This window comes from Cricetulus griseus, chromosome 4 (genome assembly GCF_003668045.3).
Source record: "Cricetulus griseus strain 17A/GY chromosome 4, alternate assembly CriGri-PICRH-1.0, whole genome shotgun sequence".
Lineage (NCBI taxonomy): Eukaryota > Metazoa > Chordata > Mammalia > Rodentia > Cricetidae > Cricetulus > Cricetulus griseus.
In genome coordinates, this window is record NC_048597.1 from 61,778,174 (window position 1) to 61,906,694 (window position 128,521).

General features: G+C 38.4%; 1 protein-coding gene and 1 non-coding gene across 3 annotated transcripts; both read right to left on the reverse strand.

Moving 5' to 3' along the window:
- Nucleotides 1–25,346: 25,346 nt before the first annotated feature.
- LOC113835451 lies at nt 25,347–25,479 on the reverse strand. Its single transcript, XR_003484995.1, has one exon. It is a non-coding gene; the product is annotated as a small nucleolar RNA SNORA13 (small nucleolar RNA).
- A 5,484-nt stretch (nt 25,480–30,963) lies between these two features.
- Ccdc50 (coiled-coil domain containing 50) lies at nt 30,964–93,619 on the reverse strand. 2 transcript variants are annotated; one of them, XM_027412934.2, is made up of 12 exons: nt 93,136–93,619; nt 67,125–67,187; nt 66,035–66,161; nt 63,510–63,600; nt 57,139–57,256; nt 51,768–52,295; nt 45,945–46,060; nt 45,210–45,254; nt 45,023–45,127; nt 43,205–43,281; nt 38,402–38,508; nt 30,964–36,838 (listed from the first exon to the last, which is right to left on the reverse strand). In XM_027412934.2, the coding sequence occupies exons 1-12, from the start codon at nt 93,182–93,184 to the stop codon at nt 36,819–36,821; spliced, it is 1,446 nt and encodes a 481-aa protein (XP_027268735.1). In that variant the 5' UTR covers nt 93,185–93,619; the 3' UTR covers nt 30,964–36,818. The 2 variants fall into 2 exon arrangements, with proteins under 2 accessions (XP_027268735.1, XP_027268736.1); XM_027412935.2 differs by lacking the exon at nt 51,768–52,295 and having other exon boundaries at nt 93,136–93,334.
- Nucleotides 93,620–128,521: the final 34,902 nt, after the last annotated feature.

Sequence of the window (128,521 nt, forward strand, 5' to 3'; positions counted from 1 at the left end):
GCAGCCTAAGCTTTATCAGACTGAGATGCACCCGAAAACACTGACATTCTAGCCTTCCTGAAATGAATGCTCTGACTGTCTGAGAACTTGTGCCCTTTTAAACATCTTCACCTCAGCACAGCCTCCTCACTTGATGCAGCTGAAGCATCATCACAGAGCAAAGACAGAGCACATTCTCCCAGTGTTCACCCTCAAAACTCATTGAGCCACTCTTAGCTACTGGATCTCGTTAATTATTGCAATGGTTACTTTGTTTACCTTTGTGTTCTCTAGGCAGATAAATTCAGTGTTCCCTAAGGTCATGGACAATGTCTTTCTCACTTCCTTGTTGCACTATGAGATGGTTGGCACACACCACATACTTCATTTGTGATGAACAGAATAATTCAATTACTATTTATTAACATAATTTTATGCTAATCATGTTATGAAAAGATAGTATGTTCTTACTTAAATTTATGTGTTTAATTTTATGTAAGTGTACTAATGAATTTTCCCATTACTATGACAAAAATACCAGATAAAAGCAGTAAAGGGACTGAAAAGATGGCTTAGTGGACATAAGACTTGTTGTGCAAGCATGAGGACCTGAATTTAAATGTAGGGTGTGGAGGCAAGCACTGTGGTGAGTGGAGACGGCTGTTGCTTGCTGCTGCTGGCCTAGTTCCAGGTTCAGTGAGATATCCTGTCTCAAGAGAATAAGATAGAAAGTGAGAGAGCAAGACAGGAGATGCTCTCTTCTGAACTTCATGTTTAGGAACAGATACATGTGCTCACACAACAATTAGCATGCACACAACCACACACACACACACACACACACACACACACACACACACACACACACACACACAGCAACTTACTTAAGAAAGTGAAAGTTTAGTTAGGCTTACAGTTTGAGGAGATACAGTCCATCACAATGAGGAAGGCATGGTAGCAGGAGGCAGGTAGCCACATTTCATTTGAAACTACTAAGTGCAGATCAATGATGGTATTCAGTTTGCTTTCTCCTTTACCTTCATCCCTGGGCTCCAACACATAGAATGGTCTTCCAACCCCAAAAAACTCGATCTAGAAACTAACCCACAGATGTACCCAGAAGTCCCTTAGGTGATTGTATATTCTATCAAGTTGACGGTCAATGTTAACCATCTCAGTAAGAGTATAAACCAAAATAAAATCAGGATTTTCCCTTCTTATGAACATTAACATTGTTACGATAAATCTTTCCGCCAAAAGCCGCCTGAGCCCTACTGCCACATGGGCAGTCTCCGACAACCGCCTGAGTTCTGCCTGCCAGGTGGATGGACAAAATAATACAGAGACTTCTATTGTGTACAAATGCTGCTTGGCCAATGATTAGGATTTCTCGTCTGCTAGCTCAGTCTTAATTATCATAAATCTATATATTTTATAAGACTTATCTTATTGGACACATTCCATTGGTGTCCTCCCTTGCCAGTGGATCACACTGCACCTCTGGAGGAAGAGAGGAGGGGGAAAAAAGAGCCACTTCCTGTTTGTCCTTGCTTAAATATGAGTCTCCTTGCTATGTCACTTCCTTCCTGAATCACCACTTTTCTACTACATTTCCCAGAATCCTCTTTGACTCCTAGTCCTGTCCAACTTGCTGCCTCACTAGCCAAACAGTACTTTATTCAACAATCAATAAGATGAACATACACAGTACATTCACCATCATAACATTTGTCTTCATAATATTGCATACCCAACTTCATATGAACAAAAGTTTCTTGTTACATAAAATATACAATATGCTGTTTTAGCTAACATAAATTTTCAAATTATTAAAAATGCTTTTGTGAGTATGAAAAACTGCTAAAACTAGGGCATTGTATATGTGAAGGTATTCCATTTGCATTTGAGGGATTACCGCTCTCTGGTAAATACTTTTCTTTAGAAAACAGGGCTATGCATTACAAGTAGAGCACATGCTTAGTGTGTACAGGGTACTTAGTTCAGTCTTCAGTACCAAAAGGATAAAGAGACAGAGAGATAATTACATAGATTCATACATAGATGGAAAAATGAAATTATTTTAAACAAAAACATCACACATGATTATCATTAAAACATTATTTTTGATAATCAAATGCCTCTTAGAAGTTAAAGGATATTTTAAAATGTACAGCTCAATCTTTTCATATTAAAAGAAGAAATTGAGTCTTAGAAAAATGATATGAGTAAAATTATATATCTTGCAACTGGAAACATCAAAAGATTTGGAAGCTTAAAAATTAAGTTTGTTCCACTCCTTGATAGTAAATGATGGTTTTAATTTTCAATTTTGTGGCTTCTGGGGACTTTTATGGGATTTTAAAATGCCATTTAGATTTTTTAAGACAAACATCAAGGGTAGTGATTCTCTGTGGTACTGCTCACTCGGGATTAGGCTCTCACAGGAATGTGCCATGAGTACCACAAGGGAAATTCTCTTTTCAAAATTAAGCTCCTGACAGGCGAGACACCTGAAGTGTAACCTAGGTGGTACAACCTGGAATGAGTTAGTGCCAGCTTCATCTTAAGTATCCTTAAGGAAACCTGAAGCAGTGGTTCACAGGAAAAGTTACATAGAGGAGCAGAGTTCCCAGACTTCCCCTTAGTGTGTTCTTCATCCCCAGGATCATACTAACAACATTTAAGGTATAGCATCTATGCCAAAAGATGCTGAAAAGCTAACCAAGTTGTGTCTGCCATTGAGTATTTACACTTTCACTGCACTGCTGTTCTGTGGACTGTACTAATTCAGCACATGAGGCAGATTAACTTTGTATTTTGCCTTTATTTTAACATGATAATACACAAAAAGCAACAAATAAAGACATTTTGTATAAATTCCCCTGACCCAGATCTTCACAAATTTCTTCTCTTTTCTTCTCTGAAGTGTTAGATATTTGAGGACATTTTTAGGTTAATTTTTAAGTATGATCTTGTTATATGAATTCGTATTCAATATGAAAATATTAATAACTTCTACAACTTAATCTGAAGTTCAAAAATGGGTTCACATAAACATGTCATGGTCTCTACAATCATATGAACACATTTATTTTGCGGTGGTAGGTTGAAGCATATTCAACTGATTAGCATATCCACATACAGATCGTTGGCAAACTGTTAAAATAAACTGCTGTCTTTGAGCACCAAGTTGTTTGCACTATTGTATCCTACAGCAATGCTAAACACATGAGAAGATGCAGAGAACTACGTTAGTCAGAGTGAGTAATATCAATTGTTATCAATTTATGTTTTCAAATGTCTTCCTTTATCAAGACATGCATTCATCTCAAGAAAAGAATATCCTTATTTAGGCTTTTAAATGAAAGAAACCACTTGAATAGAGGAAAGATAAGCTTAAAGCTACAAATGAAAAAGGGAAGGAAGGAAGGAAAGATGAAGGGAAAGGATGGAGGGCAAACAGGAAAAAGTGATGCACTAAACATCTCGAAAATCAGACTTCTAAAAATTCCAGCTCACTATCTCTAATGTAAAATTCTCTTATGCACAGTTTTCTATGATGCATGTAAGGCTGTCACCCAAGGTACCATACAGCAGTATCTTCAAAGGAGCTTACCCCCGAAGTAAAGGTTATAGATGTAGAAAACACAGACAATGAAAAAGGAAAATTTTCAAGGAGTAAGAGAATCTGGGAAGAGGTTGTGAACCTTCAGAAATTTGAACTGAGTCTTGAAAGAAAGGTTGGATTTCATCAGGAAGTGAAAAAGCAGCAAAGGAATTTCATGCTGAGAGAAAATGGGGGGCACAGACCTAGCAGAAGGAGAAAGAGCAGGCCTTTCACTACCTCCTAAGGACAGTGTGAGTAGGAATGAGAATGAAGGCCACTGAGCTGAGCAGACTCCGAGTCATGGGCAGTAAAGCCAAACCTCTGAAATACAGAGGGCTGTCTGGGATCTCTATTCTTGCACAGGAGAAATGAGCTCTACTCCTAGTTTCAACACTAACGTGTCAAGGACAGACTGCAGTCATACTCTCATATGTAAGGTCCCACTAAATAAATATCTGTGTGCTTCTGGTCTCACCACCATAAACTATTTGATAATTCCACTGTTGAAAAATGAAAACATTTCCCTCTGTGTACACACATGATAATTGTACAGACATGAATGATACTTGTATTTTATCTAGTATCTTTTAAATATTTTGAGATTTTATTTATTTTTCTTTTATGTGTATGGTATTTTATAAGGATGTCTGTGTGCCACATGCATGCAGTTCCCAGAGGCTAGAAGATGGCATTGGATCCCCTGGAACTGGAGTTGCAGACAGTGACCAACTAGGTAGATGATGGGACTCAAACCTGGGTCTTCTGGAAGAGAAGCAAGTACTCTTAATTGCTGAGCTATCTCTCCCTCCAGTCTCCAGTTATCACTCTGGTGGGTGTCTCACTCCAGTCCACTTTTTTCCTTGTTGGGTACTTTTCATTCATTCTTATACTTCAACCATTCCACAATGACACAAGTCAGGAAAACTGGGCTTGAAACCAATTTTGTAAAAAGGAAATCACTTTCCATCATTTCCAATACTGTCTCAGTATAGTACTAAATTATTTTAAGAGAGAATTCAGAAAATGACTAGAATCATAAGCTCCATCCACTAGACAAGCTGTAAGAACTTCTACGAATCCTACTAGTGTACATCTCCAGAGTCTCTTAACTTGATCTGCCTGCCTCTGTCTCCCAAGTGCTGGGATTAAAGGTGTGCGCCAACACCACTAGGCTATTTTTACTATTTTTAAATTGATTATGCTTATTTTTCTGTATTATTAGACCAAGTGCTATTATACCTTATATAGAAAGTCAGTTATAAACAAACATAAGAAATAAAAATTCTATACTTTAAATTATGAATATTAACTTAAAATATTCTCTATAGAGGTAGAAAATAATGAATTCGAGAATAAACACATAGTGTCTTCATTAAAAAGAATAATATAAAAATAGGAATAACAAAATTTTGACAAGTTTCACAGTATAATTATTTACATAGGTAACTCAGCAGTGATGACTCTATATAAATACAAAATATAGAGAGAATTACTCTCCTTGTATTTGAACTCTTATGACTGTGGATTATTATTTTCTCTTTCCTCTACATTTCTTTCACTCTAAGATGAGGGGACTCAAAGAAAATTTCCAAAATCTTTTGTCAGGTGACTAAGTGATTTTTTTTAAATAGGCAGAATTACAGGGAACTATAGGAATGAAAGAGAGAACTGTGGGAAAGTTACAGGGAACTATGGGAAAGAAGGAGGAGAAAAAATGATATCTGTCTGTTGGCTCTCTTCTCTCTAACTACTTTGTCAGTGGTGCTTCCTTCTGTGGCCCTGAAGCCATCCACAGAAGGTCCCATGTTGTCCCCCTTTCCTTCTCCCCCTCTTCTTCTCTGGAACTATTATCCTAGATCTCTGGTGATCCACATCTCCTCTTTCATCTCACCAGTCTCTATGCACTGTGTTTTAAATAAGCATGTTTTCCACTTTCCCACAAGGGCTTTGACTGATACTGCATGACTTTGAAATGAATGGTACTCTGCCAGTCTTTACCACCTCCTCTGATGACTATAAATTGTGCTTGATGGGAAGACTCAGAAAAAGCTAATGACAGTGCCTGCACTCTGGAGCCAGAAAAAAAAATGGTACAGACACAAACATGTGCTAAAGATGTATTCCCTGAAGCCACCCAAGGAAAAGCTGACCTCTCTAAACATCAGCCATTCAGATGAGGAGACAGGATACCAATATGATAAAATAGCTTTCAACTCAAAACTAGGACAAAAGCAAGGAGGGGGGGGGTGTTGAAGAGGTAAGGAATGATTTTATTTTCTTCTCTTTGAAAGTCTCTACATTATTTTATGCTTTTCATCTTTGAAAACTGCCTTGTTCATAAAAGTTTTATGGGTATTTAGGGTATTTTCTAAAAAAAGAAAAAAGAAAGAGAGAAAGAGAGCAAAAGAGAAGGAAAGAAAGAAAGAAAGAAAGAAGAGAGAGAGAGAGAGAGAGAGAGAGAGAGAGAGAGAGAGAGAGAGAGACATAGAATACACCACGAGTTTCTGGGTTCAGAGCTTTTATACATCAACAACCAATTTCTGATAACTTTAAAAGTCACTTCAGAAATCTTGACCCTATTAGCTATTCATATTATTTTCAGTGAGGAAGCAAAGGAAAACAGTAACATCATAGTGATATATCTTTGGGAATAGAGACAGTGTTCTTTTAAATGTTCAATAATTTAGTTTCTGAAAACAGACTGACACATTAAATGTATTTTAGGCTAAAAAAAATAAATAGAAGTAAAAGGTCACCCATTAAAGTCCATTTGAGACATGGTTTTATAGGTTCACACACCTTGAACAATAGTTTGAGGATTCCAAGTACTGCTCTCTGGAAACCCCACCACCAACCCAAGAACATATATAACCTGTCAGGAAACTAAAACACACTAACAGCTTGAAAACAGATACTCATAAAGTCCACAGATGCCAGGGATATCTGGAACTTTCCTACTTATCTTCAAGTATTTAGACATATAAATAGTTAATTATATAAATATATCTAGAGACAGATTAACCATGTACAATCATTTTGCCCCTACTAATACTGTTTAACCTTTTTTTCAAATACAGTAGTCTTCATGTTTTTGGAAAAATGTTCATGTAATTTTCCCATCTCATCTGGCACGATCAACACTTACCCATTGAAAAATATCAACAACCAGGGGAAGTGGAGTCTTAGTCCATGACCACACATCACACAGGTATTTTACAGGTGGTGGGTCAGGATAAAATCAGCAGGAAGCTTTGAAAGTTGGTCCCCCATGTTCCCAAGCAGAAAGGGGGTAGTGGTGTACTTTAAAATGACTTCTAAAGGAAAGGGAAAGTTTTACTAAGAATTTATTCCCGAGATGTCAGAGGCAAACTTATTTCAGTTAGATTCCAGCAAAGCTTTGCCCTATATTCACAGGGAAATAAAATCAAATTATTGAGTTACATACCTCCCTAAGGAGCTAAAGTTTTTCTTTCAAAGAAGAAAGTACAGGAATAAAACCTCTAACATAACCTAGAACTACCCTTGGGCTATTCAAACATCCTATTGTGTATAACAATATGCAAGGTGTTGAAGATATTCTGCAAATTAAAATGCAATATAAACTCTTCAGTCATAACTACAAAACTATACCATTTTCAAGACCCCAGGATAGTCTGGAAAGGAGAGTTCAGAACATGTCTCTACATCAATATCACCAGTGTCTCAGTCCATCAGGGCATGCTATATGCTCATAAGTGTCAGAGATTTGTTCCTGCTACTCTAGAGACTGAGAGTCAAGGTTGGATGCTGGCACTCTGAATGCCCAGTGAGTACTTACTGTCTTTTTCTTGGCAACTGGCCCTAGGTGCAAAAATGAAAGGGGTCCTCTGGTGTTCCTTAGATGAACACTAAATCCCCTTGATGAGGGCAATGCCTTAGAGACCTTCTAAATAGCATCACAGGCTTTAGAATTCAGCATATGGATCAGGGGTGGAGGAACTCGGGAGTGTGTTGGAAAGTGAGTCACAAACTCTGGGAATGGCATCCATATATCTACATTTTAAAAATTCCTTCAGGTAATTCTGGTGGGTAACAATGTTTCAGAACCTCTGGCTAATGAATGACAGAATTCAACATAAGGTCTAAATGTGAATGTTGTGAATAAACTCATTCACTTACTATGTAATCTTGAGTAGGTTACTTATTATCAGAGTCAACTTCCTCAGCAAAATGAATACAATAATGCTTCCTCTGTGTTATTTTCCAATGTTAAATAGACAAGAGCCATGGCTTTGATGCAGAAAACACAGTTCAGATCTACCCCAATGAAAGAAGAACATCAAACACCATTTCACAAGGAAGTTACAACAGAAATAAACTCCCACACATATTCAATTCACCTTGGGAGATGCCTGGGTCATAAAGGTTTAAAAAGCACAGAGCTGTCCAAACGACTCACATGGGGAAGACCTTTCTGTAAGGATACGAAACATGGTTAATATACTGAAAGCAGAATTTGGGCTTCATCCATATTGCATCACTCCCTTAGAGACAGAATGTACAAAATTTCAGGCCATAAATAATTTACATAAACACCCACGGATCCTCTAAGTGTCGGGGTTGTCCTCTTAAATAAGCCAAGACCTGGGAAATTTTTCCAAAGATAGCTAGCCATGCCCGCAAGCAAAAACTGTGCTTTAGTGAATCCCACAGCAAGCAATGGTGTTGCAGTGGATTCTAGTATCACTGTCATCTTAGAAACAAGGTATTTTCTCTGGCTCTTCCCAAGGAGTCTGAAGTGCCCACATTCCTTATGTCTTCCTCATTGCTTGTACAACAGATGACTTACAGTCAGTAGAGATCCAGTGCCCAAAAACTTCATATGCAGGTTTACAACTAGCTGCCTTGACTCCATATGTTGGGCTTAGTGTTTCCTCTCAGCAGAGTGGAAAGGATTGACAATCTTTTCTTGGAGGAGGGAGCTCCAATACTTTGGTCTCTCATAAGATAGTTCTGTTTCCAAACTGTTAACAACCCCCTCATTTGAAATGTCTAACCCTAAGATGATTCCCGGCACAAAGAGAACTTGGATCAGGCAGACGGCATTTGCTGGTATCCTTTTCTAAGTTTACCAATAACTATGAAGATATTGAAGTTGGCACAAGAATCCACAATTTGATCCTAGTGAGGTTGACACTGTTAGAAACTGAGTAACCATAGACTATGTTCTGTTCATATCCAGAAGGGATCAATATTGAGATCTCTGCAAAGTTACCTTCAGGCAAACTTACTATAGGAGAGAGGGAAAAAAAGGTCCCTTTGTGTATGTAGTGTTTGTGTGTGTGAGTGTGTGTGTGTGTGTGTGTGTGTGTGTGTGTGTGTGTGTATGTGTGTGTGTTCATGTATGTGTGTGTATGGTGTATGTGTAGCTGCTATTCAGTTTAAAATAAATATACTTTCCTAGGTGAACTTGCAGGAGTGAACTTGCAGGAGATTTGGGGAAATATTGGCCCTATGTAAAGAGGCATATGACTGGATGTCTTTCAATCTCAAGATCTTGATGTTAGTGATACATATTATAAAAACACAAACAATTGAAAATAAGTGTTCAGAAGCTAGTATGCATGGGGAAGTTAACTCTTGGAAATCTCCATTTTCCCTACATGGGGAATCCCGAGAAATTTCTCCACCAAGGACATGTAATAGATTATTTATATACCCTACCATTCATATGATGAGATCCTCACTCCAATGTATTGGTTCACTATTGGAGTAATTGGGCCATGAGGGTAACATAAATGGATATATAAATGAAATTAATGCACTTGCCATATGGAACTCAGGGAGCTCTGTTCTGATCTCCTTCTACCATGTGAGGTTAGTTAGCAATGTGCAACCCAGAGAGCTCTTACTGGGTCTGGACCATGCCAGAACTTTTATCCTGTAATTTCAGTCTCCAACATCAAAACAAAAATACATCCCTATTAGTTATAAGCCACACACTTTGCCATATTTTTGATGGTGTCTCAAACTGACCAAGAAATTCAGAAACTCTCTCAACATACAAAGGATCATCCTTTAGTAAGGCTAAAATATCTTCTAGGGACCCAAGAATCTCCTGAGCTGCACCCTCCTGTAGGGTATTGCCTTTAGGTGAAGTTTGCATGACCTGACAGTTACCTCAATAAATGCCTTTGAGATCAACTATTTCTATATGTTTCTATAAAACTGAAAAAAATGTGTTTACTATAGCAATTCAAAACTTAAACTGTTTATTTGTTCCTCATTTTGCTGGCACTCACGTTATACATATATATGTAAGTGAATGTTTAGATGTATGCATGTAAACATATTTATACACATGAACACATCACTCATACTTTAGGATTTATTTATGTAAATGATGTTATATCACAGAAACACACATACAAATTTTCATTTTATGTGTTCTTTTAAAATCAACGTTTCATAATCATTTTTGATAACAATTCCTATTTTTCTTTCTCCGCTTGCACTTTGGGTTAATTGCTTTATTTCCGTTTCATTACAAAGTCAAATAATAATCATAAGAACTTTCCACAGCAAGCCTCCTGCTAGCACTCTTGTGGTCATTCTTTCCTGCTGCTGAGACACTGTAGAGGACAGTACCTGTAAGGGATTCCTTCCTTTAGAACAGGTCACTTAGTCTCAAGAATATTTCCTCCTCATACCCTCGACTTCCCAATGTGGGAGATTTAGGGATTGGACCCTAATCCTCATCTTTCTTTAGGGTTGCCATCTAGTGCTCATGCCACCAAGGAACTGTCCTCACACCGATTCTTCCCCACAAGCATCATAGGTCTCTCAGACTCACCATGTCTGATGTCCAGCTATCTTCTCCCCTTATAGTAAGGTTTAGAATCCAGAATTTAGGTATTCCTGCATTGTTAGTGGATAAAACTTTCCCTGAGTTCTATTAAAGCTGGGCAGTGGTGGCACATGCCTTAAATCCCAGCACTTGGGAGGCAGAGGCGGGCGGATCTCTGTGAGTTCAAGGCTAGCCTGGTTTACAAAGCTACACAGAGAAACCCTGTTTGAAAAATCAAAAAAAAAAAAAAGAGAGAGAGAGAGAGAGAGAGAGAAAGAAAGAAAAAGGAGATAAAAAGAAAAGAAAGCTTTTCCCCTTAGTTTCTCCTAACTCTTCCTTGTGCTACACTCTAAGCCAAGCAAGCCTGGATGCAAGCCAGTTCTATTAAATAACTGGACATTGGGTTTACAGAATACAATTCTCACCTTTCAGAATGCACTTAGAGAATGAGATCAGTTGTTCTCTGTGTCTTCCAGGGTAGCTTATGAACTTACACTCTACTTTTTGGTTTCCTCTTTGGTACACCTGCAGACTTTCCATAATTGAATCCAAGCTCAGATGTGCTTTCATTAAGATGTGATCACATTTCTTCCAGCTCATCTCTGCTGTATGTATTCAGGAGGTGGAGATGGTGGAGGCAGATTTCTGGTCTGTAGACTGGCATACACATAGATATGTAAGTCCTTACATCTGAGTTCAGAGAGAATCATCTATAAAATGAGGGTAATGAAGTAGGTATTTTCCTTTACCATGTCCCAGAAGACAGTGACACAGGCTTCCCTTGGGAAGCAATTAGAAATATGGAAGGTAGAGCTTTGCCCCAGACTTAACATTTTAGCCAGACCTCCAGTGTTTCGTAAGACTCGTCAGATGAGACACTTCTTCAGTTGGCAGTGCTAGTTCACAGCCCTGGACCTCCTGCATGATAGGAATCCCCATTGTGATCCCATTCCTCTTACCTTTCCTTAGCCTTTCTTTTGAGTTATTTCTGGAAACATATTCAAGGTTTGCAATTCCCTTGTGGAGTTAGCCACCTGCAGAGGAAGATGGTGTGCACCTGGTTTCTTCCCATGTTCTGATCTCTGCCTTTGCCCGTGTGTCTGCCCATGTTAAATATTCTCTCCTCCATCCAAGTCTAAGATAGACTCAAGACCCATTGAGGGTTTTTTTATCTGAATCCTGTATTCATCTCCTAATTGTCTTAGTTTAGAAAAATAATCATATAATACCAGCACAGAAATCTCTATAAATATGTGATCCAATCCTTACAGAAAAGAAAAAAAAAAAACAAAATGCTTAATTAAATTGTCAGTCTTGTAAGATATCTCTCACCCTAACGTGCCTTCATCCTATCAAATCAACTTAGTTTACCAAAATCCTCCATATCCTAGTTGTTCTCCCCATGCCTTGGTTATCAGCTTCCAGTTGTGCTAGATCCATGTTGAACCCAGTTCTCTTCCTGGCTTCAAGCTCTGCTTTTAGCACTTGTGCTCTGTGTCACCAGCCTTCCTTGATGGTCTCCACATGCTCTTTTAGCCCTCATTCTTTTTTATTTCCTATCTTATTACACAAATTTCTCCTCAAAACAACCTTATTCCTTTTTCCCCCTGTTCCCAAGGATCTGTGCTCAACCTTTGCAGGTATGCTTCATTTTAGAGGGTTCCTTCTATGATGCTGCTGAAGCAGAGCTCTCTAGTCTAAAGACCTATATGGACAGAGGAAGGAACCCATTCATGTCAGCTCTTCACATAACTTAGCACTTCATCATTAGTTAGAAAATGGAAGACCAGCTATGTAAGAAGCATGTATAGCCAGTAAGTGTCATAAAAATTGCTTTTTCTAGTAGCCAGTAATAGGTATCTTACAGCAAGATAGTAATTTTCAAGCTCTCAAGTTGACAAAGACTAAAAGTAATAATATCCAAGGTTATGCAGAACAAATGTGTCTTTCAATGTATATAGTACTTACTCTATCCTATTTATCTCACTTAATTTAGTTATTTGTATGTGTGTATCTAAAACAAAACCAAAAAAGGTCTATGCCAGTTTCCCTTGAAACTGGATTTACATAAACTGCATAGTTGTTAGTAGTCATCTTTCCAGATTTTTCCCTAAGAAAAATATCTAATAATGTACGTAGGTAGTTAAGTTTAGGGAGAGTCATCTGGGTATTTCTATTAGCATAGACAAATGGCAGTAATCTGGAAAAGAGAGAGCTAAGAAAAATGAATTAGTTTCAGTTGCTGATAAAAAAAAAATCTTTCCTTTGCTGAAGTTTCTGGGAGTCCACAAGGATGACCCCAACTAAGATCCTAAGCATTAGTGGAGAGGGTGCCTGAACTGACTATTTGAATTATCATCATAGAACGTTCCTCCTGCAACTGATGGAGGCAGATGTGGAGATCCACAGCTAAGCACCAGGCCAAACTCTCAGAGTCCAGTCAAAGAGAGGGAGGAGTGATAATATGAGCAAAGGGATCAAGAGCATTTGGGGGATACCCACAGAGACCACTGACCTGAGCTAGTGGGAGTTCACTGACTCTGGACTGACAGCTGTGGAACCTGCATGGGACCAAACTGGGCCCTCTGAATGTAGGTGATAGTTCCATGGCTTGGTCAGTCTGTGGGGCCACAGGCAGGGTACCAGGATTTATCCCTAGAGCTTGAACTGGCTATTTGGAGCCCATTCTCTTGGGAGGGACATCTTAATCAGCCTAGATATAGAGGGGGAGCATTGTTCATGCCTCAAAGAGATGTGCCAGGCTTCCTTGACTCCCCATGGGAAGCCTTACCCTCTCTGAGGAGGGTGGGGTGGGGTGGGGGGGAGGTGGGAAGAGCAGAGCAGGAGGAGGGGAGAGAGTAGAAAAGATTGTTTTAAAATAAAAAAAATGTCTAAAAGGAACTTTCCTTTGCTAAAGTGTTCAAAGAAAATGGGTAGATAGCTATTCAAACCATTTAGTTTGTCTACTTTTAGCAGATAAAAAGAAAATTCAAATGTCAAAGTAGGTGGAAACTATCACTTGAAGTTTGGAAAAGAATCAAAGGACTTTTTTCTTCTTCTCTCATTCAATGTCAACCAAAAACTAAGCAAAAGCAAACATAATAGAAACAATTGAATAACTGAAATCAGCAAGGTTAAAATAGGTACTGATTTGTAAACTGAAATGCAAAGTAAATCCATTGCCTGTAATCTTAATTTCCAAGCAATGTGGAACAAAGGAAGAATTTGCAAGTATAATACATTTATTCTTTCCATATAACAAATAATGCAGTCATTTGAATACATTAAAAGCAGATGAGCAAAAAAAATGTTAAAATTACACATAAAAGTCACTGACAAGGAATGACCATACTTCCCATTCTTAAATGGTTCTCTATCCCCCAATTAGATATGTGCATAAAGTTGATATCACTTGAATCACAGTATGCCTGTTATTTCAGAAGTTTTATTTTATTAAAATATAAGTCATGAATACCACATAATTTCTATTACATGTGAAATTAAAATATATATATATATATATATATATATATATATATATATATATATGCCTGAAAGTAAAGACTGGGACGTATGGGAGATGAAGGCTAGAGTTGAAGAAAGCAGATTTTTATCAGTGCACACTGCACATGAGGGAAAACATCACTAGATGTGCAAGCAATGTGTATTAATGAAAGTCATGCTGGACATGGTGGCACATGTCTGTAGTCCCAGCACTAAGGAGGCTGAGGAAGGAGGATTGCAATTAGCGGTCAGCATAGGCCAGATAGGGAGAACCTGTTGCAAAGACAAAACAAACACAGCCATAAATACCTCCCATGGAGATTACTATATTATAATGAAAATGGAATGCCTTAAGAATGGTCAATGTGACAATCTGACAAAAATTTTAAATTACTTTGCATTTTCATTTTTGAAAATTAGGCTCAGAGAACAGCTGTATGTAACACAAAGAAATCCTAAAATTATTTTCCTCAAGCTCCTCGACTGCCCACATTCTGTAGCATAAGCCGTCATTCCCACTCATGCTTTCTGGATTGTTGCTTTTGTGATGTTAACCACAGCATGCCTGAAACAATACCTGGGCAATTTCATCAAATTGGTCAGCCCAGAAAACATACATACAAGTAAGATGCAGGCTGAGCAGGTTCTATTTAGGAATATGTATTGTGTATACATATAAGCATGAAGTAATAAAAAATGACGCCAAAAATTTGAAGAATGGGGAGGGTTTACAGGGAAGAAAGGAAAGGGAGAAATGTAATTATATTGCAATCTCAAAGAACTGTAATAAAATCTCTCTGTTTTTTCTAATTCTGGAGGCTGTTTAGAAAACCCAAGATGAAGGTGTTGGCATCGGGCAGTGAGCCTCTTGACTTGTCATGACACATAAGAAAGTGGAATGAACACGGACAAAGGGAGTGACTTGCCTTTTTAGCATTCAATTGTGTACTGTATTTAGGTCATTTCCACCTCTTCCTTTCTCCCTCTTATTTCTCCTGGGTGTCCAGAAATACTAGCTCACAAATTTATGACCTCTTCTTTAACTACACACACAAAATCTACTATGTCCTTTTAGCGTTGCTCGTATGTACCTACATTTAGGGTTGACCACTTGGGCTTGGATAACATCTCAGGAGGGTCCTTCCAGGAGAAGACTGATTCTCTCTCCTCCGGCAGCCACTGATTGCCTGTAGCTCTTCATTTGGGAATGGGACCTTGTGAAACTTTCCCTATCCACACTGGCATGTCAACTAGTATTGTCATTATGTGGGCCTTGATGACAACTGTATTGTTGAGACTTCGTGGTTATAGATTCCCTGTCATACCTAGAAGACAGTCTCACCACAGGCGCCTATGACTTGCCTTTTAAAATTGCACTCATTCTATGCATATTCATCTGAATAGAGAAGGCTGGGTAAGTTACAGCAGGAAGGAGTCTATTTGGTTCCTAATTCTGGAGACTGGTATGTCTATGATAGTGTAGCTAAACCTGGTACATCATATCATGTGAGTGGGCTTCCATCATAGAGTATTGGGAAAAAAACAGAACACGGAGTATGCAAGACATAACTGCTTGGTTGATTTGTTACAAGTTTTTCACAAGAACAAACCCACCCCATCAAGAAAGACATGAAACCAGCTTAATTTCCTAATTGCCATTTAATGGCGCCACTTCTCAGTACCATCTCTGTAGCAATCAAATTTAAAGTGATCAGAAGGGATAAACCATATTCTAACTATAGCATCGCTCAGGAAGGCACAACCTAATTGCCCAATCACCTCTCAACATTCCACCTGGCATATGGCAATCAAATTTCAATAAATATGGTAGAAAACACAAACATTCAAAATACAGAATACCTTTTTATGTCCTTCTCAGATATGCAAAACCTTCATTCAGTCCCAGTAGCCTCAGACATCTTAACTCTTTTCAGCATCGATTTAACCCTTGACACCGAATAAATCAGGGACTTCCAAAGTACATTGGGTGAGGACTGGCATAGGCTAGGGGTTCTCATTGCAAAGGGATCACTAGAAAGGGAGAAGTAACAGATCCCAAATATGTCTAAGTCAACAATAATACCAAAGTATTTTAGATTGTCAGCCTTGAGAATCATCTCAGACTACAGGTCCTCCAGTCCAGACACATGAGGAAGAGGACTGGTTCATCCCCAAGGCTTTGTTGGTCAGTTTGCACCGTTCTCTTCAGCTGACAATATGCCATTGTGTCTCTTCAGTGCTGGATTCCTGAGAGTCGCGCTGCCTCTAGGGCTTCACTAGCAGACATTGGCTCTAGCAACTGCACATGTGCAGTACTTGTCTGCTTGACCCTAAGGATGGATGCAGCATTCTTGAAATCTGGTCAGACAAAACCATGGGTCTGCAGTAGAGCCCTCTGAACTAGGAGCATGCTGTTCAGAGCCTCCAAAGGGTTCCTATCCCTATATCCTACAGTAGGAACAAATAGTTCTAAAGTTTGCATCATCAGACCTGTCTTTACTGCTGGGAAAAGTCACTTCTAAGAGAGGCATATGATTTTTCCTAGCCATCAACCTGTTTGCAAAGTACATTTAAGTAATAATAAATTGCTTATTCTCCAGAGGGAGATACTATTTCAATTTCCTATCTTTTCATTTGATATCTAAATTTTTTTGTAAATCTTTTACAATCCCTTATTAGTGTACATCAAATTAAAACAGACCTTGATTTGTAGCCACAGAAGGCTACTTTATCCAAGGTCAGTATGGTGTACCAACCATTTTGAGATGTGTGTGCTAGATGTCATTGTCTACTTGAAATGAATTTGTACCCCAAACTTCTGTTCTGAGAAACTTAAGTTGGTGAAATGGAAACATATTTGATGTATTACTTTACAATTTCATAATCCCTGAAGAACACACCCTAATGAAATGCCAATCAATTAAATGTAAAAGCCTTGCTCAACCACTTTGTGTATCAATTACTTCAGTTTGCCCCATGTAATTAGAGGGAGCTGATTAAAATTCAAACTCTGCACCCATGGCTTAGAGACAGGCACTAAGATTCTGCATCTTAACCTGCTGCCTGGGGCATCTGTATACCTGCTCTCAGAACCTATCTTGAATAACAAGGACATGGAAGCCTGCTATTGGCTATTACTGGACAATAGATTTTTTTGAAAATGGAGCCATGACAGCACTTTGAAAAGAGGACAGTGTGAGTAAAGGGGAAAGAATTCAAGACCTGTCTCAGCTCTTAATGAGGTGGGTGATACGGGCAGAGCCTGTAACATTGGGGGCCAAACTGTCCTCAATGTGTCCTTCTCAATCGAATTATGAGTTGGTTTTCTGGGATATAAAGTACTCTTTTAGTAAATACTGTTTTAATTTTTCCATTAACGAATAAACATTCTACAGTCAGTTTAATAACAGTAAATGTATTTATTTTAAAAGGTTAACTGTCCTGCTGAGAACACATCCAAGTAACTATTTAATTATAAAGAAAATGAAAAATTAAATTATCTTCCTGAGAAAGTGACCTCTTCTCTTTACATAGTCACATACTGAAGGAAACAACCAATGAAGAGTGTGACCAAAGAACCACGAAGCAGGAGGTTACAGTTGCCTTCTCCTACAAATGGCTTTTCATTTCATCTCAACATCTGGCTTTTAATTAACTGATGGGAAGCAAGGAAGACTCATATGTATTCTCCGGTATGTTCAACAAAGTTATAGATTTCTCCAAGAAATAAATGGAACACAACTGGAATAGATAAGACCCACAAGTAAATACTATACCTTGATAGCTTGTGAGTAGTATATTATGAAAGATAAATTTTAAAGAGGAGAAAGGCAGAGGGAGGGAGGGAGGGAGGGAGGGAGAGAGGGAGGGAGGGAGGGAGGAGGGAGGGAGGGAGGGAGGGAGGGAGAGGGAGGGAGGGAGGGAGGAGAGAGGGAGGGAGGGAGAGAGGGAGGGAGGGAGGGAGGGAGAGAGGGAGGGAGGGAAGTAGGCTATAGATGGCATTTATCTTCATGGAGCCTGCTGTGAATGATATCACTCATTTTCTAGGTCTTCAGTATCATCTCTGTTTGGAAGCATCCGGGCTTCTAAGGGTCATCCTTCCCCAGATGTCTGAGCCCTGTTGTTTTTGATAACTTTCTCTGGCTGATGTGATATGATTCTTTTCTTTTTCTTTTCTTTTGTCATTCTCCTATTCCCAGCAAACTGCCTGGTGCACAGACTCTTACTTCAGAAATATTGCTGCCTCTAGGTAACAGCACTTACTTCTGGCACAGTAGGGAAGAATCCTGTCATATCCTTACAGCCCAGACTCCCAGGACATAGTCAGCGCCTCCTCTGTCCCTTCTGCCCTGGTGTCACATTAAGAAGCCTGACCAGCCAACATCTGCAGCTCTCTCTCTCTTGATTGTGACAGGTCATAACTGCCGGGCACACCAATTAAAATACCGCAAAAGAGTACAGAGAATGAGTGGAAGATCTGCCATTTACCAAGAGGCCTGTTTCCTCATGAGTTGGTGGTTTTGGTGGTCATTGTGGCACTATCTGATTGATGGATTGGTTTTCTCCCCCCCCACACACACACCATGAGCATAGAGTCCATTTTCAGTCGACCTTATTTACCTTGACTATCACTGGCTTTTTCTCTTATCCATAATTATTCCTCTTTTTAGCAAAAATAAAAATGGATTTGTCTACTTCAGATTTTCTGTAAATATCTCCTATTACCACTAGCAGAACCTTTCAACTCCCACATATAGATCAGAGCACACATACTCATTTCTTTTCCTTGGCTAAGCCCTCTGTTTTTTTCCATTGCATTTCACTTACTTAATGACTTGATTCTGTAAAGCTAGAATAGGGCTTCATGCAGCAAAGCCAGAGATGCATAAACTGAGCTGGAAGAGTGAAGCTGAATTACCCACGGCTACCCAGTAGCACGATGGTCCTGCTTCCTATTTGTTGTACAATTCCATGTGTACATCATATGCTACATATACATGTTGGCCGTGTTTTTAAATTCCTGCTTAACACCCAGACGTCATAAAATAAACTTGTTAAAAACTGCATCCATCCTGCCACATTGCCCTTGCCACTCAACAGCTTCCTCCTTCAGCATAGCAACCTTCTGGAGTAATCGTGAGTTCGGGTGATCAGGGCTTGCTACACTTTCAGGTCCTAACATACAGTGTTAGGTCTAGTTTATTGATTGTTTTGTGTGCGCAAATTAGGATCCATTAACAAAGAAACATTAATAGTTCCCTCAACAGATTGACAGATTTTGGTTTTCCAAGTGAGAAAATAACAGTATGTCCCATTCATTAACATACATGCCTTATAAACTAAAGAGGTTAGCTTCAAAATACCAGAGGAGAACAATTTGGTCAGAAAGTAATCCTTCCCATTAAAAGCAACCCATTGCTTCTGATGAGAAGCATGTAATATAGAGCAGGCTCAGCACACACACTGATGATTGCAAGCCATTAGCTCTACTTCGTCCCTTGCAATAAAGAAGCCAGACACTACAAAACCTCCTTTCTCCCAGCTTCCAGCATGTGCAGAAAGACTCCAGTCTCTGGTGCTTTAAAGGAACAGGCACAGTCTAGAATACTGAATGAAGCAGCTTCCGGACACTGGAGCTTAAGCCAGTGTTCATCAAAGCCACACATAAATGCAAGTTTTCAGAAATAAGAAGCACATCAAAAAAAATACATAGCAATTTCACCAAATTGTAACTGTAAACAAATCTAACAAAATTAACCCCGGGAAAAGGGCAAGACATGCCCCACAATGGGCCAAACCCCTGGGATGTCAGTGGTGTGTGAGCAAGGAGAGTGAAAGTTTAGCGCAGATCTAGATTGTCAATCTTATGTTGTCAATGCATGGGCTGTGTCCATGTCTGAAAAAGTGTGTGTGACCTAGTGAATTTCCTGTAACTCACATCCTGCCTGCAGATGAGGTGCCAACAGGCACTACTTAAAGAAGTAAATCAGAAATGCAGAGGTCCTGGGATGTATTTAAGAAAAGTCTGTCACAAAGGACAGTGGGAAGACCACAAAGCCTCTACACATAGAATTATAAGCAACTAAGGAATACCAAGAAACAGTCTTCCCCAGGGGAGAACACATAGATTGGTTATCAATACCAAATGGTCAGCCTTGAAAGCACACATACAAGTGGCATTATACAGACTGAATGGCTTACATTTAAGAATAAATATGATATACTTATATGCATGTAACAACAATCAATGAAAAAAGAGGCCATGAATTTGAAAAAGAACAAGGAAGATTATACAGGAGAGATTAGAGGGAGGGAAGGAAAGGGAACAATGATGTAATTGTATTATAATCTCCAACATAAAATAAAAATACTTATAAAAATCAGTAAAATAAAAAAAGGAAAAAGGAAACTGATGACCTCGGGATTTCTGTTTAGAGATCTGAAAATATACAAAAGATACTTATTATCTTCAATATGCTAAGAGAGCTGTTACAGGGAAGATAAAACTAACAATTGAAGATGTGGAAAATAAATCTGCTGCATTAAAAAAGAGAGACTCATGTCTTGTAGGCATGCCTACCCGTCTTAGGATTTTTATTGCTGTGAAAAGACACCGTGGCCACCATGACATGGCAACTCTTATAAGGAAGGTGGTTTACAGTCTCAGAGGTTCAGTCCATTATCATCATGGTGGAGAGCACAGTGGCGCACAGGCAAAAATGGTGATGGAGCTGAGAGTCCTATGACTTACAGGCAAAAGAAGGTTGCCTGAATGTCACATTGAGAGAAGCTTGAGCAAAGGAGACCTCAAAGCCCATCCCCACAATGGCACACTTTCTCCAACAACGCCACAAGTCCTCATAACTCAACTCTCTTTGTGGACCATCTCCTTTCAAATCACCACTCTACCCCAACTTCTACCCCCTACCCCCTACCCCTACACACACACACACACACACACACACACACACACACACACACACACACACACACACACAAAGAAAGAAACAGTCAGGCAAAAAGCAGAGCAGAGTGGTTTTCTTGAACAGTGGTGAGCTCTCCACCTTGGGATATGCACAGAGGGGGATGAGATAAAGCTTCATTCATAGACGGCAGCCATGCTTAAGGTGTTGGCAGGCTATGGAGTCTAACAAGGATATAGAAGAAGGTGTTCTAGGTTCTGGCTAGATCCTGTCATATGACTTTGGACTGTGCATGGGTGGTTTTCTTTGCCCTTGGTTATGGTAACTATTGTTTATTAAATAATTTCCTTGAAAATGCCACTGTAGGTTTCTATAATAGTTAGATTTTTAATGCCAATTTTATACATAAGGAAATGGTGTGATAGTTAATTGTCATTATCAACCTGACTAAATTCACAATCACCATAGAATCACAACTTTATCTATGAGGGTGTTTCCAAAAAAGTTTAGCTAGCAGGGAAGAATCACCCTGAATGTGGGCTGAGCCATCCTATGGGCTGTGGTCCTAGCATGAGTAAGAAAGGAAAAGGAAGATGAGTGGGAGGTAGGCAAGGCATGACCAGCTGCCCTGGGCTGGAGAGATGGCTCAGCTGTTACAGGCTAGGCTCACAACCAAAAATACAATCAGCTGCCCTACACACACACTGCCATCATTTACTTCTGTGCTGTTCATACTAACCCTTCAAACTGTGAGCCAAATAAACCCCTCTCCTAAGGTTTTTGTCACAGCAGTAAGAAAGGTAACTAAGACACTACATTTCAGAGTGTACACGTAATTTCACAAACTCAGTTCTAACTTAAAGCTATCTGGTGTTCCTATATCACACAGCACATGGCTTCATAGCAGTTAAAGGTCATTAAACTCAAAGTATTCTCAAGTTTCTTTAGTGGTCCCTTTGCACTGCTAAGTAGTATGCCTAGAAATGTACACAAATTGCCTCAGGTTTTACCTGAAAGATCATCACCAAGAAGTCATTGCTTCCCCTACATCAATTCTCCTATGTTAATACAAACTTTCATGATGGTGCCTCTTTCCATGTTCCAGAGATCAGTGCTTACGGAAAGGGCCCTTTAGGCCCTTGGGCTATCTGTCTTTGTACCCTCGTCTTGATTATCTTTGTCTTCCGCAGTTACTACTCTTTACCTGCACGCCTATTCCATATGTAAAGTGTCTTTTTTGTGACCATAATAACTCATTCTGGAGATTAAGTTCTTTACTTCCTGGTACATGGACTCATATATGACTGTACTTTCCTGTCCCCTGATAATGCTACTTCCTTTCCCTAGCTCCAGTCACTTCCAAGGTGCTTCTCCTTAATTTCTTTCCTTACATCTGGCCCTGCACTCCCTGTCGCTCAATCTCACCTCAACCTCAGCGTGGGTCACTTCCATCCATTTATTTTGGCCTCTGCATATGGGTTGCTGACGCAGCTGCTAAATCCAAGCAGCCATGAAGATTGATGCCACCATAAATGCATGGAGCCTGATCACAGCTGCTCTCTAGATCCACCATACTCAGCAACCCTAGTCCAGGTCCTCCATCATTCCCCTCAGCCATTTTTTTTTCTAAACTGTCACCATTTCACACAAGCGTTCAAGTGCCACCAGTTTAGTTTAAACTATGCAGTACCCTCTCCTGTTACATTCCTCAATCTTCCAAAAGGTCCCTTTCATTCTCAGTAGGGGAAATGCACTCTGTTTGAAGAAGCTTACTTTCTTCCACCCCTACGTTGCCTATGACTTATGCCATGGTTCACATGCAGTTGAGTCTTTCTATCTCATATATGCATATATGTCATGGCATGATACATGTCTCCACTTCTTTTTACCAGGACTTTGCTCTGTTGTTAACACACTTTGATGTTCTTCAGCCTTTTCCCTTTCTTGTTGCTCATTCTGAACACTGGTTAAATAAGTTTAAGTTCCATACACGCCAAATTCCCTCTTAGTGTAACTATAACTATAAGTAATTGCAGAACAGAGCTTGGGACAAAACACAGTGAGTCGTTTAAGTGTGTTTCAGTGGATCAGTGAGTGCTTTAATTAGTTTATGTTATACTTATTAATATTCTCAAGCTATTTTTAATCATACCAGTTTGGTGCATTTGCAAATAAACTAGCTCTTTGTAAACATATGAATTTTCTTTCCTATAAATTGTTCAGCAAAATCAGTTCATCAGCTAAGAATGGGTAGGATAAGGTTGTCTTGCCATCTTTGAGCACCCTCTGCTGGCAATATTGAAGAATAACACAGAAACTTACCTTAAAGTCCAAAACATTGTCCACAGAGGTAGGCCTGGTGGTACAAACCTGTAATCTCAGCACTTAGCAGATACAAAAAGGAGGATCAGGAATATAAGGCAAACCTCATCTACCTAATGAGTTTGAAGCCAGCCTGAGATAAGAGAATGAACATATAAGAATATATATATATATATATATATATATATATATATATATATATATGTCGCCATTGAGGATATGTTGGTGAGCTGGTCATTAAAGTTTATAGATTTACAGCTGGCTACAATTCTTGACTGTGGAAGATTGCATAACACCTTTGTATACTGGGAGAGCTAATCCTCAAGGGGGAATGTTCCAGTTAGAACCTACGTCAAATCCTTCATGCCCTGTGTTTAAAGTGCATGACACTTTGAGCAATAGGACTCTACTTTGAAGTTCCTGGAGGAAGGCAAGGGCAATGGCAATAGCCTATATTGTTTTGGGAGTCTCTTGGACTTCAATGACCAACAGCTTGAAGAGAGGGTTCCCATGCCTAGTGCTGGAGCTTTTGTTCAATGGTCAGTTGTTCTCATTATTCTTACAGTGGAGTCCTGGGTTTGACTATGGGTTCAGAATGACTGAGGCAGAGAGTGGGTAACTGTCTGCTTAGTGTGCAGCCTGTCCAAATAGCTTTGACTGGAAGGGAAGTGTTTTGCCCATCCTGTCAAAAAGTTCCTGGTGAGATTAAGATTTTACCATCACAGTTTCTCTGCTTCTCTACACACACACACAGACACAGACACAGACACAGACACAGACACACACACACACACAGAGACAGACAGACACACACACACACACACACACACACACACACACACACACACATCATTTTGGTTAGTTCATATGAACTTTTAGAAAGTTTGATTTTCATCATTTCTGTAGTATATGTTTCAAGTGGTTCTTATAAAGAATCATCCAGGTGGACTTTAGCATCCAGATAGTCTTTTCTCTTTCAATAGGAACACTGAGCCCCAAAACATTTTGAATAGTTCCTCAAAGTGAGTTTGGATCCATTGTTTAAACCCTGGCTCTCCCTTTGACACCCTTTTCTGTGTTCCTTCCAGAATGATGCTGCCTTACTCTCATGTTTCCCCCAGTACTTGTTTGCTGGGCAAGAGAAATCTCTGGATAGCCATTGATGACCCAACCCCTCACCCATCTCTTGTGTACTTTCCACAAAAGACTGAAAACAGTTCCAACAGCCAGAGATAGGAAGTGGAGTGATGGGAAATCCTGGGCTCTGTTATTGTCTTCTGCAAACAAGCCACTGTCAACACATTGGTTGGCTCAAGGGTCCCATCCTCCTAGAGTGTACCACTCTGGGTAGGCTGACTCAGCAACCCTAACTGCAGTGCTCCAGGCATTCGAAGAGGAAGTGTTCTCTAGCCTGCAGCTTTCCTGAGCTAGGAGATTGACTTGCTAGAAATCTTTGGCTTTTGTTGTCTCTTTATGCCTGGCTGAAAGCTGTAAATCTGCTTCATATATTTTGTGCCTGAGAGTATACTGTCTCACTAGAAGTTGGGAAACAGATTCTTTGGTTATTTTCTATTCTCTTGTTCTCTCTGTTGTTATAAGTAACTATAATTACGAAAAACTACATATCAGAGCACACTAGTACTTTTGATTCTTCCAAGATACTGAAGAAACCTCTTCCGACTGAGAATGTGTTCTTAGTTAAGCAACATAAAAATATCCACAGAAGCTTGTTAGTCGTAAAAAATCCAGAGCCCAACATCGGGTCTTCTGACACTGATCTCTGATTTCAAAAACTCCTTAGATACTTAGGGAGAAGGGTTTCAGAAATATTATTACCTTGAAATAATTTAACATCATTCTTCACCATTTATGGACATCTTCATATATTGAATTTTAAATCGAAAGAGTGACATTGTTTAAAAAGTCAGAACTCACCTGTCATTACCAACAAATACAGACTTTCAGATTATACTTACAATTTAACATTTCTGTCCTTTCATTCAAGAATATCTGTTGTCTGAAACACACATATGCCTATTTATGTCAGTATGGATTTTGCACTGATATTTTAACTGAAAACTTTATTTCTCTTTCACTGAAAAAAATCAGGATTGTTTTATTTCTTGTTATATCTATCTATCTATCTATCTATCTATCTATCTATCTATCTATCTATCTATCTATTTTCTGTTACTTACACAGCTCCTACACCCAAGACACCAAACGCTAGGGTAACCAAAGGTTGTAAAACATCAGTTTATGCCTTTTTTGACACCACATGCTCTGGTGACCAAAGGTGAGCCAGCAACACAAAGGCTGCATGCCTCAAGCTGCCTCCACCCCTACTCAAAGCTTGGAAAGGGGTAATCAATCCCTTTTGACCCCTGTTTTCCACTCCATTCTTGCCCAGTTGTGCACCTGGGCGTACAGTGAAGATCCACATCACAAACAGCGCTTGGCTTTCGCTCGATCCACGTCACCTGGGATCCGGCAGACCGTGCTTCTCACCTTCTCCCCATTTTTCAGAAAGGGATCCTATCCAAGTCACCGCGGTCATTTCAGATTCCCACGCCATAACCACTCACCAATCCCCAAGCACCAGCTCTGCCATGCTGTGCGCCACTTGAGAGCATAGTAAAACCAGGCTCGTTTTCAATTAAACTACAAGAGAAAATCTGAAGAATAACATGTACGGATTCTCGGTGGTTGAAATGTGATCGCTCCCTCCAATTCTTCATTCTCTTCATATCAATTACTATCTGTACTCATCTGTAAATATTTTGTTACTTTTGAAATACAACTTTGAACTTTTTCAGATGTATTTATTTTTATGCATCATGTGCAGTGCCCCGAGCGACCAGAAGAGGGCACAAGATCCCCAGGAACTGAGTCACACACGGTTATGAGCCACCAGTGGGTGTTCACAGGGGTCCTCTGGAAGAGCAGCTGAACTGCTGAGTCCTATTTCCATGCCATGAAATGCACCTATTGTCCTTAGGTAGTGGTCTAATCTTGAAATCATGAATGAACCTAAAATATCGGCACTCACCTCTTAATATCATCAACTATCAAAAGTGTTCATGTTTCTCTAATTATCACTGATTCTTCTTTTCAGTTCGCTTGCAACCAAAAGAGCACTAACATCGCTGTCCTTTCTCCATTTTCTTTTAAGTATATTCAGTTTTGAGGTATGTTTGTTATTCGTTTTTTTAAAAGTTTTCTGGATTCTCGAGAATGCAAATTTATCTAGATATTTAAACGTTTTTTCAGGAACTGGAAAGAGATGTCTCGATGGTTAATGTACATGCAGAACAAGTATGAGTCCCTAAGTTCAGGTCCCAGCATCCGGGTGGAAATCTAGGTGGTAGTACACCTGTAATACCAGTGCTGGGGGTGGAGAGGCAGGAGGATGGCTGAGACTTGCCAGTCCAGCCTAAGTGATGAGCTCTACTTTCACTGAAAGACTGCTTCAAAGCATAAGATGAGGAAATACGGAAGACAACCTCCACAATATATATACACAACCCCTACAAACACACAAATGCTCTTCAGAACCTTTACTGCCTAGACATTAGGGTACAAATCTCAACACTTATGGATTGTTTCTAATAGTGTTGCGTCCATGTGCAGAAAAAGAATGCCTAATTCACCTTCATTTTATACGAATGTATTTCCCGAAAATTACCATAGTCTCCTATCATCTTCATTTAGGAGTTAATTAAATTACTTCCATCAAGGGCACTTAACCCTTGGTACCCATTCATTTTCCTGAGCTACAATCTTATTTTTCTTAAATCAGGATAATTATTTGATTATCTACATTATTTATGTCTTCAAAACAATAAATTGGTCTCCAGGCCATGCTGTAGTAGATTAGTAAATATTACTGACATTTCATGTGGAGGAGGCAGTGAAGTGTGGGTGTGCACATGCCATGGTAAGCATGTTGATCAAAGAGACGAGCTCAGATGTTGGTCTATTCTTCCACGTTGTCTAGACAGACACTTTATTCTCTTTTCTTTATTATTGAAAAACCTTGTCATACAATGTATTTTGATCATCTTTCCATTCTCCCAATTCCTCCAATATCCTCTCTACCTCTCTAACCCACCCAAATTTATTTCTCTCTCTCTTTAAAATACAAAAAAAGAAACAGAAACAGACCCACCCCACACACTAGTGCACAAAATGTCTCTACAAAAACACAAACCAAAATGTAGAACTAAAAGACAAATAAGATGAAAACAGTAACTCCCAAACTAAGCCAAATGAGACAAGAAATCTCAAAAATACCATGGAATTAGTTTTGTCTTGGCCACCTTCTCCTGGGCACAGAGCCTGACGTGGGGTGTGTCAATACACCTATCGAGATTCCAGTAGAGAAAACTATCTTTTGCCCTGTCAGTGGGTATCAACTGGGCATAGCTTCTTGGTGAGGTGTGGGAGCCATGCCCACTTTCCACTCTCAGTGCTGGGACCCCATCTGTGCAGGCCTAATACGCATTGCCACGGTATCTGTGAGTTCATCTATGCATCAGGTCTGTTGTGTATGAAGACACTGTCTCCTTGTCGTCATCTATCACGTCTGGCTCTAACCATCTTCCCACCTCCTCTTCCACATATACCCTGAGCCTTGGAGGGGTTTGATAAAGACATCCCATTTGAGGATAAGTGCTCTAAAGTGTCCCACTCTTTGCACATTGTCCAGTTGTGGGTCTGTTTAGTTCCTATCTACTGCAAGAAGCAACTTCTCTGGTGATGGCTGAGTGGCACTGATCTATGAGTATAGTAGAATGTTGGTAAGTGTCATTGTATTGCTATATTCCTTTGCCAGAATAACAGTATTTAGTTTTCCCCTCAGCCCATGGCCTATCTAGTCTCAGGTTCTTGACTAACAGAGTCAGGCATGGGTTCATATTGACTCATGGAGTGAAACTTAAAACTCAATCATAAAGTGATTGGTTACTACCATATTTGTGCCACCATTGCTCCAGTGTATTTTACACGGAGGTCAATGTTGTAGGTTGTAAGATTAGTAACTGGATTGAGTACCTTTCTTCTCAGATTCATGCAAGGTACTTTCCAGTACCATGAATGCTAGTCAGTAGGGATAACACTTCCAGTTAGGCACCATCTTTACTTCTCCAGTTTGATGAAACAGAAATTTTAAATGTGAGACAGGAATTTTCCACTATTGCCTACACCAAGCTGGTTTATCTGAAGGCTTCTAGCTATTCTCCTGTCTTCACCTCCTATTTTCAGGTAGAGGATATTGGGACCACAAACACTTGAACTACTGCTTTCTACTTCCACAGTGGTTCTTGGCATTTATACTGAAGTTCTCAGGTTTGCAAGTCAAGTGTGATAACTACTGAGCTATCTTTCCAGACATGCTCCCTGCTTGTTTTTGAGAAGTGTAATATTTTTTTTTACTTTCATCTTGTAATTTTAAAACCCAAAAGTGACCAGCCATTCATGTCTGTGTGTGAAGGCTTGTTAACTTTTTGTAGGGAGTATTATACAAAATCGCAATATGACCATAAATGGTAGTTATTTCTACGGAGTCATTCATTGTTTCTTGATATTATTAGTGTAGTGACAATCATATACATTTAAAATATTTGCATATATGATGGGAGAGAGAATTGGTGGGAGTGATAGACACAAAGAAATAGGCAGAGAAATTAGGGGGCTATAAATTCATAGGTATAGAGAACCAGGTAGAGAAATGGGGGATGTGGTTAAATAAATAGGTACATAAATATTGACAAAGAATCAGATAGTTATATAGACACAGGAATAGAAACATACAAGTACACAGATACAGACAGATTGGAAAAGTGATGCATAACATCTAAATAAATGGAGACAGAAAAATGGAGGGGTGAAATATTCATAGGTACATAGATATAGGCAGAAAAATAAGTGAGTCAATAAAACATAGTTACAAAGATACAGGTAGAAAATTTAGGGCTAATAGGTACATAAATATTGAAACAGTTTACTCCATATGAAATTTACTATTTATTCATAAAATTTTGCTTCATAATTATTTAGAATACCAAATTCTAACAGAATTTTCAGAATCAAGAATATTCAATATATAATTCTATATATAGCTTCTATACCTCCTAACCTGAAATGTTCATTATTCACTTTTCTTCCTATAATTATATGCACATAATAGCATCATCCTTCTATAATTTTAATAAATAATCCTGACAGCTCCACGAAGTTTCCCAGTATATCCTACAGATAATTCCTCAGTTAAGATATTCATCAATTTAGTGGTTAACAAGTATTAGATAGTATATTATTTCCCCAAATTTTAAGTAATAAAATCAAATATTAGCTACACATACACATCTCTTAAAACAAATTAGAAAGGATGGTGCCAGCAGCAGGACACTATGAATTCCACTCCTCACAAGAAACACAAAAACATGAATCTGTCAGAACACAACTCTAAAAACTGTCAAATGAGATGAATCCCTGATTTGTTAAACAATTATCATGTGGCCAGTCCTAAGATCATATATGTAGGAGCAACACTAAGCAGATTCAGGGGGTTGTAGGTTCCTGTAGTACACTTTTTTGCTTTTTGTTCCCATGTCAAAACAAGAGACCCAAGTACAATGTACAAGAGAGGAAATAACTGGTGTGTCTGTTCCCTGAAATGGAGGAGAAATAATTGCAAAATCTCAATCCTATCTTGAAGTTCAGATTTCTGCAAGTGTCTCAGATGTGGAACACCAATACCACATATTTTTATGATTCGTATTTTGGACTACTTGTTCACAATCTCACTGTAAAGCATGTTACATGTTTAACCAAAAACAAATCACTGAAGTGATAAAATTCTAAATTTTAAAAAAGTTCTATTAGTGTCATTTTTATCAAAGTGGAGGGGTACTGCTGTGATGTTCTTGATCATTTAGTAAAGAAAACATGAGGCCATCTCTGACTTAATATATGGATGACTTCAAGAAAAGACAAGCTAGGAGAGTGTTTGCCTTTTTATATCCCCAAGATCATTTAGAGATGACAAAGCACACAGTGAGCTGGGTTCTCCATCAACCATCAATCATGATATTGCCCCAGTCAGTGGCGTGCATATAGGATAATCTGATGGGAGACATTTCCTAAATTGAGGTCCTCTTCTTATCTGACTATGATTTGTGTCAAGTGGACAAAATGTTAACCAGTACAACTTCCTAGTATATTTACTGGAGAAGAAAGTGAACTCCGGAGGGTCTGCTCCAAGGGTATTTAAGAGTAAATTCAGTTGTAAATTAAAATAGAACTGTACTTGTAAAACAGATTTATTTCTGCAGAATGCTTTTATATCACTGTTATTGGAACAGTAAAAATAATCCTTATAAAGATAAAATATCAAATATCAATTAATAATTCTATTTTCTCAAAATTCACTTAGGTGTCTATCAAACAGAATGAGTTATAAAAGCTTAGTCATGAGGGTTACTGTGTGAACCACAGACTACCTTTTTTTGTGCCACCCCCTCACAAAAAATATCAATTCTGTCAACAAACAACACAGGCAAAATAGGGGTATTTTTATGATTTACATTTTGGACTATTTGTTAGAAATTTCACTGTACATATAACAGTATTATGTTACATGAGTTCAACCAAAGAACATGGAAGTGGTAAAATTTTACTAGTACTTAAAAAAATCTAATGGATCCTTTATCAAAAAGTAAAAGAAAATAAAATGAAATAAACTGCTATGAGTTTCTCAGACTTCAGACTTGGAGTGCAATAACAAAGACAGGAGGCCATCATTGATGTAATAAAAGGACGACTTTATTAAGAGAAGACAAGATATGTGTTTAGCTCAAACCTTCCACAAAAAAAAGCACACACACTTACTCATATAATACTTTGGTTTAAAAAGTATTTATAACACCAATGCTAAACCTGATGTTCAGGTGTAAAATACAAACCACAAAAACACAAGCTTGCATAGATGACCAGATGTAGATGTACAAGTGGTATTGAAGGAAGGCTTGGGCACTGGACATGTTAGCCAATGATGTCAGCCTCCCCAGATACATGAAAGTAACCAGCACCATATTTCTCATCTTCCTCAACAAGGTTATGGACAGGAGCAACTAAGGCTGTACGAAGATGGTTTGGAATAGACTGTTTCCCGCAACCTAATTCAGATGGCTGCATACATGCTCACCAAACCTCCACCAGTCACCTTAAGGCATTCACACAGTGTCCCTTACAGTTTTACTCCATCTCTACATAGGGAAGTGGTGGGAAGAGGTCTCTTTCTTCAGACAAGAGACAATATTCTGTTGAGGTTTTGCTCAGCTCCATGAAATATGTAATCCACAGTCATTATCCTCCCCTCCTTCCTTGACTATAAACTGACCAGCACTTGGATTCCATGCCATGTGTTGTGTAAGTGTATCTATCTCAGCATACTTAAAGGGCTCTTGCTAAATGAAGTGTGTAGTGCCTGCAGAGTTTAGCTCAAGAGAGTAGCTTTTAAATTATAACACAAATGGCAGTATCACCTCAAATTTCCTGAGAAACTTGATTTATGGAACAAACTTGTATTTCAAATCCAGCACATGTCAAATGTTTTGCAGCAATAGTTTGTTCTTAGGAAATGGCCAGCATTACTGAGATTTGTCATTTCAGAATGTCACTTATATATGTCAGTTCCATATTTTACATTCTAATATTTACATCATTTCATGAAATTAATATCTGGTTACTCATTAAAAGCTACATGAAAAACACAGCTGGCATGGAGAAAGGGAATCTGCCTTTTGGATTACAGCAAATGCTAAAGCTAGAGCCTGTGGGAATTTAAAGACCATTTACTCAGAAGTAGGAAACTTCTAATATCCAAAGCTCTTACCAAATTTTTAGCTAGAATCAATTTCTGCAATTACAGTTTGAATTTAGTACAGTAGAATACACCCAAAGTATATAATTCTTCACAGTTCAGCCTCTCAATGCCTACTGTTTACTGTTTGCAATCCTTGTCAGTTTGTTATTCAAACCCTTCTTCATATTTGCAACTCATCAATAAAGACCAGGGCAATACAGTTACATAATTAATTCTGCCCTGATCTAAATGCTGAAATCATCATATCATGAAAAGCAACTTAAAATGAGAAAACCACTTTCTGTTTTGCTTAACAAGCACAAAGGCATATTAAATCTATGGTGAACATGTTAGTAGCAGTGCTCAGATTTACAAGGGAAAGAGAATGGCTTTCAGTGGCAAACACTCATGTGATTACTTGCATGATTGTGCTTGTCTGTGACATCAAACACAGCCTATAAAAGCTATTCTTCTATCTTCTCTATCATAGCCACATGTTTCTTGCTTAATTCTTTTAAAAGGAATAAACTACAACACTCTTCATATCACCATGTCAAATAAGCATCTCCATTTTGTTTTTCCATATTTTTGTTAATGATAAATAAACATTCAAATGCATAAACATATTCATTAAAATTTTTAAAAATAATCTTATTGTTGTCACTGAACCATAGAACTCTTAAAATATGTTTTGCACAGTCATCACAAAAAGGAACAGGAAGCTTTCAATGGTTCAGAAAGTGATTATTGTGTGTGAATATTCCAGCCAGGGAATTCTCCACTAGCAGTGCTTCTGGCCATGCCTCTGTCTGCTACTCAGGGAACTGAGAAATACATTTGTTAATATTTTAAGTCAACCCACTTTTAGTGGGAGAAGTTCAAAGCTCCAGATGATGCTGATGCTGATGTTTGAGGTGCTTCTATGAATTGTATGCCAATGGAGGGCTCACAGGAGTTCATATACACAAAACACAATGGCCTCAGTTGGACTCAAAGTAATTTAAGGCAAAAACTGATTTTCACAGACATTGCTGACATAAAGTGCAGGGCTCATCAGAAAAGTGACTCTATCATTAATGATTTCCTAGCTTATTCTTGCTTTTTTGGAGCCTCTACAAGTAAATTTGAGCATTTCTGATGAGTTACATAGCAGAAGCAACCAAAGCCTCTGAGTCTTCCCTTTAATTGTCTTTACATATCATCATGATAAAACCCAACCAAACAAAACAACTTTCACCACATATTTGGAGAATACTGCTCCATGCAGTATTAACAGGACACCAGACAGTAGGCTGTTCTGGGCCGACATTGTCCTACCACACGGTAGGAAGAACTAAGCATCCTGTCAGCAGTCAGATACACAACTATGGCTCTAAAGCACACAGACACCAACAGAAGGGAGAGATATGGGGTCACTTCACTGCTGTGAGCAGCATATAACACACACGCATACATTATACACTTTAAAAATCTTTCTTTCTAAAAGATCAGTTTGTTTTTTTTTTTTCTTAGAGGTTGTCCTAAAAAGCCTCCTACAAGAGTATGACACAGCATAGGCAGTGAAATCAAGGCGAGCAATGTTTCCTTTCAATGTCAATCCCCCCCCCCACGTGCCCAAACACTCACCTCCCAAAATAGAAGAAGCCATTTATTTCGAACTCTATTCTGTCTGTTCTCTGAGTTATTTCTCCATGGGCCTCATCCCTTCATTAGGCTGATAACCTCAGCCAATCTGAAGTTATCTTTTAAAAGTATCAAATAATAGATCTTCATAGTAACCCAAGGTGAGTTTTATATAAAGGCATTACTCATTAAAAATCAAGACTGTAAAATGTTAACCACTTATGTGGCAAACAGAATGAATGCACCATATTATAGTAGTTTTTTTTTTTTTTTTTTTTTTCAGTTTGGCACAAACAGATTTTGAGAAGCTATCACAGTACTGAAGAGTCCAATGGAACACAGGTTACATATTTTAGAGCATGGTTATCTAGGTCCATGTGAGCAAGGCCACTATAGAAACGGTTCTTCTGGTGCACATCTATGCACATCTCTCTACCTAATTCAGATGCTTCCCAAAGACCAGAAAACTACAGTTTGGTGTTTAGTTCATTACTGCCATTTGTCATAAAATCACTTGACCACTTCCAAAAATTCTCAATATTCTTTGAGAATAAAAGAAACAATTATCTATTCTCCCAACAAAGCAATTATTACTAACAGTAGCTTGAATATTGGAATCAATTTTCTTTCATGTCAGGAAATTTAATCTGACTTTTAATTACCCTCTTTTCTAAGTGACCGTTTAAAACACTTTAGGAGCGAGTATCATATAAGGTGGCCTTGTGATGAGGCTCCTTAGCTCATTCTGTAATACTGGTGTCATAAGGGCACGACCTGAAGAGAAATTTAGAAACAAAACAATTCTCAAGGACAGAAGATTTAGTCTATATGTTGACAGCAAAACATAATACAGTAAGTACCTAATAATTAAACTGCATGTACTTCAACAGCAGGAGGAACAAAATGAATGCTTTCATTTTTCTACAAAAATGACAAATTAAAGAGCAAAACCCACAGTGAAGAGTAGCAGTCCATTAAGAGCTGTTAGCGGCTCCTATCATCTCAAAGATGCACTATTTGAGTGATAGCAAAAATTTGAGAACATTAACTAAGAATAATTAAGTACATTTTCTATCTTCTTAGTCATAAGTAGTAATTACTAATAGTCTTAAAAACTGTTCACTTTACAAAAAATAAACAAAATATTTTAAAATTCTACTCTTAAAAACAAACTTTTGAAAAGTAACAAATTTTCCAATACTGATGTCAAGCTGGCTGTCATCTGGGCAGCTCTGCCTCTGGCCACCCACTGAAACAAGTAAGACTCCAGTATTCTGGTTAAGTGGCGTGGCATTTTTCAAACTGAAATATGTTCATTTTACAGTAATAAATATAACAAAATGAAGTCTATGAAAGGCAAAAGAAATGCATTTTCAAAGTAAAAGTGATTATTTTATGATAGAAAAATAAACGTTTATAAAACAAAAATATGGCAAAAGATGCTGCCTGTTTTGCCTAACTATCAAATAAAAATGCAACTATACTTTTCCTTTAAGGTTACCATTACAAAATATCTTTAAAAACATGAAGTAAAATCACAGGGCAGATAAAGAAAAATGCAGCATTAGCATAAACCAACAAGACTAAGCTTTGATAATGGAAACCATCGTGCAAACTCTGACTTAAGGCTAGGTTTTCCATTTGTCTGAAAGATCTTCCTATATGTATTTCATGGCCAGCACTCAGGCTTCTAATTCCCCTCCTCTTCACTCTTCCTAAATGTCTGCCTGCTTGCTTTGTTTCTTACAAAATTACTGTTTGCCCACAGTTTCACTCTTCGCTGCTTTTCACTCAAATTTCTATCATATGTAACTTTATGAAACCAAAGATATGAAATCAGAGATCAAAATCTATTGGGAACAGTTTCCTAGAATCCTCCCAAGGCTAAAACAATCTGGAAAGACAAGGCAAATGGAAGGCAGGCAGTCCCTAAATTATTTCTCTCAGCAACCTATTTTCTTCTTTCCTAAATAAACAGTATATTGACGTGACAAAAAAATCCATACAATGAAAACAACAGCAAGGGAGAATGTCATCAGCTATAGACATAGCTTGGCTGCCATTTATATTAACTAAGTGGTATGGGCAAATAAACACTTCAATAAATTAGCAGCCAGATAAAGACTCAAGTTTTGAAGAAGAGTTTAAAGGTCTTGAGGAAAGGACGATGATGGCCATCAACATAGAAGCAGAACTGTATACCTGGATAATGACTCACTTCATCAAATTCAACTTTATGTTGAATTAATCTAATCATTACAGGTGCATAAAACATCACTGAGTGGTTGCCAACAAAAACTGCTACATCCTAGGAGCAAGACTGATGGAATCAACTCTTAAGAAACTTGTCCTATTTCCTTTGGCTCCACAATTAAGTTAGAAAATCAAGGTATTTTTTTCTTTAATATTCAGTTGATTCTTCAAGAACCTGAGTGAAAGTATCAGAAAATTAAGGTTTTTACAAATAAATATTAACATGTGATGCATTGCCCAAAGGCTTCAGAAAGACATGCTACTGAGGAAATAGCAGCACAATGCTACAGCATGACTCCCAGAGCAACTTTCCTAACAGGTTAGTTACACATCTATGCAGAGCCACATATCTAGAGTAACAGAATCCACTGCTCTGGGAATTTCCCCTATATTTTACTGTTGTGATTTTACTTTTTTGGAAGAGGATAAAGACCAAACACTATATCCTTCAAAATATCAAACGAATAAACAACAAAGCAGCTATTTCATATACTTAACTATACTTTCTTGGATCAAGATGTTATGATTTACCGGATAATGTATCTCTGTACTCTTCTAAAAGCTAAATAAAATCCTAGTCCCTAGATGCCAATATCCTATACATAGCGAGTGTCATTTCACACAGTTCTAATTACATCCCAGGAAATTTATTCAGATAAAAGGTGGCCAATATTCAGAAACTATATTTCCTTATACTGCCCAAGTGACCAGAACAACCAAAACATCTGAAGTGAACTGAAATTTTTATAATTAGGAAAACACTTGAGAGTAATTCCCAGGAATGGCACATAGAAGGAGAACAGCCAATGTGGAATGCATTTTGTATCGTTCAGTTAATACGTGCTACAGCAAATCCATTTTCAAGGCAGGTTCCATTTTTGTTTCGTTGTTGTTGTTGTTTTGTTTCATTTTGTTTTACTGCTTATTATAGAAACCTGGGGAAAGGAGAAAAAGGAAAAACAATTGAAATGCAGGTAACAGGCCCTTGAGTTGGGAAAGAATATAAAGCTGTCTCTGTACTTTTAGCCTCATCTTGGATTTTTCATTTTTGATGGTACAAAAGTGCAAAGACAAGTCTTGAGACTCAAAGTGCAAACTGCCATATGAAGCTGCACATTGGAAAGCTCCCTAACAATTTTATTGCAGTGAAATGTATGGATGTTGGGTCTGTTTAATTTTGCTGTGTAATTTCTTTTTTCATTTGCAAGTTTTTTTCATAGTAAAGTTTTAATAAATTTTAGAAAGATGAAATTTTTGAAATTCACTGTCTCCCTAGCCAAGATTTATCTTCATATATATGCACTTCAAGTGCTTTCCTCTTTGCTTTTCTCTTTTTAAAGCCTTGGCTTATAAAATACTCACATACAGAATCAATTTGTCATTTTAACTTGGCAGCAAATGTATGTCGAGGACAGACAGACATACCCTGCCTCTAAATGATATACATTCAGCTTGAAAAAAAATAAACCCACAAGCAACTCATAGCTACATCAGAGATGTTGCAAATACCAGTAAAGGAAAAAGAATGATAAAAAACATCACCTAAGAAATCTTCGTATAAGTTCCATCAACTATTAAGACCTAATGGTTGTAACTTGTTCCACAATCAACTTTCATTTACTCTGTCCACCTCCCAAGGTCTCCCTCTGCAGTTCATATGTGCACGGCATCACACTCTTTCTGCCTCTGCTTCTGAGTGCTGGGACTACAGTACTATTGCATCCCATGCAGCCTTCTTTCATAACTGACAATTCTGGGCTAATGATTTCACTACCCATCTTTTGTAGATAGGGAAGCTAAAAAAGGAACTCTTTCTCTCATTGAGTAACTTTGGCAAATGTGTATATGCATATACTGGAAAAAACAAATGCATCCAACTATGCTTCCATTGTAAAATTATTAATCCACTATTTCTTTCCCCATTTTCTTTACTTCATCTTTCATCTGTGAGAAGCTGTGCAGCATAGATGTATACACATTGCAAATCTAATTCCTACTGTCAGGGGTGGCTGTATATCATCAACATGCTTGATTAAAACTGTTTTAGGTGTCGGAACTTTTCTTTGAAACATATGCATAGACTATCCTAATTTCTCACTTCTAATCCATATGACTACAGATTGGCAGTTGAGGCACCCCTAGTCTGAAAAGTCTGTATCTGAAATGGTCCAAAAATCTGAAACTGAATATACAGTATTGAAACCTTCAGTCTTCAGATTTCAGTTTTTTAAACTGTGCAGATAAAGCAGGCCAACAAATCTAAGTGGAAGTTGCAATTACCTCCAATAACTTGACAAAAGAGCAGTAACTTCTACATGGAGGACAGTGTAAAAACACAGAAAACCTTGCATTTAATTTAAAGTGATTTACTTTTGGCTTTCCAGTGTTTTAATATCTTCTGAGGAGAATGGTCTATTTATTTTCCCACTCCCATAAGTAAAAGACAGTATTTCATTTCCTACTATAGGATCTCAGCTTGATCAAACAGACACTCCTACCTTTATGTGAGGACTCCGACTTTGAGAAATGACGAGTGGCACTGTGATGGTTTGCAAAATGGGTGTGGTCCAGATCCTCAGGGTCCATCACTGTAGGTGGTGGTGGTCTGCAAAGAGACCAAATTTAAAAGCTCTAAGTGATGTTCACTACAGTTCTCTCTCTCTCACTGAGCAACATGGCAAAACTTTTCTGTAGAATGGGAGCACCACTGTACTTCAAAATTCCCAGTTTAGCTCCCGGGCAGCTGCGTGTTGTTGAATAAATCACTTTTATCTTACTGTTCTTGACACCCGTCACTCACTAAGCATATTTTCCCAAAGTGTGAGGCATTGTGCCATAGAAGCAAATGTGAATGAGGTATGGCCTGCCGTTAATTTGCTTCATGTTGCCATATTTTACCAAGGACAGAAAGAAGTAAATAAATTAATAAAGCTAAGTAAAGAAGAAAATAAGGAATGGCTGGAGAGATGGCTCAGAGGTTAAGAGCACCGACTGCTCTTCCAGAGGTCCTGAGTTCATTTCCCAGCAACCGCATGGTGGCTCACAACAATCCGTTATGAGATCTGGTGCCCTCTTCTGGTGTACAGATATACATGGAAGCAGAATGTTGTATACATAATAAATAAATAAAATCTTTTAAAAAGAAGAAGAAAAAGCAGAAGAATAAGAAGAATAAGAATAAGAATAAGAAGAAGAAGAAGAAGAAGAAGAAGAAGAAGAAGAAGAAGAAGAAGAAGATAAGGAGCCAGAAAGGGTACTATTATTAGAAAGCTACTAATAATGGAAGAACATTCACGAACAACAGTGATCTTTAGCCACTAGGTGGCAAAGTCCACCTTAAAACAAACTGTACTTTCTGCCCAACCCATTTACAAGGTGTTATGCCAAAGAGAAACAAAATGTCCAAAAAGGAAAGTTTTAAATTCTAAATATTATTTATTTATTTATTTATTTATTCATTCATTCATTCATTCATTCATTTATTGGTTCTTTGAGACAGGGTTTCTCTGTGTAGCTTTGGAGCCTGTCCTGGCACTCACTCTGTAGACCAGGCTGGCTTTGAACTCACAGAGATCCACCTGCCTCATCCTCCCGAGTACTGGGATTAAAGGCATGAGCCACCACTGCCCAGCATTCTAAATGTTTATTAATTTAATTATTTAATACGTAAGTTCGTGAATATAAATTTCCAAAGGTATAATCAAAATTTTGCATTAAAACATTGAGCTAGATTTACACACCGTACTAAAGGATCTTTTGTATAATCATGAAGTGTAAGCATGCTGAAATTGAAAAGTTGTAGTCAGTTTGGTATAAAATTGACTGTAATCAATCTATAAATTAAAGCATTCATGTTTGAATTTCTCCACTTATCCCTAGCAGAAATCACTTCCTGGAAGGGTCAAAAGAAATGATGACTTGTATGTAAAGGGAGAAAGCCACATGTTTCAATGTGGAACCTACAATGTAAGTCTGCACAGTACATGGATAGATGAGGGGAGTGGCTGACCCAACTGTGCATACTTGTTAAGCACCACCAACACAGCTATTAACAGAGTCAGACTCCAGAAACAGTGGTCTGACTAATGCAGAGCTTCACACGTGTTTATCGGCAGGAATAACAGTGCCTGTACACATGACAGGTGTGTCTGTATATTTGGAAATGGAAGCAGTAAATCAAATCTTGACTCTGAGCAGCCCCAAACCAACCAAAGCAGTGCAGTACGAGAACCAAGGGCCATCTAGAATGATCTGTTTATCCTTGAATCACAAAATTCAGATGTCACTTGAAAACACATTTTTAATTTTATGTTTTTATAATTTTGTCCCTGATATGCATAAAGACACTTTACGTGCAGTGAGCATGGCAATACTTTCATTCAGAATCATTTGTCTACAAATCAATTCTGTTGTCTGTTTCCTCAATGTTGACAAATATTCCAAATATCTTAGAAAGTGACATAAAACAGGTTAGGAAGAAGTGAGGCAGAACAAGTGACTTCAGGACTTAGCTTCACAGGATGGCTAAAGATGAAAGCCAAAACCAAGATAAGTGCATATCCTTTATTACTGTAGCAGAGAGGTCTCCTTAGTTTTTCACAAATCTCACCAGGGTCCCCCAAACCTGAAGACTATAACACAGGACATTTATGCAGAGACAAGCAATTTACTCTGAGATGCCCTCGCTTCTTTAGCTATGTTGTTGCTGTGTCCACCTTTTTTCAAATATTATATATTTTATTTTTAAATTGAAATAGAATTACATCACTTTCCCCTACCCTTTCATTCCTCCAGCCTGACATGCCCCTCCCCATTCTCAAGTTGATATTCACTTTTTATTTTCTTATATTTGTTACATATGTATGTAACACATGTATACAGATATGCACAAATACACACACACACACACAAAGACATATACATGTATAAAATACAGCCTGCTGAATCCATTAGTGCTGTTTCTATATATATGGTTTTAAGCTGACTACTCTGCATTGGACAACCAACTGGGAGAGGCTAATTCTCCTTCTCCCAGCAGTCAATAGTTACCTGTGGTTCTTTGTTTAGGGATGGAAACCAGCAAAAATTCCCTGCTTCCATGTTAACATGTTCATTGATATTGCTATTGTTCAGATCTTGTTTATGCGGCCAGTTTTAGGAGAGACCAGTTTATAGCAGACTTCTTTAGACTCAATGTTTCCTACATAATTATTATATTGCAATGGAAAGTATTGTTTCAAAGTTAGTGATATTTATGGTTAAGGATGGGAAAACTCTTACTAATCAAGAGTTTACCCTGTAGTTCTTGTGTTACAAATATGAAATGATATTTTTAATTACTAATATTGCTAATTACTAAGATTGCTAAATGTTCTTCATCGATTGGTTGCCTGTACCCCAGAAGGCTAAGTGGGTCCCTAACCTTCTCACACCCAGTGTTTTCACCCATGTCACTTAACAAAGTCATCACAGTGGTCTGAGCTTCATAACAGCAAAGAAATCTTCACTCTTAGAGACTGCTTATCTTAGGTCTATGTAAGTACTAGGGCAATCAAAAGATGCTCAAGGACAGATAAATAAATTGATATTCATATGAAGGTACTAGAAAGTAAAAGAGACTGGTAAAAGTTTTCGACCTTTCTCTGGTAGAAACTAAAACAGCAACTGGCGTTTTCAGTATAAAATCCTGGAGCTGAAATTTTGTTTTATTTTTCTTTCCTTAAGCAAGTTTTCTTCCCAAGTAGCTTAGATCACAATCTTCTCCTGCTCAGCCCCATGGGCTGTAAGTGTGCACAACACACCCTTCTGAAGGGTATGAAGTGTGCACAGCACACCCTCTGAAGTTCTGAAGTGTGCACAGCACACCCTCCTCTGAAGGTTCTGACTTGGAATTAATTCACACTACTGACTGACCCTTAATTCCCACAAGAAAGAGAAAAAAACTTGGAATAACAAAAGAAATTGGAACCTTGACAGTGGATACTCCAAGCTCCTCATGAAAATTTGTTGCTTGTTTTGTTGTTGACTGATGCCATTGCTAGACTGAAGATAACACAGAATGACTATGGAAACCCATGTTCTCCTGTCCTGTATACTAACTGTCTATGCAAAGAGTTAGCCAACCTTCCCATTATGATTAATTGTGAAAGGGGAAATAGATGCTATGCAAAATGCACACACTCACAAATCTGTCAAGACTGTGAGGTTTTATACTATGAAATAAAGTTTCATAAAATACTTATTCATTTGTTTTCTCTTATACACAGTATTTTAACAATAATATTTATTTAGTACAAGAGTTCCTTTCAGTACAAAGCAAACATAAGGATCTGTGTCTCTGCCATTCCACAGTTACACTTAACATCCATTAAACCATCATTTGACTGTTCACTTTCAATATGCCCAGGACTCTTGAGAGGGCCTATTTATATTCTGTGAACTTGTTTTCAGTTTTAACGAACCTTTAAAAGCAGCCATCCCAGTTACTCAAGTGACTAAATCAAAACCAGACATTTACTACCTGAGAACAAATATCACAACTGTTATTTATAATTACGTTCCTGCTAATACTAAAGCTTCTTGTTCCTATTTAACTACAGATTAATCTCCACAGATCAAACTTCCATTATTCTTCTTCCCTGTTTTCTGCATGCCTTCTTTCCATGTTTAATGTTTCTCCTCATATTTCAATAAAACTTTCTGAAAAGGCAATATAAAATAATAAAGAAAAAAGAACTTGCTGCTTCAGACAGTAATTCCTCAATGCTGTGACTGTAAAGGAAGAGCACTGAACATAGCCAGCTACCTGCTCAGTGAGACTTAGTCTGCAACAAGGCAATTAACTGAAAACACACACACACACACACACACACACACACACACACACACACACACACACACACACACCACACATATAAATGCTCTTATCCAGTGAGCTAGCTTCTCAGCCCCAATGAAAATTTAAAATCTGAGATTTCAATTTAGAAATTGGTTAATCTCATCTCTCTAGTAGAGGGCACAAATTCCTTAAATGTCAAGAAGTATTCTTAACAAAAAACAAACAAAAAAAAGAATTCTCCTTCTATCCCAGGGTCCATTATAGATATTCCTTTTATGATTTAAGCAATCCAATGTAAGATCCAAAAAAGGGCTTAAGAATAACGCTGTGACACTTAAAACTCATTCCCAATTGCAGAGTTTTGGCTCTGTGCTAGAAAGAAGAGTTCTCTTCTGGGACAACTGATGTGTGCTCACTACCCCAAAGCTAATTTCCTCTTTATCATTTTCAGGGGTCATCTTACCGTGATGGCCTGTCAATCTTGGAACGGTGTGCTTCTTCATTCTCTCTTGATTTTGAGTGTGTTGACTTTGCTTTTGACTGTGGAGAGAAAAACAACACACCAAACAATAGGAAAGGTGAATTTTAGAAAATATCTATTCTTCAATAAGCTTTCCTTTAGGAATTTCAGGCTACATTTAGTTGCATAACACAAAATATTTTTATATTCAGTCATTCAAGACAAAAACTGAGACACAATGGTCTCATGCAGACTACTTAGGTGACCAGATTAGTGGGCCACACACACACACACACACACAATCCTCAAAAGCATGTATAGATGAGTGGCTCACACACTGCATGCTCACACACCACATGCTCTCTTTCTCACACATACACGCATATGTACACTCACACACACATTGTGATCCTCACAGGCATGCACAGCCACAATCAGTAACAAAAGAGCTGCACAGCTGCTCAGACTCAGAAGACACAATTGGTGGAATCTGAATTTGAGTTCTTAAGCTCTTTTCTGTATATCTGACTCTGGGAGAAAACTTTCCAACAAGACAACTAAAGCATATTTCAAGTCAAATTTTCAAAGAAAGGATTTTTACCAGTACCAGTTCCAGAATACAGAAACTACAAAAGGCAGATGTCTACCTAAACTATCTTTACTTGGTCAAAGAATCTGAACATCTGTGGCTTCTTTTATGTAGCAGAAACAATTGGGGTTGCTCAACTAAAATGAAATAAATATATCAGAAAACATCTTGAATTACTAATGATGGGTGGGCTAAAGAGATATAATTCACATAGAAATAATACTTCCATTTGTTTTAAGACTTATACTTAGCAACTAAGCAAAGAGAAAAGGTTAGGTGATAATATCAGTTCAGTGTCAAGGTTATTTTCCCTCACAGTAATTACTGAAACTATAAGGCAGGACCAGAGACCTAGAAGAGGACTACAGAGAACAGAGTGTAGAGATCAGGTGTGTCATGGGCATACATTCTAGGCTGCATGTTTCCAGGCTAGTACAAACTGCTTCCCAAAGCCCCACGTCATTAGTCATTAATTCTCTTCCTCTGTGCATGCTCTTCTACACTACTTGGCTTTGCATTGTCAGCTGTTTGTGATTTGCCTTACTCTAGGGACACACGGGTCTCTGCCTCTTCAGCACACCCTACCATCAGCACCCACAAAACTGGCCGTGTTCCTCTCACTGTCAGGAAAAGGAACCTTTGTGTTTCCACACTGGCCTGAGTGGTACCTTGCACACAAATACTCATTGCTAAATTGAATTTGCAACCAGTGTATGCAACAATTAGATTAATTCACAGCACAACGATGACATGAAACTACTTCTGATCAAAGAGGAAAATATAATAAACAATCCCAGGTCCTCCTAAAGTGTTCTTGTACTGAAACATAAGCAATGGTTGCTAGGAATATGCATTTACACAAACAGAAAGCTGTGTGAAGGGGCAGAAGAACAATGCAGACACACTGAGAAAGTAGGGCAAATGCAGCTTACATTGGAAGGTTGGAAAGCAGGTGAAAAGTATGCATCCTTTTGCAATGTAAGTATATGAAAAGAGATACCACACCTGAGTCTCACTCTGAACATGGTCAAAGTGAGCTTTGCAATTTGAGCAATACCAATTCAATGATGTTTTCATTGTGAAACAATCATGGCATGTTAGTCATGTATGTTATGCAGGTATTTTACATATCCAAAATGATTTTCAGAGCTCATCCTAAAAGCAGAGTCCTGTTTCCATCTCTCATTTCATTGTGATTTAAAAGTGAAGCAAACAGAAGAGGCCCACACTACCTTGCACTCAGGGTCATGTTTCCTTTTGTCCAAAGATGATTTTTCTCGCTCTTTGGCTTTCTTATAAGCTTTCTTTTCTTCGGCCATCAAAAGTCGAGCAATTTCCTAAAATGTGGGCAGTATCATCAGTTACAGATTTGAAGTTGTTTCTCAACAATCTGGGGAAATCTCATTAATATGAACTAACCTCATCCTGGGCAACCTGAGCCGCTCTTATGTCCACATGGGTGGCCTGTGAATAAATCAGAAGCACAACAAATAAATGGAATCTGTACTGTCCATTTAAAATATCTTATATAAAATAAGTTAGAATTTGAAATTAGTAATAGCTAAATTCCTGAAGTTGATAGCCAGTGGGCATATTTTCACCAGCCAGAATCAAGGGACTTTGCAACTCACTTGACAGGATATTTTTAGAGAACTACCAAAACTTATTAATACAGAAATCAGGATATGGAGTTGTGTTGCTAATGGTTATCAATATGCACAGTTAAATGTAAAAGTTCTCCTCATTCAATAAGACACATTCCTATAGCCTAAGTGAACACCTAAAACTGCAGATGATGGCAAACCCTGCAGAGACTGTTTCTTCTATGCACACAAACTCAAAATGGTTTAATGTACAAATCAGTCAGAGAGAAAGATTAATTACCCCAATAATGAAAGACACTACTTTTAATAATATGGCACATAAAGTACTTATTTTTAATCACAGATAACCAAAGTTCTAGAAGGTAAACCATGGGTGAATGCAATGATATTCTACTTCACTGTCTTGATTTCCCAACCTTTAGAAAAAACACAGTTTTTCAACTGATGGAATGAACCACAGTGCCAACAACTGAACTCCACAGTGGCATGATTTAGACTGCACATCACTGCCCTACTGCTTCACTTGAACTCCGACCTTAAATGGACTCACCAAAAGTTCTTCCTCTTGCAATTTTCGAGCAATTTCAGCATCATACCATTCCTGGTCCCTGTGGGTCACTCGTGCAGGAGTACCAACAGCTTCTTTTATTCCTCTTGGTTTTGTTCCTAGAAAAAATTCATTTCAATGAGGCTGGGGCTGTTTTCTGAAAAGGTAAAAATTATTAGGAAAAATATATTCTCTCTTAATATTTAAAATGATAATTTTATATTGTAAATTGTAGATTTCAGTGAGGGGTACATTTAAAATGAATTTTTCCTGGGCATGGAAATAGTAACACACACAATTCAAACATTTTAACAAAGTTACTTCCCCAAATCTGCCTAGTAGAAACATTTCTCACAGTCTCTTCAACAATAGAGTCATGGAAGAAAATAGAACGAAAGCAAGTCTTCAAGCCAAAAACCGAAAAGAAGAAAAATAAGGCCACTGAAAATGAAAAGATTTAAGAGAAAAGAAGGCTCCAGAATCAGAGTTTTAATGTGGTTTAGACAATAAAGAGAAAGACTTCCTCTCTGGTTCTGTAGCCTATACATCTTCCTGCAGAACAGAAAGGGACATCTACAAGTGAGGGGAAAACACGTCAAAAATGACTTGCTTACCCACTGTCAGATATACAAAACCACTTGCTCTAGATCTTTCCTACAGCTTTGACCCATCTGTTATTGGCATTACACAATTATCCGGAAAACATAACATAGAGGAAATATCAGAGAGTACAATGATCTCAGAACTGTGTTTCTCTGGAGAGAAAGGGGTAAAAAGAACTGACTGACAATTACGCTTTGTTACTTTGCGATGTTATAGGAACACACAGCCTTCTATAAATTCCAAATAAGGCAAAAGTTAATGTCATTTTAAAATTGTGGATACATCCCTCTGCATACTTTTATAAGTTACAGTTATATAGGGTGAATATGTTGCCCTCAGAAATAATAAAACCTTTTAATGGAACCCTTAGATCTAGCATCTAGTATAACCATCAGTAAATGGACAACAAAGGAACACAAAATTTATCTGATAAACTCTATGTACTACTGGTCAGTGATGGGGGATGTCCTTCCATATGCTGTGAATGTATGTTTCTCTTATTCTCTTATTGGTTGATAAATAAAGCTGTTTTGGCTAATGGACAGGCAGGATGTACTCAGGCAGGAAGTATAGATAGGGCTACTAGACTAGGAGAATTTGGGAAAGAGGAACAAAGAAGGTAAGGAAGGAGGGAGGGTGAGAGGGAGTGAGAGGGAGGGGGAGAGAGGGAGAGGAAGGAAGGGAAAGAGAGGGAGGGGAGGGAGGGAGGTGGATGAGAGAGAGGGAGGGAGGGGAAGGGAGAGAGGGAGAGACCATGTAGCTGCTGAGGAAGAAAGAGGCCAAGGCATGGAGATACACAGATTAATAAAATGGGTTAATAATTAAGAGAGAGTTAGCCAATAAGAAGCCTGAGCCATCAGCCAAACAGTTTATAATTAATATAAGCCTCTGTCTGTTTATTTGGGACTAAATGGCTGCAGAACCAGGCAGGCGGAAATTTCCGTCATCAGGTCAGAGCCTGTATCACCTACTAAAATCACTTCTGAGTGATTCACTAATGTTAAGACACTGTTCCCAACACCATGTACTCTAACTTGAGTAGCCTTCGTGAGATCTTGCCTTGGGCATCTACATTAAGCCTTTCCAATAGATTCTTATCTTCAAACAACATGGAAGCATTGGCTCAATGCATTATGCCATCAAGAGAAGCATATATTAAAATAACTAGCAAAATACCTCCTTACATTTGATTCACAAACTGCTAACATATATACATGCATGAAAATAAAACTATACTTACAGAATTTAGCTTATTTTATGAAATCTACTTTTATAAACATTCTACCTAATATTGTGATGAATTTAAAATGTAGATTTGTGCATCTTATAAAAATGATGAGAAACCTTGTCTTTCTTAACTCATACTTCCCAGGACCCGACTACACAGATCACCACAAATCATCTCTAGTGATACTGAATCCTATGCTGGTCTGGCCTGGTTTACAACAGATTTCTGACTGGTTTTGGATATTCTCAAGAGCAGGGCATATGCAATTCGGTAATTATTGTCTGAATTATTATTTGTATGGCCATATTTAGGAATGCAGATTTTAGAAAAAAATAACTAAATTTAAGTAGGGAACTTGACACTGCATAAAGTCAGTGAATGGATAAATTGTTGTACCATACTCCAATCTACAGAAAAGATCAAGTTCAGTGAACAGACTAAAGCCTCACTGAGGATGACAGATTACGCCTCACTTTCTACCTAGTGAAATGTTATGAGTGGATACACTCGGCTTTCAAAATAGTCAACATTTCCCAGCAGTGGGTTCTTCTATTCAATGCAACAAAATTAACAACGGAAACATCACTTTAAATTATAACAAAGATGTAGTTAGATGAATAGTATTATTAAGCCAACATATAATGATAAAATTCTAACTACCAGCATTTTAAAAGGAATAGAATTCCATTAGTAAAAGTCAGAATTTGAACTATTACATCTCTCAAGCCCAACTACATTGATGAAGACAGTTTATTCAGATACTTGCACATCACGGGCATTTGCAATTCTCACTTAGGAGAAACACTCACAGCCTACAACTATGGATTTCAGGACAGGTAGGATTGTCTCCCCAACTACAGGGTCCTCCAAGCTGAAGTAATGAGAAGTTTTATAAGTAATGGAGAGTCAGGATTACAAAAACAGAGATGTACAACTCAACACCCTAAATAGAATCTGGAAACTGCTCTTAAGATAGGCCACATGTCAGCTGTGCCCTTCTTTCTCCAACTCCCTCCTCCTGCCCTCATTCTTTTTGTGTGGTACTGCAGATGAGTATGCTAGGCAAGTGCTCCACCCCAAGCAACACCTCTAGTTTTCATACAGTTAGCCTGTTTCTTATCTTTTCCTGTTAACATCCTACAGTCAGAGAACACAAAGAAACACAAATGAACTGTTCTCTTTAAATAAAAATCGATATAGTAAGACAAAAGGGAGTGGAGATCTCACTAGACAGGGTCTTACTATGTAGCCAAGGAGACTATGTAGTCACTATAGAGACTGGGATGTGGACTGGGATGGCTTTCAAATCACAGAGATCCTCCTGTTTCTGTTTCCCAAGTGCTGGGAATAGAGGTGTGTACCTGTAACCAAGAAAAACTAAAAATGCTAGGATTGAAGATAAATTTACACTAACTATGATTTAAAACAAAATGTAGCTGATGGGTTTTTGGTATTGTGTATGCATATTTTATAAGAAGCCATTTGACATTCAGGGTACATCATAATGTATCTGAGCCCGAATTCACAGCAGGTAAGTGCAAGTATTTAAGGCTCTGAAAGGTGAGAAGCTAACCTGTGTAACCAATAAGGTGTCACAGATGTAAGCACAACAAGTTCCTCTCGAAGTCAGACAGAGTTCAACTGCTCTATGGAAAGTCAACCAGTTCTCATTTTAATTTAACAATTCCATTTTCAGATGATTTCTTGAAATACTATTTTACATTTGCTCTTGGGACCAGTGTTGTCATCTTGCTAGTTTATTCACTGATAACTGAAAAGAAGTCTGGCATATACCACATCTCTAAGAATTGTAATTGTTTTCAACAGCAAGAGCTGACACCAACACCTAATTAGTATTTCTTAATTTCATGACCATGCCAAGAAAGCTCAATCTCAAATACCAATAGGAACTGGGAAGTACACAGACTAAAGCAGGCTGAGTATAAAATGATAAGCACAAAGCAGTTCCTACTGTAATCATTTTAGTGGCTATAACCACACTGTTCTTTAAACCCCTGTGTTGACAGGGCAAACATTTACTAACAGCCCCAGTATTGAAGACTAAGTCAAGTTGGTGCTTAGTTTCAGGTCCCCAAACTTCTTTGAAAATCATGGCGCATGAATAAGTGCTCTAAAGGTTAACTGGCCTTTTGGGCACATTCATATCAGGTTTTGCAGAATGCAGAGGTCAGTGGAATCACCAAGTCTCCTTCCCCCTCTCCACGGAGCTCCAACATAGTTAACCCAGCCACAGTGTAATTCTTCATTAGCCTACTTAATGAACGACAGCAAGTTCTTCTCTATTTTCCCAGTTCTTTGTGCATGTCTTCCTAACACGGTACATCAAATATGAAAATGTTTATCCATATTTAAATACATCCTTCTGTCTCTACAGCTTGCTCTCTGACATAAGGCTCAAACAATAATATATGTGGTATTCAGTACAGCTTGCTAAACTCAAATTAATTTTTCTTGTTACCAAGTTCATTTTTATTAATTTTTTATTTTACTTTTACTTTCTTTGACTCTTTATGGATTTCTCATCATGCATTCCAATCCCAGTTATCGCTCCATCCCTTCCCATCTGCCCTCACAAACAGGTCTTTTTAACATGGCATATGCTAAGAAAGCAAGCAGAGTTGGAATGAATCTGCAACCTAGAAACTAGTTTTGCAATCACCAGCAAAGTGTGACTAGAGCACAGCAGGTCCTCCTTGACACTTCTGTTACGATAACCTCTCCATCTCTGGAAAACTTAGTAGGTACTGACTGCAACCAGAATGATGAAGATCATGTCTATTAAAATTAGAGCTATGGTAACAGTGTTATAGCCACAAGGAAAACCTTCCCTCATTATGGCCCCAACAACACACAGCGCCTCTACTGTGGCCCCAATGAACTACAAGGATAAGCTTCAGAGTTCAAATCTTGTAAGAGTTATTTCTTTACACACTCATTTCTTACTTTTTTTAATTTTATGTTTTCTAACTTTATTTTTTGCACATATCTATACAGTATGAAATGCATATATATGAATGTGTGCAATATTAATGTATGTGTGTTTGGACTGTTGCAGTTATCCGGTATTTTCTTATTCCCTCTCAATTTTATACATTGAAGCTAGGTCTATTGCTGTATTCAGAACTAATCTTTTCTGGTGAGGGTAGCTATCCAGCATGTCCCAGGGATCCACTGTCTGTCTCCCCAGTGCGAGGGATATAGGCAGTTGCTCAGGCTGCCTGGCTTTTTATATGGGATCTAGATTAAAACTCAGGCTCTCATACCTGTGTATAAGTGAGCCATCTCCCCAGCCCTTACCCCCTTATTTCTTTACAGGAACTGAGAATTTGCACTTAGAAGAACTGCAGAATTAAGAGTTGCACATCAAACCATAAAAGATAACTTAAGACAATGATTTTAAGCTTTAATTATGTATCACTTATAGATTTAAAATATTCCAAAATGACTCGGCGATTTCCAGTTCTAGAAAATATCCTACCCTAGCTATCTCTGACAAAAAATCATCTGAATATCCATGCTCTGAAAGTACTCAGAAAAGACTGCCTACCTCTCTGATGCCTCCCATATAGATGAAAATGATGAGGTCTAGGGGATAAAGCACTTCTAGTCCCACTAGCAGATTGACTTAAGTAATTACAACCAGATCTTCTAAATAAAACCAACAATCCAAGAAGCTTCCTTTCAGAATCAGAGTATCTGATGCAAGGCTGTGGCAAAGAAAGATGAGTATTTGGGAAGGGCACCTGTAATTGTATCCTGGCCGTGGAAAACCCTCGAACTCAGCATGCTTTTACAGAACAGTATAGATAGTTCCTTCATCCCAGAGACCTAAGATCAGATACTGCATACAGTAGCTGGCTCCAAGACTCATTTTAAGGACAGGAGTTCAAGTTGGACAGAGACAAAGGTTGCTTATGATGCTTGTTGAACTGACTGGCTTTACACATAGGATGTCCAGCAGGGTGATCCATTACCTGCGTCACGGTGGTACTGAAGGTCTTCGTCATCTGAGAAGGAAGGCGTCCCAGGCTTACGTCTCCTTTCTCTGTGATGGCCTTGCCCACGGTCCCTCCCACACAGGACTTCGTTAGAGGGAAACCCTGTTTTCTGTAAAGACTTGGGTGAAAGTCTGCCATGGTGTCGGGACTGCTTTTCCCGACTCCGAGTTCTAGAGCTACTGTTTGCTTCCCAGTCATCAGATTCAGAGCTCAGAAATACCTCACCACTGATCTTCGGAAGTGGAAGTTTGCTGAGCCTCTCTTGACCAGCCTGCTTTCTTTCATGCTGATCACTGGAAGGATGAGCACCATCCCTCCCTCTGCCCGAGTTAGAAGAAGGCAGAGATCTCTCTGAAGAACAGGGTTCCTCTAGATCTTCCAAGTTCTCCAATAGATGTCTTGGTTTCTCCTTCTTCTGCTTTATGGTCTTCCCATCATTTTGGAGTCTATAAAACCTTGAGTATCCAGAACCCAATTCCCTGGCCCTCCTTGACCTTGGCTGGTCTTAGTGGAGGTAGAGGGTATAAAAATAAAAATGGATAACTTAATGAGAGCATAAATTCATTACACAGGAAAGTTGGGACTCAATACTAACATAATTTTAGGTGGATAAAATTGCTGTGAAACTTCACAAATTGAGATGTGAAGTGAATACTTACTGGAATGGTCTATGCACACAGAGCCAAAAAGACAAAAGCAAAACTTAAGTGAAGTTATTTGAATCATAAAGAATCTGATCATGATTAGGAAGAGCTCAGCACCATCATATTTGCCAAAAACAAAATGATGGACAACAGTCATCAATCCTACTTTATAAAGCCAATAACAAAATGATGGACAGTGTGGTAGTTTGAAAGAAAATGGTCCCCATAGGGAGTGGCACTATTAGGAAGTGTGGTCTTGTTGGAGGAAGTGTGTCACTGTGAAGGCAGGCTTTGAGGTCTTATATGCTCAAGCCATGTCCCATGTCTCATACTACTTCCTGTTCTTTGCAAGTTAAGAGAAATTTCAGTTCCATTTTTAGCACCATGTCTCCCTGTATACCTCAATGTTCCACCATGATGATAATGGACTAAACCTCTGAACTGTAAGTGAGCCACTCCAATTAAATGTTTTCCTTTATAAGAGTTGCCTTGGTCAGGGTGTCTCTTTACAGCAATAAAAATCCTAAGATAGACAGCAAACATCAGATTCTACTTCATAAAGCCAATCTACATCTAGAATTGGTGCTAACAATTGGGGTTGTAACGTCTTGTAAAACAGTGATGTTTTTTTAAAAGGGTGAGATTTCAGTTGTAGATTTTCAAGCATTCTCATTAAATGATAGTAAAGATACAGTACAACATTCCTAACTTCTGCTTAGTTCAAAATGATCCACAGATTTCTTCCTTCTACCTCCACCTTACCATGTGCCCAAAATAAGCATTCCCAGATACTTGTGGGACAATCTAGGTTCCAGTTTCGTGTAGAAGGAGGACAGAGTGGAGCAGAATATTAAAGAGTAAATGACTTGTTATATTGAGGTAATTCTGTTCCTCATTTTAGTTGAATTCATTCAAAGAAAAAGACAAAAAAGGAATGACATATGGAATACATAAACAGGTGTCATTTTCCAAATATATTTAACAAACAACCATACCGTCTTCTATCTATTAAAAAGTATAAGCTATACATACAAATTCCCCAGTTTAAAAGAAAAGAAAAAACTACACACATAGGTGCTTTTATAGGGTCTTATCAGGCTCAAGCATTTTATAAAAACAAGAAAGCAAATTAGTAAGTATTTGCAAGACCACAGTTACTGAAACATTTCTGAAGCATTTTTTACTACACTTTATAAACAGTAAAAACAAATTTTAATTCCATGAAAAACTGCTCAGATAATAACTAAGCTGTTCCTTGCTATTGTCAGGCATTTGCTGAACTCTGAAACAGCTTCCATCAGTAGGCAGAGTTAAGGGGTCTTGGTCATGTTGGGCGTTTTGATTCTAACATAAAGAAAAGTATGTAAAAGTACTGTATGCATATAAACAAGGAAATGTATGCTAAATTCAACACTGATAAAATAGCTTCCACTCAACATCCTCAGTTTCCTTATACATTTCCTAAAAGAAAAGGAACTTTCCTTCAAAGGTGGGTCTATGGTAAAATCTGCTTTCTTCAACAGATATTTATAAAATGATTTTCTCCGTAGTTCAGAGTCAAATTTGTACTTGACATAAAAGGGAAACCTAACAGTTTCTATGAAAAAAAAAAAAAAAAAAAAAAAAAACCTGCTCTTTTAATTCTTGTTAACCCTGTCTTCACAATAGATAAAGAATTAACTGGCTACTGGAAAGAATTAATGTAATACTGACCAGCTATTAAATGATGACCACATTCAGGGAGGAGGTTTACCAGCGTGTCTATACCACTGTGTTCATGGAGCTGTATGAGTGGAGTCCATCATTAAGCTCAGAGAAAACACAAAGGATTTTGTTTGGAGATGAATTTCCAAGACTATGATTTTTTTTTTTTTTTTAGTTTTTCCTAAATAGTTAATTGGTCAATAATTGACCTATCATGGCATCTTTATGTCTGGAGTAGGAGAAAGCATAGTAGAGGATCCTGCTTAAACCTCTCCCAATCCCTTCTGGTTGAAGAAAGAGATTTGAATGTTCTTGAGACCAAGTTATTTGGCAAATACAATTAATGCTTTCATTGGCAATCATGTGTGATGTATATGACACACAAACATACTCATATGTATTTACATTTTTAGTGTGTGCCTCCATGTTTGTCATCCAAGGTAAGATTTGTTTAAACAAAATGCAAAAGTATATATGTATAGTTGCTTTATATATGTATTACCTCAAAGTTTGTCATTCACCAAAATTACATTATTTGATCTTTTCAAAATACATATGAGAAATATATTTTTCTTACTTCATTTTACAGATGAGAAAAAAGTCAGAGTAAACAACTTTGTCAAACTACAAATTGTCCTAAGGGACTGACATGATAGTTCTCAAAGGTTATTCATGCTTTAGAAAATAATCACAAATAAGAACATGTTATCAGGCCTTGAAGAGAAACATGGATCCACAAAGAAATAACTAATGCTATTTTTCTAAGAACAAACACAAATATTTTAGATAATTTCAAATTTATAATCTACAGATGATCTTTTTTTAAGATTTATTAAAGCTTAGCACAGCATAAGATGAAAGGACAAGCATATTGATACAGTGTGATTATTACATAATTAAGGCAAAAAATCAGATTAAAACAAAAGATACAGCAGAATACAAGAACTGATCATGTGTGTTGGGAAAGAATCCTTACATAGAACATAATGACTGCTTTGCAAAGACGAGCTGAATACCATAGTCCCGATAGAACCCAACTAGGTCTAACTGAAGGGTGTGTAAATGACAACAGTATAGTCAACAACACACATCATCATCAAAGCAGAAGAAATACCGTTGTCCGTACAAGCTTGGAATAGCCAACATTTTCTATTCCTTAATATTCTCTTAGCATCTTGAAACAAGCATTTATTCCACTCCACTCTCTACAAGTTTATAAAACTAGCTAAAACAAATATAATTTTTTATAGTGAAGGAAAAAGAAAAAGAAAAACCATACAAAGTTTAAATAGTCTCCTAATTTTAAACCTTACAATAAAGGTGTATCAGGATACCAGTACACAGGCTTGAGTACCAGCTCAAGTTAGTACAGGTTTTAACACAAGTTCCTAAGATGGATATTTTAGTTGACTCTTCTGCTATCCTAATGTGTTTAACACTTTAAATTTTAAAATAAAGGGGCTGAAGAGATGGCTAAAATGGTATAGAGCACTGGCTGATTCTCCAGAGGACCAGGGTTTGATTCTCAGCACCCACATGGTGGCTCACAACCATCAGTAAGTCTAGTCCCAGGGAATCTGATGCCTTCTTGTGGCCTCCCTGGGCACATGCAGCGCTCAGACATATATGAAGGCAAACCACCCTTACACATAAAATAAAATTTAAAAATTGAAGTTATTTTTATAACTTGAGCATGCTCTTGAGCATGCTTCAAGAACAAATTTAATAATAAACAAAACCCAGCACCACACAAATTCTGCATTTCTAAGATTTTATTTGACACTAAAGAACAGTAAGTAACTAACTGTATACCTTGTGGTTCCTAACATATAAAGCAATGGTAAACCAAAGCTCCACAGAGAACCCTGTCTCAAAAAAAACAAAAAAAAAACAAAAAGCAAACAAACAATGGTAACAACCTTCTTTTGTTATGTAAGATGGAATATGCAATTTCAGATGTACACACAATAAAGATAGCTCTTTAAAAAGATTTGGGCATATGGAGGAAGACATCAAGCTTCTTCCCAAACTGGACAGAGCTGTTAACTAATTACATTCATGTTAGTGAAAAAGAGAAAAAAGTGACTGGGACACTGTATTTTCAAGCTACAATAATCTTACCACCTATATACACACCAATTCTGCTCATTAAAGGCAAAGACATACTTTTTTAAAGTGGCTGATAACTGGTTTTCAAGGCCCTCTAGGATCACTGAGGTAAAATGTTTACTGTTTATGCTCTTCAGTTGTGTTCACTGGTGCCCCTGGAGTACAGTCTTGAAACTGAACCTCAGTATCAGTAAGACATAAATCTAAAAGAATTTTCCTTCATCTGATAACTCTTTGAAAGAGTTGAACTTGTTCTGTGTTTGCATATTCTGTTCCCAACACACTTAGAGATAATCCCCACCACCACAATGAAAAGCAGCACTAGACACACGGAGGGGCTTCTTTCCCTCATTAATTATCCTACATGCTAATCAAACAGCAGGGAAATCATCAAGACCATAGCAGACAGTGAATTTCACAGTTTGGTTGGTACTGCAAGTATTCAGAGGAGAAAGAAAAGCGAAGAAAGCTTTTACTCAGTGACTGATGAATTATACACCTTCCTGACTCAAACAGCACAGCTCAGGTTTTTTGAGGAAAATGTCAAAGCCAGAACTTCACCCATCGTTTGCCACACTACATCATTTTGTGCTTAGACAGTAACTACAATGGCTTTAGCACACAAGCGTGCGTAAGTGTTACAAAGCCATATTCAAGTTCTAAGTAAAAACATGGCTGTCATATGACTAAGAAGTAAGTCATTCGTTAAAATGAAATAGGATATAAATTTAAAAATCAAACAGAATACTGCCACAAATCTAAATGCACCCAGGGTTTGGGATAAGAGCCATGTCCTTACTCCCTCAGCTGATTTTGTGGACCAACTGAAAAGGGAGTTTTGTAGCTGAGCTAAGGACAGGGTAGGTCATGATACAAGCATTGACTGTTACCTCCATCTTCATGATAATAGCTATCTCCAAAAGCTCGGCCCCCAACAGGCTCTGGAATGTGCTTTTTCCTCTTTTTCTCTTCTTGTAGCTCTTTTTCTTGTAAAAGGCGTGCTATGTCCTACAAAAGGAAGCAAAAACAGTTATCACCAAAGAGTAAAGAAGGCTAAGGCAGTGCACTAGAGTTCCTCCTGTCTCTCTGGTCTGATGTCTAAGGCTCTTCAGCCTTCCATGCTTTCATCAAATGCCAACATGACTGCTCAGCAAGAGGGACACATAATCTAGAAAAGCACACTGGGCTTCATTTTTTTCCCCGAATTAAAACAAAAAGCTAGCTAAATCTATGAAGAGAGTCAAAGTAGTTTTGTCTAAAGCTAATTCCAGCATAATTTTTAAAATATGTCTTTTGAAGTCTTTCATCCAAATAGATTATTTGGATTGGCAAAGAAATAGCAAGTTATAAAAGTTAATAAGCTAGCTTATAATTTAGACATAAAAATTGTAAAAATAATCATGTGATGATTCTGAGCTGGCTTTTCACAGGAATACTGTTGGGTTAACAAAAAAAAAGAGAAGATAAGCCTCTGCCTGGCATCCATAAGCCCCTTTCTGAGCAGCTGCTATGGATGTTAATTCTCTCCCCAAATATCACTGCCCTGTAATAACAGAAAAGGTGCATACAAACAACCCCAGTAACACAAAGACAATGCCTCAAACACAACTGAATATCTACAGAGACACCAAAGAAGGAATACTACTTATGCTTCAAGGAATTACTGCAGCTCTGAACTGTTAGGCTTTAAACAAGGAATGGCATTTCAATCGGCAACATCTAGAACACAGATGAGCAACGCTGTTAGGCTTTTAATTGGTACCAGGAATGGCCAAAAGCTTAAAGAATATAAGATGTGAAGTACTGCAGCAAAATGGTGGGCTAGAAGATGGTGGTGGTGGGTAGGTCACAGGTACTCCTGAGCATCTTCAGGGTCTGTGATCTGCACTATATGGAAAGATTGAAGGGACCAGCCCCCCATTTTGGCAGCCATGACAGTAACACGTGCTCGCTATGACCTTGCCTTGGTCACTAAGAGGTCAGATGCCTGCCTCATGGCAAGGAGCCAATCAGAAGTTAGCTGGCAGCGCTATGCCTTATGGTGCTTTACCGACAAGCGCACAGCAATGACTTGAAGAGCATAGCAACCACCCTGGAAGGGCCCATGGGCCATAACAACCAATTGGCCAATCAACACAGGGCAAGTCCTCCAAGCCTGGAGGCACACCAATCCTGAGCCTGTGCGTACCCCTAGACACTCCACTTACGCTGCCCTACAAGATCGCTCAGCATCCAGTTTGAGGTGTCCTTGCTAGCCATCCGCCATGGGGGGTGGGTGAAAGACCTGAGCTAACCTGGGGTTAGCTCCTTAAAAAACAATAAAGCCTCATGCAGTTTGCATCAAGCGCTCGAATCTGCCTGGTGATTGGGGTGACCTCAGTCGTGGGCTGAGACCCCAGAGGTCTGAGTTTTTCCGGGGGGGTCTACCAAGATGTAAGGTTACCAGTAGTTCTGCTTTGGGAGGTAGTATTCTGAATGTCAAGACTCTGCCCATAAGAGCCCCATAGAAAAGCACAAAGACATTTTGTACATCGTATGCTTTTCTGGAGAGAAGCTCCATACCTCATCAGGTTCTCCAAGGATCAGACAGCAGGGCAAGAAAGCTCATCACACAAGTGATGGTAATAACATGGGTAACTTGAGATAGCTCTTTATTAAATGGGATAAACACAGTGGGGATAGAAGTGCTTTTCCTCTTTCTGAAGTTTCTAAATGTGTCCAAAAGAGTAGAGTAAAAGACTAAAAAAATTGAAATAATCCATTCAAAGGAAGCAGAATTGTTTCACACACATACACATACACACAAAAAGTTAGAGTTAGACATAGTGGCACAGGCCTTTAATCCCAGGACTCAGAGGGCAGAGACAGGCAGAACTCTGAGAGTTCGAGGTCAGCCTGGTCTACAGAGTGAATTCCAGAACAGCCAGGGCTATTATACAGAGAAACCCTACCCCCCCCCCAAATATAAGTTGATAAATGCAAGTTAGGTGCTATGCCAGGAAATAAAATTATGACTGTAACACAGATATTTATATCATTTATGAATATAGTTTTGTATATCTGACAATATGGATGTCACTGTCCAGTTTCAAACTTTAAATGTTATTAACAAATAGTTTTGCACCAAATTTTGTTTGTAATTTATTTAAACTCTCAGACTATACAATGCAGACACCTGAGCAAGTACTCACACAATGTCACAGCTCAGAGTGAGTGGTAAAGTGAAGGGGACAAATCTACTATATACTTTTCCACACCGGAAAGTGAAATTCCAGTGTACTGACTGAAACATATCCCTTTGGTGACAGCAGGCAGATTTACCGGGTACCAGTGTGCCAGACAGTTGTGAGGCTCAGCCCCCCAGGATCTCGACCCAGGACCTCGACGACCCCAATCACCAGGCAGAGGTAAAAACTTGATGCAAACGAGGCTATATTGCAGTTGTTTAACGAACTAACCACATGTTAGCTTGGGCCATTTATCCATCCACCATGGTGGATGGCTGGGAAAAGATGACAAGAAACCACGGAACAAAGATCTTATAGGGCAGCGTAAGGGGAGTGTCTAGGGGTACGCACAGGCTCAGGATTGGTGTGCCTCCAGCCTTGGAGGACTAGCCCTGTGTTGATTGGCCAACTGGTTGTTATGGCCCATAGGCCCTCTCAGGGCGATTGTTTTGCACGTCATTGCGGTGCACTTGCCCATAAAGCACAACCACAGCCGTAAAGCATAGCATTACCAGCTAACTTCTGAATGGTTCCTTGCCACGAGGCTGGCATCTGACCTCCTAGTGACCAAGGCATGGTCAGGCAAGCACATATTAGGCTGTTATGGCTGCCAATATGGGGAGCTGGTCCCTTCACCATGAGATCTTAATAAATAACACACAAACCAAGTGGCCAAGGCACAGGAGAATGATGCAAGGAATGGTGGCTCGGGGCTCTAGCTCAGCGACTACTGCAGTCCTAGTAGCCCTCAGAACTTCCCAGAGTGAACACTATTAATCCAGGACCAAGCACCTTAGGGAATTCTACACTACTTGCACTATGTCAGGGTTAGTTTTCCCTTGAGGTTTTTGCCTCTGTGCTCCAATCAGCATAGTGCTAACAGAAAGAAAATTTTAACTTAAAAATGAAAAGACATCTAAAAATATTATGTTTAAATGACTGTCAGTAGAGGGAAAATGGGGCCATCAAAACCACTCAATTATGGGAGCCCATCCCACATGGAGGGGTACTCCCTGAGCCTAGACACAAGGGAGTGGGCTAGGCCCTACCCCAAAGGATACAACAGACTCTGAAGACCCCCCTATGGATGGTGTCACCCTTCCTGGGGAGCAGAAAGGGTATGGGATAGGTAGGGGGTTAGTTGGAGGGGGGGCAAGGGAGGAGGCGAGGGACAGGGACCTGGGATTGACATGTAAAATAATCTTCTTTCTAATTAAAATAAGAAAAACCCACTCAATTAGATTGCTAGTCTACTTTAGCATTAGTATTTAACAAATGAATGCCTAATAGATGTAATACCAAGGGTTACCACACAAAGCCAGGAAAACTGGAAAAGGCTACAGGGAGAAAAGTAGAAAAGCAGGGTTTTCTCAACTGGAAACCCCTTTCGCTCAGTCTTATTGCTATGTATCTATACAAGCAGTTTACTGAATCACAGAAAAGTGTACTAACAAACTCTATGTAAATATATTTTTATGGAATCTTAATACCCTAAGAGTACTATGGATAAGTACACATCACACTGAATTTGTTTTGATTATAAATTAGTTACTAAGTTTATCTCTGAGCAGTTCATAGTACAGATGACTTCAAACTGTTAGACCAGAACCATAATCTTGCATGACAGGGTTAGCTACACTAATATTTACATAAGAGAAAATCTTTCCTAAAATAGTTGTGCATAACATGTATCTGGACCAAGTTTTAAATGTACAATATATTGTGTGCCTCTACACACACACACACACACACACACACTATACATTCTTTCATTTCACTTTGAAAATACCAACACATGCCTCTACTGTGACCAAAACACTAAGTCAACTAAATATACATTCTCTCATTTCATTTTTAAAACACCAACAAATGCCTCTACTGTGAACAAAGTGATACACACAGAAAAGGAACCGACCCACAAGTCTGAATCTCAAATCCTACCAGTGCAGTACAGCCCATTGGACACCTAGGGAAAATTCAACTAGTGTTTAAGATGTGACATTGAAGAGTTTTGTTTGTTTTCAAACAGAAAAAAATATGAGGGCTGTGGGGAGAAGAGTGAAGGGGGAGGAGGGAGATGTATAGGGTGGAGAAAAGGAAAAGAGGAGGTAGGAAAAATGGAGACTAGAAGACGTTATTCAGCAATCTCCCTGACTCTCTTTTATATCTGCTCTGCTAACACATACAATAACTATAATAAACATGACAATGGATAATTGCTGAATATGTCCATTCACATACACAAAACTGCACACTTTATTATGTCTCCTGAACAACATTGTTTAGAAAGATACCTCTGACCCAAGAGGAAAGAGGCTTTGATCTTTATTACTTTCTGAGGAGGGTAAACTGCTCAGCAGAGTGGATACAACATCTCTAAAGATCTAAGTGAAAATCCAAAGAGGAGTTTTCTACAGCCACACTCCTGAAAAATTAACTAAGCAGACTCATAGACTCCACAGGAAGAACAAAGGGAAGTGGAGGACAGAGGAAAATAAAACAGGACAGCTCATGAGTAACAGGAAATGTTTTGCCAGAATCAGGCTGGGAGACTTGAAAATTCTGCTCTGCTTCTGAGGAATGCTATTCCATCCTTCAGTGACAATAATGTAACTTCGGTTATTTACTACTGATGATACATTAGTCATTAAAGGTCACACTTTTCTCATGAAGAAAGAACATCTTGCCACAGCAGTCACCCTGATCTAGGGCAGGAGTTGGAGTAGTTAACAATCTGAAGGCTGTTTCTATGGCTAATCATACTCAATCAGGGGGCTGAAATCTCCCTGACTGAGCGTCTCAGTTCACTTTCGACTCTACTAAGGAAAGGAGAAGACCCTTAAATCACACCACAATGGAACATACTTAAGTTATTTCATTTTCCCCTAGTTTTGCATATATACTCTGGAAAGGAAATCTGTATTATTATAATAGATGGAAGTAGAAAAAACAACCAGTCAAAAGCTAAAAGGAAATTATCAAGTTGGTAAGCAGCAGAGGCCTCTTACATACCACCTCACTGAAACCCTATTACACAGCCTTTTAGTTGCAAAGGTGTATCTATTGACATGGCTGGCCACTTTGAAACCTAAGTCTGTATACTTAACTGAACAGATAGAAATCAAACAGTTAAAAGCTAAAATTTAGGCCTGAGCATCCCAACTGTAAAGCACATATTTTCTACTGTACCCATAGTACATATAAGTCAGAACTAAATAGTACAAACACATTTCTCTAGCATCTTACTATAACTTGGAACCAAGTCAATATTTAAGATTCACTTTCTTGATCTGCAAATTGGAATTAATTACTACCTTGCTAACTTGAACACACATACCTAAAATCAAGTGTTTGGTTTCTCTTTCTATCCCATGTTTTTCTGAATTCCGGTAGGGTAAGAGACTATAAGTAACATTTGTAAGAGGTCAATCCATCTCTCAACTTACAAACAGAGGCTTCCTGTCTATAAAGCACAATGACTTAGTTCAGCCTGGTTTCGTCCCAAAGGAAAGCATGTACTATAAAGAGGCATGATACCCTGCAGTAAGAAAAGGTTTCTTGTGATGCTAACAGAGTAGATCAGAAGTGAACCCTAATTCTTCCTTACAGCTGTAATTATCAGATAATCATGATTTATTTCTTTAACAAACAGCTAAATATACTCAGATATCTCACACTCATTGGTCACTGAACATATCTTAAGGAGCAAAGCTGGCTCTTTGTGCATAGGCTAATTTACTAATGACCCTGATCTATCTAAAAGGGGCACATGTGCCAACAAGGCCATAACAGTCACACTTATGTGATTATTAGAACCCCCATCCCAAAATTCCTATGCTGTTAAGTCATCAGGCCGGAGATAACTTCTTTCAGCAATACTAGAAAACTAACTAATATTTCATGTCAAGACTTTCCCAGGAACACAAGGCATCAAGAGGCCCTACTGCACTCCAAATGAGGAGTCCTGCTGTCATCCAGAAAGGCTTCGCTGAGCTAGGCCTCTCCCATGGATGCAAAACCTCAATAAAGCATACCTCATCCTTTTTCTCCTGAATTCGTCGTCTCTCAGCCTCAATGGTCAGCTTCTCCTGAATTTCCTGAGCAATTTCACAATCATGCTGTTCACTAGAAAACAAAGGTAAAGGTGATATCAATAAAGAACACAAAGGAACATTTTGTTAAAAACAGTATAGTTTATTGAATACTCATTGTAAGCTGTTATATATTTTAATTCAATTTGCATGACAGTGACCAAAAGGACTAAAGTCCAACTGAACCGAGTAGAAAGTTGGATCACAAACTGTGGTGGAATATTATTTTATGGTGTGTGAATTTGTTTAGCTCTGTGAAGCTGTGTTATGATGCCAGTCTAAAATACCTGGTGGTCCTAATAAAAAGCTGAATGGCCAATAGCAAGGCAGGAATGAAGACAGGCAGGGCTGGCAGGCAGAGAGGATAAACAAGTATAAACAGTACAAACAAATCTGTATTGTTTTTAAATTTAAAAATGAACACTAAAAGATGTGTTAAAATTGAAAAGGACAAAAGGAGCTTGCATTCTTTAACCGTGGTTCCAAGTGTGGACTTCTTTGGAAAAATGTCAGTTTTCTCAGTGCTTTGGACATTAGAAACATTGTTGCTAGCACAGTGTCATGTTTTTAGTTTTCTGCTTATTTATTTGATTTTCGTATTAATACATGAAACAGCAATTTAAGCAACAACTACTAGGGACCCAACATGATGTTCAATACAGAGGAAACAAACAAGTCTTTTATACATTTAGATGGGAGAAGCCAGGGCAATTATTTTAGTAAGAGAAAAAGAACCTTTAAGATATATTCCTGCATTTTACATGTCTGTGTTGAGTGCCTGCATGTGTGAATAGGCACCACACACCTCTGGTACCCAAGGAGGCAAAAAGACAGCATCAGATCCCTGGAACTGGAGTTCTAGATGGTTGTGAGCTGGTAATGGGAACAAAACCCAAGGCCTCTCCCAGGGCAGCAAGAGGTTCTCTCCTAGCATCTTTAAGAAGTGTAATTCTCTCAGAAGTAACTATAAAGTATGATCCTGGGTACAGAGTCTTCTGGTTTCAGGTTTTAAGTTTTAAGAAAAATGATAGTTTTTAAACTATCCCAGAGTGTGATAACTCCAGGAAGTCAGCTCTTGTACAAAGCAGCCATCTAGGAAAATGAACAAAATTATATTTTAGAAATGACTACTTCAAAACAAGCTGAAAAATTCAAATTATAATTTGCAGTTTATCTGTTAATACATCTCCCTTCATTTTCCCTCCAACAAATATGCTATGAGTCTCAGACATGGTTACATATTCCATGTTGATATCAAGTTACATTAGAAAGTACTGTCAGGGGATCCCTAACTTTTTCTGAAGTAACTGAAACCCATACATTCTAACAAACCCAAGGAGATAAAAATAATTTTCATTTACATCACAAAATGTTGGTTTTTAATATTCTTGGAAATTGGTAGATATACCTAAAAGTAGGAGTGTGTCTATACATACTAATGTATATACATATCAGATTTCATTTTAAGACATGCTAGCAAGAAACAATCCATAAATGAAAAGTCTGTAGACCTGATTTTGGTCAGTCATGAGCTATGACCTCTCATGCCACTGAATAAGTTATAAAAAATGGTTTAGACTTTAGGTTATAAGTCAAGTATGTTAGGATCTTACCCATTAAAACAAAGACATAAACTTAAACAGGTGACTAGGAACAGGAAGAAAGCAGAAGCAAAATGTGGAAAGCAGATCAAAATTCCAAAGGTCACCAGTGATACAGAAGATACGAAAGTGAAGCTTAGTCTTAGCTTCACAACTTCACAGCTTGCTTCTAGGTAAGGCTAGTTCCAGCTCACTCATCTAAAAGTACAGAACCATGAGGCAGGAACACTACCTGAGTATGGAGCAGTCAACACTGGTCACCCTGGCTGGAAAGTAGCTAAAGGTCCCAATCTGAGTGAAAGGTACCATTAATGAAAATGCCTGCTGTGCCAGCCAGCCAGACTGTCAGGGGACAAAGGCTGAAAGCTGCTATTACTAGCTTCCTTGGAGCCCACAACCTTGGAGTCCTATGAAGAAATGTGACATTTCTCACATTTAGCACTTATAACCTATCATTCTACAACTCAGAACTTTCTAGAACAGTGTGCTTCTTGAAAAGCAAGGAAATCAAAGAAAGATGGTGCAGCAAACACAGCTAAGAAAACTAAAGGAACCCATGATGGTGTCTATTATTCCAGTGCTTTCCCCAAACAAACTTACAGTCAGAAGATAAGAGATTATTTTCTTCATGGCATGGGTACAAAGACTAAATTGAAAGAGACAAACCAATCAGCTCAAAATCATGAGTAAAAGCGTGCCTACTATGACTAACATTTCCATATTTCAGTAACAAAGAAAATTACTGGACAGCCACCACACAATTTGTAATTCCAGACAGAAAAGAAACAGAGCTAGGAGTGGCCCCTTCCTGCCCAGCTGCTGCTCCCATGGGCATGCTTCATAGCAATACCATTCCCCAGATCTCACAGGTCTTTGTAGAGCTTCTGGAGCTGAGCTTGGGCTCTCAGGTCTTCCTCTTGGAGCTGCTTAGCCACCTGCAGATCATGCTGTACCAGACGGCTCCGCTGAATGTTTGATGCCAAATGATGCTCAACTGGACAGAACCATTAAAAGAGGAGTTACAGTGTGTTGACTGGTTAATAAAAAGCTTATAATTAATTTAAGCAGAGCCTTGCCATTTAAAAGTGGCATTTAAAAGATTTATACATCCACCACTCCACTTTATGCTTTTAATAATAGATGAAAGTACTTCACGAATTATTCCACTGAATAAAAGACCAAAAGGAGTGAGTTGTTTGCTTTTGATCACATGACATAAAAGTTGCAGCACCTGGATATCTATACAGACAGACTAAGTGGGCCATTGTTCTTTCTACTAAACTCTGTTGCCATTCCAAGAACTCACAAATCATGAACTCATAAATTGCTATCTAATTGGGTTTTACTTTCTACTAAAACACTAAATAAGTATTTATAAAAATCCACCTCGTGGGGTTAGAGTACACCTTTGTTGGCAGAGTACATGCCTAGCATGCAGGGAATACCTGGGTCCCATCCTCAACATGGCATCAACTGCGTGTGGTGTGACATGCCTGTAATGCCAGCACTTGAGACATAGAGCAGGAGGATCAGACTTCCAAGATCATCCTAGACTACATAAGGAGTTTCAGATCAGTCTGGGCTACCCTATCTCAAACAACAAACAAATCCACAGTGTTACTTAACATAGATACTACTATTGCCTGAGGAAAATTTTGCTGTTTCTATTTCAAGGAAAGCTTCCAACATACTACAGATACATTTACAACCACTGTCTGCCTCCTAAGGAAGGGAAGGGAAATGTCTCTCCTTTTCCTCCAGACAGTGAACACTATTCTTATCCCTGACTCACTTCAAAACATGCAGAATTCATTATTTACCCTTGTCATTTGCCAAGACCTATCCCTCAGATATGAGGTATACTTAGTGACTTTCTCCTTACCTCACAGGAAGAAATTAGCCTCAAGCTGCCACTAAAGAGAAAGCTGCAGGCTCATGAATTAGAGCTGTTACTTACTTTCTTGTTCCTGCAGGCTATGAGCCAGGGTGTGGTCCTCCAGAACAGCAAAATCTCGACACACTGTAGAGGAGGAAGAGCAGAACGGAGAACTTAGTTTTACTGCACTTCTCCATAAAGTTAAAAGAATTTGTGTACTTCAGAACAATTTCAATATTTTACAGTTTATTAGCCTAAATGATTCACAATGCATAAAATGTCTAGTAAAGTATTAATTCATCACTCACAATAATTACTAGTGTTGGACTGGAGAAATGGCTCAGTGGTTAAGAACAATTACTGCTCTTGCAAAGGACCTTGGTTTGGATCCCAACAACTCACATCATCTTACAAAGGTGGATCCAACACATTCTTCTAGCCTCCACAGAGGTTGAACATACATAAAAATGCAGACAAACACTCAAAAACAAAAATAAATCATAAAATAAAAACCCATAGTGCCTGTTAAACATCAAGTAACTATGCCACAAAACAATGGTAAGCTCTTTCTCCCCTTGCCTCGGAACCCAGAGGTCTACAAATGTCCATCCACCTCTCTAAGGTGAAGTTAAAATAACCAGAGTCAACAGTGCTTTGCATATGGCTTGCCGCTAAGGGAAAGCTGGTTCGCAGGAGGGTTTGAAGAATCACAGCACTTTACTACACCTCAGCCAATAGTTCAAGGATCCCCCTGTGGAGATATGCCAACTTCAGTGTGTGTGTGTGTGTGTGTGTGTGTGTGTGTGTGTGTGTGTGCGCGCGCGCATTCTGTCAAACATGCATGCAGGGAGTCGGGGATCTCACTTTGTTAGTTCCTCAGGTAGGAGGTCTCTACTATGAGGAGTTACCTTACTCAATGGCATGAATTAGAATGGAATTCTAATGAATTATAATTCACATAAATTAGAATGGAACCTCTAGTTCTGTGTAAAGCAAGGGCTGCTCCCCAATAATCTGTAATCCAAGAAACAGGAAGCCTCAAGCCATGGATCATATGGAAACATGTTGGGGGGGGGGGTCTTGGAGATGTCAAGATTATTTTTAAATGGTTTTATGGCACAAGAATCATTTCTGCCCAATAAGTACGTCAAACTGAATATAATCTATTTATTCCTTCTCAAATGTAACTGATAAACTAGTAATTCCAATTGAAATCTGTGTTCTTCTCATCACATATATTCTCAGAATATTCTAACAACTTGAGGCCCAGTTTGAGTTACTCTTTAGCTCATGGAATGAGCTTTCCAATTATGCTAGTTAACATCTTGGGACAGACAGATGGACCACATTAGGACTATACATACAATGTGGTCATTGGTGGCAAGGCTAGAATAAAAGTCAGTGTTAATCAGTAAGAGTTCATTGTTTCCCTGACAATTTGACTATACTTTGTAATACCAGTAAACTGTGGAAGAAAAGACTGAAAAAAAATCTATATTAACCAATATGGAGTCTCTAAAACATTTCAACTAATTACAGACTGTTTCTTGGCTAATCCATGTGTGCTTTCAACTTATAGGAAACAAGTATTCACAGTGTATTGTCAATGATAAATACAACCAAATGCATGGCCTTATAAACTGATCTTTCCTGCAGCAATAATGGAAACATTTACACTAATAGACTAGGTCAAGTTCTTATATTAATTACTCTTATGAATACTGTATCTGAGGAAAGCATTTTGAAAAGAAAAGAGAAGGTACAGGAAGAATGGCAAGTTTGTGATCCCAACACTCAGGGACTAATGAGGAAGGATCGAAAGTTCAGGCAGCATGAGTTACACAGTGAGATTCCATATAAAAGCAGTAATGACACTGAACAGAAAACAAAGTCTATAATATATACTACATGAGACTTTGTCTTGGAGAAATTATTTTTCAGTATTACAGATAGAAATATAAACAAACATACATGCATCTAAATTGTATGTACATGCTTCTTGGATCCCTAATTTCTTAAACTTTTTGTGATGTATTTCTTATACTTTAGACATTTAACTTCAGATTCTTTAAATACAATTATTCAAACCCACTTATTTTGATAATATATTTTGCTAATCTTCAAAGGTGAAGATATGCTCAGGCATGTAACAGTTCAAAGGATTAATGATCACCAGAATATGGTTTCTTTTTAGTGATTTTTAATGTTATCAAAATGGCTGGACTTAAGCATATTCAATCATTGTTTACTGCAGAGGCTGACTTGGTATTTACAGAGTATGATTAGGGCTTTGGTTGGTAAAGAAGGTCATAGGACATATACGTATGCATACATAGAGAGGTATGCTGTCAAACACACTGATGGACATGGAATTCCAAAGTTTACTGAGTTTTCTAACAGCTTCCATATCCATAATTTCATTTAGATAGGAATATTATTAGTGTGATTCTTCTGTATCAACTGCATTTCCATTCAAGACCTTCCTCTGAGTTCATTGCATCACTATAAAGCAAGCTGAAGTAGTTACAAATGTGGACATCTTTGTAAATCAGTAACCAGAATGGCCCTGCTGAAAACACTTCACAGCCTGGCCAAATTCAGAAGATGGATGGAACCTTTGATCCTTCTCTAACCTACTCCATATGAAGCAAGCAATATTAACAGTCTAGCTCATCTTAATGCACACATGACAAAGCATTGGTAACTGAACTTCAATGTTCCTACTTCTCAAACTTTTCTTCACTGCCACATCAGTCACCAGGCAATTCGGTAAGATGCAATATCTTGAGGGCAGGGACTCTGTGGGTATTATCTCCACCCTTTCTCCACACAATGTATGCAGACAGCAAAACTAACAGATTTTGTCCACATGCAAAACTTTGACAGTTCTGGGAAAGATCGGTAACTAGAAGGCACTCCATGTGATCCAGCTAATAAAATCAGAATAAGAAAGAGCAGAATATTCCAAAGACAGAAGAGGAAGCCCTTCCAGTATTCACACAGGCAGTGAGTGACACAACAGTTGAAATATGTGGGAAATGAGAAAGGCAACACAACAGAAAGTAGCCAAGACAAACACCTCTAGCAGCATAGATTCCTGGCAGAAGCAGGAGAAATAAAAGCCTCACCCAAAGGATAAGCCTTGGAGACCTGGTGAAGGCACCAGTCTCAGAACAAGCCCATAGCAGTCATACTCAAATGCTACTGAAGTGATGGGTCAGCAGTGTACCCATTTTGTCATACTGTGTGACTTCAAAGTCCATGAGTAGGCTCCTTCTTGAGAGCTGGGGGCCTGAAAACAGAATACACCCAGAAGTCAGGTGTCTGAATATAACCTACCACAACCACAGAGTGAAAACATGCCCTAAGTTGGCAGTGACATGTTGAAAAGAGAAAACTACAGGAAAAAGTTGAGAACATAACTTTGCCTACAGAAAATTTCTGCCAAATATACCTCAGACAGGGTATTAATGTCCAGAATATATAGAGTGACAAATAATAAATGCCAAAAAGGCTAGCAGTATATAATTCAGTCGGTAGAGTGCTTGCCCAGCATTCCCAAGGCCTTGCATTCTATCCACTGCACACATCCATAATCCAAGCACAAAAATAGGGGTAGGATCATCAAAAAATTCAGGGTCATCTTCTGCTTCATCATGAGTTTGAGGAAAGCCTAGGCTACACAAGACCATGTCTAAACAATAAGCAAATACAAAAAAAAAAAAAAAAAAAAGTCAACCAGTCAATAAATGGACCAGTGAACTGGTGAGCTGAACAGATGCCTTTTAAAGAAAAACAAATGATGTAATAGTTGTAATTGTTGAATATTCTTAGCCATCAGGCATGTAAAGTAAAAGTTTTCTAAGATCCCATCTCACCTCTATCAGAATGGCTATCATCAATAGAACAAATGACAACAGTGGCTGGTAAAGATGGGGACAAGAAATAATCCATGTCTCTGTGTCAATAAGAATGTTCCTTGCTCCTGTATGTTCATTGGTGCTCTATTCATAAGAATCCAAAATTGAAAACAGCTTAGATGCCCATAAACTGATGAGTGGATAATGAAAATATGGTGCATTTACACAATGGAATATTAGTGAGCAATTTCAAATAAAACAAAATTATGAAATTTATAGGTAAACGGATACAGCTAGAAAAATTCAACCTGAGTGAGGTAACCCAGACCCCAAAAGACAAATGCTGTACATTTTCTCTAACATGTGAATATTAGCTTTTAAGCCTTCGATAAGCATGATATAATCCATATAATGACAAAGATAGGTATCTATAAGGGACAAGGAGTAAAGGGAGGGCGCCCCAAAGAAAGGAAAATAGCATACAGGACAGATGCAGTGAGGGGTGTGACTCAGATAGGAGGATTAAATGGGGAAGGGGATGCATGACAAGCAAGGGAGTAAATATGATTCAATACAATTCCCATGAAAATCCCAACACAATTCTTCACAGACCTTGAAAGAACAATTCTCAATTTTAATGGAGAAACAAAAGACCCAGGATAGCCAAAACAACCCTGTACAATAAAGGAACTTCTGGAGGCATCACCATCCCTGACTTCAAGCTCTATTACAGAGCTATAGTCCTGAAAACAGCTTGGTATTGGCACAATAGTAGACAGGTAGACCAATAAATAGAATTGAAAACCCCAATATTAACCCACACCCCTACAAACACTTGATTTTTGACAAAGAAGCTAAATTTATACAATGGAATAAAGAAGCATCTTCAACAAATGGTGCTGGCATAACTGGATGCTGGCATGTAGAAGACTGCAGATAGGTCCATATGTATTGCCATGCACAAAACTTAAGTCCAAATTGATCAAAGATCTCAACATAAATCCACTCACACTGAATCATTAGAAGACAAAGTGGGAAATACCTTTGAATTAATCAGTACTGGAGACTGCTTCCTGAACATTACACCAGTAGCATAGACACTGAAACTAACAATTGATAAATGGGACCTCCTGAAACTGAGAAGCTTCTGTAAGGATAAGGACACAGTCAGTGAGACAAAACTGACAAAACTGATATTTTCCCGTTGGGAAAATATATTCACCAATCCCACATCTGACAGAGGGCTGATCTTCAAAATATACAAAGAACTCAAGAAGCTAATCTCCAAAACACCAAACAATCCAATTAAAAAGTAGGGTACAGAACTAAATAGACAATTCTCAACAAAGGAATCTAAAGTGGCTAAAAGGCACAAAAGAAAGTGTTCAACATCCTTAGCCATCAGAGAAATGCAAATCAAAATGACATTGACATACCATCTTACTCCTGTTAGAATGTCTAAAATCAAAAACACCCTTGAGTTTATGCTGGACAGGATGTGGAGAAAGGGGAACACTCCGCCACAGCTGGTGGGAGTGCCAACTTGTACAACCACTTTGGAAATCAGTATGGTGACTCCTCAAGAAACTGGGAATCAGTCTACCACAAGATCCAGCAATTCCACTCCTAGGCATATACTCAAAAGAAGCACATTCATACAGCAAGGACATCTGTTAAACGATGTTCATAGCAGCACTATTTGTAATAGCCAGAACACAGAAGCAACCTAGATGCCCCTCAACTGAAGAATGGATACAGAAAATGTGGTACATTTACACAATGGAGTACTAATCAGCAGGAAAAAAAAAAATGGAATCTTGAAATTTGCAGGCAAATGGATGGAGCTAGAAGAAACCATTCTGAGTGAGGTAACCCAATCACAAAAAAAGACAAATGTGGTATGTGCTCACTCATATGTGGATTTTAGACATAAAGTAAAGGATTACCAGCCTACAATTCACACTGCCAGAGAAGCTAGTAGACAAGGAGGATCCTAAGAGAGACATACATGGTTCCCTGGAGAAGGGGAAAGGGACAAGATCTCCTGAGCAAATTGGGAGCATGGGAAGAGGGGGAAGGGAGCTAGGAGAATGAGAAGGGGAGAAGAGGAGGGGTGAGGAGGACATGAGGGAGCAGAAAGGTTGAGTCAGGGGAAGAATAGAAGAAAACAAGAAAAGAGATACCATAATAGAGGGAGACATTTTAGGTTTACAGAGAAATCAGGCACTAAGGAAAGGTATGGAGATCTACAAAGATGACAACCAACTAACAATCTAAGCAACAGAGGAGAGGCTATCTTAAATGCCCTCCCCTGATAATGAGATTGATGACTATCTTATATGCCATCCTATAGCCCTCATCCAGCAGCTGGTGGAAGTAGAGCAGACACCCACACTAATCACTGAACTGAACTGGAATCCAGTTGCAGAGAAGAATGAGTAATGGGCAAAGGTCTCCAGACCAGGCTGGTGAACCCACAGATACAGCTGACCTGAACATCAGGAAACTCTTGCTCCCCAGACTGATAGCTGGGATACCAGCATGGAACTGATCCAGATCCCAGGAACGTGGGTTTCAGTGAGGAGACCTCAGAAATCTATGGGACCTCCTGTAGTAGTTCAGTACTTATCCCTAGCATAGGTGTGGACTTTGGGAGCCCATTCCACATAGAAGTATACTCCCTGAGCCAAGACACATGGGGGTGGGCCTAGACCCTATCCCAAAGGATATGATAGACTCTGATGACACCCTATGGAAGGCCTCAACCTCCCTGGGGAGCAGAAAGAATATGTGATAGGTAGGGTTTTAGTTGGGTGGAGGGGGTGGCAGGAGAGAAGGGCAGGGAGTGGGAACTGGGATTGACATGTAAAACAATCTTGTTTCTAATTCAAATTAAAAAAAAAAGATTCAAAAGAGGAAAGTAACATTTCCCTAAACTAATGTTGCTCAAAGGTTTAATTAACTATATTCTTTTAGTAAGAATATAGTTCTTCCTTTCACTCCAGTGTAGCTACAGAATGAATACATGCATAGTAAATATATATGTGTTTGTGTGTGTGTGTGTGTGTGTGTGTGTGTGTGTGTGTGTGTGTGTGTGTGTGTCTGTTAAGGCAAGCAGCAAGAAGACTTAGGATGTATGTGGTACTTTGAAGCAAAGAATGTAATATGTGCTAAGATACTGATAGGAATTTGCAGAATCTGGAACCAGTTTCTTGAGTCACTTGTTTGAAAAATCTATCCTATGACTTCAGAAATTGCTGGTTGCCAGATACTCTTAATATTAGAAAATATTAATAAAGTAAAGTGAATAAAAATCAACTCAAGGTTGACAAGACAAAGACACAAAGGAAAAGAATCTTTAAAATATCAAGTAATAAAGACATTTAAAGGTTAATAATCCTGCAGCAAGTACAACAGGCAGAAATCTACTTTGATATTAAAAGGTTCTACAACAGCATCTTCTGCAAGGTCCTTCCAAATGAATAACTAAGAGTCCCCATCTCAGTTAGAGCACCAATACATCAATTATTAGAAAACTTTAATCCCAAGGAAATGTCAAGAATAATGGTACTGGATGACAAAATACATTTGAATATTTCTAAATTCAGTCACTATTCACAAAAAAGGTAAATAACTTATCACCTCATGCAAATTTTAATTAACAATAATAATCACAAGATGTTTTAGTAGTTGGAAAATCCAGGCTTACCTGGTCCAATCCAAGTTATAATTTATATTCTCTTTTTTTGTTTGTTTTGTTTTTCTTTTCGAGATAGGGTTTCTCTGTGTAACAACCCTGGCTAGCCTGGACTCACTTTGTAGACCAGGCTGGCCTTGAACTCACAGATATCTGCTGTCTCTGCCTCTCAAGTGCTGGGAATAAAGGCATGCTCCACAATAATTTATATTCTTAAGTACTTCTGTTGCATAAAGCATTCTTCCTCTCAAGCCAGTCTGTTACATAACTAAGTAAAACAGTCTTCAGAAAAACACAATACTTACTGCTGGCCTAGAGTAGGTATCCTGTACAGTAGGGTCTTAGTGTAAGCCCAAAGGCATTCACATTCCCTAAAGCATGCAACTAAATCACCAGCACTACAAAGCCTACTGTTTTATACGCCACACAGATGTCTATCTGTGTAGCTTATCGTACAGGCCAATTACCAGGCCAAGTATTTTCTGTGGTAAAAGCAGAGCCCAACAATTATCTTGGAGAACCTTACAGAATATTCTGACTAAAATAGAAATATCTGATTTTTCAACTTAAGTTGAATTTTTAAAATGCCCCAGAAAGAGAAAACATAAGAACCTTAGTAATATACTGTAGGATTACAATGTAACTGAAATCCCTTCTTTTTAGGGACATTTCTTTTCATCAATTATTTTCCATAAAGGGGATACTTATAATACTTTCAAATCATTTTATAATAAAATGTGTTTTTACAGATATATAATAAGATGTGTTCTTACTGTAATTTACATATCTAAACATAAGACAACAAGTATTCAGGAAAAAATCAGGTTCAGCAGAAGGTTTTATCGATTCAATATATACTATTCCACTACAGCTTTAGTGTTTAATGAAAAATAAAAAATGTACACTTTTTTTCTGATTTTTCCAAAGCAGCAAATGTAAAATACTAAGAGTTTATTCTTATTATCAGAAAAGAAAATTAAAGCCAGTTCTTCACTTAGAAAAACTGTTTATTAGCATAAAATATGGAAGTAAATTCATGTCAGAATTTAAATAAAAACACAAAGTTACAGAATGGAAAGATAATATGCATGGGTTTAAGCATGTGCACATGCATGCACACAGACACACAACACATATACAGACACACACAAACACAAGACACAACCACACACACAGTACACAAGGCTAAGTAGGCACAGGAGAGATATTTTTAAAAGCAAAACAATTTATCTAATCCCAACATTTTTACTATTATGCAATTTATCAAAGTAAATTTCTGAGTCACTGTTTTGGGATTTTTTTTCTCCCTTCAAATTCAAAGCTAAGTGTAAAACCAGTAACTTAAACCGCTTACTTGGCAACCAGAACTATAGTTAACCACAGACACAGCAGATTATAGGCCAGCAGTTCTGAAAATGCTGAGATGATACAAGTCATCAAATCAGAAGTACTACTTTAATATTGCAGGCCATCTACTTCATTATCAAGACCACAGAGTAAATGGGAAAAACGCTGAGTCAGGAATTTCCATCTGATGGAAAATGACTGGGGCTCAGAGCAGCGGAGAAACTCTGGAGGAAGCAGCAGGGGGATAGAAGAATCACTACTCATACTAGTAAAGCTTTTTTTTTTTTTTAAAGAGAACTTTCCAGCCAGGCGTAGGTGGCGCACGCCTTTAAACCCAGCACTTGGGAGGCAGAGGCAGGCGTATCTCTGTGAGTTCCAGGCCAGCCTGGTCTCCAGAGCCAGTGCCAGGATAGGCTCCAAAGCTCACAGAGAAACCCTGTCTCGAAAAACCAAAAAGAGAGAGAGAGAGAGAGAGAGAGAGAGAGAGAGAGAGAGAGAGAGAGAGAGAGAGAGAGAGAGAGAGAGAGAGAGAGAACTTTCATAAGTAACTTACCCTTATGAATTCAGAAAACACAACTCCACAAACTTCCTTTGTTGCAGAAATGACCCTAAATCTTTGACAGTAGTAACAAACCAAAACTACCCTAAGAAAGTGACATTTCAGATCCTGTCTATTCTCAGAAAATACAGATGAACAGATGGATAGAAATACTGAGACTCCAGGAACAATAGCATCTGGTTGGTTTCTCTGGCAGAACACACACAGTCTGTGATGAGTTGAAGCAGAAGATCACCAAACTGATGGATGAGCTCTGCCTTCTTATAGTCCACCCAGTAGTCACAAGGGCTTCTTTAACACTGCTAGGATGTGTATTCTACATGGCCCAACATTGGGCATACAGATATAAAGTGAGAGTTTATCTGAAGACCAAAGGCTGAAGGCTCTACTGAAGTGTAATTTATCTCTGACCTAGAGACAAAATATTGCCTCACACTATACTATTCACATGGATCTATTTCAGCCTGAGTTAATTATCATCAAAATTTTAAAACTCAGTTCTCAGTTCCATGAACCATGTTTCCAGTGCTAAACTGTTACATGGGACTGGTGGTTCTAAATAATTATATATAGTACACTATATATACTATATACGAAATATAGCACAATTTCATTATCAAAGAAGTTTTGTAGATAATAATTAGATTTGGACAGATGGGACAGTGCTCATATAGATAAATGGATCACTTGAGCCCAGATTAGGCTCCACAACATTAAGTGTCTAAAATTAACACCACCTTTAAGTGAACACAAGTGCACAAGTGTGCAGATATGTGTGAATATGTGTGTATCCAGGTACATGTGGAAGTACACCTGTTTTAATCAATATTTCTAAATCACTTTGCAATTACAAGCAATCAAGTGTCTTGAGCACATTAATGCTCTTGTGTTGGCCACCAATTTAGTTTCAGAAGCTTGTATCCCGAGATCTGTCCTGTCCCTTGTCTCTTAGTTTGGCAGTGGATGGTAGTTTGGTAACTTCAGAAGGATAAAAAGGAAGAGAGTCATTCTGCATCTATGAGGCAACCACTGTGCATATACAACCACAAAGCTAAAGTAAACAATGCCCAAATAGAAAGGGAGCAGGCATTCACCATGGTTAATGGGTTCACTCACCAAGGCTCCCATCTCACTCCAGTTGAGATATACCCAAGGACCTTGAAATCTCATTAGCAAATGTGTATATTCATGAATTTCAACATGCCTTGAAAATCAAAATGATCACAACTGAAAAAGCATTCTCCTACATGTTATTGTCTTCCCTGCATTCCTTACACAAAATTACATTTTTATATGGTTGATCTACTTTATAACAATCCAGGAATATTTGGACTTAAAATAACTAAATTATTTTATCATAAAAATTACTAAAATGGAAGCACCTCTGCTTTAAAATGCTCATTATTTTCAAATCAACATAAAATTTCCTAATCATCTTTATAAAAGATAGAGCTCTCAGCCATCTCTGTGGTATACTGTACAATGCTATGTGGTTCTGTGAGGCACTCAATGATACACACTGCACAAGGAAGCAGAAAGGAGTAAACATGGCTGGCTCTAGGATTGTCTAATTGAATATTCTGATAATACTTAATTGTTAACACACATTTACTCATCTTTGACATGAGAGAAGTAGCCATCAATAAGTACTTAAGCAGGGCAAAGCATTGTTGTTTTAAAGGTATTCATTCTATAGACAATCGCATTGTCTAGAAAACAAGAGACTACTGTTAGCCACAGGGCATCCTCAAAAGAAAACCACATAATATAAGCAATACCATACAGAAGTTCTTTTAAATCATTTTCCTCTAAAATTACCCAGATAATAAGAATCTATTTATCCTACTTTGAGTTCATGTATCCACCCATCTGTTTCCCTCTCTGAGTAGCATTTCCCTGGCACTTTTATGGCCTCATATGGTTTGGCAGCTAGTTTTCTGTTTGCCTTAGCCTAGAAAGAAAAGCCACTCATCTCCTTAAACCTCTGTAGAGTAAACCTAGTGGTGCTCATTAAAACCCAAAAGATCACATCCAACCCAACTTACCAGGGGGAAAAAAGCACTATTGGGTTGTGGCTTCATAGAACAAGAGAGTTCCCTTAAGTACTAGCTCCTACAAGACTTGTTTATCCTGAGCCCAACTGTACACTCTCAACTTCTCTTCTGGAAATGCATGCTTGGTTAACATGTTTTGCCCTATTATCATTAATAAATCAATTTCACTAAAACTAAATAACCAATACTAAAATCTTCTGACTTTATTGCAGAAACAGATGATAAGATAAGCAAACAAAGTGGAATATCCCTAAAAAAAGTTTCCCATAAACTGTAAAACTCACAATTTCACTCTGGTAACTCCTTCAGAATCTACACAAGTTTCCAGTAACCTTAGGGTATGTAAAATAAAAATTACGTCAGAGATACATGAGCAAGTCTTGAGATTCCTACAAGTTTACTCTGACATATCATCACATCTCAGAAATGGATAAGGAATGTACCCAGAAGATACCCCAAGATTTGGGCTTTCCTAGAATCAACTCAGTTTCACAATGATGTAGGTATCCACACAGATCCTACCTACTCTTCTAGCTGTTAGACAAGGAGACTTACTTTAAAATTAGATATCCTACTACAGAAATAAAGTCTATATAGACATCCTGCAGTAATTACAAAGAAGAAATTAGTCTGTGTTTCCCAGTATGACCAAAAGACTGCAATACAAAAAAAAAAATGAGGGAATGTATAAAAGCTCTTTAGAAAGGGATTATGTAAATTGAGTGAGGTTAAGTTTTTATTTTTGTTCTTATTTTGTTTACTTCTTGAGGAAGAAAACCTTATTCATTTTGTTGGCTTCAAATTATGTATGAATATTTAAATTTTTAATATTTTTTGTGGATAGCTGTATTGCTTCTAGTCTGTATACAATACATGTATACTGTGCCTAAATAGGCCATGAGAACTTTGGCTCCCTGAGACTGAAGTTAAAGACAGTTGTGAGCTCCCATCCCATGTGGTGAGAAGAATCCTGCCTAGGTCCTCTGAAAGAGTACCTAGAATTCTTAACTATTATGCTATCTCTCCAGCCCCACATATGGAGTCTTATAGCTTTCTTTTCTTAACAAAAGCTGGAAATTTAGCTATTACCATGAAGGAGAAAGCAAAAATCACAGAGCTAGATTCCAGTAAAGAGCACACAGTGGCAAAATACAGATGTTGTGAATTGTCTTTATTATTTCGTAGAACTATTTCCAAGGAAGACAACATCATCTTTGGAGCTATACGGATCAGGATTAACATATTGCTTATGAATCAGCTAAAAGCCTTAAGCAAATTCTTTAATCTCTTTGTTTCTCATTGGGGGAATGTCAACCTCATGTGTCTCATGTGGAAAATATAGTTGAGTGGGTGCTAAATTCTAGGTACCAGGAATCTGATACATTACAGAACAGTAAAACTCCATATAAAATGGCAATAAAATGAGTATCTCCATAGGCTAAAAAAGATTTTTATATATGTTTGGATAGGTGTTCACTCTGATTTAAACATTAGGTTATATAGCCATGTATCCAACACCAAGATATAAATATGTACAATTATTTACCTTTATATCCACAAAATATTGTCTTAAAAATGGGGGCAAGTGTTTTATAAAATAAAATAAGTTATGCCATAGGAAGGGTAAAGAAAATACTCACCATTTAACAAGAAGTAATTCAATAAAGCCTATTATTAGTGTTGGCATCATCAAAGTTAATAACATCTTATAATTAGTTATTTTCTATTAAGTATCTCTCCTAGACAGGCCTTATTAACTCACTAGTGACTCGAATCTGGGCTTCTACACTAGAAGATGCAGTCACTATGGGCCTTTAATAATCTGCAGAAATGCTCTCAACTGCTGAGCCATCCATCTCTCCAGCTGCAAGTGTGAATGTTTGAGAGTTCTTTATTTTTAGTGAAGGCTGGACACTCAGCTATTATTATGAGGGGGAGAAGCAGAACCTCTTTGTAACTAACATCCAAGAGGACAGCACATTTCTAGAACAGAGTAAGTATAAGTCAAGGGGAAACAGAATGTCTAAAATGTTTGATTAGTTTCACCATTGCAAAGTTTCATAGTCAAATGCCTAAGATTAACAAAGCAATGCAACATTCTCAATGAAAATCACATAGTTATAGTTTTTGATATAGTACAATCATCAAAGTGTCACCATTAAAATGCATGAGAATTGCATACTGAGAAGCACAACCTTGCAAAATCCAAATAACACATTAAAATATACAGGAAAAAGTTTTGTGTGACTAAAGCAAGAAGGATTTTCCTAATTTCTGAACTATGAATTGCATTATAATGGAAACTTTCTACATAATCTATATACCATTTTGGTATCTTTAATTGTAGAAAACATGATATTATTTAACCATTATGCAGAAATACAATGTGCTCACTATAACACATAGGTACATCTGCTCCTAAAAACAAGAGTTTTAGTCTAAGCTCTCTGCCAGCTGATCAACAGTGAATTCCGACAGGTTTCTTCTCACTTAAGAGCCTCATACCCAGCCAGGCATTGGTGGTGCACGCCTTTAATCCCAGCACCTGGGAGGCAGAGGCAGGAGGATCTCTGTGAGTTCAAGGCCAGCCTGGTCTACAGAGTGAGTTCCACGACAGGCTCCAAAAACAATACAAAGAAACCCTGTCCCGAAAAAAGAAAAAAAACAAAATGAACTCATTGCAGGAAACAAAATTTATTCACTATAATGATAGAAATCTGTCCCACTGCAGCCTACATGACGGCTACCCACATACGCTGATTTGCTAACCTTGTCCTACACCAAGTAACAATTTCCACACAGCTGAGGTGAAGCTATTCCCAGTAAGGAAAGTAACAAATGTTTGCTTTCATTCATTGGTTGGTAAGCTTTTCCTACTCTAGCCAGCAGTCCTCACAAAGCCTTCACTATCAGGGTAAAGGGAGACCCTGTTATCAGTTATCAAATGTCTGGTTACAAATGCAGACTGCGCCTTTTGCTAAAAGGTTTCCCAGGGCAGTATGCTCACAGTTACACTATGGGTATCTTAGTCAGGGTTTCTATTGCTGTGATAAATGCCACGGCCAAAAGCAAAGTGGGGAGCAAAGAGTTTATTTCTTCTTAAAACTCTCAGGTCACAGTCCATCACTGAGGGAAGTCAGTGCAGGAACCTAAGGCAGGAACTTGGAGGCAGAAACTGAATGCAGAGGTCATGGAGGAGTGTTGGTTACTGTCTTGTTCCTAATGGTCTGCTCAGCCTGTCATCTTACATGCACCAGTATCACCTGGTCTCAGGGGTGGTCCCACCAACTGGGCCTTCCCAACACATCAATCAATAAGGAAAGGCACTACAGGCTTGCCTGCAGACCAATCTGGGGGAGGCATTTTCTTCCTTTTCCTTTTTGCCTTATTTTTCTTTCTGGGTTTTTAGAGACAGGGTTTCTCTACACAGCCTAGGTTGTCCTGGAATTTGCTCTGTAGACCAGGCTGACCTAGAACTAAGAAATTTGCCTGCCTCTGCCTTCTGAGTGATGGAATTAAAGACATTTGCCACCACTGTCTGTCTGGCATGGGGGGGGGGAGCATTTTCTCAGCTGATGCTCCCTCTTCCCCAAAGACTCTAGTTTGTGACAAGTTGACATGAAAATGGCCAGCTGCCTGTATCTTGAACAAAAAGACAAGATGGATGTCCACATACTTTTCTGATGCAGAGAATAGACTTCACTTTTATTGTTCGTGGTGTGTGTGTGTGTGTGTGTGTGTGTGTGTGTGTGTGTGTGTGTGTGTGAAAGATATTTTTGTTCTGTTTTATTTTACATGCTAGAGTGGAGACAAAAGCTCTACTACTAACTTCACTGTTGCTTGTTACATAAAAGATAAGAATTATTTGGAGGAAGGGCTGACAAGGAGGTCAGCAGTACAGTGTTTGCCTGGCATGCCCAAAGGCCCATGGTTCAATCTCCTGCACCAATGATGCAGGGAAAACTGAGTAGCTACATGTAGAGGAAGGAAACTTGATCCCTATCTCTCACGGATGAAAGGATAACATTGGGTACCCATACTCTAATGGATGTCTTCTCCTGCATGCCCAAGTGTGCAGAACAAACTTGATTCGTATTAAAGGGGAGAGGGCTTTGGGGAGAGCTTATCAGTTAAGAGATGACCCAAGTTCAGTTCCCAACACCCAAATCAGGAAGCTCATAACCACCTATAACTCCAGCTGCAGGAAAACCTGAGGCCTGTGACCCCCCACAGAACCAGAATCCATCTAAACATACTCACATACTGACACACACGTATATACAAAATTAAAAGTAAGAAAAACAATTCTTTAAAAAGAAACAGGTTTCAAAAGGAAGGGGGAAAGGAGAAATGGAGGAGGAAGGCAAGAAGTTGGGAGGGGATGTGATGGGGAAGAGGGTTTGAAAAGAGCTGGAAGGGAAAGGAGTGGATAGGATCAAAATCCACTGTACTCATGTAAGAAATTCTCAGATATATTTATACCATTTGTGATTTTAAAGGAGTGCTAATTTTTCCTTTGCCACTTAAACTGAATGAGATCATTCTAAAATAAGTGCAAACTAAACATAACTCAAGCAAAAACACTTGAGCCTCTATTATTATTATTTCCCCCTTCTTTTCATCATAACCATTATTACAAATTTGCAACCTACACATAATTTTTGTTTCCTATCCAAAACTTTCAGAATTTTTTGCTATTAACTCCCTTTATTTTTAAAAACACATAATGGACCTACTTCACTTAAATGTTATTTTTAATGTCCTTTATCCAAAAAAGGAGAAAATAGTACACATAAGAATTCTGAATTTAATGCAATACCACCTAAAAAACTGTAGTTTCTGGTATCAACAATAAGACTTGCACATCAATTACTAGATAATGTGCATATTTTACCAGGGTCTCACAAAATTAACATTAATATTTAGACAGATTAGACTGTTCTTTAAATGAACCAGATACAAACCTTCTTTAGGTATCTGAAAGATGAGACAGTTCAAATAAGAAAAAGTAAACATGATTGAATCCTCATTCCCACTGTTCCCCTTGTGAATTTATGAACAGGATCCTAGCTATTACCCTAGCAGCAGTTCATTTACACCTGCCTTAGAAACACAGTTTCCTGAAGTATATAGTATATCAAACCCTAAAAAATCAGTGAGAGCGGTTAGCTTGTGATCTAGACAACAGACCAGTAGACCATTCAGAGAATGAGGCAGGCTGCTCAAGAGGACTTGCTTCAAAGGGAGCTCATGAGACACATGGGAAAGAGGTAGCTCAGACGTACAGAGAATCACTTTTTGCGCCAGGCTAGGTAGGCCAGGGGTTATGAATGGACAAAGGCTACATCTGCAAAGTGAAGACATAAACTCCAGACAGAGGGCTAAGGTCGGGGCTCACAGAAACAATGTTGGCATGAGTACAAAGCAACCTGGACAGCAGTGCCACCAGACAGAATGTCTACCCACTGTACTGCACAAAATGTCAAGTTCTAGGATGCTCTCACAGCAAGCTCACATATTTGACCCAGTAAACATTATCTGAGGAAAAGATAAGGAAATGAGAACCAAAAGATAGGACTGATTTCTCTGAGTTGTTAGGGCAGTGGTTCTCAACCTTCCCAATGAGGTAACCCTTTAATGCAATTCCTCATGTTGTCGGGGGCCCCCAACTATAACATTATTTTCACTGCTACTTCGTAACGGTAATTTTGCTACTGTTATGAATAGTAATGTAAGTATCTGTGTTTTCTGATGGGCTTAGGTGACGCCTGTGATAAGGTTATTCCTCCCCAAAGTGGTCACGACCCACATGTTGAGAACCATTGTGCTAGAGCAATAGTAAAGAAGAGGAAAAAAAAAACAAAAAACAAAACAAAACAAAAAAAAAAAAAACAGGTCTTATAGATCTAGGCACAAAAGTTTCCTTTACAAAGAGAACTGAAAATTTACACTGCAAGCAGATGTCAAATTGAATGCACTGGCAAGATAAAACAAATATTGCAAAGTAATTGTAGAGGTGGCTCAGTTACTGGAAAAATTTATAGTAGAAATCGGTACAGCAAAGGAGTAGCCTCCTACATATGATCTTAAAATAAAACTAAAAATGATATAGTTATATTACATACTGCTAAAGAGGAATCAGAGATGCACACATTTCTTAGCATTCTTGTGTGACAAAATCAGTTCAACATCTGTTCCCCACATTTTTAGGGACTATACAAGGAAACCCATAAATGGAGAGCAAGCAGAAAGGACAGTCTGAATGCATGAAACCTCATCATTTCTACTGCTTTTAAGGTATCCACTTTATGCTTCACTTAAAACTAAATTAAGACTTTCAAGACAGTCTTAGGAGACATGTATCCTTCAAATTTACCAGCCAATGAAGCTTTGATCCCACTCAGTCAGCATACCCCTAGTGTTTTAGCAATGCCCCCTTTCTGTTAACAGCTTTCTATGGAGCTCTATGGAGAAACAATAAAAACAACAAAACATGCTCATGGCTCACCATTCCAACCAGTATGGGTAACAACAACCTTGATATGGAATGCATGACATGGGACACAAGGAGGTGGCCACAAGCCACCTGGAAAGCACGTGTAAGCAAAGGAATAGGCAGCATGCATGAACCCAGAAGCCTCAGGCACCTGAGCCCCAACAGCAAAGGATAGGTGATAGGACAACACAGTGGCCTTGGAGGAAACACCAACCTAGAGATTTTAGTCCTTTAATGTCACCAGCCAAAAATAGTGTATTAAGTGCAGGAAGAAACTCTGCAGGCTACCAAAAGAGAAACATAAATACCAACCCAGTCACAAAACCTTTTCCCTACAATCTGTCCTGCCTGCAAAATAAACTAGGGCAAGGTTGGCACAGAACTTGTGGGAGTAGTCAACTAATGTCTGATTTGACTTAAAGCTCACTCTAAGGCATTGAACCCTTCCCCAACACTGTCATGGTGACCAAGTACCAGAGACTAGAGAGGCCAAAGACCTAGGGTAAAACCAAACACTACTGGTCTTTTTAAAAAAGGCATGAATAAAATGACTCCTAATGCTATTCTGCTAAACTCATAGATCATTGCCTTATTTAGTCATCATCAGAGAAGCTTCCTTCAGCAGCAGATGGAAATAGATGAAGAGACCCACAGTCAGGTATTACGCAGAGAGAGAAAGACCTAGAAACACACAGTTCTAATTGGGATGTCTCTATCAAATCCTTCCATTCAGAACTCAGGGAACCTCAAGGAAGAGGAGGCAGAAAGAATGTAAGAGCCAGAGGTGTTGGAGGGCATCAGAAGAACAAGGCCCAAATCACCTAAGCAAGGCACTTATGACATCAGAGACTGAGGCAGCAAGAACAGGGCATACATGGGTCTCCACCAGGTCATCTGCATATATATTATAGTGTTTAGCTTAGTATTTTTATGGACCTCCAGAGTGTGAGAATGGAGGGGGTGTCTCAATATTGTGCCTGCGCTGGAGACGCTTGTCCTCCTGTTGGGTTGCTGTGTCCAACTTCAAAATGACCTTTTTTTTGCTTTATCTTATATTTTCTTCTGTCATGTTTGGGTGTTATCTCTAGACGCCTGTTCTTTTCTAATGATAGACAGAAAGAGAGTGGATCTGGAGGAGAGGAGAGGTGGGGAGGAGCTGGGAGGAGCAGAGGAAGGGGAAACTATAATCAGGATGTAATATATGAGAAAAGAATCTATTTTCAATAAAAGGAAAGAAAAACAACAAAACAAAAGAATGAGCTGCACATACAATATAGAACTGTTTAAAATAATGATTCCAACAACAGACATCTGGGACAACAATAGAAGCAGACCTCAACTTAGAATCCAGTTATCACTGACAAAACAAGGAACATTTTGTAGGCAAAACCAGAATGTGACCTATTAATGAAGACTAGCACTTTCTAAAAGAGCTGCTAGCCCAGATTTGAGGACAAATGAGAATTACAAATGGGAATTAACAGAGCCTTACTTGAGTCCTTTCTCCATCTTTCTCCACTTCATTTCCCAGTGTCCTCAAAATTAGAGAATGTGATTCTTAAAGTAAATTGTGAGTTTCCCTGCAGTCAGGAAACAAGACTATGCTGTGGTGCAGACAGAGGCAAGGGCAGCACAGACTGATGCCATTCACACTTCTACTGTATGCATGCTAGAGTAAACTGAGGACGTTAACACCATCTTCAAGACTCATTACAAAACACACAGCAGAAAGCCCAGTGGTGACCTCCCTGGTTATCTGTCAAAACTGCCATTAAGGGGCCCCCTTGGCATTGCAAATGTACATCAGAATGAAAACTTTTGGTGGCAAATTGGCCTAGGTACACCTATGGCACAGAGTCTGTGAAGTAGTAACTTCATCTATGCAAACGCATATAAGAGATTTTGAAGACTGCCAATTACTTAAGCAACAAGCTAAAAAAGAAACAAGCAAACATATTTTAAAAGTTGGGTCTCTTGGGACTAAATCTGTAGCTCAGTGGTAGAATGCTTGCCTGACACTTGGAAAGTCCTGGGTTTGACATCAAAGTAAAGTTATAATAGTGTTCATACTGGTAAATGAAGTATCAAAAGAGTTATCCTAGGTAAGTCCCATTGAACTAAGTTGAAAAACTATCCTCTGTTTGGTTTATAAAGTAGCAGACAGTAACATCATACGGTGGCAGCCACCGCCTCTGCCATGACGACTCCTACATGTTACTTGCTGAAATTCCATTTCACAGCTTTTATAAATCACATTCTCTTTTGAACTATTAAAACCTCAAAATGCCTCCCTCTGTTCACCTGCCGAAAAAGCATATATATGATCAATGCAAAAATTCTAAAAATCTAAGCATCCTTGGACTGAGGCTACTCTATATGTATTTTCCAAATGCTCAGTGTATACATAGTCTTGTGTATAAAGACAACTTTCTGGAATCATCTCCAAGAGCTCTAGCTGACATTTAACAGGGTTCCATGCAGGTATTTAATAAAGCTGCGCACAATGCTGTAATATTAGACTAAGATTTAAATTTAACTTCATTTGTAAATTGTATGTCTTAAAGATGTGGATTCAGAATGTACAGAGAATTGTCCAAGTTCAATAAGAAGGCTAATTACAAAACTAGGCAAATTGTTAAATAGCCTCTACAACTAATCACATCCATACAATAAAAAGAATGGTACTTTACTGTATATAAATCATAACTCAATGAAAAAGGAAGCAAAAGGAAAAGAAAGAGGCAGTAATGTGTAAACAAGTACTGTGTAAACTATAAGATTTTCATGACACTATGGCCACCAACTACCCTGTGCACACGCCTTCATGTTTGTGTGTGTGTGTGATTGTGTGTGTGTGCTCTTAATGAAATGGAGTCAAAGGGAAGAGTTCTTATTTGTCACCTGCTTTTAAAAATTATTATCTGAGCACTCTTTTACTCCAGTTTCTTATTTCAAATATCTGAATAATCTCCTGAATATAAATAAATAATCTCCTGAATACAAAACCAATTATTCTTTGTAGGTCTTATCATAAATCTAGGTGTCCTAATTGTCTATTTCTGAAGCAAGGACATCTTTAAGTATGTCACCAATTAAAATCCTCCATCTAATGGAGAAGCCACTCTCAGTGGCTACCTCTCAAAGTGCTTTTGGTCATGAAGTAAGATACATTTATCTGGAAAATGCATACAGGAAGTAAGAAAAGTCCAGGAACTATGGTTTCCCTTGAGTTTACTTCCCTAAAAAGTTTAATTTTAGACAGTTTATATCATTAAACATTAACCTTTTCATGAAGACGGAGCATACAAGAAAAAACGAGTATTTTTTTCAAGTAGAAAAACACTGAGGCAGGAGTGTGACTTTAAATAATTCACACAATAGTTTATTTGCTCAAACATGAGAGCGCAAAAGAATGTTTACTTAGAAAAATAAAACCTATGAAACAACATAGGAAGCATTATCCCCAAAATAACTCATCAGAAAAATCCCTGAAACAGTCTTGTCATTCATAATTTTCATTGCACAGTTTTAAACATGGTAAAACTACATGAAGCACTGCAGAAATTATACTTACATTCCCACACAACTCTTCCAAAGGGAAGGGAGGGAAGAGAGGGGGAGAAGTGGTCAGGAGAGGAGGGAAGACTGAACCAGCAGCAAATCCCACTAAACAAGTCTCACTTGTTCAGTACTACTTACTACTCAATGCCCATCTCTGCTCCCTGGGCTTTCATAATGAAAAGGAATACTTTGGCAGCATAAATAGTTTTTAGTGCTTTCTACTCTATCTTTTTAAAAGTGATAGTGAACTTTATGTTTTTGAAATGGCAATTATACTCTCCATACCTGAATGATTGTTGGGAGTGTGTGTGTGTGTGTGTGTGTGTGTGTGTGTGTGTGTGTGTGTGTGTGTGTGCATTTTGTTTTTATTTTCAAATTTACAACTTGTCCATTGTGGGGGAAAATGCACTTGTTCATTCAAGAAACTATTATTTGACTGAATAGTGCAATAAAGTGACAGGCTTTTGCCTCTTTAAGCAAGGGGTATTTTTAGAACACATACATATGAATGTAAATTTGTACAAGTTTGTTTTGTTCTGAGAAAGGTTCTCATTATGTAGCTCAAAATTGCCTCAAATGTATAATCCTCTGCTTGTTGAGATTACAGGCATGGCACAGACAGCTAAATCTGAGGGTTCTTTAGAGCAACTTTCTGCAGTATAAATTGCAGTCAAAATCACAGCCATGTAGCCCAGGGCACTTGTATTATGGAGCTACACTAACACCTTATGTAGCAACAAGCAGATTGTTTTTAAAAATCTGTATCTGGAGGCTAGAGAGAGAGGTGGATCAGAGGCTAAGAGTGCTTCTGGGTGCTCTTCCAGCTGCCCTTTCCAGAACCCACATGGCAGCTCATAACCATCTGTAATGCCAGTTGCAGGGGTTCCAACACCCACTTCCATGCTCCACAAGCACCAAGCACCTCCATAGTACACATGTACATGCAGACTGAACACCCAAATACACAAAATAAAAAATAATATTTTTTAAAAATCTGTCCATATAGCTGCCAAGTTGTGTCACAATGCTTTGTAGTTAATAAAATAATGGTTTTAGTATAATTTTACTCCAGTATTATTTCTAAAGCCAGAATATAAAGCAAGAAATTTCTTCTTGTTGTGTGTTTCACATGTTTATACTGGACGAATTCTACTTACAAGATATATATGTATATAAATGTGTACATATGTATGTGTGTATGTAGAAGTGTGTATGTGTCCTTATAAACTCAATGTCGGCATTATTGGTAAGTGAAACAATTAAAAAGAACTGTGTCTTTAAAAGCCTATAGTCTGCAAAGGACTATGAAATAGTTGCATTATAGATAGAATTGCTAAACCAGACAGGGAACATCGAAAATATGTGTACTCAGTCATTCATTCACATGAATGTAGATGAGGAGAATAGAGAGAATAAATAAAATGTTTTAAAGAGACTTAATCAGGGTCTCATTAAAGATAGCACCATCTGCTGTGGAACTTTGAAAAGGAAAGGCAAACTTGCCCTGGAACCAGACAAATGCTGATACCACATCAGCTGCCCAGAGGGCAGGCATTAAGTGTTGGATCTCTAGAACTACTGGGTAATTTACTATGCCAGGCATTATTTTATCTTCCTCTTGAAGTTCTGAAGTTACACCATGAATTTACCCCACTGTGCCACCTGGGTGTCTTAGACTGAAAATCAATCAGTACTTTCTAGGTATGACTCTTTGTTTAACTATTTCTAAAACTATATTGAATTTGATCATTTATTATAAAAAAAGAATTGGCTCGAAAACAGGGCCTATATTCTAAATCTAAGTCACTCCGGGGTACACTGATTTTAGATGTCAAGCATGTTGCTACTCACATGCACACAATGGGGTGGAGTGCAGATTATTACAGACATGACAAATGATGAGCCTTGCCATCTGAACAATGAGAACACAAAACAAGATTTGGAGAACCACTGACTGGAAAGAAAAGGAGAAGACTGACAGAAGATGCATTTCCCATTACAAACATATATGGATGTTCCAAACATATTTTGATTAGGAAATAGGAGTGTAGTGATTGACTTAACTCTTCTCACCTATATGAACTCAGATGTCTTTGTCTCCTAACTATGTTCCCGAAAGCATATGCACTTCCCAGGTGTGTGTGTGTACAAAGGGTCTTCCCAGTGAAGCTCTGCCTTCCATAAAAACTATAGAGACAAGCATTACACGTTAACCTAGGAAAGAACACTTGGAAATATTCTAGCACTGTGACACCTGTTCTTGACACATCAAAGATCAAATAAATCATCCTACCCTCTCTCAAAAAAAAGGACAGTGGGATGGGACCCAGTCTTTACTGGTTCTACCCCATAATGTCAAATGTAACTGCACATTAATAAACCCACCAAGGTTTAAAATCAAAAGAAAAGTGGGAAACACAGAGATATTGCTCTTTTTAATGAGATTCCAAAACCTGAGTCAAAATATTAAGCAAAGTGCTACTAAGTCACTAAGTCCCTTGGACTTAGCTGAGAGTTTTAGGGCTATACAGAGTTAGAGCATGCTCTGCTCCATCATAGGCACCTTCCAATTCTCTTTAATTAGGGGGAAGATATGGTTAGGTGGTAACTGGGCCATAATTAAGAATTATATGGAAGAAAGATACTAGTTATTAGACTTGAATACTTCCCAGATCAAAATCTCCCCACTGTGGGGGTGCTCCTAGTAAATCCACCATGTCCTTTGATGGGGATATCAGGTCCTTAGAGCCAGAGAAGGCAGGTGCTCCCAGGGACAATGACCTCAACAACTTCTGACCTCCTTCAGAGTGAGCAAGTGTCAAACTCTAATTTAACAAAGACACCTGAAAGAGCCACACTAAATTTTGTTATCAATGGATCAGAGCAGGCAAACAGGATTGCCAAAACACATTATCCAGAGTGAAAACCAACTAGGGTGTATCAAAACTTAGTGTTTGGGAATAGAAAACAATGTTAGTTGGAAAATGTGGAACTCCTTGAAAAATAAGAAACAAGCATGAACTAGGTCTAGTAAAAAATCTGAAGACTTCAGGGTTTCAAAGCATACACAAACATTAAGAGCTTTCCAGGTCACCAGTAGAAGAAGATGGAGGGCTGGGGTAGGCACAGCACCAGGGAGCCGAAGCTTTGTGTGTCAGGCTTTGTTTGAACTCCAAGTCTCATGCTCTCAACGCCCACAAACAATGAGAGTGCCACCAAGGGAACACTTGTCCCTCAGACACAAACCACATGAACACACATGTACACACACCTACACACATGTACACAAAACCCATATCTATAGCAAACGGCAGCCTCTAAGAGACCAGCTCTGTGACAGGTCTCATGGTAAGGAACCAATTTGGGTTTCCCAGCATTCAGGGCCTTAGTCTCGGTGAACTAAAAACTGCAGTAACCAAAGTCAAGCTAGGAACCTCAACGGTGGAAAAATATACTAACACTTAAAGCTTAGCCTGAGGACATCATTACCCTTTAGAAGCAAAAGAGTAGATCCAAACCTACTACAATTTGAATGTAAAACCATGGACTACTAGCCACTGGGCTCCCTTTAACTCTGGGGCAGATGAAGCCAAGCAGTCACTAACAGTCTTGAGATTTCTACGTGAGCCTGAGCAAGACCAATTGAGTCACACTGAGTTAGCAATGCAACCTCAAATCCCAAGAAAACAAAACTCTGTATTTTTCACTTCCATACTCCCCAGTGTTAGCCACAGATCCCAGGCGAAACAAATGGGATTCACAACAAAGGCCCCGCAGAACTTCTGGCTTTGCGATAGCACTACTGAACATTCCAGGTTTTGCATGCTCAAGTCTGGAACTTCAGTGCTTCCTAAGACTGGAGAGCCAAGGAACGAGGTTAAGATGAGCCAGTAACCAAAATATTTAAAAAAAACACAAAAACAAAAACAAAAAATGCTAGGCCGGGGGGCATGCAATGAAGGCTATTTGCAGTGTAGGCCAGGCCAGGACTACTCAATCTTATTTTTACGGACTTTGATGTAGGGAGCCTTGAAAACTGAGGGTCACAAGATTGCCACCCCTTCCATTTTGGCCTTTATTTAAAAGGGGTGGGGGGATGCTTATGGGGACTTGGGTCTATCCATTTAAGGCAATTGCAAGCCTACAATGTTAAGCCTCTTGGAAGGTAAGAAGGAGCCAGCCAGGAGAAGGAGGGAGAGGGGAGGAGGGAGAGAAGGAAGGAGGGAGGAAATAGAGGAGAGAAAGGAGGGAAAAGAGAGGAGCAGAAAGCGCAGAAGGAGAGGGTCATGTTTCAAAACAAAGGCTCCACTCTGAACGCCCCCTGGCCCTGGCCAGCCTGCCTGGGCTGTGGTTTCTACCACATTAAGCGTCCATTGGACAGAACCAGGCCGCAGCCCGGGCCGAGGAACTTCCCGCAGCCGCTGGCGGGCCAGGCCGGGTGACCGCGCGCGTGGCCGGCCCCGCGCACGGCGCAGCCCCGCTCCTGAGGACCCGCGAGCCCAGCCCGGCCCGGCCTACCTTCTTTCACGCCCGGCAGCTTGGACTGATCGACACTCACGTCGGCCATGGCGGCCGCTCCGCCTCGCGCGGGCGCACGGAGACCTCGGCACACGCCCACCCCGCGGGCCGGCCGCAGCCACCCGTGCGCCCCGGCCGGGTCGACGGCGAATTCCCCCCGGGCCGGAAATGCACTGGAGTCCAGTACGGAGGGAGAGAGGAGACAGAAAGGCGGCGGCGGAGGAGGTGGTGGCGGCGGCGGTGGCGACGGCGGCGGGGGGCGGGAGCTGCAGGGCTGCACCGCACGCAAAGCCGAGCGAGCCAGACCGCCTCCTCCTCGCTTTTGTGCCTGCGGCGCCCAGCCCAGGGCCACAGATCTGTGTCCTGGAGGCCCGGCTGAACCGAAGGCTGCACCTGCCAGCTGGACCTGACAGGTCCTGTCTGAGCGCCTCTCTGAGATTGAGACCTCTGGAAAATGTTGAGTGCCAAGCAGGCTTTCTTGTATCTAGGGTCTGAGACCTTTAAACGGGGGAACAACACATGGAATAAAGCACACAGAATTAATAAAATCTGGGCCCTCCTGGAAAAAGAGTGCTCACAACCAGCCGGGAGAAGTGAGTCATAGTCATTCAGCAATAACCAACACATGTCTAGCAAATCTGATATGCGGTATTGGGGTGGAAAGATTGTGACAAAGACTTGTATCTGGCTTCCCACTATTCCAACATGCCACACAAATTCTGACATTTGAATTTCCCTCAACTAGATAGGCTTTCGTGTTGATATCCTTTCCCATACAGACAGCATTCACTTTCCTTTGGGAACTGTCTCTTCCTTCTAAGAGGAACATTCCTGCCCTAAACTTGTGTCATCATTGCTCTTATCTTTCAGTCCATTAGTCCACAAACCATGCATATTTATTAAAGAATGGGTGTGATATCAAATCAGGTGGAGCAGCGTGCTTCCCTGGGCTTGCTACAAAAAGGGCAGGGTAGCAAATTAGTATTCTGTTTCCTGAGTGGGAGGTCACTCTCACTAGCAGAGAATGAAACTAAACTGAAGATAAGCAAAGATAAAATAAAGCAAAGAAAAGGCACTTTCTGGTGGAAACACTGTAGCCAAAACAGTTCCTCTTCAGAGCTTCGAGGATTGCTGGACTCTGTAATCTTGCCCTACTATCTTTTCTAAGTTCACTGGGTCACTTCAGCCACTGGCGTGATCTAGTATTCTGGCTCAGTTCAGAATGCTATTGTGAGAGGTCAGGGAGAAATGTTATGGTTTTAACTTGACATTAAATTTGGTTAGCAAAAAAATAAGGTGAAAATTAGAGCAAAAATTAGATCAGAGGTTGACAAACTGCTGCCAACAGACCAAATCCAGCCCACTGAATTTGAGTGACTCTTTTATATTTGTTTGAATACTACAATTTAAATGACTAAAAATGTCGAATCTTTCTCGGATTTTGCCTTTTAAGTCCAAAGTCTTAAAGTATAATCAAAGCCTTTACAAGAAAAATGTGCATATCCCTGTAATAGAACACTTCTTAAACTAAGTGTGAAGAAGGAAATTATAGCAAAGTAGGCTTGAGGGATATTTTTAATTGTCTTGCCATATATGGATCTGTTTTGAATTTTCTATAGTTAAAGAGAACATTTATAGTGACAGTATTTCTTCTTTTCTTTCCTTCTCACTAAATTATTTCCACTTTTTTTTTTTTTTTTACCAAACTCTACCCTCAGAGATGGGCATCCATAGATGTATCAATTGGGGGGTCCTCGTTTGTGCCTTCTGTTGAGTTTGACCAGAAGTAATAAAATATCAGAAGGAAGAGAGAAACAGCAGAGTCTGTATTACATCCTTCTTCCCATTTGCTAAATGGAACCACGATGGGCTAGATCACAACTTGCAAAGACCCGTTCTTTCCTCCACTGGTTTCCAGGAACCAGAGACAAACATCTGTACTCTTTGAGCCATCTCACAGGCTCGCACATGTTTATTAACAATTCACCAGTTAGGACCAGAAAGTTGCTTTAGTTTTTAAGAGTAACGGTTGCTCTTTCAGAAGACCTGCCTTAGGTTGCCACACCTGCATGGGGTCTCACAATTGTCTGTAACTCCAGTTTCAGGGGATCCAATGCCTCTTCTAGCTCCAACAGGCTCTAAGCATACATGTGGTGCGCATACATGCACACATGCAGGTAAACACTAACACACACAATAAAAATAAATCTTAAAAACCCACCAGATAAGGCCCCATTTTATTCCTTGCTTTTGAAAATCATTACTGTTAAACAAGGAGGACCATAAAAGAGACAAACTTTGTCCCCTGGAGAAGGGGAAAGGATCACCATCCCCTGAGCAAATTGAGAACATGGGAAGAGGGGGAAGGGAACTACGAGAGTGAGAAGGAAAGAAAAGGAAGGATGCAGAGGTCTGCAGATGATGCAGAGGGAGCAGAAAGGTTGAGTCAGGTGTAGATTAGAAGAAAGGATATGTGATTAGTAGGGTTTTAGTTGTGGGGGGAGGTAGGGAAGGAAAGGAGGGAGAAGGGAACTGGGATTGTCATGTAATTCAATCTTGTTTGTAATTCAAATTAAAAAAAGCAAACAAAAAAAGAAAATCATTACTGTTTTTAATGATATCTTTGGAGACTTTGTTGTACTTATTCAAACTTTTTTACTTTAAAAATGAAGGTTTTAGCCATCTGGTGGTGCCTAAACACCTTTAATTCCAGCACTTGGGAGGTAGAGGCTGGCGGGTCTCTGTGAGTTCAAGGCCAGTCTGGTCTACAGAACTATTTCTAAGACAGCCCAGAAGTGTTTACACAGAGAAACCCTATTTCGAATAAATAAATAGATAAATAAATAAATAAATAAATAAATAAATAAATAAAATACAAAGGTTTTCCATTTGTTCTGATAGAGACAGGCTCTGGCTTAAGCAGTTACAAGTTACTGCCTGATAGGTCTGAAGTATGTCAGCTATAAGTAAATCTAATTGGTTCCATATTACTGAAACTTCGATGTCATTGTGGTTATTTGCCTTGTTGAGTTCTAGAGAGTTCTGAGCATTCATAAGGTCTCCCCACTCCTGTACCTATGGCTAAGATGAGGCCAAGAGAAACTAACAATGCAATAGCCTCTTGTCTTTTAGTTTGGGCTGGAGATGAATGTAATTGTAAGAATATGTACTCTTATTAAGTGTAATTTTGGGGAGAATAGATGACAAGATTCATCTTTCAGTTCCATTGGTGTGTAGCAGATAGGCCTGGATGCCAGCATTGAGGCAGGGGGTAAGAAAAAGACTAAGCTGTTGATGTTTTTAATGATACATTAGAAAAGTGAAGGATATGGCTGCCCCAATATGAGGTGAAGGTGAGCCACAAAAGGGAAGAGTATGGAAGGATTTGAACCCAGTTAAGCGGTTTTGAGTAGACCAAAGCCTAGATTAATATTGAAAATATTTAGAGCCATTTAATATGGAATCTGTTTAATTTTGGATGAAATAAGCCCAACTTGCCATTAAAGGATACAGAAAACAAAAATATAGAGCAAAATAAGGAATCTCATTGGGAGGGTAAAAGAGGGCACACTATGGATATGTCTTTCTAAATAATGATTAGAAAAGCTAGCAGCAGAGAAGAAGGCAGAGCTACAGGTTAGGAGTAGAAAGGGTTTTACCAACTAGGGAAAAAGGCAGAAAGCACAAGTGAGTCCATTGTGTAATGGGGAAATAGAAAGGGGGATTATTTCTTTGGTTTTGGATTTTTGTTTCATTTTGTATTGATTTGGTTTGTCTTTGGAAGCCCCCACTGAGCAGGAGAGACTCGAGGTAGGAGATAGGTTTGGATTTATCCAGTTAGTGTTGCCTGGTGAGATAGTGGAGGATGGAAGGATGGGAGGGTCCTCTGTGGTCTGAGAGTCATAAAAGGATTAAGGGATGGCCTTCTGGGTTGAGCCTGAGGATGAAAATGACAGGTTTAATCAGAGCCCGACAGCATCTTTTTTATAGTCTCAAGCTGGCATAGGTGTCTAATGGTGACATTTCCTTCCAATGCCCTGCAGGGTTTGGATGGAATGACTTCTCACTGTTGCTGGCTGCCTGGGTCTTGCCAACACCCCTGTGAATAGTCTCTTAATTGTGCTCTTTTCAGTTGAATCATGTTGATTGTAACATGTTTCCTGTCTAGAAGCTGACTAATTCAGTGAGATATTGAAAAGGCCATGGCTTTGCTTTACTTTAAAACAAACGAATTTCTGGCCAGAAAAAAAAAAAAATGGACAGAAACACACAAAAAAAGTTAAAGTCTTGCCTATTGCTCAAAGAATCACCTGCCTTTTAAGGGAGAGAGTAATGAAAAGGAACGAGGTTCCCCATCCAGTTTCTAGACTGAAAGTTGAAAACCCCCTGCAAGGCTGGACATGCCTTCAGTGACTCACATCCACACTGTATCTGCCCCAAACCTGAACAACTCAAGCTCAGGGTTACAAGACCTTTAGCAGAGGACTAAAAGTAACACGATGGAATAGCTCATTTTTAAAAGAATTTAATAAGGAAAGAATGTGTGATTTAATTCCCATAACCACATATTTTGGTGTCCTAAAATGTCAGTTTTGTTAATAGTCCTATAAGGAGTATAAATCCATAAGTTTGAGCAGATCCTAAAATATTTCTTCCAGGGCCAAGCAATGATGTGAATGCCATGCTAACACATAAGAAATTTTAGTTATGAAGCAATGTGGGTACCATTAATTACTATTTTAAAAAAAGATATGATAGGTTTTTCTAGTTGAGGAAGGATAGGTTTTCAACTTGATGAAGGTTAGCAGGTGTGGTGGAATTTGCAATATTAGATACAGGAGGTAGAGGCAACAGGTTGTACCTTTGAGAGCAGCCTGAGCTATCAGTACCCATCTCATCAATAAAAGGGGGGCGAAGCAAGAGTAACTTTATGTTAATAAAAAAAATTACCTGTTGGAATGTGTAGAAAAGAAGTCTACTTGGAAAACATGAGACTCCACAAATTGGAGCAACTAGACATACATACGCTGTGAGAGCAGAGGTTCATATCGGCTGTGCTGACCCTCCTCACTAATACTTAGAAACACAAGGCTATACAACACTCTGTCCCACAGATAAACACAGTTTCTTTATTGTCATTAGCAAGGTATCTTCTGCTGGCATCTGTAGTTTCCTGTCTTTCTCATCACAAAAGGCAGATCACATCCTAAGATGAAGGCGATACCACCCCACCCTTCCTTCCATGCTATCACCCAGAATTCTCTATCTTTCTATCCTGCTTCAGTGTGAAGGTCCATATGAAAAATCTTTGAAGCCTGACAAAAACAAACATGAGAAGAATGTTGCATTTGATATCCTGGTAGTACCTGTTTACACTGAGTTATAACAATAAATGAATGGGCAAAGTGGGAAGGCTTCTTAGCAGCCTGTAGAGTTGTAACTTTCGAGCCTCCCAAATCCTTCCTGTACCATTGCAAAGGACTACTCAACTACAGCTCTCCTGGAAGAAGCCAATACCCATGCTTAGTGGCTTCTCACTTTTTTATTCCTCTCTTTCTATTAACGCCTGTGCTTAAGATATGTGTCTTAATCTACAAATGTCTTAATCTACAGCTCACCCTCAAATTCTTTCCTTCATCAAAGCCATGAATCCTGGTTTGGCCTGAATAGAGGTCTCAAAGGGGAAAAAAAAAACTCTTTTGGATACTGTGGGTGGTGGAGTAGAACTTTGCCTCTGCCCCTGTTGGTGACTGTACTGAAAGGAGAGTTCAGAAACCATACCAAGCTTCCATGTAGCACTGTTGCCCAATCCCTTTCAGTAGAATTCTTCAGCCACTATCCACAAAATCCTCCTTGCATCCGGTTGAATTTCACTTTTTCCTTCCATCCCTAATGAAGACTGACTGCTACCAGGAAATTTTGCAATCCCACCAGTTCCCTAAATTAGTAACCATTTGCTTTAATTACCTACAATCCAATGAGCTGAAAGTGCCTCTTAACTTTCTTTTCACCCCATGGCCTATTACAGAATGTTAAGTCCTGCCAGTTTCTTTGATGCTCACATTTGTCTCTCACTGTACCTCTCATGACAGTTAGCTGTACTTTTGGGTAGCTTCTTACCCCTCAAAACTTACAACTCTTTCTCACTGTCCTGTGCCTCAGTGATGTCAGTGTCTTCACAGACAATCCTGGTAACCTCATCTCTTTATCTTTGACCTCCTTACTTCATATCTTTGTCAGTTCCCTGCTGCTAATGGCACAACATCAGAAACTGGGTCACTTACAAAGTCAAGTGGTTTATTTTACTTACAATCTGATCCAAGATAAGATGGATGCAACTGATATTAATGTTCTTGCTGACAGAGCTCCAAGGCAGTGCAGAGCATCACACAGCAGGAGGTAAGACATACTTGAATGTATGTATGTGCAAACACACACACACATACATGCTCATGTGTCTTTTTCTCCTTGTTCTTACACACTCAACACTTTTTAATCATAGGAACTTTATCCTGATGGCCTTATCAAAACCTATTAACCTCCCATTTCTCCCCACTTCAGACGTGTTAGCCAGGCAACTGGATTCTTTCCACCCTCTTAATATCTCACAATGGAGATTAAACTACAACATAACAGAGAGAGGACTTCCAATGATCTGCCCTACCCAAATCTCAATCAGACACTCCCAGAGCCAGTTAGCAGCATTGTTGTTATTGAAAATATTACCCTCATCAGTCCCTCCGCTCTTACAAGAATCCCACCTCTGACTGTCACCCATTTGCCCTCTATCTTGGAGTTATTCCCACTTGACTTTCCCCAGAATTCTCTTTCACTGCTGTATAATCTGCATCCCACTGTGATCATCTCTCCCTAACTGATGTACTTCATCCAACTGCCAGTCTTTCTCAGATTTACTTTCATTCCAGTATCACAAACAAAAATAATCTGATAACAATTATACATATTTTCAAGGTAAACTAATTTCCTTTTCCAAGAGGCATCTTGTCCCACACTTCCAAGGTACTTGGTGATCGATTTTGTTAGTCTCATAGGTTACTGAGAAAACAGAAGCATTGATAAAATGACTCCCACAATTTATAGCTTGAGGACTCCTGTAAAAGTCCCCAATCTCTAGGTCATAATAGAATTGTTATCATAAAGTTCCACAAATTTGTATATGTACTAAAAATTATCTGAAGACTACACAAGTAACAAATTCTCCTAAAGCAAGTTGTAAATGTTTGCATGGACACTAGAGTTCAATTAATAAACATTAATTTATTTGTAATTATTACCAAAATCATAAGATTTTTTGATTGTATACTTTTCACCAAACATGCAGGGAGATCTTAATTTTAAAATCTTTAAGTTGAAAACTGTTAGAACTTTACAGCAATTGAGCCACACATCAAGGACTTTTATGAGAAAGAGGCCTTCTACAATGAATGCTTTGAACATAGTCTGAGAGTCTGAAACCAAGCTTGGTAAAATGAAAAGTGTCCAGAAAATCAGCTGCCAGAAAAAAACTAAAAACAAAATCTACTCCAAAAATCACACAATGTATTCTTACAAAGCATCGTTATAATCCCCAACATTGGACTAAAATTTATTAGATGTGAAAGAAGTAAAAGAAAAGTATAAAAAGGAAAAATACAAATCAACAAGTACAGAGACTGAGATGGCCCAAATTCTGGATTCAATAGGCAAGGCCATAAACAGATTATTACAAGCAAGTATTACATGTATATTATTGACCTACAATGAAATACATGGCCTTACTGAGTTGTCAGTTGGGGAGCTCCAATATGGAAGTAAAACTACACAAAAATCCATGAATGGACACTTAAAATGAATGTAGAAGTAAACTTTATGATAAGGAAAGCAAACATGAAATGACATCAATGAAACTAAATTGCCATGCTTGACGTGTTGATGATTCGCATAGGAGGAGAAAGCATGGCACACAAAGTTCTTCTCTGCATGTACCAGGTCATGTATAAAACCTGACAGATTTTATGAAAATTACAACAGTGACCTATATAGGTCATAAAGATAAATCAAAACCTCTTGAACACAATATTAGCAAATCAAATCAAGAAGTATGCAAACAGGGCAAAATATAAATAGCAATGGGGCTGAGTGTAATGGCACACACCTGTAATACTAGTACTTGGGAGGAAGCATATTAGAGGACTCTTACCAGGTTCCTGCTATTATCCGCACTTTATAAACAGTAATTTTATTTTATATATATATATATATATATATATATATATATATATATTATGATTGTCTAAATAATGAACTACAAGAAACAAAAAAGATACTAGAACCAAAAGTCAAGAACAGAGTATAAGGTTAATATACATGAATAATTATATTTCCATCACATTCAACGGGATTTTTTAAATTAACATCCTTTATTGTAGCATCAGAACACTAATTTTTGTAGGCTCAAGCTTGTCAAAGATAAGCAAAACTTCAAATCTGAGCATTACCTTTGCAGATTGCTCATAGAAACTGAAGACAAACTGAAGTAGAGAATTGTCCCTTGCTTCCCACTTGAAAAATGAGTATTTTTAGGAGGCTAGTTTTCTCAAATTTGATCTATGTATACAGTACAATTCCACTAAAATTAGGTTTATGGGTAGAAGTTGGCAATTAATATAGAAACACAAACACTAAAATTGTCAAAAACAATAAGGACAAATCACAAAATCAGTGGATGCAAACAGCTTTCCTATCTTACTAGAAATCTACAGTGTTCAAGGCTGCAATGTAGACATTCAGTTGATTAAATTATTTTATAAAGATGCCTAGGTAATTCAATGAGAGAATCATCCTGGCAACAGCTGAAGAAACAGTGATTTTGTAGGAAACACTTTGACAGTTACTACTAATATACACACTTGGCCTACACAACCTTATATTTTCTGCAAACTCGTAGACAGCAAAAAAAAAAAATCATTACTTTTTAATGTTTCTCTCTTTTCTGTCTCATCTTCCTGTCATCTTTACTCCCAATGACCTCAAGCTCTCCAGAGGAGTATTAGAATGTTGCATAACAAGCTTTACAGTTTCTGGTTTCTCATGGCTTCAGGCAGACAGCTAACTGCAGAACTGAGGCAAACTCTTCAGAGAGTTCTCTGAGATTACAGAACCCATTCTGGATTTACGGACTCATCCCATTAATGCTTAAGCAGGGTGGCCATGACTGGCTCTTACCACAGTCACAATTGTTATTCACTTTTGATTGAGTAGAAGGAACTGCAGATGGACACCCACTGAGATGTGAACTGTTGTTTAGGTTGACTGGCTTATAGCCAGGCATGGTGGCACAAACCAGTAAGGATGAGGCCGAAGACTGCAGAGAGTTTGAAGGATCACTTCATATGTATGATGAGTTTGAAGCCAGCCTGATCTAAACAGTGAGATCTCTGTCAGAAAACTCGCTAACCATTGATCATTACAGCACTGATTATAATTACCAAATTGAGAGCACTATAAAAGAGAAATAAATGTAAACTTGTTAGACTTCTTGTGACACAGGAAGAGTGGATCTCTGTCAGAGGGACTGTTCTTGCTGCTTATCAGAACAGTCTAAGTTAAAGACCCTGCTGAGGACTTGACTGTGCCCGTTGTGTTTTTAAGAGGTGTGACTGCCATCAGCCATTGTTTTCAGAGTGGATACTATGAATCAAGTATTAAAACAACTTGAGTAGGTAATTACAAACCCAAAGTAAAAGCTTAATAATTCACAGGAAAACATGAACCTCATTCTACCCTGCATTTACCTCAGAAGGGGTACCAATGACATGCCAAATGAAAAGTTCTGCCCAAATCTAGCTTGGTGAACCAATGTATTTATTGCTTGTGAGTCTTGTATCTATCTTAGGAGTTACTGTAAAACTTTTTGTGAGTATAGTGAGCCCCATATCATGATGAAATGTTTTAGTCTGGAGGAAATAGCTAGATAATATATAATATATATCATATAGATGTGACCAAAGTCCATCCTGGTCAGTATTTAATTAAAGCTTGCTTTAAATTTGTGTCAAAATTGTAGAACTGGTTTTTCTCTTTTGTATCTCATGATTAACCATCTAAATTATGTGAGGTGATTGTTAACTGGAATTTTCCTAATCAATTCACACCTGTGTGATCTTTGTAGTAAACAACTGGACCACAGTAGATGTGGAAAAACTTGTATAACTTCAATCAAATTGTACCTTCCATAATTGCTTGAGTGTCAATTGTCAAGGAAGGTGAAGGATCCCAGGTAAATCTCCACTTGCTAGTCAGTAAGTTGGTCAGTTACATTTCATGACTGTTCACACAAAATGTAATACTCTGAAGTTAGAGACAAAAGGGAGTGATTTTTGTCTGTTTGCTTTGATTTTATGGAAAGAACAATAGTCAGAACATAATATCCAACATTATCACAGCCTCCACTCATCAAGGGTAATAGCAAGACAGGCAGGTGATACCTCCCTGTGTAATGGATGTGCTACAAGAGAGCCTCAAGCTTAGGCATCCTGAATCTTTTATAATGGTATCTATCTTCCTCAATCTTGATCTTTGGCTTGGTCAGGCATATTGTCTTTCTTATTCTAAACTAGAAACAAAGCTATTGTTTGTCTGAGGAGAAGGCACTCTGTCTTTTGAGACTGACTTTTACTCAAACATCCTTGAAAATATAGTCTGGAGCAACTTGGGGGTGATGCTTCTGCTCACAAGATATGTGTGAGCTTTGGCCACTGAAAAGTAGCTCCAATAGCAGACATGGTGTCGCTATTAAAAAACAAGAGCCAGCCACAGAACTTTGGTGTGTTATTATCAAATCAGTGATCTCATTAGGAACAAATACGGTTGGCCTTTTCAGGGCTCTATTCCCTCTCCCACTCTCTTATGTAACATAATCCTAAGGTATCCTGAGTCCGTTAATGTTTTCCATGTTTGGTGAAACACACAATAAGCTCTTCAATAACATCGTCATTCTGGTTGGCTTTGTGTCAGTTTTGTTAATGCAGCAGAGTGACTAACACCAGGTTATGGTGGAAGCAGTAGAGCAACAGAAAGCTCCTGGTGCTCCTTCCCACTGTGATTGATCCTGAACCCATTCCTTTCCGAAGTCTAGACTTATCCTGCATTGCTGACTGTGCATTCATGTGAAACAGCATCATATGTGGTCACCTTTTCCCATCCATTCCTTACCTTTTTTAAAATCTAGTATTCCTTTGTGTTTTTCAATACAATGTAGGTATGGAATTGTGCCTCAAGTTTTCCTTTTCAAAGACTCAGGCTAAGGTGGAGTAACCAGAATGTGGAGGGCATACTGAAGTATAGTTTGTGAGGATTTTGGATGGCGGTGTTAAATCCAGATCATGGAGAGTCTTCAGCGTGGCGCTAAGGATTAAGAATGTGCTTCCTTCCAACAATGTGCAATTCTGTATTCACACTGAGTGGCAAGAACAAGGCTCTACATCAATAAAAACAACTCAGGCATTCATTCGCTAATTAAATTGTGGAGCTAATCTTGCTGGTTCTCTTCACAAGTCCTTATGGACCTTTCATTTAATGACATCACTCCTTTGCCCCATCAGAAGGGATAAAGTCAGCCGTGAGCAAGGCTTCTGCAGGGAATTAGTGAAAAGTGAAAAGTCTAGCAACATCCACAAGCAGGGGAATCATTTCCCCCTTGCTTCCCACTCTTCTAAGAGGACTGCTAGTATCCATATAGCATAAGGACCCCAAACCAACCACTTTGTACTTTGATATTAATGAGGACAGTTCATTAGGCAACTTTTGGAGCGAAGACCGAATCTAGTTAGTAATGTATGTTTAATCTAGCTAGTAATATATGTTTCATACATTTTTGGGGTGGGTTAAAACAAGTAGAGATATAAACTAGCAGATAATAATTTCCTCCTCTATAACCTTAGGAAGCTGCTGGTTATGTTTTCAGGGTTGAACAGATACTTAAGAATTGCTAGATTTTTTCTTCTTTTTTTAGGTAATGTATTCTTAGATAATACCGCCACATTCCTATGCTTATTCCCCGGCTCACAGGGAAAATTTGTCCTTGTGCTGTAAGGGATTCATGACAGGGATGGATGTGTCTGTGTCTTACGCTAAAGCTGCTGCAGGCCAAAGGATTGATTCTGGGGAATCATAGATCAAATCTGTACAACTTCAGTGTAGAGTCCAATGGGGAGTGGTTGTTTTCTAGTAGCTATGACAAAATATGTGTCAAAGTCACTTAATAAGGGAGGGCAAATCTATATCAGCTTATGGTGTAAAGGGTAACACTGCCTTGGTGGAATCTTATGGTACACCTAAACATGTTAGAGAAATCTACTCATATTGACGATAGCTCCAGGATTACATAGGGAAAGGACAACGATGTGATCATGGGAGTGGGGGAGACAAGAGCTATGTATAGCAATCCCAGGCAGGTGGGGGTCTGTTCAGTCTTGCTCTGTGGGGCCGCTGCTTCCAGAGCTTGAAAAGTCCTCAAAGTTCTCAGCATAAGATGGTTTTACACAAAGCTTGATAGCTCTAATCTCTCTGGGAAACAGAGATTTCTCAAGAGGAGACAACAGAGTGGAGGGGCAGACAGACTCAATAAAGATAAGAACTGAATCCTTCTTAAGGGACAAAGGAAGGTTTGGAAAGAATCCATTTAACCCTGGAGCCACAGCAGCCAGCAGAACTGATTGTTTATACATCCCCTGCCTTTCAGGGAATCCATTCCTCTCCAGGCCCACCTGTCAGCAAAGCTCTTTGTAGTGCCAATAAATCTGAATTCACTCCATTACAGTAGTTAATGGACTTAGGATCAGCTGAGCTGAGAAGTCCTAGTCAGGCAGGAACTACAAATTATCCAAGTCAAGGTAAAATCTCCACAAATATGAACACCAACTAACAGCTTCTGTCAGAGGAAGAAATCCCATTGGAATTATGGCAATTTCTTCTAGAATCTAATTTTTTTTTGTTTGTTTATTCAATAGTCTTTTCTTGTTTTGTTTTGTTTTGTTTTTGTTTTTGTTTTTTGTTTGTTTTGTTTTTTGAGATATGGTTTCTCTGTGTAACAGCTCTGGCTGACCTGGAACTCTTTGTAGACCAGGCTGGCCTTGAACTCAGAGATCCATCTACCTCTACCTCTCAAGTGCTGGCATTAAAGGTGTGTGCCACCACGCCTGGCAGCAATTTCCTCTTAATGCATTGTTATTTGAACAGGTTCTGTGGACACATTAAAGATTTAGTTAATAAAACTAAACTGAATTTTTTAATATATAACTATATCTATTACTGAATGTATCAATATCATTGGAGGTTTTTCATAGTAAAACCCTGAAAAATACTGTGACACAGAGGCAAAATGGAATCTATGGAGCAGGGTGTCATCTGAATTACTTGTGACCAAGCAAAATCACCATCCTGTATGAAGCACTGGGTTGGAGCTGCTCTTTTATATTTCCTGTACAGTTTGGGGTTTCCAGATAGAAAGAGACAAATACTTCCTCTGGGTTGACTACAAGAAATATGAATTCCTAGACATGGTTGACCACCAAGAAAGGGGTGAGGTCCACCTAGAGAAGGAGTAATGAACATTGATCAAGGAGAAGAAGACAACACATCAATACCATTTGCCAGGCACTGTGTTAAATACATATTACACTATGCTATATTCATTTCCTCTTTAATCCCCATGACAAGCTGAAAGAAGTATAGTTCGAGGAGCAATGAGGAGCTACTCTCCTTATTTTCACACAACCAAGAATTTAGTGGGAGACAGAGTTTGGATAAGTGGCTGAAACACTAATAGAATGAAAAAAGTGGACAAACAAATATGAGGATGCACGTGTGAGAACGATGAAGCAACTGATTCTGCCCCGCCAAGAACATCAAGGAGTCCTCTAAAGTATGACCTTGGACCTCTGGTTTAAAGACAATCAGTTTTCCAGGAACAATGAGGAAAGCATGAGGATTTTTCTAGAAAAAGAATTGTGGGAACAGAGGATGGTCTTTTGTGGGTACTCTCTTATCTGCTCTGAACAGTAAGGCAGATCTGAGACACTGATCAGTGCAAGAGAAAAAGAAAAGCTGAAATCCAGGTCAAAAAGGGCAAAGAAGACTCCAGAGAGCAGGACCTAATAGAGGTAGGAAGGGGGTCAAGTGCAGCCAGATCACATGTGAGTCAGACTCCATGCAGGGGCAAAAACTTTGTATTAATCAACAGTCCAAATCCAAAAGTCACACAGAGGGAGAAAAGGTACACAAGTTACAAGGAGAATCATTGTTTGATGGCATTTTTGTAGAAAGGTTTTTCCCATACAGCCTCCTTCAGTTCAGACCCTGTTTCTGTAGGAGGGCTGGCATCTTCTTTTGTGGTAATTCTCAATAGAGTTCTTTCTCACAGATATCAACATTATTTACATGCACAGCAAGTTCCCTTATAGTTTATTGCCATATCTGAATGCCTGCATTCCTTCCTTCCTTCTTTCCTTCCTTCCTTCCTCCCTTCCTCCCTGCCCCCCTCTGTATTTTTGTAGACATACCATGTCAGTCAAACTCAGGTACCCTCCACCTCACTTACTCACTACATAGCCTCCATGTAGGAGGCTAACAGATGTATATATCACCCTTTTCTTCTTTGAACTTGACTGCATGGTTTTGAAAACATCTAACCTTCTCCTTTGCTTGGAATAGCCTTGCTGTATGTGGAATAGTTGGAGACTTATTCTCTCCAACAGGTGAGGTTTGAGTGCTGCACAAACAGAACCCCAAATCTCGTCATTTAATCATTACCTATCTCTGGGGGACAGATGGGATCAACAATTCTGGTTGTTGAGACAGATTTAGTTATACATTAGACAAACTTAGTTATAAATTAGATAATGCAGGCGACACTTTAAAACCTGTGCTGCAATGGAGAACTGTGGAAAATCCCAAACCATATATGGATACTTGATTTAGAGTTGGGATATGTAATTTTTCAGGAAAATCTCATGGTTCAGTGACAGGCTATGACTGGCTGATGAACTTGGTCTGGAGGAATCAATAAAAGATTCGGCTGAGGAAGTAACACTTTCACAGAAGTTTAAAACGAAAAGGAAAAGAACAAGGAACAGAGAGACAGACAGAAAGACAAGGGGCTTCCTCACAGGTGCAAACTTTCTGTGGCAGAAAGAAGCTTGGAAAATTTGAAGAACTGAAAGATGGCATCTGTGGTTGAGTGATGTCACAGGAAGATAGACATGGGTGATCCTGGAGAAGTGGGTGAAGACTGAAATGCAGGACTTTATGGTCCATATTGGACCAATTTTGTATTGGCAATGAAAAAATGTCAAAGGTTTTAAGTAAGTGTGTTATAGACAGGTGTTTACATATCCCAAAGATTATCCCAGTGACTCTGAAAATGTATTGATGGGAGGCACTGTGGGCAGGAGGAGACTTGTTAATGAGTGTGCTTTAGTTGTACCAATGTAAAGTGTTATTTTTCTGGTTCTAAAAGAAAACAGAAGGGAGTGGAAAGATTCATAAAATTAGGAGGTGTGTGTGAAAATGCTGTGACATTGAAAAAGGAGAAGTAATGGGAAAATGGATGTTCCTTAAAACAGTGATTATGAAATGTAAAGAGAAACTTAGATGTAAGCATGGGGTTCATTTTGGGGATCATGGAGTAGCTTCTGAGAAACCCAGGTAGCAAAGTAACTTGGGATATGTACATTTGTTGCTCAAAAGAGAGATAAGAAAAGGATAAATTCTGTTTTCACTGGCTGGTGGTATAAATGCAAATCGCCACCGCCTAAGAGCAGGCTAAAGAGTGATACCAAAATAGAATCATGTCAAAGCCTGAGGAAGTTCAGGTTTTAAAGGTCAAAGAAGAAGGAACTGAGAAACAGTGGCAACAAGCAACAAAGAGAAACAAAGAGCTTTCCTTAGGTAAGAATGAACTCAGCAGGGGAGACTAGGGCATCCAAGAAAAGGAGAGGCTAAGTGTTTGATGGATTTACAACAGTAAGGCTTTTGAAAGGGCTGCTTCAGGGAGGGTGGGAAGGAAACATGAAGATGAGGATGACATAGACTGAAGAGTGTGTGAGTGCAGGACTGTAGGCAGAGCCCTCAATGTCACAAGCTCCTAAAAACACAGAAGAGGAGAGAACTTCCATTGTATGAGACCAGAATTTACCGGATAACCAACATGGATAGTGAATTAATGAGAAACTATAGAAACCCTCAGTAAAATGCCAGCAAATTGAACCCTGCAAACATATATAAAGATCATATGCCATGTCCATGGCTAATGTGTGCTAATTATAAACAATTCAGAGAATATAGATTATCAATCGAATAAAGAAGTACTTTATTTTAAGATACTTTAATATCTTGAAGAAAAGAATTTATAAAAGTATGATGTCCTTTCACAATGAAAACACAAAAGTAGGAATTGAAGGACATTCCTTCAATATGAAAATGACACTTACAAAAAAACAACAAAACAAACAAACAAAATCAAAGCAAAAAACCAAAGAAGAAGAGTGAAAAGCCAGTGTGACTGAGGAGACCCTTGATGAACATTTCTGTTCATCATTGCACTGGACACTCTAGCAGGGTGATTAGATGCGGAAGTCACCTGTATAGGAAAGGGAATCCCTTGTAGTAGCCATACATCCCCCATCCCTGTGTTTGACATAACTTCTTTGTGTCTAATAGATAAATTGTTCTGGAATGTACCAACAGACCACTAGGGTCCACCCAATAAGAAGGTAAGAAAATCATCGGGTAACATTGGAGCCCTATGGCACAGATTTTCTTCTTTGTTCTTATCAGCCTATCTGATGTTCTCCATCAACATATTTGAAAGCACCCTAGCCTGTCAAGCCATTTTCAAAGTTTTGCAGTTTTCTGAATCAGAAAATGTTATGCCTCCTTTGTCCTTTATGCTCAGAACTACTTTGGGTATTTAGTTAGCTTTGAATTTCTATACAAATTTTCCTTCCTTCCTTCCTTCCTTCCTTCCTTCCTTCCTTCCTTCCTTCCTCTCTCCCTCCCTCCCTCCTTCCCTTCCTTCCTTTCCTTCCTTCTTTCCTTCCTTCCTTCGCCCTCTCTTCTTCCCTCCCTCCTTCCTCTACCTGTCTCTCTCCTCTCCTCTCCTCTCTCTCTCTCTCTCTCTTCTCTCTCTCTCTCTCTCTCTCTCTCTCTCGTGTGTGTGTGTGTGTGTGTGTGTGTGTGTGTGTGTGTGTGTCTGAGAGAGAGAGAGTGTGTGTATTCTTTAAGTCCAAGTCCATACAACAGGCAAGCTTTCTCTTAATAACCTGCATGCCTAGCTCTATTTTTTATTGTCTTTGCTTGTTTATTATTTATAGGAAAAGTGTCAGTGGAGTTTTAAGGGCCTGTACTGAACCTGTATATTGCTTTAGGGATTAAGGCCATTTAAATAATAACACTTCTGAACCATGAGCTCATGTGTGTCCTTCATTAACTTTAATGAATATTCTACGGTTTCGCAGGTATGGGTCTTTTTCATCCTCAGTTAACACTACTCAAGCATTTTAATTTTAGGGTGCTACTGCAAATTACTGGTTTCTTGTCCTGCATGTTATCATCTTAATTGTTCTGTAGCTTCTTTTATCTTTTCCCTGTCTTGTCTTCCCCATGATTAGAACATTTTCCCTTGTATGCTATGAAACTTTAGCTTTTAAACTTTTGTGTATTTGCTATAGAGACTTAGCAAATATGACAAGGGTCACTTGCAGCATCTTATAATTATTACCAGCTATTTTTAAAAATGATAAGAACTCAATTTTAAAATAAAACCGTGCACTTTCACCAATACCCCCTTTGGAAACAGGGTCTCTCTATCTCTTTGTAGCTCTGGTTGCCCTGGAATTTGGTGTTTGGGCAAGGACAGGTTGGAATTAACTCATGTAGATCTCCCTGCCTGTGCTTCCTGAGTGCTGGGTGTAAAGGTATTCACCACCATGCCAGATCATATGTTATGTTTTTGATGTTCCACTTTAAATGTTTCTAAAATCATATCCCGTCTAATAAATTACAGTCATGATTATTGTCACAAATACTTTAGTCTTTGCTACTTTGCATTGAAGAGTGAGAGATTGTCATGCTACCTACAGGAACTTGAGTTTCTCATTTAATAACAAGTTTCATACTTCTACCACATCTGTCCATGTGTTTTCTTTTCATTGTGATGAATTCTATTTATGGCTTATTGTAAAGTACATCTGATGGTCACAAACCTACTCTGGCTTTGTGAATCTGGGAAAGTGTTTACTTCTCTATGAAATGCAGATTGAGAGTTAATTTTTCTTTGCTTTGTCAATATCTTGTAAATATAACAGGAGAAAAGATTTGTTGAGCTTGCATTAAGCATATAAATCCAAAAGCTTTGTGACAAGAAACTGAAGAAAACCCATCATTTAGAAGTGAATCATCATAATAAAAATTAGTTTGCAAACTTCAAGACCATATTCACAGTCTGTGTGTATTTCAGTGGTAGAGTGGTTAGTTACTTAGTCCTGGGTTTGCTGTCACACACACAAAGACACGTAGAAACAGACACACACACACACACACACACACACACACACACACAGAGAGAGAGAGAGAGAGAGAGAGAGAAACAATAACAAAGGAAGTTAACAAAAATCACCTTGAGAATTGAGATTCCCAGTGAATTTTACATTAAGGCTTAGAATAAATTCTTTTTTATATTTAAGTATAAGATTTACTTACATTTATATTTTAAGACATAAATGGTTTAAGTATTTTTTTAAATATAAATGTAAATAATTTTAACTATCTGTAAAAATATATTTAAAAGTTCACCTACAACTGGCAGATGTGGCACATTCCTATAATTCCAGCACTTAGATACAGAGGCAGGTGAATCTCTGTGTGTTCAAGGCCAGCCTGGCCTACACTAAAAGTTTCAGGACAGCCAGAGCAACATAGTGAGAATCTGATAGATTTTCACTCAGTTTTCAGAAAAAAAAATACATACATGTAAATTTCAAGATTTTCTTTTACATTTAGGAGACATGAGCTAAATATATACTTAAAACCATTTTCATTTAACTTTATGGTTTCATTGTGAAAATTACTCAGAAGTCTTCATTTTCAATTATTAATTTAACTTCTATAAGTTTTTGCCTATCTTATTATTTACATTTCTTTTAGCACTTGTCTTGGAATTACACTATTTTAAAAACATATCTGTGTGTCCTCTTGACACCAGGTGATCTTTCCATAATTTTAAAAATAGACTTTTGAAAGTGTTCTAATAACCTGTAAGAAAATTATGACAGATGTGAGGTTTCAAAACAATAATTTTGAAACGCGGTGGTATGACAAGGTAGTGGGATCAATCTTTAAAGATATTGATCATTCTTAAACTTTGAGGCTTAACAATAGACAAAGAAGAATCACAGTTATTTTTTCAACTCTTTTGTCTTTTGTGACCAGCTGCAAACTTGGGAGCTATTAACCACCCCCCCTTTTTTTTTCCTTTTCAATTACCTGGAAACAGTTATTTATTCACAGACCAAGCATGTTCTCACTCATTTTCTCTTCAATTCACTGAAATACTTTCACCCAGGCACAGAAATGGATAGGATGTCTCTGGAAAACTTCCCAGTTTAGAAGTGGAGGCAGAGATACAAACACACAAGTCAGTAATAGAAGACGGGACTATGGGATGTGACATATACAGTCCAAAGGATGAAACAAATGTCGCAACTCAAAGTAAGATGAATGAGCAAAGACACTAAAGGCTTGGAGTAGATGGCATTGATCAGAGGCTTCTGAAATGAACAGGGAAAACAGTGAGAACACAAAGGACACCAGCCAGCCAGAAATGTGTCAGCAAAGCTCCAGGGCAAAGAGAGTATGGGGCAGGTTCAAGAGTAAGGACTGGAAAATGAATTGGAGAAAGAACATGCTTGTATATTACAATGGGTAGTTCAGACTTTATTCAGGAAAATATCAAAGGAAGTGGATAGCAAAAATGTTGCTATTTACCCTATTTGAATGCACTGGGTACACTTGGAATGGAGTCTGCAGAAGAGCTCATGCCTACTAACCCCCGGACTGGAGGTCATTACAGCACCCCTAGAGCCATTAGATCGGAATTCCAGATATATTGAAATAGTCTGACTTATAGCCATCTCAGTTAAGGCAACTATTAAAGAGAGTAATCGATGGGACATTTGCCAGCTTTGAATTAATTAAATTGAACCTTGATTTAAGAAAGTGCTGCTCCTAGCAGAATGAACCCACCCTTCTCTAGTGCAGCAATGCATTTCAAACCTGAGCTCTTTCCAACTTTCATCCTTTTGGCTGGTTAAGAATGCAATGATGGCTGTGTTACTGCTAAGAATATGATCAGCTGACTCTATATTAGTCATCTCGGTCTGAGTTGTACCAGCCTTTTACATTCTCAACATTAGTATCTCAGGATGATTAATGCTATAATGAGGAAAATCAACAAGAATTTATGAAAACCCAACATACATATTCTATTTCCCTGAGAACTTCTTTGGGCTTGTGCATGTGTTTGATTGTGTGATCTTGTTTAAAAATGCCTGCATTTAGTGAAATGGGCAGTACAAGATATATCGATCTGGTTCTTCCTGCCACTGACTATGTGGCCAATCTGTCACTTCTCCAGGCAGTGAATCACAGTGACAGGATGCATTACATTTTATAAATTTCTTCCTTATGAAGGAGACTCACACTTGAGACACACTTGAGTTTTAAAGATAGGCTCTGCTGCATGGGATATCCATTGGGATATCTTACTTGACTTGAAAATTCGGTTTCTCTCTTAGCAAAGGAGATTTTTACCATGAAGGTCTTCTCAATCTCTCTCTGCTTTGGACTGCTGCTGGTTCTGCTGTCTGCGATGAACTTTTTAAAATCTGCACATGGACAGCCACATTTGAGCTCAGGTATGTGTACATGAATCTAAGCCCACCAAGTGGGTGAAAGATCGTTATCTTTCTGTTCATTTCTTTTATTTTTCTGCCATTACTGAAATACCTCTGCAATGCAGTAATATAAGCTAACCACTGAACTGTCCTTAAGCAGTTGCTGTTCTGAATTAGGTATACTCTGTGATGCTTTTATTGTCAGGAAAATTGTGCCAAATTTGCCCAATGCTGTACTAAATGAACTTCAGCAATGAATCTTTTTTTCTAGTCACAGGCATTTATTTTTCATTTGTACTATATTGTCAGAGATTTGAAAGGTGCAAAAAGCTATAGAGTCAGTCACATTCCTGAAGTACCTTAGAGAAAGGAGAAGACTTTTGTTACATGAGATTATTAGTTTGATGCCCCTGGAAGGTGTGTCTCAGAGAAAGCAGAAGATAAAAACGGGCTTGCAGAGCTGAGAGGCCAGCAATGCCAGTGGAATCAGCCGTGGGTGCGACACTCGGATTAGATACTGGCTGAGCTTGTCTGTGTCATTAAGTTCATGGTGTGCACATTAAGGAAACAATTTAATTGTGACATCTATAAAAAATACTATTATAAAAATCAGTGAAATTGAATTTAGGCTCTTATTGAGTTATAATAGTCTTCTTTGAAAACAACACTTCAGTGTATACAAATTGCCTGTTCTCTGTCACTTGGTCAGTTTACAGTTAGTGTTGACTTATTACATAAACAAGTTAATTTCTGAAACACTTCTACATTTTCTTGTTTTAAAAGTAATACTGTTCTTAAAACAATATCCCTTCTGGATTGAAATTATGGGTTTGGTTTCTTTGTTTTTTTTTTTTTTTTCCTCTTCCTTAACCTACATGCTGAACAGGAAGGCTCTAGACTTTTATCACACACAGCTGGAAGTAGAAAGGAATTTAATAACTGTTCTGTCACATTAAGGTAAGAAAATGACTTGCCTTTCTCACTTTTGGATCTAATTCACCTTTACTGGACCTTATTTACCCATAATGTGGTTGTAAAAACCAATGAAACTTACTTATTAATGGAGATTTTCCTATTGACAGGTGAATAACACCAGAAGGCAATCCAAGGGTGGGACTTACAGACTCTGTCTTCTATCGATGGCACTCACATTTTGTTCTCTCCATCCAAATCACTGTATTTGTCAGTCTCTATTGCGCTCTCTGCAAGATATTGAGATTTCTGATAGTTCTAGCATGGTGTAAACACATGAGGGAAAATGTGGTGATGTGTTGTAGGCTTTGCAACAATCATATGTGTTACTGGTTATTGTAACTGTTGTCATGCATCTGTGAAATGTAAAGATACATGTACAACTTTAAAGCAGTGATAAGATTCATGAATATCACCTCTAACCTCAAGATCCCGCAGTATGACTTGACTTAATGCGTGTGTCTAGCAGCATAGTGGAAAGGTTTCTCTCTGAGACCTTCTTTGACCTCAGAATCAATGGACATAAATGAAGATGATTAATTTTAAGTGGCATTCTTTTTCTGTTCTAAAATAGTTCAAGAATAAAACAAGTTTTCCCCCGTATATATTAAATATCCATAATGACTAACTCAATACTGCTAGCTTTTATTATTCAAAGGACAATATTAAAGCATGCCTCAGCAAAAAGTGTAAAACTGGGAAATAGTTTACCAGAAAAAGGAACAAAAGACAGCATAACCAAGAAGGCTCTGGAGGAGTTGTTTGTTATATAATCACCTGGGAAGTTTCCAGGTGTCTTTCTGGTAGAATTTATTGTTTCTGTTTATTGAAAGCTTCACAAGTTCATATGGGCAAGAAGAAAAGCCATTGTTAGTGTTGAGCCCCGATGGTCATGGATCAGTATTTTATGTGTCTTTGTCTATCACTCACTCTATCCTGCCTGAGCACTCTACTTCTTTAGTGACAGACTCATCTACACACATATATTTATTATGCAGACATTTTCTTAATCAGTGTTAACACTGTTCATTGATTAACATACAAGTATGTTAAAGGAGTATCTTTCTTTTAAAGCTATAGTTATAGTTTATAAGCTAAAAATAGAGACTAGAACAGAAATGTGATTGTTTTCATATTTTTTCCCAGATTTCATATTAATTTCTTTAGACACGATGTTTAAAAATAAATCTTTCCCAAACTCCCTTTCTTGAGAGATTCCTGTAAATGGTTGCTGTTTTAAGTAGGAAAGAATTTCTGAGAACAATCATCATGTAGGTGTAATCACTGGAAATAAAACTGGCTCAGGCAATCAATCTGTCTTGATTTGGAAAATATTCTACCTACATCTACAGAATGCAATGCAAAATTAAGCTTCCCACACAAGGAGCAAAAGAAGGCAGTGCATTCTTTTTTTAAGATTTATTATTTCTATTTTTATAACATGGGATAGATAGATACAGAGGTGGAGAGAAGAGAGAGAGAGAGAGAGAGAGAGAGAGAGAGAGAGAGAGAGAGAGAATGGTGACTTTGGAGGAGAATCCAGAAGTAGTTGGCTTCAGATCCCCCAGAGTTGGAAGCACAGGAGGTCATAAGCAGGCTTGTATGGGTGCTGGGAACTGAATGAGGGTCTTCTGCAAGAGAAGCAAACACTCTTAACCATTGAACTATCTTTTTGGCCCCCACTGTCTTAATCCTGAGCTGCATGTTAGGGACCATTTCCCAGGATTCAGATTGCCCCAAAATACCATATTCTAAGGTGGCAACACTTCATGACATTTCTTTTAAATGAACTTCTTACAATGATTTTAACATTTGTAACACATAAAATCTCTCTCTCTCTCTCTCTCTCTCTCTCTCTCTCTCTCTCTCTCTCTCTCTCTCTCTCTCTCTGTGTGTGTGTGTGTGTGTGTATTTAGGAAATAATTTAGTTAGTTTCTGAGACATTTCCTTGACTGAAACTGTAACACCAACTTCACTTTCAACAATTGAGGTCAGCTCAACTCGCACACCTACTGCAGCTAAACCTCATTAATCTACTTCCTGCCCACACAGTAACAGTGAGAGTGAGGAGCTGGGGAGGGAAAACAGACTGCATATGATATAAGAAACAACTTTTGGTTTTTTTTAAGGCCTGCATTTAAGTTCATTGTTTTTGAATACTCATATTTTGCAGCTTGAATGAAGTGTATTGTCCCAATTTATACTCCAGAATATAAACATATATAGTGCTGAGGCACGTGGAGACCGAAGCCCCAAACACCTATACAGTAAACCAAGGACAGTGGAAAAAAGCCTGTAAAGAATAAGTTGACACTCGCTCTTCCTCAGGTTCTATAAAGTGAACCCTAGAACACAGATGCTCTCATATTTAACTGCAATGCATCAAATAAAATCACAGAATGAAATGTTATGCTTTTCTTTTAAAATTAAATTTCATGTTCAAAGCAATTGCAGATGATTTTAAGAAAACCTCATAGAAAGGATAGTAAAATTCACCTGCAATCCTATCACTTTCAGGTGTGTCTGTCTTGCTGTCTCTCAAGATGTTCATACATATCCACTAGCTTTTAGAATGGCCTGTCTTTTGGATCATAGACTGCCCCATCTGTCTAACATTGGTGACTATTTGCATTAAGAATTGACCCCAAAACTCAATGACCTAGAAGCACATTCAGTGACTCATTAAACTTGTTGACATTTGATTATTACAGGACAGGAGCTGTTTCCAGTTAACAAACACACAATTCATGAGAAACTCCTGCTGGCTCTGTTGAGCCGCTACCCCAGTTTCCAGAGGCCCTCCCACGCTGGTGAGTCAATAACAAGGCCTAGCATGTCTGTTAAAAACAGCAGAATCTGGTTGGTATGTAAAATAAATGAAAAAAAAAAAACCCAGCAGAAACACGATGGTCTCACAGCAAACTTCCTGATGCTCCTCTGGCTCTTACCATCTCTGACCTGACTGCTCTTCCACAGGTGTCTTGGGTGTGGGAGTATTTTGTAAGAATATCAGCTGGGATTGGGCTCATCAACTCTGTATTTTGATAGGTGGTGGTTTTTTGGTAGTGATCTCTGCCCCATTGCAAATAGAAGTTTCCTTGTTGAGAAGTGAGGACTACACTTATCTTTTGGTGTTAGGACAAATATTTGGAATGCAGTTAGTGATTATGCCGGGCTAGTAAAGTGAGAGTCTGTAAGTTCTCCTCCCAGATCCATGATGTCAGTAGCCCTTATATGCTGTACAGAAGCCTTAAATAAGACCACTGATAAAAGTCATGATCAAAGTCACAGTTATTTCAAGTATCAAAAGTACATTTTGTCTCATATGAGAATTTGAATGGCTTGGTAAACTGCTGATGTAAGGAACACTTGTCCTAACTCACATTACTCTCACATTTGTGATTCTCTCTGGTGCAACTAGTTAGCATTTTCTACACCAAACATTCCAAGAGTAGTACGTTGATAGTTTCCACTGGAAATTTTACCAAGCACTTGCAGTGTTGTGTTGTGTTGTGTTCCTCTACTTTGTGAAATGGAGACTACACTTTGGAAGTCTAGGCTACATCGACTGGGACACAAGAGTCCTTTGAGTAAGAGGGTATGCTCCCTTAAATTGTCAAGATTCTGACAGAAATGTAGCGAGGGCATCCCAAGAGAATGTGTGATGATTGACAGCAGGGTTCTCTCTCAAACATCATCTGACACATTCTTAAAAATGTTTGCATTTGTTGAGCACAATATTAGTTTACAAATATGTTAGGAGTAGGGACGTGTCTCATTGGAAGAACTTGTGCTTAGCATGCTTGAGGCTACAGGCTTGATGTTCTTTCAGCACTATAAAACAAACAAATAAAAAACCCTCAAAAACATACTTTTAAAAATCAGGATTGTGCAAACATTATACATTTAAAAATATTTTAAATTGACAAATAAGTAAAATTGTAAAATGGAAAAATGTCCATACCCAAGTAATAAAACTTGGAGGTTTACCATTAATCTTTTAAATTTCTTCCTGCTTTTGATTTTATGGAGAACTATTGTTCAGTCTCTTTCACTATTTTATATGGATTCTTGAGAATTTTCCTGTTAGTAAAATATTATGATTTATACTTTGAAAAACTTTGTGCTTATAGAAAGACACAGTTGCTTTCCCATGCTATAGATTATTATAGTTCATAATTTTTGCATTAGAAATATATTTAGTGTTTTTCATTAGGAATGGGAAGGCAGCCTCAAATCCTCTGGAAAAGATTTTTGCCTTCTACTAAGAGCATAAATGCATATTCCAAAGTGAATTAAATGCTACCCATAGTATGTTTTTCATTTGACAATGTCTCTTACAGGTGTAGATCTGCCCAGCAAACCAGAACACCTTAGACAGGTAAGAGTGCAAAATAGTTTATGCTCAATTTTAAGAACAATTATTAGATATATTTTTGAAATGCTATTTTTAAGAAGTACTAATATTACAGTATAAGTCTCTATTTATATTAGAAAACAATAAAGTAATTCTCTGAGAAACAGACAACAAATTATAGTGAGACAAACACACACACACACACACACACACACACACACACACACACACACACACACTACAGCAATTGTGATAATACGAGTCACCTAACCATGAGACACTGGGATAGTTAAAATTCTCTTAACTTCTCATCTATAAAAATCAGGGGATATAAATTGGTATTTTCTGAAGTTACAATTTTGAAATAGTGGAATTTTACTTCCTGTTGGAAGAAGTTATGTGGTTTCAGAAAATGAACCACGTAACAAATAGAAGAAGCATGTAAGTTGGCTTTGAGCAGCTGGTTTGTAGAGACTGGTGTTCTGCCCTCTTGACAAGGAGCCTCATCTTCTGCATCAGCTTATTTTCTCTACTTAATGTCTCATGAAGAGTATTTTAATGTCTGAATTATACAATTTATAAGCTCCTTCAAATAAAGTTTGGTGCTGTTTCATCATTATGCAAACAGGTTGGCCATTTGGAAACAGAATTAGCCTCCCCTCCCACCAACCCCTTGCCTCCCCCTCCCCCTCTCCCCTCAATTCCTTGGTGCAAGAACCTGGGCACATGCAATATGCAGGCCAAACCTGCATTGGTAGAGTGAATTTGTAGGGGCTAGGTGTTTCAATGGGCTGTTAAATACTAAGATTGGGTTGAATGCCAGGTGAAAACTATAGGGCCTGAAATACAACTTTTTCTTCAAGAAAGGAAAAAGAAGCTCCTGGGAGTCTAAACAGTCACATAATTCTCTGGTGATTTGGGGTGAGGACTGATTATATGAGGGACAGCAAGTTAAATCTAGCTGCCTAGGCTGCAAACGAGCTGACTTGATTTATAAATAGTGTGTGTTTTATTTTCAGTTCTATTGCTGTAAAGAGATAACATGACCAAGGCAACGTATAAAAGGAAGCATTTAATTGGGGACTTGCTTACAGCTCCAAAGTGTGAGTCCATGTACATCATCTCAGGGAGCATGGTAGCAAGGAGAGAGAGAGAGAGAGAGAGAGAGAGAGAGAGAGAGAGAGAGAGAGAGAGAGAGAGAGAGAGAGGCTGGGCCTGACGTGGACTTTTGAAACCTCAAAGTCCACCCCCAGTGACAAACCTCCTCCAACAGCAAGGCCACACCTCCCAATGCTTCTGAAACATTCCAATATATGAGCCTATGAGGGCATTCTTATTCAAATGGCCCCAACCTGTTTCTTTCTGATCTCTGATCAACTGTCATACTTATTCCAGATAACTTCTGAATGTCAGTCTTTTAGGCTTTTATGTATTTATTTTTCTTTAAAATTTTTCTTATGTCTTTTTTCCTTTATCCTTTTTTTCCTAAATCTTTCTTCTTTCTTTTTTCTTATCCTTATCTTCCTCTTCTTTCCTTTCTCATAGCTAAAGAAGCTGAAAGAAGGGTTTATGGAGGCAAAGAATGCAGAACTATCCAACGCCATAGATACCATAGGTGATAATCTATCCTCTCCCCATCCTAATAAACGAGGTAATCTTTTATTTTAGTTGTAAAAATGACTTCCAAAAGATTGTTTTGGTAAATATCTCCATTAATAAAGAACTAATATTGGAATTTTCAGTCCTCTGGTTCAAATAGAGATCATGTTTTTAAGAAAAGAGTCTAATGATCGTGTCCCAGTACCAATGCACTGGAGCCTGTGATGGCGGCAACCGTGGATAACTAGGTCACACACTTCAGGTTTAAATAAAAGAAGTCCAAGGGGCTTAAATTCTCATCTCCCCTTCCTATTTGAAGCCAGGGGGATAAAAGTAGAAGTAACCAAGTTTTAAAACAACAAGTTTAACTTTATTGTTTGCATAAATATACTCCCCATTGCTACAATATTTGTCATAAACAAATTTTTGAGGCAATTAATGTTATTTTGTTTAGTTTTGTTGAGACAGGGTTTCTCTGTGTAACAGTCCTGGCTGTCCTGGAACTCGCTTTGTTGACCAGGCTCACTTCGAACTCACAGACATCCACTTGCCTCTGCCTCCTGAGTGCTGGGATTAAAGGTGTGCACCACTACTGCCCGATGGAGATAGTTATCTTAGGAAAATTATTATTTTGAATTACTAGTTGTACATAGCTTTTCCAGGATTTTCTTGTTTTTTGCCAACTTGGTTCTTATTTTTGAAAGAGTAAAAATCCCATATGTTTCTCCAGTTCCTTAGTGATATGAATTTCATAGGGTATATTTGACTTCTCTTATCAACACCCCAATTTGTCTTTACTTCTGAAAAAGCTTGTTGTTGCAATACCAATAATGAGAGAGAAGATAAGATAGTATTAACTACTTAACACATACCAGCCTTTTTATATTGTGACATTTTAAAATACAATAGATGAGCCTTTAGGCTCCAGAGCCAGGTGGCTTGAGTTAAAATCTTTTGATAATTCACATCTGAGTGACCTCAGGCAATTAATTTCTTATGAATTGGATTTTGGCCCATATACATATACAATAATTTTCATGGATTGTTAGGACTAATTTATTTTACTTATTTTAGACTGTTACTTGAAATATGGTCAGTACTCTGTGAATTTCAGTTAAAATACATTCTAGTAATTGTTTCATGGTTATTATTTTATTCTTTATAATTGCTATGGCAATTTTATATATGAGAAAACTGTATTTTATGAAGATTAGATTATATGCCTCAAAATAGCCCAATTGGTAATGAATGTAAAGGAGGAAATAGTATGAGATGATGTAGAGAAAGGATGAGAGGCATGTTAAGGATTGTTAATTTCTACTTTGCAGTATAGAAAATAATGGAAGATTCTGAGAAAATAAGTGATTAAGTGAAAGGGAATTTGACCAGAAACATTTTTGGTGCTGTATGATGCACACACTTCAAAAGAGGAGCAGAGTGGGAAACAGCAGCTGGCTTGAGGCTCACTCAATGGTTTGTGGTAGGTAGTAGGAGATTAGCAAAAACAAATTACAAAGGATTTAACAATGGTTATGTATTGAGCAATATGTCAACAAAGATTTTTGTGGAATTGCATATGAGTAGTAAAAGAACAGCAGGTATTACAATGACTCTACAGCTGCCACTCTGAGAAAGTAGAAAACAAGGAGCTAATTTTGATTTATCAAGCCAATGAAAGGTTAGGAGGGAGAAATTGTGGGAGAAGAGATATTGAAGATGGGTAAAAATGGAGTTGTTTGCACTTTCTAGTTTTTTTTTCTTTCAGTTTAGACTGGGCTGTGCATCTATTGTTAATTGGAGTCTCAGATACTTAGTGTAACTGTACGAAGCATACAGAGCTCTGTATCTTCACTCTATCACCTAGAACTATTCTAACAGCATCCAGGGTGTTCTTGGCAGAGTAGGAGCCTAGAAGAAGCATTCAGGTTCTGAACTGCCTCAGTTCCAAATCATACTTCCTACTCATGCTGTCAGGATTAGTCAGAGGCTGCCACCAACATACTGACAAGTCAAGATGGTGAATAGCCGTAAGTCCCCGTACTATCTGGTGAACACTCCACCAGATCCTTTGGTCTTTATTAAAAATATATACTATACTCACCCCATTTGTGAGAGGATTGTATGACCTCTAAAGTATAAATGATTGGCTTTCCAGGCCATGTTCCATCAGGAGCAATGTAGCAACTCTTCCTGGATACTATTTTAAACATCAAACTAAAAAGGGAACTTATTCACTTCACATAAACCTGATAATTTCTAGAGGAACAGAGGAAGGATAGATGCAATCACTTATCTTCATGAAGGAAAACGGGAGACAGAGATGGCTGGAGTGATATCCTAAGTTGTTCTGAAAGTTTGCTGGCCAGATAATAAGGGCATTTACTACTCGGAGAATGGAGAGTGGGTTTTCTTGTATTTTTGGTTGTGAGACTAGCCTTTAATGGCTGAAATATCCCTCCAGCCCTGAGAATGGGTTTTCTTTAGCACTTGTTAGTTTCTAGGATTTCTCTGTCTATTGAATCCTTACTCCTGTTCCACCCTTCCTAAGAATTTGTATTTCCATTCTTTTTTATTTTTTTGCCGTTTTGACTGAATATTTATTGTCATACATCTGTCCCCACTTTGATTTTCCATTCTTAACTGTGGACATATGTCTTACTTAAGGAGATATTTTCTTGTGAATTGCACAGCTTTCCCAGGTCTCTTCAAACTCTTACAGCTGGAGGTACAAGTTTTATTTTGTCTTAAGCTATCGGAGACAGTTTTCATCTCAAGGTTAAGGTTTCTTTTGAAATGATTTTTTTTTTTAAGGAAGAAAGAAAAAGAAATCAAGAAACTTATCAACTATTTTTGCACAAATATTTCCTTAAAACATCTTAATTATTTTGCATTCTCTTCCACAACTTATATCAACTTCCTTGAATCAGATGAATATTTCATGAATCAATATTCTTAGTTTGATTTTCCCCATGAACTCTTTAATCCAGCTGTTACTTATTTCAATTAAAATGATGATCTTGTTTCATCCATTTAAGTGAAAACCAAAGAATTTCCTTAATTTTTGTTAAAAGGGGTATGATTGAACAATTGGAGCCACAGACAACACACATGTATATATGTATGCCAGTGCATGCAAATAAAAGTGTCAATTTGTATAGAGGGCAGAGGACAGTCTCAGTTGTCATTTCTCAGACATTCTCAACCTTATTTTGTGAGACAACTCGTCTCATTGGATTGTGAGCTTGCCAATTTGGCTATCCAGCTGGCCAGTCATCGGTAGAGTTCTGCCTGTATAGACAGCTCCTTTCAAGAACACATTTCTGCCGAAGCCCTTAATGTTAACTAGAAATATTTAAGCATCAAGGAAAGATTCTTGTTTTTTTTTTTTTTCAGAGAGATATGGAAGTATGCTTCTTTGTGGTAACAAACAAGAAGGTGTTGTGATGATTATTACATGGACTGGATGACCAGATTAGGTCATGAAACAATACACATTCTTTATGAAGTCAGTACTATTGACATATCTAAAAAGTACTTACTATGAACAGCCATGTATGAAGGTGAAATAGACCCCCAGATCCAGCTTAAGGCAGTAAGAATTTTCATCTTCTGAAATAGTTTTCCATACAAATTTAATACATAGTCATTAGATAGCTTCTCTAAGCCTGGTTGCTCAATACTGAACACAAGTATGAATTAGACAGACATCAAGGGTTGGCAGCAGTTAAGCTGGCTGGAATTTAACTTTATGAAACTGACAGATGACTCGTATGCACGGGGGAATTGATTCTATTAGCAGCATGGTAGTCCCTTTCAATCATGCCCAAAATATTTCTCCACACTGTGTTCCACTGCAAACTTAGCTGCACTGCTATGTGATTTAAACCTTGGCTCTGCGTCAGCTTTTATTTTTGTGCCAGACAGAGAAATCCAAAGATATCTGAAGGAACAAACTGCACGATGATGATGACTTTCCATAACACACTATTAAAGGAAGACTGGATTAAAGGGCCACACTCTCAGCTCAGTTCTGAAAATAGACTCCTTCCTTCACAGGAGCTGAATGCAATATTTTTTCAGAAGGAGAGCTACCGCTCTACCTACTGAAGATTTAAAATGACTCAATGATGCATTCGAAGACTGAAATGGTGCTAAATTTGGTTTTTATTTGTCTGAAGTAGTGTAATGTGATCATAATAGTAAGGCTCAATGTGATAAAGAATAATTTACCTAAATATCATTTGGTGGGTTTCAAGGTGACCGTTAAGCTCCCCCTTTCTCTCCTTAATGAACAGAGGATCATTTGGTCCTACCTTGTACTTATATGACTTCTTTAGCATTTATTTCAGTTACACAAAATGTGAAATGGAAGTGTGTGTCTCCTAGGTCAGCCCCCATGGTCCTTCAATTGTATTGTGTGCATTATAATGCAGAAGAGTGGTGACCCATAGAACTTGACTAGTAGGGTCACTCCCTAATTTATTCTACCCATTCTGGCCATCACTAACGTCTGGATGGTATTGTGAATGTGACATGTGGCTAATATAATGAACAATCTGAATTATTAACTAATTTAATTTTAGGTCCACATAAAGCTAGTGACTATCATATTGAGCATTTTTTCAAAATGGTCTCTGTCTCCTTTTTTGAGCACATAGGCTATTTTATTCAAATGGAAGATTAAAAATTCATTCTAATAATTTGTTTGTTTGCCTTTTAGCTTGCTTTTGGAAATACTGTGTCTGAGTCTTCTCTGGATATACAAAAGAAAAGAACACTTACAAAGTTGACTATTCTCTTGCTCCAAGTTTACCTTTGTTTCAAGCGTTAAGAAACTGGCTCTTATTTTGCACATCATTTTTCTCACTTTCTCACCTGATCCTACCTGGGTTATGATTTGCTTAATGCTCGTGTGGTCAAGAGTGACTATTAAATGGTACATCAACATGGCTTTAGAGCTGAAACAGAGTGTTTGATTTATTATATGCTTCCTAGAAGTGTTTCTCTCTCTCTCTCTCTCTCTCTCTCTCTCTCTCTCTCTCTCTCTCTGCTTTATTGTTGGCTGTCAATAAAAATATTTTGAAAACCATCTTAGAAATTAAAATAAATTATATTGTCTCAATTCATGTGGAAAACACACACTATGCCTCTTTCTCATTTTTATGATCATGTTTCTTTTGGCTTCATTGGGATAGTTGCCATTGAGTATACTAAGGATGAACACATTTCTGAGAAACAGAGACACATCACATAAGAAAGTAATACTAGATTTCTCCAAAATAGCATGTGAAGAAAATGCTCATGAAACAACTTGCTTTGAAGCTTCTAATTTCTCATATTTGCTTCCTCCAGGAACTCTTTGACACTCTCTGCATGCCTAGAACAGGCCACGAAACTAAAGTCCCCAGAATGCATTGACTTTTCCTTGCTAGGTTTTGATTTCCCATGGCTATGTTGTTTTTTCTTATATCTGAACAAGCTTGTTTAATTAATTATGGCCTCAGAATTTAGCCTTAATTTTGCCTGACAATTACTCTGACACAGGGGTATTCTCAAAGTAACTTTTGAATTAGGGAATATTGGAGACTGCACTATTAGGTGACCTACATAAATTCCTCTTTCTTTTTAATGTCGAGAAGTGCATTTTTATCTATGTACTGTTATGTGGTATTTAGTGACAAAAGTATTTCTTTCATAAAGGAGGATGATAGTATTTACTAAACTAGCATTTAATAAGAGAACAAAGCCCTGTGATAAGACTGAGGATACCTGAATAATGAAGACAACTTAAAGCCCAGTGGGGTAACACCTAATAAACAGAGACCCAAGTGAGGCCTTTTAAAATAATGACAAAGGAAAGTATAATGATTAGGGTTAGGATGGAGGAACTCAGCTGATTGTATAGCAAGATCTCAGAGGTCCTTGTGAAAAGGTGACATTTGTGCTGACCTTCAATGCTGGAAAGGGCATGCAAAGGGGTTGAAACAAAGGATCAGTCCCTCAAAGTGCTGGAGAAACGGGGAACCAGCACAGGCAAAGGCCAAAGTAGGAAGGACTTGACATCCTTGAAAAAGGAAAGGAGTCAATGTGCTTGTGGTCAGTGAGCAAAACCTGTGAAAGTACTTGTAGTCAGGCAAGTGGGTTACAGCCCACTAGGCAAAGACAACAAGCTGGCATTTTATTCAAAACAAACAAACTAATGTAAAAACAAAACATCTCCCCTGATGAATAGAAATCAGAAAAACATCAGCACATGCTTCAAGTCTTTAAAATAGAACTATGGAACCACAGAATGCCACTTCTCTTCACCAATCACTAAGGACAGGTTGTGGTACACAAGTGATGTTCATCTGACAAGGTTCTTATTCTACCTACATGTACCCTGGAATGAGCTTGGCTTCCTTCTAGAGAACAAATTTCAATGTTTGTTAACCAAGTACTTAGGTAGAAGATTTTCATACAAATGTGTTGTCTTCTTAAAATCTCAAATCTGAAAATATAGATGACAGGTTGAATTAAAACCAGATTTCACATTAAATGAAAAAGCAAAGAAGAAGAAAATAAACTAACCAGCCTATGCATCATGTCTGTAGTACTGTGTATGCACTTCCTCAGGAGCATACAAAAACACAGGAATAAATATGAGGCAACAAGAATTAGGGATGCTCCTGTAGACTTACAAGACTTGTGAGCACAAACACAAGGCTATTGTAAAGACTAAGACTCCAGCGTTTTTCATCACACATTCATTTACTTTGGAAAAAACAGGGTAATATTTCAGCACATTGACACTTACACATCAAAAACAATGCCTCTGTTGCTTCTTAGAAGATTCAGTTCCATTTTTAATTTAAGAAACTGAATTCCCCAGATGATATGGAGATTAAAATTGTAATTTGATAAATTTTGTGTAGTGTAAATTTGAAGACATTGTAGCTTGGAATTACATCCTCCAATGCAAAGTTGGTTATGTAATTGTCACTAGACAGCACGAATTCATATTTATACATTCATTTTCTCTCTGTATCTCTATTTAGAAACAAGGAGAAAAAAGGCAATATATATAACTTTAAATCATGACCTTTTAAATTGCTGGCTTCCCAGGGAAATACCGTTGAATTTACTGATATACAGTGCAATAAAAAATACATGCGATAGTATGTCACATTACTAACATAACTGATGTTTTAATTTATAGTTAAGATGACTCCATTTCAGCTAGACTATTGCTGTTTATATATTTCTACTCTTTTGAACTTGGTGGTTAAAAACTAAGATGTATGAATTAAAGTAGCTTTAAGTTGAGAAGGCATTTTTCTTCTTTTTTTTCATTGAAGTTTGCATTATAAGACAAGTGCACTCATTAAGAATGGATAATAGATCAATGTTTTGTGATCTCATACTTTAAGTTAGACATGATTGCATTCTTCCTTCCTTCCTTCCTTCCTTCCTTCCTTCCTTCCTTCCTTCCTTCCTTCCTTCTTACCTTGTTTTTTTCTCCTTTTGA

What these genes read in the sequence shown, in the direction of transcription:
- Ccdc50 (XM_027412934.2), bottom strand. Translation starts at nt 93,184, where the DNA reads ATGGCCGACGTGAGTGTCGATCAGTCCAAGCTGCCGGGCGTGAAAGAA. An exon ending in CAGAAGCTCTACAAAGACCT is followed by an intron (nt 63,601 to 66,034) that starts GTGAGATCTGGG and finishes TTTGTTTTCTAG; the next exon opens with TGAACAGCATGATTGTGAAA. An exon ending in CTATTATCATGAAGATGGAG is followed by an intron (nt 52,296 to 57,138) that starts GTAACAGTCAAT and finishes ACCTCCACTAAG; the next exon opens with ACCAGCCAAGGTCAAGGAGG.